Raw genomic sequence first — 144,179 nt, 5'->3', positions numbered from 1 at the left:
GTCTAAGCTGCCTTAGCCCGGAACTTGTCGTACTGGACTAACATTGCACATTTCCGGAAATGAAGACTCTATCTTCCCCCCAAAAATTGCGCAACTCTGGCCTAGCACTGATCTCTAGGATTTCATTGCGCAATTCTTAAAGGCAGTGTCATGCTAGCCTCAGAAACTGCATAATGCAATTTTTTGGTCGCATGTCACTACTGACTGAAATTGTGAATTGCGCAACTTTAGTCCTCATCAGGACAAGCTAGAGTGTGCATTACATAGTTCCAGCAGTCAGTCAACCTCCCAACAGCTCAGACTGTACCTTGGACAGTTTTGGCAGTCAGTCTCTAGCCTCCTGGTGAAAATTGTACATTCTTCATAGACAATCCCACAAGTATGTTGCATGTCAATCCTCTAGTTTGTTTTGGTTTTCAACTGACAATTTGCTTACCATGAGTGTTGCTATGTCTCAAGGTATCACATGTGTTCATCTACCTCTCAACAGTACATGTACGATGGCTTCCAGGAGCAAAGTCGAAGACACCGTTCTGAGCACAACTAGGGATGCAGTCGATCATGTGTAAATGAACTTGCCTATCTATGAGGACATCAAATTGTTCATGGAAAAGGCTATCAAGATGAAATGGCGGCACCTTCATACTGAGTAGCACCATCAGTAGCAACATAAGGTAGCACACTTGCATGTGACAAGTGAAAGAGGAAGGTTGTTGACAACACAAACGTAGAACAAAGTTGCCAGCTGAAGTAGATCCACTTGTGATGAAAGCATCTTTGGAGACTGAGGCTATGAGGTGACGACTCGACAAGAGGATCGCACGAAGGCAAAGAGAGAGAAATGTAGAAGGAGTTGCAAGTGCTTAAGTGACAACTCCAAGAAGAACATGAACTACATAGATAAGAGAAGGATTTGAAATGAGAACAGGCACAACAGGAGGTTCAACATACACAAATCGATGAGACTGCACCCATACGTGTTATGGACCCATCCAACAATTGGCATGGAGCGAACAGTGTGAGAAGTGATGTTGATCACATGTAAGGTAATTTAGGAGCATTAATTTCATTATGCACAAACATTATATCCCACCCTTTTGGTACACTCACCAAGGTGAAGACAAGAAGCAAGTCCAACTGGAGCTGAGCATGTATGTTGACGAGTTAATGTGCATGGTCACCAACACACACTTGGAAATTAGCATAGACACTACGCATCAGTATGTTTTTGGTCCAGCTGCACTCAAGATAGTGATGCACATATTATTAGACGAGTTGGACATAGGAGCCATATCAGTGTACCTGGATGCAACAGAAAGAGGAGTTCACTTTCAGCAAGATGTCACCTTGAAGCACATGGACACCATCACGGATGACCAAGCATGGCATCAGTTTGTGACTGTTAACCATCATGAGGATGTTGAAGAGTTGGTCTCACCACAACGGTCCAAGTTTTAGTGATGTATTGCATGGCTTGCTCAATCCATTTTGTCTTGCATGGGCACAGGTGCAAATTGTATGTAACATCTTGTCAAGTGGAAGTTCAAGTGTCAATAGTTGAATGTAACAGTCACAGAATAGTTGAAGAGACATGAGGGTAGATGAACAGTCACAAAGCGCAATGTCAAGGGTCACCCAACCCTCTCCTATTTATTGTACCCCATAACTCATTGTAAAGTCTTTTGGTCAGCCCAGCTTCCGATAAGAGTATGTTAGAGAAATCTTAGAGAGTATTGTAACAAGCCTTGTCTTCTCCACTATGCAGAGCTAGTATATCTCTTGGGAGGAGTAGGTGGAAGTGACTGTAACATTCCACTGTCGGAACTAGTGGTTGGTCATGGTTGTATTGTATAACTGGAACTTTGACTTCTTGATATAATAGAGCCGACATGTTTCATGCATGTCGTATTGTATTTCAACTGTCTTGTTTACTCTAAATGATATATGTATATGTTTTCTTACGCATGCATGTGTAGCTATTTTCTTTATATGTATGTATGAATATTACCGAAATGTGTTTTTGGTTTAACCATCACTTTGGATTGCTAGCTTACTTGCCTTCCATGTTATGATGAATCTTTGTTCATGTGTTCCCTTCTTAACTCCGTGCTTTCACAGGTTTCCAATGGGCACACTCACTTCACCCTCCGTGTCTTAGAACCACTCGTGCACCTTCCTTGACTTGCTACAAATGTCACACCCTTTGTACCAATAGGGACATCTTACTTTCCTCCATGAAAAACCATTTTCAAGGCAATACGGTACAACCCACTGCTGGGACTCCTACATCAAACGATCTAAGGTCTAGTTGGAACTTCTTACCAGGGAGATCCCCTGACATGTTGGCAGGTCCAGTACCATCAACATTTTTTCGCTAGAAGGAGGGCCAGATGAAAGGCTGAGTCCTCACAATATGTTTTGAATCTCTGCATATCTATCATGACTAACTACACGCGTTCTCTTCTGGAGTGTATGTCTTATGGAAATGACTTCCTTATCTCGGAAAATCTCTCGGATAACTTGTCACATAAAACATATGATGGTGGAGGCCATATATCCTTGGTTAGGCATGTGGTCAGTGTTGTAGGCTCATGCAAGAGACATAGAATCTTTGAAGAATACATTACCTGCGTGTTGTTTGTCTACACACTTCGAGGGCACCCCATCCACTAGTGTGTCACACTGCCTGGAAAATCTATTCATTCTCTTTCTCATCTCGTCGCAGAGATAGACAGTGCCTTTAATCACTTAGACCGTAAACCACTCAACAAAGAAATTATGGAATTACGAATAGCGCTTGACGAATCCGTTGAATAGTTTCACACAGGCTTTTGTAATATTACATATCGATTTCCTGAAGATGAAATTGATTGGGAATTTCTCGATGGAATATTTGAGTATCTTCTTCTCATATCCAGAAATCCACAATTCCTGAAATCATCCAAACCCCACCCGGCACACTTGGGTGATGGAGTTGTGCAATCACAAGCAGACATAGTTGCTGTCACAAGTGACTATCCACCTTCACCTCATTAAAAATCTCCACCACCGCAGAGTGATGTGGGAGATTATGCACATGCATCTGTTGAACTGTCACATCCTGCCACCCCATATGCTCTTGATATTTGCACAGATTTGGCTTGCAAGCCTATTGGTTGTCACATGGATTCATTCCCTCAACTTCCATCCCCATGTTTTGTTGATCCTCTAGATTGTACTGTATTGTGTTCTTCCATTCCAGACTCTTGATCTATTGTGAATGAGGATCAAGTTGTTGATGGAGTTAGTGTTGTGAAACCAACCTGTGCCATCATTCATGATGAGTATGTGCATGAATATAAAGAATAAATCGTGGTGAAGGATGACTCCTTTCCAATTGTGCCTCATTCACTTTACCCTAATATCCCTTGTGATTCTGCCACTGCTAATTTCCCCTATGAAAAATCATTTACAAATGTTTCTACTTCTGATCATTCACAGGACACGTCGAATGTCAGTCTGTTATTACACTCTGGAGATGACACATATTCCTCTGAAAATCCGTCCATTCTGTCATCTGTCATTTCTGAAAGCACAGAGGGTGAACATCCTTGCTTCTCATCTACCCCTCTGCACGATTCATCAAATCATGAGGATTCCGATGAACATCCTTGATTTTCTGATCTTAGTTGTCGTGATCTCTCTACTTCTTCATCCCATCACAATGTTCATTCACTCGTTGTTAATCTATTTAAGCCACTAGTCTACGATGATCTATATGTTGACGAAGTCAAAACCCCACAGACTGTCGAGGCACCTCAGCCCGAAATGGTGGTTATGTGAGGCTCTTGCTGTCTTGAGGTTGGTTTCACTCCTGATTAGGAAATTTTTATAACATGCAAGGCTCCTCATCACACTTTGCTTTTCATTCAATATCAATCTAACACTCAGATTTTTACTTCCTACACGCGAACTACATGATTCGATCACTCATGCATTGAAGGAATCTTACACAACAAGCACACTTGCACAACTTAAGTGGTCTACCTTTCTCACATTTTCTTGTATGTCACAGTCAAGAGAATGCATACACTCAAAATCTGCCCGTGGTATAGCACAACACCATGGCAAGTCCAGAGAGCGCATGTCACAAGCTTTCACTCATTTTTGTTTTGTGCATGCATGTAAGCTCAGAGTGTGTTCGTCTTCGTCGTTATATATTTCATGCTTGCTGGTTTACACAACTGCAAGGTTCGCAAACCATGACTTCATGAACATGGGTCGACCAATGTGCCAGTGGCTGAATTGGAAGTATCACTTCACATGAGATAACCCATGCACTATTAGCTTATGAGTAGGACTAGTTTTTTATTTGAGTTGTTTTCTTGCATGCATGTTTGCTTGCTTGCTTGTTTATTTTCTTACTCGCTTTACATACGCCTTTGCTTCTATTTCTTTCTTTGCATTTTGTTTTGTTTTCTTTTTTTTGTTTGTAGGTTAGTTTCACATGGACCATGTGCGACTCTTGAAACAAGCCTGGGTAAAGTACAAGAGGAATTTTACAGCTATTAACATTTGGTTATCTATTGTCCACTCTCTCATGAAGAACTTATTACATTCAGTCCATGATACATCAATGGAAAATACCTACTTTTCAAAGTGAACCTTGTTGAAAACACAACACTTTCATGTGAACTAGTATCACCTACTCTAGTCGGTTGTTTTTTGGTTAAACCTTGTCAGCTCAGTCAAGTAGAGTAAGCTGAGGGGGAAAACCTTAACAAGCACGTCCGGGGTATATATAAACTACTTCTATGAAGGAAAAACCTCTTCTACTCTCAATAAGGTGGGATCCCCCTTTTTCCTCTAAAATGAATAAGTGTTATGCACAATTATGAAAAAAAAATTGAAAATGTGAAAAAAGTTTGAAAGAAAACAAAAATGAATACGGCGAAAGAAGAGAAATGCTTCCTATGCAAAGAGGTGATAAAATTAACTTTATCAGGCTACCGAATAGGTTCACTGATAGTAGAGCGATGCCTGTGTTCGTGCATGAATCCGCCGGGGTACTATCTAGGCCTCCTAGTAGTGGAGCAACACTAGAGATGAAACTTAAAATCTAATGGAGAATATGCTTGTGCTCCAATATACCCCTCATCCCCAATCAAAACACCTATGGCTTGGCTTGAAATGTGTGTCAACCGAACAAGAGCTTGGCAGATGATACATCTTACAACCAAGCAAGTGTGGAAGCCAAGATGAAAAGAGAACTGAACAATACTTTCAGAGGTGTTAGAATTGTTTTACACGAAAAAGGTCCATTTAGATAGATGGAGTGGTATCAGGAAATCTAGTGTCCTCTAGGATTTTCTAATCCCACTAAGACTAGTAGCTATCTTAGAAACAAAAAAACTAAAACCACTTTCATTTTCCTTTACGAAAAGTAGATAAGAGTGGAATGAAGGACACCAACCTCAGTCTTGCGGTTGGTTCCTTTCTTGATTCCTCTCCTTTCTGACAGATCCTTGCTGCTTCTCCTTCGTCTACCGAGCTTCAAAGAGCACCTGTGGAATCAAAGCAGCATAATACTATCAAAGAACAAATATCTACAATCATAAGAAATATAGGACCAGGTATATATTGACCACACAAATGCATATATCATCAAACATACAAGAATGTGGAGGAAAACTTGAATAGCTTTATTAATAATCAAGAATAGAAAAGAGGATTACAACCAATTGTTCTGACCCAGCATCATCCTCCAGCATGAAATCCCTTCTTTCACCTCATGAAAAGATTAGATCACCCAACACTATGATATTCCAACAAGAAACCAACAGCACTTCCTTACAAGATACGAAATTCCAGCCTCTGGATCTCTGGGATGAGGGATCCATATATAGATGATTGCAGGGGGGTGAGTCAGCTTCTGGGATTTTGATTAGTGTCCTCTCTCTGATAGTTCTTGATTCCACTTGGAGATTGATGATCTCTTACTCATCCCTCGATGAATTCAGAGAGGCAAGTGTCACAGGAGAAGTTTCTGGAAGATTCCATGATCATCCACGTCACAAACTGTCTCTGCCATTTGTCCACTCTCGCCCATCACACCCCATAGAATGGTTTCTCAGTATGCATCGCACCTCCCGTGTGCATTAGGTGGGATGCATCACACTTTGACCATGGAGCAGGTGAGATGGTCCAGTTTTGACTAGTTCTGAGCAGTTTCCTATGGAGAACTTCTGGGAGATGATGTAATCAGCTGACCTTATTCCTTTAGGTTATGGAACAATGATTTTAGGGACTTAGGAGTCCTTGGTTTATGGACATGTTTGATTGGGGTTGCAGTGCCCAAAAATGTCTATAACAGTTGCCCCCCTAAAGCATGAGGTCGTTAATATTTTGATGTCGGGTGAAATGCTTTATCATGAGGATCTGATGTTTTTTCGAGCTGGAAGGCGACCTGTAATAAGATACAATACAATACATTATCTTTATAATATTTTTCATGATCTAGCTGAGGCGGGTATTCCCATGCTCAGCTTCATAAATTCATTTTCATGTACATAAGATAGACAACCGTCTGTGCAGGAGACTGATGATTCTGATAGAGTCATCATCCTTTGATTCGGATGATCATCTGTGTAGCAACAATGTACATTTGATGTCTTTATTTTCCTGAACATATCGCAGCCTGGATAGATGAAACTAGATCTGGGGTCTTCAAACTCGTTCAATCTTCACTCAGAGTACAAGTCGATCCCTGTGAAAGATGTTATGGAGTCGAACATGGAAATACATCGCCTGATTACCAGCCAATGATGTAAGCTATTAACAAGCGTGAGAGGAATCACCGATAATGATGATGACCCTCAAGGTACTACAGTACAATTCACGTGGTGTGAGTAAGGGACCTAGCGTCGAACACCGCGCAAAATCTTTCGGTCGAAGGCCATTGATGTAAACCTGACGGCAAAAGTGAGAAACTTGCCATTGAGGCATGCAAGCTTCAAAGTACAGAAAGGGTTGTTCCTAAGTCGACTTCTTAGATAATGAGCTTATGTCGACAAGAAGTGACCCATCGTAGGAGGGCCTTAATGAATCCCACATCTACGACATGGAATGGAGTAAATGATTTTGAAGGTGAAAACGATATAATGATACAAGGTTCAGGGTGGTGGTCATGAAAAAATGGAGCATGAATGTACTGCAGTGGATGAGACATAGGTGAATTCTCTGAGAGACTTCTCTTGAACATACCGGCGACATTGACATGGATTGGTAGCTTTAACCCCAAATATGGATGGTGTGATAGACCAATGGTGATATGACCAGTGAACGGAACAACCCAACCCGACTTGGATGCGGAGTGAATGTGTCATGTTCAAGAGCGACTTGCTACCAATAAAGTTTCTTCAAGTTTTCTTACCAATTTTTCCCCAGTCATTGCTAACTAGTACCTATTTATTTTTGTCAATCTTGAGGAGGATAACATATGCTTGTTCTATAATTTTCCCTTCGGGAAAACCCGTTGCTATATTTTAATGATCCTAGTGACAGTGAAACTCATTCTTGTGCGTATGGACAAGTTTGTCACTATTCGGTTTTCACGAGTTTAACGACAAAGATAACTCAGTACTTTTCAATTTTAGAGATTCTAAAAGGGACGTAAAGGAAACTCCAATAATCCTTTTTCTTCATATAATCCCTTAAGTCCGAAAAAGTATAAAATAATACGAAAGGGATGAATTTTCAGTAATTTTAACGAGTCGAACAATACAAGCGCTCAATATTTTTGTGTAATAATCCCTCAAGTCCAAAAAGATTAAAATCTAGAGGAGGGATAGAACTTCCGATTGCTTTAACAAGCTAGAGAGGCCAATCACTCAGCAATATTTTCATATTTTAAGATTCAGGTGAAAAGAGATTAAAGGAGACTCGTTTTTGAGGAACGAGTGATAATTTCAGGTAGCAGCTGATTCCAGGTAAGGTTTGAAATTTTCTGATCACGATAGTGTCACAAGGATGGCTAACAAGATCACTCTTCGCAGCTGTTCCTCAAAAAGGGGCAACCAATCAAATGGAGGTAAATGATCGACTAAAACAGAGTGGAGGTGATGATGAGAACACGACTCAAAAGCTGATGATAATGCATTCACAATGGTTATTTACCGGAAATTGGTTCATTTTTTTACGAGCTTAAACTCTAGGGAACATTTGCTCATTTCTTATGTTTAATTTTTAACGAGCTTGAATTCCACGTTAAAACTGCTCATGCCAATCGTATAATAAGGAAGTCTCATCTAAGATGCCATTTTTTATGGAGCTTGCACCTTACAAAGATTTGCCACGGATCCTTTCTTTATGCAAGTTAGCAATGACCAGTCCTACGAGTTTAAAGGGTTAAGAAACTACAAACTAAGAAAATAAATGGTCTCTCTTCGCTTGCATGCCAAAAGGTTTGCATGACCCCAGGTATAGCGAAGAATTTCCAAGCTACCATATGAAAGATTTCCTTCCACGTCCCAGACAAATGCTTCCTTGGCAATGTCTACCGAAATAGACAAAGGTGAGTGGTGCAGTCCCCTCTACTCACATAACTTTGACGAGGGAATCTTATTCCAGTCTAATCCCATTTTCCTAATTGGACGGGTGTGTCAGACTAGTCATATATCCTCCATGGAAACCTGCCCTATACCCCAGGTTTTCCTGCCGAAACAGACCAGGGTGCATGCCCACTAGGTTTCAGTCATGTCCTCCTGAATCACTCGCTCTCATCAGGTGGAAGGATTGGAGATTGATGAGACATTCCTTGCATGAAAAGACCATTTAGGGATGGTATTTGACTATTTTCTATGTGTGAGCCGGGAAACGACAGCTGGTCTACAAGCTTGACCACTCTGCCCTCATGCAGAAAACACATTACTCTAAAGAGTGAGGAGACAATGGCTCCCATGCAATAAATATAGTCACACCCAAGGAGTAGATTATAATCCAGAGGTCCTTGGACTACCATTACATTCATGTGAATCGTTTTCCTTCTCAATCTTATCGGAACATTGGGAAGGATCCCTAACGGTCGACTGGTTCCTTTGTCAAAGCCTGTCAGATTTCTCATTTCAGGCAGAAGCGATGGCGAACCAAGCGCTTTCCAAGTAGTTGAGGAAAGGATACTCACAGAAGCCCCTTCATCTATGATGGTACCGGCCATGACCATTCTGTATATTTCGGCAATGATTCAGAATGGTACAGTAGCCAGTAAAGAGGGTTTTCCTAGTAGGTTCCAATTGAAGGAAACAACTAGGTTTCTTGGAGGTGGGACCGAATAGACGGTCGGATATGACTTTGACGAACTTCCTTCCTGCGGTAAAGGAACAGGTAGACTGCCCCCATGTTCATTTGAGTCGATGTTTACGAAAATAATTTGAACGGTGTCGTTCTCATTCTCTTCGGTGATTGTGTCATCTGAAGATGGACTTTGTGAAGACAAGACTGGGTTGACTGCCGCCTCGACTTTTTGAATTTCTTTTGGTATGGGTTCGGCGGGTTTATCTTCAATGAAAGATGCTTTGACCAGACACAATGGCATGTTAGTTGGACGTTCAACCAGTGATGGACTTAGCAAGAGTTTCTTATATCCAAGAGGAAGTCGTAACGGTGAAACCGGATGGTCATCCAAAACTCTTTTATCTTCGTCCGAGAAGGGACAACGGTGGAGGGCATGATCACCTTCACACAGTCTACAAGGAAATTTACATTTTCCTTTTTTTCCAAGTGCTTTGCTTTCACTAGTTGATGGTGTACTCTCAACATGGTCCTCAGAGGTTGATGACACCGGGTTATGCAAATGAGGAGACCATTCCCTTAAGATCCGAGGGATGTAGGGAAAATCTCGGTGGTAGTGGTCTCCTTTGGAAATGACACATGGAGATTTAGGCCTGGAGGGTGAAGTGTGTGGATTTTCGCTAGACGATGCATGGTTTCCCCCTTTCGCCTTTGGCTCTTTCTTCTTCTTCTCCTTCTTCTTCTTAGTTACTTGATTTTGGGCCTTACCCGCTTTATCAAGCAAAGAGGAAGGAGGAGAGGGAGAATCGAATGAAGTAGAAGGTTGGGAAGTAACTCTAGTATCATCTAGTTGCTGACTCGATTATTCAGGAATCGCGGTATTCTGAACGACGGAGGTTGAGAAGAGCCATACGGGCAAGCCAATTGTCAATCCTGGGAGTGACAATGTGGCCATATGAGGTGCACCAACATCTCCCCAAGAGGAGAAAGTACTAGGATTTCCTCCAAGGGGAATTCCTTGATTGGTTGACTCCATTTTCTCAACCTAAGACCAACGCGAGAATGGTGATATTATTTTGATTAAAATAAATTTTAGACGCATTGACACAAATTGTTTATTCAATTTTTAAGAGTCGAGAAAAACCAAAAGATGACTCTAGCCGCCTTCGATTTTTAATGAGCCTGAAGTGACAAGTGCTCAGATGGACCTTTTCCTTTAAGGAGTCTGAAAAGGAACGAAAGAGACTACTCTAGAAATCTAGACAGAGGGATTACCAAACCAACCACAAAACTACAGAATACTTTTTATGGTACGGCAGTCAATCTTCCCGAATGTTGTGTTCAATGCATTGCGATTGATAGGGCGGCAGACACAACTTCCTATGGATAAAGGATATAGCCTATTGTGGTCTCCCAATATATACTTGACGGTACGTGGGAGCACAATTTCGTACTAGCACTTGTCATCTCAAAGAGGAGGAATCACCCAACCAACAGTGAAAGCGACAGTTACCAGGCTTTACGACGCCGGAATATGTCTCTAGCCTAGAATTCTATATGTTGTGCGTCAGGTTCCAAAGTGTTTTTAGGTTCATTAAATTTATTTTACAGTTGATATTTCTTAAGAAATTTTCCTTTCAAGTTCACCACATGATGTAGATGTACAAATCCTAAAATTCAACCTGAGATGATAAACAATCGTTTAATCTTCTTTTTGCATTGAAAATCCTAGCTACTAAAGAAAGAGAGATGGTATTCTTTCAACATAGAACAGAGAGCACACACTAGATGCACTGTCCTAAATCAAACCAACAAGCAGTCTGAATGCCAATGCACATGCATGTATTTGTTTTCATCTTTCTTAATGTGTGAATGATAAGAAGAATGCTAAGTACAAATCTGAATTATCTTTTCTAAGCGACAATACTAATAGATTTCTCTTCAAAAATGAAAGGAAGATAATGACGACACTTTACTATTTCAAATTGAAAACCGCTTTCGACAGTTGAAAAACCTCTAATTCAAATCAAATACAAGAGTAACTGTATAATTGACCATCAAGAACAATAGAATTCCTTTCTTTGACTGAAAACGACACTTGCGACACTTTCAAATCAAAAGACAACAGTTCGACTATGCTACTACTTTGTAAAAGAGAACTGAAAATGGTGGAAAATACATAAAACATTCACAGTTATTTGCATAATGGAGGCCGAATGATGGAAAGAAAGGGGGTTTCCACAATGGTATACTGATCACAAATAGCAAAAATCCAGAATAGAGCTGAAAAGAGTGAAGAGAAAAAACAAAACCTGGAGGCAAAATCAACCTTTTCTGATCATCGCACCTGCAACGCAGGGAAACAGGGATGCATCCCACCTACTGCACATGGGAAGTGTGATGCATCTAGATTTCCTTGAAGAGAGGGTGCGATGGTACCAGGACGAGACTTTACTTGGCTCTTGGTCATAGTTTGCAACTCAGTTCAGGGATTTAGGTCGAGCAAATGATGTACAGTAAATAGAAATCACAGGGGCTGATCTAATGAGGTTACTAGAGCCACCACTAGGGCAATTAGAAGGTTTGCAAATCAATTGTTTAGTTTATAAACAAAACCCAAAGATAGACTGAAGCAACATTGATCTACTTTGCACTTGCATAGCAAATGCAGTTCAAAGGCTAGCTGGCTTGACTTCAGGCTCCATCTGTAAGTTTATAAAACAAACAAATATAGACAAACAAACAATCTATTCACTCCCCAACGGAGTCGCCATTTTGTTATCGGGAAATCTAGTGTCCACTCGGATCTGCTAGTCCCACTAAGACTGGTAGCTATCTTAGAAGCAAACAAACTAAAACCACTTTCGTTTTCCTTTATGAAAAGTAGATAAGAGTGGAATGAAGGACACCAACCTCAATCTTGTGCTTGGTTCCTTGCTTGATTCCTCTCCTTTCTGACAGATCCTTGCTACTTCTCCTTCGTCTACCCAGCTTCAAAGATCACCTATGGAAGCAAAGAAACATAATACTATTGAAGAATAGAGATCTACAATCATAAAAAATATAGGACCAGATATATATTGACCACACAAATGCATATATCATCAAACATACAAGAACGTGGAGAAAAACTTGAATAGTTTTATTAATAATCAAGAATAGCAAAGAGGATTACAACCAATTGTTCTGACCCAGCTTCATCCTCTAGCATGAAATCCCTTCTTTCACCTCATGAAAAGCTTAGATCACCCAAAACTATGATATTCCAACAAGAAACCAACAACACTTCCTTCCAAGATACAAAATTCCAGCCTCTAGATCTCTGCGATGAGGGATCCATATATAGATGATTGCAGGGGGGTGAGTCAGCTTCTGGGATTTTGATTAGTGTCCTCTCTCTGATAGTTCTTGATTCCGCTTGGAGATTGATGATCTCTTACTCATCCCTGGGCGAATTCAGAGAGGCAAGTGTCACAAGAGAAGTTTCTGGAAGATTCCATGATCATCCACCTCGCAAATTGTCTCTGCCATTTGTCCACTCTCACCCATCACACCACATAGAAGGGTTTTTTAGTATGCATCGCACCTCCCATGTGCATTAGGTGGGATTCATTGCACTTTGACCATGGAGCAGGTGAGATGGTCCAATTTTGACTAGTTCTGAGCAGTTTCCTGTGGAGAACTTTTGGGAGATGATGTAATCAACTAACCTTGTTCCTTGAGCGTATGGCACAACACTTTTAGGGACTTAGGAGCCCTTGGTTTATGGACATGTTTGATTGGGGTTGCAATGCCCAAAAATTTCTATAACATGGAGTTCTACCATTATGTCACTAAGTGTTGAAGCCACTACAAGCACCCTCCAAAATTTTTCCTTAGCTTTGTCTTGGAGCCTCTTTATCTACCATCCTCAGCAACATGTCTTGCACTGTAAAACACATCACATTTAGTTGTTTCGTAGATTCTTGTTGGCCTATGCATGCAAGTTTGTTCCACCTCGTTCACAGGCTACTTTCCAGACTTACTGTCGGTTTTTGGTAGAGAACCTCCCTTTGGGAATTAAAAAATTCTGGAGGGGAACCAGCCTTCCCTCCATAAATTATGCAAACCTAGCTAGACAGCTAGCTAGGCTCGAGAGTTGCACAATTCTTCCTCTAAAAAATTGTGCAATTCATCCCAGGATAGCTGCTCAGCCCAAAAATTGAAAAATTCTGGGTAGCAGTCACCTGTTGCTCCCAGAAATTGTGCAATCCCTTTGGCATAGCCAACCCAACAACTAACAGAAATGGTGAAATTAGCTAGGTAGCCTGCTGAGCTCAGAAATTGCACAATGTAGTAGACAGGATTCCTTGAGAAAATTGCGCAGTCTGACCCAGGACAACTTAATGAGTCCAATTTGAAAATATGTTGCATGTTCTTCTAAATCTATTCATTGACCAATTCGTAGAGGAGACCTGAATGACAAAGGAATTTAATTGAATGGGTGAGATTAAAAATAAAAGTCTACCTTCCAGAAACATACAAAAACAAATATTGTATTAGAATTTATTTCACTTTATTCATATACATGAAAATAGAACGATGTGGGAGCACCGATTTAAAATGAAACATATAACAATGACATAGGGCATTAACTGTCGAGGTGTGGATGGGGGGTGTCAGAAATGTGGTGGCAGAACGATGTAAGAAAACACAACAACAAAATTTGACCACGGGAGAAACGTCAGAGCAGAGTCGAGGGAGAGAAAATTGCTTCATTTTGGGGGTGTGGTGGATGAAGAGAGATAAGAATTTAATGTTGATGAGAACAATCAGCAATGGCAGAATGGGAGAGCAAGTCATGTGAAATCAAAAAAGCAGTGAGGTGATGAGATGAGGTTGAACATAAGTGGAATGGTGTGATGGTAGGTAGAAAATAGATGGCTATGATGTCATTGTAGCTACAAATGCCAAATTCCAAATTTCAAAGATAATTTGTATTTAAGTATTAAAATTTGTAATTTCTATTCAATGAAAACTATTGATGGATTACATTCCCTCACATCACTTGGATTGATTGGTCATGCTTTTTGAACTTTCATTTCAATTTTATTTTTTTAATGTCAATTAATTAATCTATTCAATTAATATATATTTTTTATGAATTATTATGTCACTACTTAGACAGTGATATCTATGATTAGTTCAAAGTTATTAGTTTGTCTGTAATGGTGTAAATTTTCAAATATCGATAGTTAACATTAGACTTTTGGTTGAAATTTTTGCTTGACATCAGCTCGTTGCCGTATCCTTGACTTTGGATTTTGAGGGTTGATGCCACCCTGCCATGCACGATAGAGAAAAAAGATTTTGATCGTACAGTGTAGGTACAGGGAAGGGTGATCCTTTGTGCAGATGGGAGTTAACATGAGCTACTTTGAGCTCTCGTGGTGTTAATTACATTTTAAGAGTGTTGGTGGAGAATTCATTATTATAGTTAATGGATTATCAAGACGTGGATTTAGTTGTTTTCATTGTTCAAAGTGGTTGTTTTATTTTTTTCTTGGTGTTATGGCACTCATTGAGATTTGACTTCCTTTTTTGTCCTTGTATTCTCTATGTGGCATAACTCCTCATTGTCAAGTTTTCATTGTTACCAAGTGAGTTTTTTTTACCTCCACAGATGTGACAAGTAAAAATTTTGTGCAGAATACTGAAGGTGTTTGGTTATGTAGCAGGACACAGGTTTTCCAACCTCCTTGTTGTTGGGAAAAGTATCCAATACGGAATGACCCTATCCCACTCTAAGGGTGATAGTACCTCAACAACAATCAAAGAAAAGCTATTCAAGATTACTTCATTATGAGATGTAAGAGAGAGGAGGAAGAGATCCACTAACCGATGTCTTCCGCTAATGATTGATCCAATCTTCTCTCCTTGCTGCTTGCTCCCAGCTCCTTGCTCTTTCATTGGCCCAGCTACACCAAGATCCTGCAAAATGGCAAGAGAGGGAAACTACAAGAAGCATACATTCATAATTGATTCAACGATTAGATTAAATCAAATATACAAGTATCAATACGCCATTGAGACACATGTATATATAAGAACCTCAAATTCTTTATTAATGGAAGAAGTAAAGTTCAGGAAGTGATACAACCATAAGAGGCCCAATCCAACATCACCTCCCAGCAGAAAGAAATCTCCTCTTCACCTCCTTCAAGCAAATCACCCAATAGTTCTATACTCAAACCAACAGCACTTCCTTACATTCACAAGATTCCAGCCTCCCTAGACCTCATGAGAGAGCTCTATATATAAGAGTTTTGGAGAAAGGATGAGTCAGCTTGAGGTTGGCATGAAGCTGACTAGTGTCCTCTCCCACTTTAGTTATTCTTCAGTTCTTGAGTCCACTTGGAGGTTCTTGCTTTCACTTGGAGATCTAGACCCTCTTACTCATCACCAGTCGAATTCTCTGATCCAAGTGTCATTTTGGAAGCTTCCTGGGCATTGACAGCTTGAGGAATGACTGTGCCACTTGGCCAGACTCGCCCAGCGCAGGTAGCCTTCTTTGCAGTTGACATTCAGCGCAGGTACATAGTGGAGCAGTTGACATTCAACGCAGATGCTCAGTGGAGCAGTTGACATGATCCAGAATTAGCTTGTTTTTGAGTGTTTTCAGGTGGAGAACTGATATTTAGTGCTGTGGTTTGCTGACCTTGTTCCTCTAGGGGTAGGAACAACATGTTTAGGGACTTTGGATCCCTCAGATTATTGACATTTCATACTTCATGTTGTAAGGCACAAAAATGTCTATAACAGTTTCCCCCTAAAGTATGAGGTCGTTTATCGGGTGAAATCCTTTATCAGGAGGATCCGAAGTTCATTCAATCGCGGAGAGGTGACGTGTAATAAAATACAATACAATACATTATTTTTCATTTTGCTTTCATGATCTAGCTGAGGCGGGCATTCCCATGCTCAGCTTTATAAATTCATTTTGGTACATAGAACATACGATCGTCTGATGGTAGACTGATAATTCTCTGCTGAAATTATCATCCTTTGAGTAGGATGATCATCTGCTACAATGATGTACATGTCAAATGTCTTTATATTCCTTGAATATATATCGTAGCCCGGATGGATGAAACTAGATCCGGGGTCTTCGAACTCGTTCGATCTTCACTCTAAGTACAAGTCAATCCATGTGAGAATTGCGCTGAAGTCGAACATGGAAAGACATCACTTGATTATCGGTCAATGATGTAAACCGTTAACAAGCGCGAGAGGAATCACTGATAATGATAATGACCCTCAAGTTACTGCAGTACAATTCACGTGGTGTGAATAAAGGACTTGGCGTCGAACACCACGCAAAATCTTCTGGTCGAAGGTCATTGATGTATACCTGTCGCCGGAAGTGAGAAACTTGTCATTGAGGCATGCAAGATTCAAAGTACTGAAGGGGTTGTTCCTAGGTCAACTTCTTAGATAATGAGCTGAAGTCGACAAGAAGTGATCCGTCAAAGGAGGGCCTTAATGAATCCCACATCAGTGACACGGAACGGAGCTAATGATTTTAGTGGAGGTAGAAACAATCTGTGAAATATGATTCAGGGTGGCGATCATGGGTGGATGAAGGATAATGTATGGCAGTGGATGGGACACGGTTGACTCTTTCTGAACAACATCTCTTGAACATATAACTACACTGATGCGATGGATCGGTAGCATTACCCCAAATGTGGATGGTTTGGCGAAGACCATGGTGATGAGACCGGTGAATGAAACAACCCAACACGATGTCATACGGAGGAAAAGTGTCATGTTCAAGAGTGACTTGCTACCATTAAAGCTTTGAGGTTCTCCCAATTTTTCCCCAGTCATTTCTGACCAGTACCTCTTTATTTCTGTTAAGCTTGAGGAGGATAACATATGCTTGTTCTATAACCTGCCCTTCGGGCAAGCCCATCGCTATGTTTTAACGAGCCTAGCGATAGGGAAACTCGTTCTCGTCTAAAGACAAGTTTGTCACTATTTAATCATTTTAACGAGTCTAACGACAAGGAAAACTCGGTCCTTTTCATTTTCAGAGAGTCTGAAAAGGTACAGAAAGTTAACTCCAAAATTCCTTTTTCGTCATCTAATCCCTTAAGTCCGAAAAAGTATAAAACAATATAGAAGGGATGAGTTTTCGATAATTTTAACGAGCTGAATAAAACAAGCGCTCGACCTTTTTGTGCAATAATCCCTCAGGTCCAAAAAGATTAAAAGCTATAGGAGGGATAGCTCTTCCGGTCATTTTAACGAGCTGGAAGGCCAAAAATCGGCAAACTTTTCATATTTTACGAGTCAGATGAAAAGAGCTCAAAGAAGACCCGTCTTTTGAGGAACGAGTAATAAACAGGGATAGTAGCAGATTCCAGGTACAGGTTGGAATTTTCCAATCACGGCAGTGTCACAAGGATGGCTAGGTGAAATCACTCTTCGTAGCTGTTCCTCAAAATGGGTAAACAATCATATGGAGGTGAACGATCGGCCAAATGAAATGGAGGTGGCAGGTGCGAACACGACCAAGGCTCTTTATGGCTAATAATTTTACGATCACAATGGTTATTTACCGGTACTGGGTTCATTTTTTAAAGAGCTTGAATGTGCCAAAACACTGCTCAATCTTATGTTTATTTTTTAACAAGCATGAACTATGTGCTAAAACTGCTCGGATCTCTCTTTTCTATTTTTTAACGAGCATAAATTCCGTGGTAAAACTGCTCGATTATACCAGTCATAAGATAAGAATGTCTCCTGTGAGATAACTATTTGTTATGGAGCTTTATCTCATGAAGCTATGCTCCTCATCCTTTCTTTATGCAAGTTTGGAAACGGCTAATCCTACGAGTTTAAAGGGTTAGACCTACAGGTTTAAAGGGAGGACCTAAAAATTTAAAAAATAAATAGTCGCCGCTTGCTAGCACTCCGAAAGGTTGCATGCCCCCAGGTATAAAATACAATTTCAAGGCTGCCCCTACTTATCCGTCAAAACATTTGTTTTAAAGGGTGAGGCTTACCTCTTTCAGGTTACCCAAAGATTGTTCTGTTAATCTTTCAAACTGAACACTTCTTCGGCGATGTCTACCTAAATAGACAACGGTGAATGACCCTGTTCCGTCAAACACATAACTTTGACAAAAGAATCCTGTTCTAGAACAACCCCTCTTCCATCCACGGATGGGGTACGGACTAGTCATATTCTCCCGCGGAAATTCTATCTTATACCCAAGGTTTTCTCTGCCCGAAGCAGACCAGGATGCATGCCCCCTGGGTTCCAGTCCCATCTTTCCGAATCACTCGCACTCATCGGGAAGGAGGACTGGGGGTGGAGACATTTCTTGATTGAATAGATCATTCAGGGTTGGTATGTGACTATTTTCGATGCGTGATCCCGGAAATGAAAGTTGGTCTACGAGCTTGACCATTCTTCCTTCGTGTGGAAAACACATTACTCTAAAGAGTGAGGAGACTACTGCTCCCATGCAATATATATAGTCTTGTCCAAGGAGTAGGTTATAATCCAAGGGTCCTTGAACGACCATCATGTTCATTTGAACGGTCTTCCCTTTCAATGTAACAGGCACACTGGGGAGGATCCCTAATGGTCGACTGGTTCCTTTATCAAAACCCGAGAGATTTCTTATCTCAGGCAAAAGCGCCGGGGAACCCAGTGCTTTCCAAGCAATAGAGGAAAGGATACTCACAGACGCCCCTTCATCAATGATAGTGCCGGCCATTACCATTCTATAAATTTGGACTATGATTCTGAATGGTATACTGGCTGGCAACCGGGGTCTGCCTAGTTGGTTCCAATCAAAGGACACAACCAGGTTGCTTGGTGGTGGGACCGAATACACGGCCGGATATGACCCTGACGATGTTCCTTCCTGCGATAAAGGAATGGGCGCATTGCCCTGATGCTCATCAGAGTCTGTGTTGATGAAAAGAATCTGGATGGTGTCATCTTTATTCTCTTCAGCGAGGGTGTCATTTGAAGATGAATCTTCAGTGACGGTGTCATTTGAAGATGGAACCTCTGAAGGCGGAACCGGGTCAACTGCCGTTTCGACCTTTAGACTTTTGTCTGGTCTGGATTCAGTAGGTTCATTTTCAATGACTGACGCTTCAGCTGACCACTTGAGTGGGCCAGCTGTATTTTCAACCAACGAAGGACTTGGCACGAGTTTTTCGTATCCAGGAGGAAGTCTCAATGGTGAAACCGGGCGATCTTCCAAAACTCTCTTCGCTTCGTCTAAGAAGGGACAACGGTGGATGGCGTGATCGCCTTCACACAGTCTGCAGGGGAATCTTGCTCCCCCTCTTTGTCTTGAACCTTCACTTTCGCTGGTTGACGGTGAGCGTTCAACATGGCTATCAGAGGTTAATGCCCCCGAACTGTGCAAACGAGGGGACCAGTCCTTTAGTATGCGGGGAATACAGGGACAATCTCTATGGAAGTGGTCTCCTCTACATATGACACATGGCGATTTATGCCCGGTCTGTGTTGTGTGTGGATTTTTGTCAGATGTCTTTTTCTTGCCCCCAGTCGCTTTAGGCTCCTTCTTCTTCTTCTCTCTCTTCTTCTTCTCCTTCTTCTCCATGGGAGCTTGGCTTTTGCCGGCTCTACCTTGCGAAGATGAAGGATTGGAGGAAGAGTTATAGGAAGTTGAAGGCTGGTGGGTAGCTCTAGACTGATCTAACTGTTGAATCGACTGTTCAGGAACCATGGTGTTCTGAACTACATTGGTTGAGAATAGCCAAATAGGCAGGCCAATTGTCAGTCCTGGAAGCGACAATGTGGCCATGTGGGGCGCACCAACTTCTCCCCAAGAGGAGAAAGGACTAGTATTTCCATCATGTGGAATTCCTTGGTTGGGGCGTTCCATGTTCTCAACCTACAGATCAACGCAGGAATAGGAGGTGATTATGTTCCATTTAAAATAAATTTTATAACGACGCTTTAGACACAACTTGCTTTTTCACTTTTTAAGAGTCGAGAAAAAGCTAAAGATGACTCTAGTCTCCTTCGATGTTTTAACGAGCCCGAAGTGACAAATGCTCAGATGGACTTTTTCAGTTATAGAGTTTGAAAAAGGCCAAAAGAAACTACTCTGGAGATCTAGGCAGAGGGCGTGCCAAACTTTTCGCAAAACCACAGAATACGTTTTACGGTAGGGGTGGTTGATCTTCGTGAATGCTGTGTTCACTGCATTGCGATCAGTAGGGCGGCCGACATGGTTTCCTATGGATAAAGGCTTTGTTCCTATAGGGGTCTCCCAATATATACGCGATGGTACGTGGGAGCACAAGTCTGTATTGATACTTATCGCTTCACCGTGGAGGAGTCACCCAACCACTCAACGCTAAGATATCACGTTTAACGACGCCGGAACACGTCTCTAGCTTAGACCTCTATGTGTTTGCATTATGTTTCAATGCGTTGTTATGTAAATTCAATTTATTTTAAGGTTGATCTTGTTTAGCAGTTTGCCTTTATGGATCACCACGAGATGTATAGTAACACTCCTAAATGCAGTCTAAGATGATAAGCAAGCTTTTCAATCTTTCAACTTTGAAAATCTTAACTACTGAGGGAAAAGAAAGACATCATCTTTTCACACAGATCATAGAGCACACGCTAATGCACTTTTTCCTAAATCAACATGCAAGTTGTCAAAATGCACATGCACAATGTAGGTATTTATTTTCTCTTTCTTAATGTTGGTGCAATACAAAAAGAAAGCTGTTGTATAACTTTGAATTCAATTTCAAGTGAAATCAAACAAGCTTGTCCAAAATCAAAAGACACCTTAAGATTTACTTGTTTCGACACTAGAAATACATAAATTCAAACCATATGACGAAAGCAAAAGCTCTATCAGCCATGAACAACAAATAAACTAACTCTTAAGATCAAAACGACACTTATCACAGGTCTAGATCTAAGAGGCCACAGCAAGACTAGTTCACTTTCGTTATGGGAAACTGTAAATGATACAAGAAATACACAAAGAACAGACACAATTTCTTTATACAACTGAGGCGGAATAGTGGCAAGGAAAGTTGGTTTCAGATAGGTACATTGACTGGTAACTGGCTGCAAAAACAAGGATGAAAACATGGCAATAAACAGGAGGGAACCCCAGTAGCACTAGGCAAAACTGGTTCAGCACAGGCAGTACACTGGCAGTTTGACCTTCAGCGCAGGTATCCCCTTCGGGAACTGCGCTGAAATGCAGACTGCCTTCACAGTGCCTGCATTGAAGAGATAAACTTTCGTTTTTCTCAGTTTCCGGGTCACAGATTGCTCAAAAATTCACAGTTTTTGGCCAAATCAGAAGCTATCAGTCAAGTACGCACTAAGGGATGAAAAGCTATCACTAAGAGCTATTTAGAGTCCTTGTGGATCAGCTCTTGAAATCATAAACTTGCCTAGAAACTGAGCTAGAGTAGCTGCCCTCTACTTTGCATTTCAAAGATCCAAATGCAGTTCGATTCGGTACTCCCTGTGTTTATGAAATGAATAGCAAAAACACAAACAACCAACAAGATACGTTCCCCAGCGGAGTCGCCAATTTGTTGTTGGGAAAAGTATACAATACGGAATGACCCTATCCCACTCTAAGGGTGATAGTACCTCAGCAACAATCAAAGCAAAGCTATTCAAGATTACTTCTTTATGAGATGTAAGAGAGAGGAGGAAGAGATCCACTAACCGATGTCTTCCACTAATGATTGATCCAATCTTCTCTCCTTGTTTCTTGCTCCCAACTCCTTGCTCTTTCACTGGCCCAGCTACACCAAGATCCTACAAAATGGCAAGAGAGGGAAACTACAAGAAGCATACATTCATAATTGATTCAAGGATTAGAATAAATCAAATATACAAGTATCAATACGCCATTGAGACACATGCATATAGAAGAACCTCAAATGCTTTATTAATGGAAGAAGTAAAGTTCAGGAAGTGATACAACCATAAGGGGCTCAATCCAGCATCACCTCCCAGCAGAAAGAAATCTCCTCTTCACCTCCTTCAAGCAAATCACCCAATAGTTCTATACTCAAACTAACAGCACTTCCTTACATTCACAAGATTCCAGCCTCCCTAGACCTCATGAGAGAGCTATATATACAAGAGTTTTGGAGAAAGGATGAGTCAGCTTGAGGTTGGCATGAAGCTGACTAGTGTCCTCTCCCACTTCAGTTATTCTTCAGTTCTTGAGTCCACTTGGAGGTTCTTGCTTCCACTTGGAGATCTAGACCCTCTTACTCATCACCAGTCGAATTCTCTGATCCAAGTGTCATTTTGGAAGCTTCCTAGGCATTGACACCTTGAGGAATGACTGTGCCACTTGGCCAGACTCGCCCAGCGCAGGTAGCCTTCTTTGCAGTTGACATTCAGCGCAGGTACATAGTGGAGCAGTTGACATGATCCAGAATTAGCTTGTTTTTGAGTGTTTTCAGGTGGAGAACTGATATTTAGTGCTGTGGTTTGCTGACCTTGTTCCTCTAGGGGTAGGAACAACATGTTTAGGGACTTTGGATCCCTCAGATTATTGAGATTTCATGCTTCATGCTGTAAGGCACAAAAATGTCTATAACACTCCTCGACAACAATTTGATAGGTTAATGTTTGAAAAAATATTTTCTTATTTAATGGTAGTGGTGCATAATTTGGAGTTCTAATGGTTCATTGTTTCATAGAATTTGCAGCGGAGACTTTAGAATTTAGAGCATAACAATTTTTTTGGCTAAGCAGATTGTTGGATTCTAACGAAGGAAACCTAGTAAGCTTTTGAGTTCTCTCTGTGAAAAAACTTGGGTTTCATGGGTCAGGAGTGTTAAATATATTGATGGTTCGAGTTTCGATGATTTGGATGAAAAGTTGTAGGAATAAACGAGTATTGACCACTAGTAGAAAATGAGAAATTAGTGACTAGGTGACTAATAAAGTTAGTCACCACAACTTTTCCAAGAGAAATACTATGAAAAATGAGCAATCTTAAGCGACTGAACTAAAAATTACTAACATAAATCACTAATTCAGTCGTAGGTTAAAATATGTGACTAGCTAATAAATAATACAACTAAAAATGACTAACGTGAATGACTAATTCAGTCTAAGAACAAAAATACAACTACCTAACAAGTACTAAAATAATATGAATCAGTTTTTTATGTTAGCCATGTTAATTGTGTCAAGCAATCTAAATTTACAAGTGATAGGGGATTGAAAGGTTGTTAAAGATTGGTTAATAGTTTATCTTTCCTTGAACACTTCTTCATCCTCACATGGTATATAGGTGAGCCAACTTTGAATTATTTATATCTAATAATTTGTAATTTTAAAAATATAATTTTTAATATCAAAATCATTTTATGTCTTTTTTAAAAATCTATTCATTGAATCTAATTGGATCTAGTTCCAATTTGAAAGGAGATTTTATTTTTTAAGACTATAATGTCAAACAAAAACTACTTTAACTTTATATTCACTAACCTTGATCCATCTTAAACTCAGATCTATTAAGTACCAAGAGGGGTCCAATCCCTTGAGGTGCAACCTTTTTTTTTGCTGCAAAACTTGAGGAAATGTTTGCACCTCGAGAGATTGGATATCTCTCGGCACTTGATAGTTATACAGTTAATATTGATCTAGGTTATATATATATATATATATATATATATATATATATATATATATATATATATTTATTTATTTATTTATTTATTTATTTGTGTCTCTTTGTTATTCCCTCTCTCTATCTCACCCCCCAAACATACACACACTCTCTATCCCTCTCTTCCCCTTCTTTTTCTAACTCTCTCTTCCCCTTATCTCCCTCTCTGTCCATTTCCTTCTCTCTATTCCCTCCTTCTCTCATCTCTCCCTCATTCTCTCTCCATGACTCGCTTTTCACCCCTATCTCTCTCCTCCTTTCTCCCTCTATATTTTTTGTGTTCCCTCCCTCTCCTACACCCTCCATTTCCATCTCTCTCTCCTCATATCTATCTTCCTTCCTCTCTATCCCTTATCTCCCACCTCTCTCTATCTCTCCAACCAAATCACTCTCCCTCTCTATCTCTCTTCCTTCCAAATCTATCACTATCTCCTCCCATCCATATCCTTATCCATCTCCATGTCTCCATCTCTCTCCCTTCCCCTTCTCTCCCTATCTCTATCCTCTCCTCTTCTTTCTCTTCCCTCCTCTCCTTTCTCCCTCACTGTCTTTCCATTTCTCCCTTCTCACTCCTCTCTCTCTCCACCGTTATCTCTTTATGTCTTTTTTCTTTCCTCCCTCTCTCCCCCACTCCAACTCCATTTATCTCTCTCTCTCTCTCTCTCTCTCTCTCTCTCTCTCTCTCTCTCTCCCTTCCTCTCACTCCCTCTCTCCCACCTCACTCTCTCTCCTCCCAATCACTCTCTCTTTCTCTCTTTCTCTCTCCTCTAACTTTTTCACTATCCACCTCTCTCTCTCCTTCCCCTCACCAACTCTCTCTTAATTTTGATCACACTATATTGTGTTTAAGAGATTATCTATATTAAAAAAAAAAAATTGGTTGTAAATATTAAACATATATTTTGGATCAATCATGTCAAAGAAAATAAAATAATGAAAAACTTTAAAAAGTCATGCACTATATTTAATCTACTATAACTAGCCAATTTTCTTGCTTTTGCTTGCTCTCATCCCGTGGATCCTTAGCTAAGATGGATTATATACATACATACAGATATATATATATATATATATATATATATATATATATATATATATATATATATATATATACACACACACACACACACACACAAAGAACCAGCATAGATCCATCTTAGCTTAATTTTATTAAAACCTTAATTTAATTCCTATGGGAATACTTTTAGTAGTCGTGACGATAGAGTGTTTAGATATATCTCAAATTCTAACATTTTCCCTTTTAGATTCAATTAAAAAAATGTTGTAAAATTTAATTAAAATAAAATATTTTTACTATGAAATACGTTATGGTTTTTTTGGCATGTGGTATTGATAAGCCATGGTATTGGCCCATGATATTAATATCCATCGTAAAGTGAGGGTGAATATCAATGGTTAACAATCTTGTTATATTGTTATAAAATATTTTGATTGTGAAATAATTTATGTTTTTTGGGCATCTGGTATTGATTATCCATGGTATTCACACATGGTGTTGTAACAATTGCTATTTTTTACAAGTTAACAATATATACCGTAATGTGGGGGTGAATATCCATGGTTAAAAATCTTGTTATATTGTTATAAAATATTTTGGTTGTGAAATAAGTTGTGGTTTTTGGACTTGTAGTATTGATAACTCATGGTATTGGCCCATGGTATTGTAACAAAACCTATTCACAGGTTAATAACAAGATCAAAATATAACAAATTGAATTTTATTATTTTTATTAATTTAACTTTTTATTATGAATTGAGGTCATATTTAAATTTTTACACTCATCCCAATATCATTTTGAACTTATTCTTCTTCTTTTTAACTTAGAGTCTTACACAAAAATTACAAATTCTTATTAAAAATAAGTCATTTCACCCAATTTCAATTTATATATTTTATTTTATATTATAAATATTGCTTTTATTTTTTCCATTATAAATATTTATTTTCATTTTCATTGGCAATTTAGCTTTGGGTTCAAATAAAATATTCACAAATTACAACATCACATTGTAGCACTGCATTTTTCTCTCTGCCTTATCTATATGTGCATGGAAATTCTAGAAGAAGGAATACGATCTATGGATTTCATGGGATTCGAACACCAAATGGAATTTCCATGGGAAACACCTAGGGAGAGCATCAACGATTAGATGGGGGAAGGGCAAGGTCATTCGACATGGAGATTTTAGTCATTTTTACATGGGTATGAATTTGGACTCTGGATATTTCTTCCTTTTTACTAAAGATGATTTTTATTCTTATGGGTAAAAAATTTCGAGGGTTTATATGATCAAAGCATAAATTTTATCTAGTGTTGAGGGTTTAATGATTATGATAAATCTTGAAAATTTTGGTAATTTTTACATGGGTATGAATTTAGACATTGGAGAGTTCTTCCTTTTACTAAAGATGATTTTTGTTCTTATGGGTAAATGATTTCGAAGGTTTATATGATCAAAGCATAAGTTTTATCTAGAGTTGAGGATTTAATGACTATAATAATGCGGATCTTGAAAAGTTTGGCAATTTCTACATGGGTATGAATTTGGATTGTGGAGAGTTCTTCCTTTCTACCAAAGATGAATTTTGTTCTTATGGGTAAACAATTTGGATGGTTAATATGATCAAAGCATAAATTTTATGTAAATTTGAGGGTTTAATGATTATGATAATGCAGATCTAGAAAATTTTGGCAATTTCTACATGAGTATGAATTTGGACTCTTGAGAGTTATTCCTTTTTACTAAAGATGATTTTTGTTCTTATGGTTAAACAATTTCAAGGGTTTATATGATCAAAGCATAAATTTTATCCAGATTTGAAAGTTCAATTATTATAATAATGCAAATCTGATTTGCGGCCAACAATTCATGAAAAGACAATGCACAAGTAAGCATTTTGCATGTCCTTGTTGAGATTCTGGTAACTTTTACATGGGTATGAATTTGGACTATGGAGAGTTATTCCTTTTTAATAAATATGATTTTTGTTCTTATAGGTAAAAAATTTCGAGGGTTTATATGATCAAAGCATAAATTTTATCTAGAGTTGAAGGTTTAATGATTATGATAATGCAGATCTTCATTGCGGCCAACAATTCATCAAAAGACAATGCACAATTAAGCGTTTTGCATGTCCTTATTGTAAAAAGTGTTTAATGATTATGATAATGTATATCTTGATTGTGGCCAAAAATTCATCAAATGATAATGGACAAGTAAGCATTTTGCATCTCCTTAATGCATAGATTAGTTCGCTCCTCCCTATCTTTTATAGGGTTGGAATGCATGAAATATTATTTTTTCTTTTCACCCTTTTTCAGTGTTCGATTGTTTGTGTAATGGAATATACCATGCTCAAATTCAGAGGGCTCGAGTGATGCAAGCAATTTTTCTGGTAGGATGCAAATGCTAGACCTTCCTCAAACCTTGTTACATGAAATTAAAATTTCTTGTAATAATGAACATAAAATATTTTATGTTTCATCCTTAGATTCTAATATCAATGCCTACAATTTTAAGCCATGTTACTATATTTTAAGTAGAATATACTTAGATCCATTAAAACTTATAACTCTCCAAGTCTTAGGTTAATTTCAACTAAAATGAATGAACCTGAATGGCTTTTACAATTTAGATTCAATGCTTAAATACAATGATAAAAAATGGAAGAACCGAAATGGTATGATAATTTTTACTCACCCATCAATCTCCAAGACCTTTCCTATTATTCTGAACCTAAACATAGGGATTAGAAGAAGAAGAGGAGCCTGGATGAGATGGACCCTAACCTTCTTGATACTTTTCAAAATTTGGGCATGCCCTTGACTAGAAGAAGAGATAGGCCAACGTTGTTGTAGATGTTATTTTTTTACAGTGTTTTCATTGCTACCATCCATAGGTAGACTCTATAGGCAGTTGATGTTATCTTTTGTTTGTTATAAGAGGTAATTCGAGAGTACCTTTATGTAGTTAAGAAATATCTTGGTAGAGTTGTTCCTCCTATTGATAAATACTATGCTGCATTGAATTTTTTGTTTCTAGGGATATTTCCTTCTATTAAATCCCCAAGCACACTTTGTCACCCATGGAATTATTTACTTATTTAAAGATGAATGAGATGGAGACCGAGAAGTTTTAAAGGACTTTTATTGTTGTAGATGAGAGGAGTTTTGTAAGGTGAGAGGAAATCTGTGACATATATTGAAGGATGGAATGCACCATTTTATCACAGCAATCATCTCCATGCCACAGTGGTGGATCTCCATTGCACCAAGGGGGAAACGATAAAGTATTACACTCTAAATAATTGGTATGTTGGGGATGAGGAATGTAGACGTGGGATTTATAATTTTATTATGAAAAGAGTTTTGTGTGATGGAGATAAATCCTATAGGTAAATCATATCATTAAATTTCTATGAAATATTGGAATGTGTCCAATATGGAAATATGTATGTACTCTTGAGTTCATCTATGTTGTAATAAGATCAAGAATAAAGTTTTCGTTTCAAATAATTGGGATCTGCCATGTAAGTTTACTTTACTACCTGGAATTCTTGATTTGTTAGATTCTAACTAGTTAGGGTTGAATTTATTTTCATTGTAATCGAATTAGGAATAAAGTTGTTATTTTAATCACTGAAATATACCATGTAAAAGTTAATGACTATAGGAAATTTTATATTTGTTAGAGACCAACCTATTAGGATTATGAAGAGTCCTCTTTCATGACAATATTTATGAATGCTCTATTATTGCTGAAAGAATTACATATTACAGAAAGGTGGAAAATAAATGAGATGCAATTTAATGGTTGATGTTTTAAAATGTGTGGAGGGAGTATAAAATCATTTTCAGTTGCGTTCAAATATTTTGGAGCACCCACTAAAGTGCTTCAGTTTCCTCCTAGTTAATTCCATTTCTATTATCCCAATGCTTCTAGAAGTTCTTGTCCAAAGTGATCTCTTAACTATTTTGGAGGGAAATTGATTACTTTATTGGAACCCACAGATTACAATTTAATTAGGAGTAAGGGATGAGAAAGCTTCATATTCTTCAATATATTTCGCAAGTTAAAATAATATTGAATGTTTGCTTTTTTGTTTAATTGATACGACAATCACTCGGAAATTTGTTAGGATTTTGAGACCTTTTTCAATGATTTTTGTTTTTCGAAAGTTATGTTCTCAATCAAAGAAATTAAATATAAGGTGTAAATGATGCAATGGAAGGGATCTCTTTTTTAGTGCCTAAGAATTCCTTGCTAATGTGAAGGGCTTGCTATTTTCTTGACTCAAGGCTAGTCGCATTTGACTTCCTATCATTTCTTTTAATTTCATTTTTGTTGTGTTTATATTTCTATCCTTGAATTTGGTGATCTACTGTGTGTGTCATTGGAAGTATTAAATACTAAACACTCTCAAAGGTGATATTGGTGGATGACTGACTTTAAATGACCCTACTTGACACTTTAGTATTACATGATTATGGAAAGAAATTATTAATCAATATTAAAGGGAAGATGATTAATGTCCAATGTTTCTTGGCTTGTCATAAAATGACTGCATTTTGGCCCCCAATAATATATTTGAGGCTACATTTTTGGTTGTTACTTGTGGAGCTTCCCTTTGCCTTAGAAATCATCGAGGATAAATGTCCACTGCATTGACATTGGACATCATCAAAGAGGAAGTCACCAAAATTAGTAGAGGACATGGCAGCAATTAGTACAGTGAGAGGATAATGCTAGAGAAGCATCAAGGCACCATAATTTCCTGTGTATTTAGATTAACTTGAAATTAACTAGTCACAAAAGGAACCTTTTTTTATGAATATTATCATGTATACATAAATACTAAAACCACAATTTTAGAGTAATTATTAAAACTAATAATTATCTGATAGTCATAATTCATAATTAAATATTATAATATGATTAATATTATTGTACAAAACTATAGGGTCTAACTGTGAGGGGAATTGTGACAATATATGTACACTTCTCATTGTATTAGACAATCATCTCCCAGAGTGTGATATCCATCCAAAGAAATGTACTCCAAGAGGCCATTATGGGATAGAAAGTTTTTCTTTCAGTGGAAAAGTGATGATATATTTTCTTAGGCCTTAGTGTTTTGCTTCCCTAAAGTTTTGACACTACTCACATCTATCACCTTCATTCAACCAAGTGAGATACTCATCTTGGAAAGTTGAATCATTTGGTCTCCATAATCCAATATGATGTTGGACCAATCTCATGATCTTAAAAGCATAGGTCATACTAGCGATTAACTTTTACTGTGGGCAAAATAATATCCAAATTTAAGGAACATGACTCTTTTAGAAAAAGAAATAATGATATTTTTACACTAATCTTTTTTTTCCATCGTTTTTCACAAGTTATATATTGCGTGATATTTTTAACATCTAACTCAGTTGGTATGATTGTGCCTAAGGTTTTTTTTAAGGTTGAATACTAATTTCCTATGGTGTTATTTTCTATGGTGACATTTTATCTGTTTTGTTTATACAGGTCATCTAGCTGCATAGTGGCCACTATCGAATGTTGAGGTATATGTTGTATAAATATTTTATAGTTTACTTTATTTTATATTCAAGTATTCAACGTATTTCATGTCTTATACTCTGCATTGTATATTGTTTCATTTTCAGGAGAGGAACTCAATACTGATGGTAAGAAGCATAAATTGAAGAAAGAGAAGAAAAATAACACTCGAGTGACAAATGCAAAATGAGAGAGAGAAGAGAATTTGTCTAGTGATACCATTAGGGCCAATATCTTGCATAAGACACACTCATAGAGACTAATGGTCAAGCCTTCAAAGTTGATGAATTCACTTGCAATGCTTTGGCAACACAGTGATAATGTTTTAAAATGATAAAACAATTTCTCAAGTGTAAATTGTAGCCCAAACGATATTAAGTTGGAAACTCATATTGTAATACTTAATATTTTATATAATAAAATTTATATGGTTGAAATTATTTTTATTTACACTTGATATTATTTAGTCTTGTAATTAACATATGTAACTTTGTGTTACCATATTAGATAAATATGCACATTGTATGACATTTTTTTTTTAAATTTAGTCACCAAATCATACTAATTAATTTATGTTGATTAATAATAAACACATAAAATCAATCCAAAACTACTAAATTAGTAGTTTATATCAATTAATGATGAACATGAATAAAATGAATATATGATTGAATTAGTCATTTATGTTGGACACCTAATCCTCAATGGGTTAGTGTGGAAGCTGAATGGACAAAAGGAGTCCAAGAGACCTTGGGATGTGAAACCCAACGGTCACAACAATGTACTATAAATGTATATCTCATGTTAATAAAAAATGTACTGCATGTTTTATCTTTCATATTTTCTGGTTGCCCATGCGTGTTTAACAATTTATAATGATTATGGATGAAATTAAATAAAATAAATAGAAACTACTAAATTATTCGTTTATATAATGAATATGAAAATACCAAAAGAATATAGATGACTACTGCAAATGATAATTTTTTTATTAAAATGATGACTAAATTTTTCATATATACGACTATTAGTAGGTAATTTATAGTATCTTATAATATGAATAAAATTTAGTCATATTTCTTTGGTCATTAATTGGTTTTAAATGATGACTAAAATTTGCATATATATGACTATTATCAGCTAATTTACAATATTTCATAACAAGACCAACATTTTGGTCATATTTATTTGGTCATTAATTGGTTTTCTCAAGGATTCATATAGTAATATATTTTGTTGTATATTTGGTCATTAATTGTGACAATTAATGACTAAACTAATGAAAAATTAATGACCAAATTAATGACTAAATATACTACTAGATGGTAAAAATTGAAGAAACCAATTAATAACTAAGCTAAAAATGACTAAAAGTTGGTCGCGTTATAAGATACTATAAATTAGCTACTATTGGTCACCGACTGAAAAATGGTCGTTTATATGAAAATTTCAGTTGCTTTTTTAGTAACTAATTGGTCGTTTTGTACTAGTGGATTGACCACAGCTAGGTTAGAGGTCGACCCATCTTTGTATTTGCAAAAGTCTTGTGGGAAAGGTGCATACCCTGATTCCATATGTGCTGGTTTTAGATTGTTTATCGACCCTGATTCCATGATTTTCTGTAGCTGTCACGGCTAAGATTTCTTGGAATTCACTTTGAAACATGCGAAGTCAGGAGTATAGGGATATTTTCATTTTTATAAGTCTCGTGAGCAAGGTGGAGGCTCTGACTGTATATCGTGTTGTTTCAAATAGCGAGGGGGAAGAGTTCTATATACATAAACATCTAGCTCGGGAAGAAAATAACTTCGACCTCAGTCGAGTGCGACACATAGACACAAATGTGTGTTAATTATTAAGTTTCTAGAATTTTCAATGTCGGATGTTGATGCATGTTTCTGTTTTAGCATACTTGTTCTCATGCCTTTTACGTTCAGTCCATTGTCATAAGACACATTGTTTTTATTATTATTTTTTTCAAAACACTAAATTTATTGCAATTAAAATTTTAGTTCAAGCAATGGGAGATTACAGTCTTAGATACGTGCCAACTAGAAAAACAAAAACATAAAAGAATCGACTAAAAAATTCATGTTTCAACAATATTGGAGAACGTTTCAAACCAATGTTACTAGTATTCTCAATTTACAATGGTGGGATTTTTTAATGTACATCATTCCTAAATTTTATGCATAGAGGAACATTTTTTAGCCACATTTTTAAAAAAATCAAATTTATAATATGGGCATCTCTCTCCATTTCAGTTTTTTTGGGTTTCTTTGGATTCAGGGGAAACCCATAGTTAAGGTGGAGAACAACTTCGTGGTTGGGTGGATGACGTGTCTATGGAGAAGAATCATAAGGAAAAGTCTTAGCTCCGAGCCATCTTGGCAAAGGCTAAACTTCAAGCAGTCTTGAAGTTGCAATTGATGTTTAAGTTAGTTTTTTTTTACTTTTGTAATCTATGAACCATATTCACAATATTTTTTTCTTTAGACGAGGTGTGATGGGTTCATATATTTTCAACATTTTAATCCTAATTTTGTTTTAATTTGTACGTAGTTTTTGATTTGGTATCTTAAACATTTAGATAGAAAGAATAGTAATCTTTCTGTAAATTGCTTTAAATAAATGTCTTGTAAAAATAATATTTTGATTTTATTTCTTTATTGATAAAAGAATAAAGTATTTTAAATTACATTTGTTAAATAATATGTTATGTGAAAAAATAAAATAATAAATTATAGACACATATATTTTTTTGGGGGGCCTTCGTTGAAACAAGTCGGAGCTGACTATAATATCAAAGGTGGTCATTGTAAACTTGCATAACTATACATACATATTTCTTTTGTGAATCCTACTAAAACCAAGTCGGAGGTCAGCCACCACTATGATATTTGAGGTTGACATTGTCGTTTGAATGGTATCTCTAGACACAGTCGACTACTGACACTCCCCAACCAATTTGGCTCCAACTTTAATACTCCATGTGCTTTTCTGCGAGGTTAAAAAAATTCAAAGAAGGTTGAGATATTTGTTTTATTTAAATATTATTTTGATCGAAATGATTTCCGTATACATTAATATTGATATTAGGTAAGATTGAAGTATTTTGTTGGTAATTTAGTTTTTTTTATTCAATATAAATTGAAAATATAATTGTTTGTGTTTTGTTTCCTAGAATCTAAGTTCACTGTTGTTATTTTTATTATTTCTTATAAACAACTTAAATGAGGTCGATGATTAAGTTTATCATTAGTTGATATGTTATAAATTAAATCTAAATTTTCTTCTAAAAATAATTTGTTGAATTTATATCTTTGCGATAAAACAATAAAGTACTTTAAATCACAATTACTTAATAATATGTTATGTGAAAAAAATAATAATAAATTATAAACACATATGTTTGTTTTCTGGGCCTTCGTAGAAGCAAGTCGGAGGTTTTGCTGACTATGAGGTCAGAGGTGGCCCTTGTAAACACGCATAACTATACACACATATTTATTTTGTGGCTCCTACTAAAAGCAAGTCAGAGGTCAGCCCCCAATATGAGATCGAACGTCAGCATTGTCATTTGAATTGTATATCTAGACTCTCCCAACTACTAACACTCCCACACCAATTTAGCTCCAAGTTCAATACTTTCTCTTTTTCTCTAAAGAAGTGATAACGATTTCCCATATTTTAAACATTTTATCTTATAAGAATAATTTATTCAATCTATTTATTTATTGATAAAAATAAATATTTTAATTAGTTTTATCAGATAATATGTTATATGTAAAACCAAATAATAAATTATAAAGAGGCTAATTATACATATATGTTTCTTTTGTATGCCCTGCGAGAAGAAATTTCGTGGTCGGGCTGGTTATGAGATCGGAGGTTAGAATTGTCTTTTGGACGGTGCTATGACATTCTATGACCAATTGAGCTTCTTGTAAACATGACCAACTATATTTACATATTCTTTTGTGGTCCCTACTGAAATAATTTGAAAGATGGGTCCGACTATGAGGTCGGAAGTTGACCTTATCATTTAAATGGTCTCTATAGACACCCTTGAGTATTAACAGTCCCCGATCAAATCATCTCTAGCTACAAAACTGCATGGAAGCTAGTGCGTGCACTGACAAATTGAACATAATTTTCGATATGTGTTATATTTAAATATTATTCTAATCAAAGTTATTCACATATGCTTTAATGTTGATATTAGGTGAAATTAAAGTACTCTATTGTTTTACGAGGAAATGAGTAGTAACGGTAAAATTATCTTGCTTCATGGTTTTTATTGTTTGTGTTGAGATTTTAGAGTAATGATACCATTTCTTACCTATAAATTGTAACTTATCTGATCGTGCATGTTTTATTTCTCTTTTGATGCATAGTTGGTTTGTAATGTACAATTTTATTCAATATAGATTGAAAATATAATTTTTAGGTTTTGTTTTCTAGAATTTATTATTACTATTTTTTATAAACGACTTAAACGAAGTCTATTATCAGGTCTATCATTAGTTAGTATGTTATGAATTGAAAGTTAAATATCCAGTACAATTAGTTGTTATTATACATTCACTTCCTAACATTTAGCAAAAAAAATGATTAAATTTAATTTATTTTTTTATAAATAGAAATAGGCAAGAAAATAGTTTTTATGTTTGAGTTTTTTTTCTTTCCTAAATCATTTTTTTTTAATTTGAAAATTATTTATTTGAATTACACTCTTAGACAATGGATTCTAATATATATATATATATATATTAATTTATGTTTGAGAATCAGCCCACCACACCCGGTGGCCGTTGGGCAATGCGGTTGGGGCAGAGGGGCTAGCACCCAACTCCTCCACCCAACTGTCGTGGCCCAATGGCTCGCCGTAGTGGGGTGGGAGGGGCTGCATATATCTCCTTCCTGTCCTCCCCCACGGGCCCATTGGGCCGCGAGGTTGGGTGCCATCGACGAGCATGATCAGGCCCACTATGCCCACTATGGACGTAGTGGCCTTCTTCCTACCATGGGTTTGTCGGGTAAATTTGGCTCATCTAAATTTTAAATTTCTAAAAGAATAAATCATTAAACCTATTGAATTATAAAACTTGCACACAGCAAAAGGGAAACTAACCTTTCAAATGTGATAATCTTCCTTTGAATAGGTTGTTTATAGCAGTGTAGTTGCTCCACAAATTTGCTCCAAGTCTTTTAACGTACCTCAAAAAACCTTGATGTGACATGAGATATTGTGATAATGGAATTTATGATATAGCAGAAATTACGGAATTGTTTAACCGCATGGTTAATGTGGTATTAATTTGTTTTTATAAAAAAATTGACATGTAAATTTTGTTGTGGAAATATAGGGAACTATGATAAAGCAAACATTACAGAATTGGTTTACCACACGGTGGATGTGGGATTAATTTTTTTTTATAAAGACTTTAACATATAAATCTTGTTATGGCGATATAATAAATTATGTTAAAGAGAAGAAGGAAGAGAAAAGATCGGTTTTCGCTCTGAAGCAAGATGGCTAGGGTTATCATGAGGGCCGCCGTCACAGTGCGCAGCGAGGAGCCAGAGACATCACCAGATCCCACGAGACTGAACGCCGGACTGCTGGATCTGTACGCGCCACTCTCGATAGGGCGTTGCAGTGGACAAGCTCACAAACCCCCGGCAACAAATCGTGCATTGGTTGAAGAATGCTCGGCTCACAGGTCTTTTTTGTTTTCTCATTTACTGAATAAGGTATATTTTCACGGTAAAACCCTTGCCCACCCTCTAACAGATCACGGCCAGGATGAAATAGAATGCCTATGTACAGATCCACTTTTGATAGCGCAACCTCGCCTTGATCTGCAACCCTTGACTGCGAATAAGGGCAAGTTTGGAGAGTTGAGGCCGGAGTTCCGTCAATATGCAGATCCGCGTCTGATAATACAACTCCATACGCTCCCTCTGACCACGGTAAAGGGTAAGTATGGATCAGAGTGGCCGGAATGGGCCGCGCAAGCAGGGGCCATCGTCCCCCCATCTCCAGGCGGAAGAAGAAGGAACGGCTCGGTCCCGAGATCAGAGAGCCCTGATGCCATATATCAAACAGATCCAGCTCATAAATGTGTGAATCAGGGACTATCCCTCACCAACACAGATCTGATCCAGATCTTTATAAGATCTATTGAAGGCAAGCATTATTGCATGAGACTCAGTAAGGGGACGTGCGTACGCGAATTAAAGCAGAGGATCCAGGGGCAACTTGGAACCCCATCTCAACATCAAAACCTTATCTATTCTGGATACAGTTTACAGGACAGCCAAGCACTCCAACACTACGGTATTGCCAACGAATCAACCATCATTCTTAACCTGCGACTGTGTGGTGGTAGCAGCGGATCCAGCTCAAAAAACACCAGCTCTTTTCGGGATGCAGTGAAAGGCAAAAAAATGGAACACAAAACAGCACCACCATCAGAGCTGCCAGGTCCATACATCGTTGAACAAAAGCCAGAAGCACCAACCCTACAAGTTACTGAGCCAGAGGTAAATAATATATATACCGATCTATCCAATACTGCAGTTATTTGTAGATTCAATGGCTTCTGGCCTAAATCAGATGCCCTCCATCAATGGATCTACTCAACATGGTCACCTAACTGTGAAATTTATCTCTGCCCTAAGGGGTTTTTCATAGTTAGATTTAACACAGAATAGGAAAGGGACAACATTATCAATCAGGGCCCTTGGTTCTGGGGCAGTGCCAGCCTCTTCACCACCCCCTGGTCCTCAGACTTTGATGCTACAACAATGAAAGTCTCAAAAATGCCTGTATGGGTGAGGCTACATGGACTCCCACTTCACTTTTGGCACCACAAAGTGCTAATCGCCATTGGGAATTCTCTAGGGAAATTCCTAAAAATGGATGAAGAAAGAGCTATCAGGGGAATCTTCAAATTTGCCAGAATATGCGTAGAAGTGGACTTGAGCGAGGGGCTACCTGACCACATCACGCTGAACTTTAATAATACTCAATGGATACAGCAGGTTGACTATGAAAACATAGCATTCCGATGCAGGACCTGTTTGCAGATAGGGCACCTTCAAAATAACTGCCCATTAGCCCGAAAGGACCCCAGGAAAACCAAGAAGCAACCAAAAAAGCCCAAAGGCTGGCAGAACACAGACCCACCAGAAGAAGAGGACATAAATGAGGAGCCCACAGAGAACCTGACGGAACCAGCCTCTCAAATGGGACAGAAACAAGCACAGGCAGCGAATCCACCATCCACTCATGCGGGGCCGATCATCACAGATCTGCATCAGGAGTTACAATTGGAAGTAAGTGGCATAAAGAGAACCCATAGCTCAGAGGGCTCAGAATCAGATAAAGAACCACAAGTGACCACAATGGAAAACCAGCTAGCTATCACTACACCTACTGCTGACTCAGGAGGATGGCGACGGGTGGAAAAGAAGAAGGGAAGAAAAGTATAAGCTCGCTGGAATTCACAATTTTCTTTTTACTGTTACTCTGTTGTTTCCTGACTTTACAGGAATAGTTTCTTTGCTACCTAGTGTTATTGTCCTTGCCGCTGCCTGTTATTAACAGGATCAGCCATTTTCATATGCCTTGGCATCTACAAAATGTAATTTTATCAATTCATGAATAAAATTACGACTTTTTCCTAGGGGAAAAAAAAAATAAAAAATTATGTTAAAGCGAGCATTACAACATTGTTTTACCGCATGGTGAATGTGGTATTATTTTTTTATATATATAAATGCTTCACATATAAATCATGTTATAGCGATATAGAAATTTATTTTAAATGTGTGATAGAAGATTTATTAAAAAAAAAAAAAAAATCCAATTGGCTAGTAAATATTATATAGTTTAAGTGAAAAATTAATTTAGGGAAAATATTTAGTTTATAGTTTTAATTTAAAGATTTAGTTTAAAAGATTAATTTCATAAGAAAATTTTAGTTAAAGTATTTCAATAAATTATAGAAGAAAATTATGAAGGAAAATACATGAAACAAAATTTTTGGAGGGAAAAAATTCGACGAAAATTTTTGGAGGGAAACTTTCGAGGGAAATTTTCATTCTTTAAGATATATATTATTATTAGGAGAGAGTGAATTTGTATCAATTAACCTCTTCTGTTTCAAAGGGATGGATTCTTTTGATAGTGAAGTTTCACTTTGTGAAGCATCAACATCTTCATCGCCTAACATCTCTATTCATATATATGAATATAACGGAAATTCTTCCACTATGAATAGAGAGTCAAATATTCCACTTAGTCCTAGCCCTGAGGACTATGAAAACATCGCTGGTAAAAGATAGGATGAAGAATTTTAAATAAATAAAGAGTCACGGTTTCCACTTAGTCCTAATCTTATGGACTATGAGAGAAGCAATGATGAAGAGCATGATGAAGATTTTCAAATAAATAAAGAGTCACGATTTCCACTTAGTCCTAATCCTATGGATTATTAGAGCAGCGATGATGAAGAGCATGATGAAGAATTTCAAATAAATAGAGTGTCACGGTGTCCACTTAGTCCTAATCCTATGGACTATGAGAGAACCAATGACGAAGATCATGATGAAGATTTTCAAATAAATAAAGAGTCAGAGTTTCGACTTAATCCTAATCCCATGGACTATGAGAGTAGCAGTGATGAAAGTCAAGATGAATGATTTCCAATAAATCGAGAGTCACATTTTCAACCTAGTCCTAATCCTAATGACTATGAGAACAGTAGTGATGAAGGAAAAGATGAAGAACTTAGTCCTAATCCTAAGGACTATGAGAGAAACAGTGATGAAGGGTAGGATGAATAATTTTCAATGACTAAAGAGTCACATTTTCGACGTAGTCCTAATCCTATGGACTATGAGAGTAGCATTGACAATGCACATGATGAAGAATATCCAATAAACATAGAGGCAAATTTTTCATTTTGTCCTAATTCTAAGTACTATGAGGGTGGAACTGAATAAGAGAAATATGAAGAATATCCTCCAAGTCAGTATTTCAAAAGTGCAGATGATCATAGTGAGGATAACATTCCTCATAATGTTCATGAAAATTCTTATACAACTGATGATCCAATGATGGAGATGTTTCCAGGAAATATTGTATCAAGGAGTAGGAGCAAACCTTTTCATGTCAATGCATGATGTTCTAGTTATACAAGGCCTATAACAGCATATCTAACGAGAAGAAGTTCTACTAGTGCTCTCATTTCAAACAAGTGTTGTCAAAAATATTGCTTGAAACATATGGATTTTAAGTTTTCATTAGGGAAAAGGAAGAGATATTTGTGAATGAATAAAATCATGAAAAACTCATATTTAGTGGGGTGCATACAATCTACATTGTCAGGTTACGATTAACATATTGGGGTTTTATTTATCTATAAAGAGGATTTCAAAATGTTTCATTCAATGGTTAATTTTCGTCTTTCAAGAATCCAAGAAAAATTGGAAAAGGATGCCACATTTTATTCAGAAGTACGTCATAAACGACAATTTGGGCCATTATCAAATACTATAATGTCATGGATGAAAGATATATTTTCAAATCATGGGGAGTGTATTCCAAATAGAGAGACAATCCATATTCAAGATAAGTTCTCAAGACGAGGAATCTAAAAATTATATAAATAATATGCAAAAGGTGCTTAGGGAGATGGTCGATTTATTACATATCAATATTTTGTGAAGATATGGAAGAAAGAATTCAACAATTTTTGTATTCCTAAGAATACGGGGATAGGGATTTGCAGTACATGTGCATCTCTTAAATAGAAAAGGGATAAATGTGTAGGGTCAAAAAGAGGTAAGCATTCATAACTTTAACATTTAAAATTGTATAGTCATCAACTATGAAAATGAATTTCTTAATGAATTTCTTTTATGTTGTGTAGATTCCATTGTCAAAGCACTTCAAGAGCAACGCGAACAACAAACAAGTGAAAGGAAAAAGTTGTACAAGCATCAAAAGAAGTGTTCTGATAATCCAAATAAATATTTTTGATTGATAGTTGATGGTATGTACCATAAGAAATCACTTCTACCACATTTTGTTCACACACCAAAAAATTTATAGGAGGAAACTTTTATTCAGTATCACTTGGTTAGTTGTATGGTATTCAATGGGAAAATGTTGCCAAGGGTATACTTCACAACTCCAAATATCCATAATGATGTAAATCTAACAATAACCATAGTTCATGATATGCTTTATCATTGGCCTGGTAATCTTCTTGAGGTTTTGTATCTACAATTGGGCAACAGTTTTCATGAAAACAGAAATCAAACTTTTTTTGGATATCTAAACATGCTTATTGAATTGAGAATTTTTCATAAGGTAAAGGTTGCTTTCCTTCTTGTTGGGCACGCTCATGACCATATTGATCAAATGTTTAGTCGTTTTTCATTCACGTTGAGGAGGAAGGATGTTGGGAGCTTGCCATCATTAATTGAATGTATTAATAAATCATACATGTCGGAGCCTACTTTTGATGTGTTGGAAGAAACTGTTGACATACAAAGCTTTATTTTGGGATCACATGGTGAGGAAAAATGCATTGAAAAACTTAATGACATTAGCATCCAACATCAATTTTGTCTCAAAAAAATTGATGGGAAAACATTAGTATGGGGCAAGAAGTATTCAACTACTATAGAATCGGCACCGTCATTAGGTTTTGCATTTTTGAAGTTCATTCTAGATCATCCAATATTTTCATCAAATATATTGTTATTACAATTAGTTGTTGAAGTTCACAATGCACACATGAAAAATAGAGATATAAATTATTCCGATTTCCTAGAAGAAATTAAAAGATGTATTAAATATCCATATGAGTACTTTGATATTGTTGATTTAGTTTGGTGGGAGTCTTTTTTCAATAATCAAAGTGATATATTTTCAAAAACAACAAATGAATATATACCTTTGAAAATTCCATTTATTTGGCCAGAAAATGTGTCAAATGAACATGAGGAAAGAAACATTGTTGAACAACAACAATCTCAAGGTATTATTAATTCTTCACACGTAGAGGAAAGAGAAATGTATATTGGTTCCAAAAGGTCTCGTGCACAACGTGAAGCCATGGAAGACCTTTATAGGGGTTCAGTAGAGGATATTAAGGAGGGTTGCATGATCACAGTGCTAGCAGATGGAGATACCAATGTATATCCATTCTGGGTTGCTAAGGTTATAAAGGTCATTACAGAAAATGAAGATGTTCGAGGTATTGAAGTACATTGGTATGCCACAAATACACACCCATTCAATGGTGTGTATAAGCCAGAGATGGAAGGTAATAAAAAATTGGAGGAAAGAGAAAAATAATGGGTACAAATATAAATCGTTGCCGCACAAACCTCTTAAAATTGGAGGATGTTGACATACTTGTTTATGACTTCAATTTAAAAAAGAGAGGAAATCTTCACTTCAAGACGATAGAGATTCTGAAGAGGTTGTTAGGAAAAGGAAGAGTGTTAAGATGGGATTCTATTGAGATCATTCATAGATCTAGAAGAATTTTGAAGCATGAAATGATGAGAATGCACGTTGAATCAGATGGGGCACTAGTTGATGAAAGAGAATAATATGGAACGTCTTCATCTACATCCAGTCATTCATCTGAAGATGTGAATTCTGATGTTGTACAAGAAAATATGAGTGATTTTGAATAATTGTCTAAGACAATTTATATAACTGATGTTTGCATCATAACTTGAAATAAAATTTTTGATTTCCATATGGTGTTAAATTAAGTTATGAGTCATTTTTATGTTTGTTGGATTATATGTTTTAATTATGATGATTTTTATATTTTAGAATATCTACAATGAAACAATAACTTAGAGGTATAATGTATGTTTGATTCAATCTACAAGTAATTTAGTCATGTAATTTGTTCATGATGTCATGGTTTTTAAATTTTATGGTTGAAAAATTTCTAATTTTTTTTGTATCTTTAATGTTATGGCTAAAAATAATTAGAATTTTAGCAATCTTTATTGTCATGTTATTATACGTTTAACAACATGGATGAAAATTGATGGAATTTTAATGTGTTTCAGATCCCATTATTTTATCTTTATCATCATTACTAAAAAAATGTTGAAATTATACCTAGGAAAGAAAAATGTTATTCTACCAAAAACATTAGTGTGTTTTTTCCTCAAAAACAACTAATTTTTGCACCAAAAAAATTGGTTTTACTGCCATTTTTTTAAATGTTAAAAATTGACCCGAAAACAAAACCATCATTCTAGTATACACACTTTTCATTTTTAGCACTGTTTTCCATGTTTATTAGGCTTATTTGTTGGAAATAATATTGAGAGGGGGGGTGAATCAGTATTAGAAAATCAATAATTTTTCATTACCATAATCAGATTCATATATGCTACTTCATTTAAGGGAACTCGCGTGTACACACAATTGTGTTTAATGAAACTAGCATATATCCAACAATCTGATGATTCAGTTGATTCATCATATGTTGATCATTAATCAATGCATCAGAACTTCATTAACCATATAAATAGTAACCAGGTGCAATAAAACATAACGTATAATCACACATAAGAAACACACATGAACACCAATATATAACATGGAAACCCAATGCGGGACAAAAACCACCTACTATTATTTTTTTAATATAAGAAAAACCTATTTACAATCTTGTACTGGCGCAGACTCATACCAGTAAGCAAGCACCCACCTGCAGGAGGCTACAACCTTCTCTTGTTCTCCAGCTTCTACTAGAAGGGAGCTACAACCCCCTAGCTCTTGTACTAGCCGATATATTTACTAGTATGTAAGCATCGACCTACAGAAGGCTACGACATTCTCTCTTCTTCTAGGGATCACGTTTCAAAAAATTTCAGACTGGATCCATCAATAACATCAAAGCACAAAATTAATCACCAATGGAATACAACCATCAACTATATATTCATCCTCAATCTCTGAATCACCCAAAAACTGAATCACTGAAACCTTGTTATCAAAACACAATCACCAGAACACAAAGCAGAACACAAAACTCTGCAACTACCACTTGAACCAACAACAACCTCAAATATCAAATCTCATAATGTATGCACTACTTGGTTGTGTCAAACTAGTGTGTAAACACCCTTTCACCAAACAGAACCAGTGTACAGATCTGAAAATAATTACTTATACCTTCGCTACAATTTACTACTTCAAATATACCCAGATCATCAGATATAAAGGATAAGATATGCGTCAGTATTCAGATCTGAACTAATCATGATCATACCATATAATGATAATGCATTTTAGTCTTCATGATCCTGGTCCATCAACCTTCATTCACCACATAGGTGCATCCTTAGAAAAGCATCACATACCCATAACCTACATACTAGACCTCTCACTTCATCAGATATTCATCACTTGCGTGCCTTAGACTAATGATCTTCTCCTCCTTTTATAGTCTTAGGCCTTGCTCAATACCATGGACCAAAACCACTTAGGATCAATACCTTGGATCGAATACATGGGGTTAATACCTCAGACCCGATACCTTGGACCAATACCATGGATCAAATACTTTGGACCAAAAACATAGTTTTCCAAGGTATACGCACTTTTCCTCTTGTGAAAGTGTGTGTGTACGTATACGCGACTTTGTATATAGTGAACCTGCGTGTATACACGACTTGGTCAATGGTGAACCTGCGTATACCTTGTTCATATACGTGACTTTGTATATAGTGAACCTACGTGTATACGCAACTTGGTCAATGGTGAACTTGCCTATACCTTTCTTTCTTCATTCTTTATTGATTACTTACTATACTGTGATCTTTCATCTGAGAGATTTTCCATCAAGGACAACACTTGTGTCATAATGCCAACAATCTCCCCCTTTGGACTTGATGGCAACAACCACACTAAGTCACTCTCCCCCTTTGACATCAAGGGCAAAGGGTCATGCTCCCCCTAAGTGCATGCTGAATTCTCTGATATGCTAAGATGTACCAATTCATCCATGCTCCCCTTGAGCACATGCAAAGTCTGCAAAAATATTTTTCAAAAGAATAACATGACTCTACAACTCAACTAAGTGAGTATGACCTTCCTATCACCAATGACACATAATCTCCCAACCAAGTGGGGATACACCATTTTGACTCATTCGCCCAACCATGTGGGGATATACTGAATGTTTATACATGACTGAGGTAGAAATTATTACATCATATGACTCATGGGTCTTTTAAAAGATATATATGACATTTAGACCAAAGACCTAAACAAGACCATGATAGTCATCAGCTACTATCATACACCATATATGATCTGCACCATAAGCATCTGTTACCGCATCCAGACTTGTAACCTGCAATACCATTCTCTTGACCAACCAACAATAAGTATCAAGAAGTATCATTCAACCATATAACCATCACCACCAAAGACTTCTAGCCAGAATGCCAAAAATTCATTATTCAAAGCATATGCTCGCCTGAACCTGTGCCATACCATCATCAAACAGAGCAGATAAGCGACTAAACCATATTAGACTCCTTTTCCATAGTTTGAACCGCTGCTTTTTTGTCAGAACACCATATACGCAATTGTGCACCATCTACCTCACATATATATGTGACTTCTCTTCATAATAGGTGCGTATGTAAATTGGAATACTGAAGTTTTACACTTTCATCTTCCCCTGGGTCTGTTATGTCTACTAACTAAGTTATGCCACATCTTTCTGACAATAATTTTGTCTTCTTCAATACGTGGGATTGGGATGATGTATGCTCCTTTTTCTTTGGTGTTCGGATTTTGCTTTCATTCCTTTACTTTATGTCCAAACTTGTTACACACATAACATCTTACATGTTTCATATTCCTTTTATTGCAATCGATAGCTTTGTGACCAAACATATTGCAAGCAAAACAATATCCCTTAAACTACCTGGAATTTGATGATTTTTCTGTTTGATGGTCTTGAACCATTCTACTTCTGCACTTGGACTAAACATGTCAAAAATTATGGCATATAAAACATTCAACATCATTCTTTGAAGAAAATAACTGACTATTACTTCCACAGTTAGGAGTAAAATATTTTCTTTGAAGAATTTCTTTCCTTGGTAGTTGATGGGGTTGTCCTCTCATCTCCTTGTTGAGCATTTCAGATTTCTCATTAGAGTTCCTTGCCTCACCTTGTGAGCTAGATTCCCCTTCAACAAATTCATGAAAACCAAGACCAGTTTTGATGGTAGGAGACCTTTGACTACTAAGAATATTATCCAAAATCTTAGTACTGTCTTGTAATCGTAACAGTTTATCCTTTTCTTCTAACTTATCTTTTAAGATATTTACCTCAACTTGATGTTGTTCTTCCTTTTCCAAATATTGCTTCTTTATGTTTTCTTCAGCTTTTCTTCTTTTTTCCACTTGTCGCCTTAATTCGATAACTTCATGTCCTTGCTCTTCAAGAGCTTCTTCATTCTGCGTCTTTGATGCTTCAAGATCTCCCTTTAGAGAGAGGATATTAGATTCAAGTCTTTGGATTGTTACGCTCTGATCATTTATTTCATTTCTTAATGATATTACTACATCCCACAACTTCTCCCTCACTCTCGTTACTGTCTCTAGCTGATCTTTTAATCTGGCAACTTCTTCTTTTTCTACGTCATTATTTTCATATGCCATGAGAAGTTTAATTTCCTGATTATATTCATCACTATTGGACAAGCCATCACTATTATCATGAGTATAATAACTTCTATTACCTTCTTTAGGCATTCTACCTTTTTTATGAGGGCATCTAGCAGTGTAATGACCAACTCTACCACAAGAAAAACATTTGAAAGGTAGCTTACCTTTGAACCTTCCAGATCCCCGTTGAAGCTTCTTGAAAAAATTTACCTCATATTCTTCTTTTGAAATGTATCTTGATTCATTGATTTTTTCTTTTTTCTTTGTTGATACTTTAAATGCAGCTTCTTTCATATCTGATGGTCTTCCTTTTCTTATTTCAAAAGAAGTTAAGATTCCATGAAGCTGCATCATAGTGATATTCTGGAGATCCTGCTTTTCTTCTATGGCAAACACTTTGGGTTCAAATTTAGGAGACATGGATCTCAAAATTTTCTCAAATAAGGCAACTTCCTTAATTTATTCACCTAGATTCTTCATGCAATTGAAAACCTCATCTATACGTAAGAAGTAACTAGCTATGTTTCATCACTATGCATCTTAAGAGTTTCATATTATACTCTGAGAGTTTTAAGCTTAGCACGTTTTACCTGAGAGTTTCCTTCGTAGCTCAGAATGATTTTGTCCCATCTTTCTTTAGCTTATTTGAGCTGCATTACCTTGACAAACTCTAATTTTGACAAACTTACCAATAAAATAGTAACAACTTTGGCATTGGTTTCATATTGCTTTCTACCTGCCATATCTGTAGGAATTCTGGATGGAAATGTATATCCTCCTTCCACAATTTCCCAAATATCTATTCCAAGCGATTGTAGATAGGCTTTGGTTCTTATCTTCTAGTAAACAATTTATTGCTCCCATGAAAGATTGGTGGTCTGATGGATCCCTCTCTTTCTTGATTACTCATGGTGATGGATCTTCCTTCAAGCAATCAAGCTTCTTCTAAAGGACCTACTCTGATACCAATTGTTGGAAATAATATTGAGAGAGGGGGGGGGGATCAGTATTAGCATATCAATAATTTTTCATTACCATAATCAGATTCATATATGCTACTTCAGTTAAGGGAACTCGCAGGTACATGCAACTGTGTTTAATGAAACTAGTGTATATCCAACAATCTTATGATTCAGTTAATTCATCATATGTTGATCTTTAATCAGTGCATCAGAACTTCATTAACCATATAAATAGAAACTAGATGTGGTAAAACATAACAAATCATCACACATAAGAAGCACACATGAACACCAAGATATAAGGTTGAAACCCAATGCAGGAAAAAAACCACCTGCTAGTTTTTTTTTCATATAAGGAAAACATGTTTACAATCTTGTACTGGCGTAGACTCATACCAGTATGCAGGCACCCACCTGCAGAAAGCTACAACCTTCTCTCGTTCTCAGGCTTCTACTCGAAGGGAGATACAACCCCCAAACTCTTGTACTAGCCGATATATTTACTAGTACGTAGGCATCGACCTACAGAAGGCTACGACCTTATCTTTTCTTCTAGGGACCACATTTCATAAATTTTCAGACTAGATCCATCAACAACATCAAAGCACAAAATCAATCACCACTGCAATACAACCATCAACTATATCTGCATCATCAATCTTTGAATCACCCAACAACTGAATCACTGAAACCATGTTATCAAAACACAGTCACCAGAACACATAGCAGAACCCAAAACTCTGCAACAACTAGTTGAGCCAACAACAGCCTCAAATACAAAATCTCATAATGTATACATTACTTGGTTGTGTCAAACCAGTGTGTATACACACTTTCACCAAAGGGAACCAGCGTAAAGATTTGAAAATAATTACTTATACCTTCGCTGCAATTTACTTCTTCAGATATAACCAGATCATCAGATAGAAAGGATAAGATATGCATCTATATACAAATCTGAACTAATCATGATCATACCATATAATGATAATGCATTTTAGTCTTCATGATCCCGGTCCATCAACCTTCATTCGCCACATAGGTGCATCCTTAGCAAAGCATCACATACCCATAACCTGCATGCTAGATCTCTCACTTCATCAAATATTCATCACTTGCATGCCTTGGCCTAATGGTCTTCTCCTCCTTTTATAGTCTTAGGCCTTGCCAAATACAATGGACCAAAACCACTTAGGATCAATACCTTGTATCTAATACCCGGGGTCAATAACTTATACTTGATACCTTGGACCAATACCATGGAGTAAATACTTCGGACCAAAAACTTAGTTTTCCAAGGTATACACGCTTTTCCTCTTGTGAAAGTGCATGTGTACGTATACATGACTTTTTATATAGCGAACCTACGTGTATACACAACTTTGTCAATGATGAACCTACTTATACCTTGTTCTTATACACAACTTTGTATGCAGTGAACCTATGTGTATGCGTGGATTGGTCAATGGTGAACCCGCGTAAACCTTTATTTCTTCATTCTTTGCTGATTACCTACTATATTGTGATCTTTCATATGAGAGAGTTGCCATCAAGGACAACACCTGTGTCATAATGCCAACATTCTTTGGTAGAGTTCCCATTTTGAGTTTATAGTTCCCATTTCAAAGTTTACATTGTTAATAATATTAATGTTTTTATGTAGCAATTATGTTTTTCTTTTTCTTTTTCAAAACCAGTGGAAAGCAATAAAGGCACAAATGGGAACTAGAATGAATTAAAAAACGTTAGAACATTTGTTATTTGCAATTGTGGTGTTTAATAGTATTTAATGTATAAAAACTCAAAGGAAATTATAAGGGTTTTCAAATACTTTTAGATACTTAGATTTGAATTTTTGGGCCAATTGATATCTGGTATGATTTGAAGTACAATGTCTAATACGTTTATAGTTAAACATCTTTAACGAACAAAACTAGCTTTTAGAACACTTTTTCCTTGTATTATTTATTGTAGTTGATACTAAAATACCTTTAAAAATTAGTATTATTTACATTGTTAAATCATTATTTGACTTGATGATGTACTAGATTCGAGTGGTGTATGCTAGTTCGGGTGGAATCTATGATATAATAGTGCTATGTAATTGTGAATGATTTTGAGTCATGGAATGTGTAGTTGTGGAATTGTCAAATTCATTGCAACAACTTAAAAAAGAGGAGGAGACTAATAATCAAAATTTACATTTTGTAAATAAAACAGAGAAGAGAAAAAACAATGAGTGGTTTGAATGTAATTTTTGTGGCAGGTGGATTAGTTGCAGTTGTAATTGGTGAAAATGTTTGTGCTATTGCATGAAATATATTTGTTGAAATCCAACGAACAGTGAATGATTGTCAAAGGCCAACACGCAACAAGTTTTTTGTGTGATTTAAATGATAAATTTTTTGATTCACTATGTCTGAAGTGAGAAAGAATTTTCACAAACTATAATGTTAAAATCATCATATAAAATTTTAGTTACCTAATGGACCGACCTACTGACAATTTGTTCTGGAGAATGATAAAAGTAAGAAAAATATTTAAGAGCTATCATAGAAAGGGCACATCAAACCAAGTTCATCACCATGTGGGAGTATGATCATGTTGGTATATAAGAAAGATGACACTTGGAGACTCTGTATTGACTATCAAGAACTGGATAAGATCATTGTTTGGAATAGGTATCCAATCCCACAGATTGATGACCTTCTAGACTAGCTCAAGGGGCTAAATATATCAGCAAGAATGACTTGATGTCCGGTTATCACCAAGTACCAATTGAACCCTCTAATATGTGGAAGATAACCTTCAAGTCCAATGAGCGCCTTTTCGAATGGCTGGTCATGCCTTTCAGGTTGAGGAATGCCCCCACAACCTTCATGCAGCTGATGGATGACCTATTTTGTCCATTTACCAGCTCGTTCATGGTACTGTACTTGGAAAACATCCTAATCTTCAACCAGAGTTGGGAAGAGCACATACACTATATCTGGTCGGTCCTCCAAACCCTGCAACAACATAACTTATGTGCCAATTTGGAGAAATGCACTTTTGCTATGACCCAGGTTCAATTTTTGGGGTACATCATTAATGAGCACGATATGCACGTGGACCCAACCAAAATATAACTTATTTGAGATTAGTTAATCCCAACCACTCTAATATAGCTCTGCAACTTTTTGGGTCTTGAAAATTTCTATCGCAGGTTCGTGTTGGGATTCCCTCATATATCTTCGCCTTTGAGTCACATTTTGGTGTGAAATGCAACAAAAGTCATTTGTTGAGTAGAAGCATCGCCTATACTGTGCACCAGTGCTCACATTACTAGACATGTAGCAACCATTTGAAATTGAGATAAACACCTATGACTATGCTATTGGTGCAGACTTTACCCCATAGGGGAAACGAGTGGAATATCAAAGTGAGTCACTTTCAAATACAGTCGAAAAGTATCCCTCTAATGAAAAAGAGATATATTTTATTTTGCAGGTTTGCTGACAATGTAAGCATTACATTATGGGGCAGGGAACTGTCATCCACACAAACCACTAACCCCTACAGTTCATATAGACACAAGGGAAGTTCTAGAATGATCACCATCAAAAATGGTCCACAAATCTGCAACAGCTCGATTTGAACATCAAGTACAAGAAGGGAAACACTAATAATGTTTCAGAAAGTCTTAGTAAACCACCGTTATGGTGTTGACCACTATGATTGACTCTCATGGACACGAGACATCGGGGTGGTCGCATCCTTACAAGAGCGATCCAGAATTTGGCAACACATATCAAATGCTCCTAGAAGGGAAACAAGTTCCATATTTTCACCTCCAGGGCACATTATTATGTCATATGGGACACCTTTGTGTTTCTAAAAGTGAGCATTCCAAGATTATTTTGGAGGCACACTACAGTCGGGCAACTAGAAATTTCAAAGTAGAGAAAATGGTGGTAGTGTTGCAAAAGTACTTTTATTGGCTGAAACTTCAACAAGATGTTAGGAAGTACATCAAATCCTACATTTCCTGTGTCATTTCCAAACCAACAATAAAGAAGTCCTTGGAAATAATACTAACAGGGGGGTTAATCAATATTATCAGATCAAGAATTTTTCTTTTTCATAATCAGATTTATATAGGCTACTTTAGAGAGAGCAACTAGCATGTACACAGAATTGTCTTTAAGGAAACCAGCATTTATGCAGTAAACTTATGATTCAGTTAATTCATCATATGTTGATATTTAATCAGTGCATCAGTACTTCATCAATCATTAAATAGTAACCATGTGCATTATAAACATAATAAACCATTACACATAAGCCACACACATGAACACCAAGATTTAAGGTGGAAACCCAATGTGGGTGAAAACCACCTACTAATGTCATCTCCATCTTCTTTTAATAATAAGAAAATATGTCTACAATCTTGTACTGGTGCATACTCATACCAATACGCAGGCTTATACCCACAGAAGGTTACAACGTTCTCTCATTCTCTAGCTTCTACTAGAAGGGAGCTACAACCCCCTAGCTCTTGTACTAGCCGATATGTTTGCTAGTACGTAGGTGAGAGCCTATAGAAAACTCCACTCTTCCACTAGGGACCACATTGCATGAATTTTCAGACTGGATGCTCCTGGCACATATTAAGACATATGAAGACCTTGACTCATTAATAACCCACCAAAAATTTAGAAACTCAAACTTCATCAACCAACATGCATTTAATATGAAATAATCAGATCATTGTCATCAGAACACTGTGTTGAACCCAAAAACCTGTATCAACATTCAAAGCCAACTGAAACCTCAAAAATTCATGTGTCAGACTATATACCTTACTTCATTGAAGAAAACCTGCATGTATATGCTACTTCCTTCAGCCCGACCTGCGTATACCTCTAGATATTCTAAATCATAAAAGCTATGAATCACAAATAGTACCAACCAACAAGTACTGAACATTTATTGTTAACCTACAAAACTTTACACAGGCATGCAATAGAAGACACTTCTTCTCACTTATACAATCAATCAAATATCAACCTCGTTATGCATTCACATTTACATTTAGATCTAAGAAGACTTCACTGAAAGACAACAGTAAAATAGTAGCAGCATTAAATCAACAATACTGATCTGATAGGTTAGTCATCTCTAAACATCAAGCCTTTCTTTTGTATGTGCTACTTAAAAGAACATAACCTGTGTGTATACACTCTTTTTCCAAGATGAATGTGCGTATAGATCTGCAAATATTGACTCAAAACCTTGGTGCAATTCCAGACTTTAGACAAACCTAGATCATGATAGATAATGAATAACGAAGATGCGAAACATCATATCTAGCCCCAACCAATATCAGATCATTCAAGAATAAGTTATTTTAGGTCTCATGATCCTGATATAACATTGAACTCAAGGTGCACATAAATATTTCAGATCTAGTCCCAAACATAACCCTGCATCATAAAATATACTTCATATAGAAGAATTCCTTAGAATCTTATTCACTTCCACAGCTGGCCTTATGATCCTCTCTTCTTTATATAGTTTTTGGCCTTTCTCAATACCATTAACCGAATCCACTTAGGACCAATACCTTCGATCAAATACCATGGACCAAATACCTCAGACTAAATACCTAGGGTCAATATCATGGTCCAAAGATAGCTTGGACCAAATACCTTAGACCAAAACCATGGTTTTCGACATGTACGCACTTTTCCTTTCGTGGGAGTGCTTGTGTATGTTATACACTATTTTTGTTCTAAGTACCTCCGTGTATATGCTGCTTGGACTAAGTGAACCCGTGTGTATCTCTTAAACTACTCTTACATCATTTTATTCCTTCAAATTCTTTATTCTAATCAATAGACCTTAGTTCCATCTTCTTGATCCTCTATACCACTACCCTATTACCTCTGAATATTCTTGTTAGCCTCTTATCAAAATTGAAGTTGACTTGTAGAGTTTCCATCAAGGACAATACTTGTATCATAATGCCAACAATCTCCCTCTTTGGACTTGATGGCAACCATGACGATGTTGACTACTGCAAGTTGTAAAGATTGTTAGAGATACCATACAACACAAAAATACCAAAATACTCTCCACTTTTGACATCAAGGGCAAAAGGCAGACCACTCTACTCTCCACCTTTCCATGATGCTATCCATACTCCCCTTGAGTACATTCCGAATCTGTAGAGAGATGATTCAATATAATAACATGACACTATAACTTAATAAAGTGAGTATGACCTCCCTATGACCACGAATTCATACATGCATCAATCACCCAACCAAGTGGGAATATACCAAAGTTTATACAAGATAGAAATACAAAAATTATTACATCATCCATCCCAACGATATTAGGGAAATAAATTACATCATATGACGAATAGAACTGATTGAAATGTAGACCATGATAGAAGAAGTTATATCACACTAATGACTGATGAAACTAAGAAATAGCTGAGTTCAACAACCATAATGCCAACAATGTGGAATGTGAACGCTCCCCTAAACCTGTGCTACCACAGTTTTTTTTTTGTTAGAAAAACATATACGTGCTTTCAGCCAAGAAAACCCGCATGTACCCTCACATATACTTCACAAAACAAGCGTGTAGTAAACTTCCTTTGAAAAAACTGGATTTAACAGCAGGATGATGCAGCAAAAACTCCCAACTTTTTTCTGAGATATTCAAATGTTTCTCTGGGCAATGGTTTAGTGAATATATCGGCAACATGTTCTTTGGAGGGGACATACTCCAATTTGACACTTTTTTCAAGCACTTGTTCTCGTAGAAAATGGTACTTGATGGGTATGCACTTGGTCTTGGAGTGCATGACTGGATTCTCTGAGATACTAATGGCACTTGTATTATCACATAGAATGGAGATGGGTGGAGTACATGTGATCTGAATGTATTGCAAAGTTTGCATCATCTAAAGTAGTTGTGTGCAGCAATATGCAGTAACCACATATTCTGCTTCAGCTTTAGATAAAGCAATTGAACTTTGTTTCTTGTTGAACCAAGATACTAACCTAGAACCCATATAGAATGCACCACCACTAGTGCTTTTTCTATCATCAACACTTCCTGCCCAATCTACATCTGTATATGCTTGAAGAGAAAGATTTGCATCTCTAGGATACCATAGTCCAAAGTTCTGAGTTTCTTGAAGATATTTGAAAATTCTTTTGACTGCCTGAAGGTGGGATTCCTTTGGATTTGCTTGGAATCTTCCAACTATTCCTACTACATGCATGATGTCAGGTTGGGTACCTGTTAGATAAAGTAGAATGCCAATCATGGATTCATAAGTTGGTTGATGTACTGCTATTGGTTCATCATTTGAGCTGAGCCCGCATCCAGCTTTAGTTTGCTGAACTTGTAGACCAAGAAAATAGGTAAGTTCACCAAGCAAGGACATTTCAAATTCTTGATGCATTACTGAAGTAAAATTCTGACTCATGGATTCTTCATTACTACCAAAACTGATATCATCAACATAAACAATAATAATTAGCAATTTATCATTTTAAAGCTTTGTATATAAATTGTTATCCGTAGAACCTTTTGTAAAACCTTGTTGTTGTAGATATTTGTCAAGGCAGTAATACCAAGCCCTTGGAACCTGTTTCATACCATAGAGAGCCTTTTTGAGTATGCATACAATTTTTTCATCATTTCCAATAATGAATCCTTCTGGCTATATAATATAAACTTCTTCTTCTAAATCTCCATTAAGGAAGGCTGATTTTACATCAATTTGGTATACTTTGAATTTCTAAAAACTGGAAAGAGCAAGAAACATTCTTATGGCTTCAAGTCTGGCAAGAGGTGCAAAAGTTTCTTCAAAATCTATATCGTCTTGTTGAGCATACCCTTTACAAATAAGTATGGCCTTGTTTCTAATGAATTCTCCATTTTCATTTCTTGAATATCCATTTAGTTCCTATAATATCTTTATCATGAGGTCTAGGAACTAATTCCCAAGTGTCATTCCTTTCAATTTTCTCAAGTTCTTCATCCATGGTCTTGACTCAACATTCATCTTTGAATACTTCATTTACATTTGGAGGTTCAGTGGAGGATAGTAATGCTAGATAGCTTGAGGTCCCTGTAATAGTTCTTCTTGTCTGTACACTAGCCTCCCTTTCTCCTAAAATTTGAGTTTCTGGATGATTTTTCTAAACATACTTGGACAAAGTCTTTTCTTCTACCATTATATCTTATTCTGGTGCTTCATTGGTTTCTTCTTCAATATAATTTTTATTTATGTGGGAAATTAATCACCATCTTCCTCATTGTTATAATCTTCTGTTGATTTTGATTTGTTTTGGATTTCTGCATGCTTCATCAACTACAACATCAATTCTTTCAACAATTTTCTCAAGTCTTTTATTATAACATTTATATCCTTTACTTCTGGAAGAATAACCAAGAAGAATCCCTTCATCTGCTCCGGGTTCAAACTTACCAAGTTTTTCATCAATCCTTTTGATAAAACATTTTCTTCCAAAAACTTTAAAGTATTTTATAGTAGGAGTCTTACTATACCAAAGTTCATGTGGAGTTGAAGTGGTATTTACCTGAACATTTTCTTTGTTGAGAATAGTCATGACAGCAAATGCAACTTCACCCCAGAAGGTTGCAGGACTTCCATATTCTTATAGCATGGCTCGAGCCATTTGTTTAACTATTATGTTCATCCTTTCTACTACATCATTTTGATGAGGTGTTCTTGCAGTGGAGAATTCCATTTTTATTCCATGTTGTTCACAAAAGTCAAAGAATTCATCCAATATAAATTCCCCTCCTCGATCAGATATGAGGCATTTGATTATTCAATCTGATTCATTTTCAACCAAAGCTTTGAAGGTTTGGAACTTTTCAAATGCTTCATCTGTATGCTTTAGAATACCTATCCAACACATTATGGAAAAATCATCAATGAACAAAATAAAGTATTCTTCTCCATGAGGTGACTTTTTCCTTGTTGGTCCACATAAATCAGTATGGATAAGTACAAGATCCTTACTAGCTGACCCTTCTTTTTCCATGAAGTGAACTCTGGTTTGCTTACCGATTTGACATGGTTTGCATATTGTATTTTCTGGGATGCTGACATCTGGAAGATCATGAACAACCTTGAGTCTACATGCTTTTCTTATTTGAGAAAATCTGAGATGTCTCAATCTTCTATGCCACAGCCAGTTTTCATTATTTTGCTTAGATATCACTATTTTTGTCCTCCTTTAAGTATGTATAAGTTGTTTGGAGTTCTTTTACCTTTGATCATGGTCTCTCATGTATCAAGCTCACGAAAAACACATCTGTTTGATCGAAACACCACTTCATTTCATCGATCACACATTTGACTGACACTCAACAGGTTATGCTTTAAACCATCTACATACATAACATTTCCAGCTTTAACCTTTTCTTTCAAGAAAAGAAAACTTTTACCTTTTATGATAGTTGGAGTGTCATTTCCAAATGAGACATTCTTTTCCTTTTCTAAGACATTATATGAGTGAAGTTTCTCTTTGTCACCTGTCATATGTTTGGAGCATCCACTATCGATTTACCACTAATTTTCTTGTCCTTCTACATACAAGGCTATACCACATCTTTCTGTTTGAGATTCTTTCCTTCTCCATATCTTGGGATTTAATGGCGTTTGATCCTTTTGAGGTGTTTGCTGAAATTTTCTCCTGCATTCAAATTATTCATGACCAAAGTTGTTACAAATTGAGCATTCTATTTCATTTTCAGGAGGAGAAAAGTTATTATAGAAACTCCTCTTAATCCCTGTTACCTTCCTTTTATTTCATGCTTCTCTAGTCATGATGGTTTTGTAAGAAACGCATTGAGCAGCCTTGTGCCAAAAATTATGACATGAAAAACATTGCCCATTAAAGAAGTTTCTTCGACTATTAAATCTATTTACCTGTTGATTGTAGTTCCTATTCATACTCATCTTTGGAACAAATTGAGTATGATTTGTCTGAGGTTGGTTGTGGCTTCTATTGATTTCCATCCTTGGATAAAATTGAGTATGATTTACTTGGAGATCAACTTTATGCCTTTGTTGACAATTGTCATACTATTCACTGGTATTTGTTGCATCAAGATAGCTTTTGGTGGAGGTTGACAGCTTCTATGATTGAGATGGTTCTTTAGTACATCCAAGACCTGTCTTTACCAGAGGATAACATTGAACTTTGATAATTTCATTTAAATTTTCTCATCCTTTAGAAAATATAAGATTGAGAAATTTTGTTTTCTCAAGATCTTTTCTTAGACCCACAATTTCATATTCTAGTTTTTCATTGTGTTTTTCTTTTTCAGCGAGTTGGTATGTCAAGGTATCTATGATCATATTCTTTTCTTCTAAATATATTTTCAATTTAGAGATTTCTTCATGAAAGTTTTCCTCTTCTAAAACATCCCAAAAATCATCATTTGTCATAAGACATGAGAAGTCTATAATTATCACTATTAGATAAACCATCACTATCCTCTTCTAAACTATCGCAAAAATCATCGCTATCATAAGCCATGAGAAGTCTGTAATCTTGACTAGTTTCATCTTCATCACTAATAGATAAACCATTGCTATCTTCATGAGTATACTAACTCCTTCTATTCACAACTTGTTTCCTAATCCATTTTTCATATTCCTTTCCTTTTTCATATTTATCTTTATGAGGACATCTAGCAGCATAATGACCGACTCTACCACAAGCAAAGCATTCTAAAGGTAGCTTACCTCTAAAACTTCTAGAACCCCATTGAAGCTAATTGACAAAATTTACCTCATCTTCTTCTTCTCAAATGTGTCCTTATTCATTGTGTTCTTCCTTTTCTTTTCCTTTTTCTAAAGCTTTAAATGTGGCTTCTCTCATATCTGATGGACCTCCTTTTCTCATCTCAAAAGAAGTTAGGATTTTGTGAAGCTGTGTCATAGTGTTATTCTACAAATCCTGTTTTTCTTCTTTGGAAGACACTTTTGACTCAAATTTAGCAGACAAGGATCTCAAAATTTTCTCAACTAAGGTAACTTCCTTTATTTCTTCACCCAGATTCTTCATACAATTAACAACCTCATCTATACGTAAGAAGTAACTAGCTATATTCTCATCACTATGCATCTTAAGTGTTTCATACTGAATTCTGAGAGTTTGAAGCTCAGCACATTTTACCTGTGAGTCTCCTTCATAGCTCTGAACGGTTTTCTCCCATATCTCTTTGGCTTATTTGAGTTGCATGACTTTGATGAACTCTAATTGTGACAAACTTCCCAATAAAGTATTGACAACTTTGGAATCGGTTTCATATTGCTTTTTACCTACCGTGTCAGTAGGAATTATTGTTGGAAATTTATATCCTCCTTCCACAATATCCCAGATGTCTATTCCAAGAGATTTTAGATAGGTTGTGGTTCTTATATTCCAATAAACAAAGTTGCTCCCATAGAATATTGGTAGTCTGATGGATCCTGTGCTTTCGTGATTATTCATCTTGATGGATCTTCCCTCAACTGATCAAGCTTCTTCTGAAGAAATTGGCTCTGAAACCAGTTGTTGGAAATAATACTGAGAGGGGGGTGAATCAGTATTATCAGATCAAGAATTTTTCTTTTTCATAATCAGATTTATATAAGGTACTTTAGAGAGGGGAACTAGCGTGTACATGCAACTGTCTTTAAGGTAACCAACGTTTATGCAGTAAACTTATGATTCAGTTAATTGATCATATGTTGATCTTTAATCAATGCATTAGTACTTCATTAATCATTAAACAGTAACCATGTGCATTATAAACATAATAAACCATTACACATAAGAAATACGCATGAACACCAAGATTTAAGGTAGAAACCCAATGTGGGTGAAAACCACCTACTGCCGTCATCTCTGTCTTCTTTTAATAATAAGAAAATCTATTTACAATCTTGTACTCGTGCAGACTCATACCAGTACATGGACTTCTACCTGCAGAAGGTTACAACCTTCTCTCATTCTCCAGCTTCTACTCGAAGGGAGCTACAACCCCCTAGCTCTTATACTAGCCAATATGTTTACTAGTATGTAGGTGCCAACCTACAAAAAACTCCACTCTTCCACCAGGGACCACGTTTCGTGAATTTTTAGACTGGATGCTCCTGGCACATATCAAGACATATGAAGACCCTGACTCATCAATAACCCATCAAAAATTTAGAAACTCAAAGTTCATCAACAAACATGCAGTTAATTTGAAACAATTAGATCACTGTCATCAGAACACTGTGTTGAACTAAGAAACCTGTATCAACATTTAGAACAAACTGAAACATTAAAAATTCATGTGTCAGATTGTATACGCTACTTCAATGATGAAAACCTGCATCTATACACTACTTCCTTTAGCCTAATCTATGTATACCTCTAAAGATTATGAATCATAAAATCTTTGAGTCACAAACTGTACCAACTAGTAGTGCATTGAACCTTTACTATCAACTTACAAAACTTTACACAGGCAGGCAATAGAAAACACTTCTTCTGACTTATACAATCAATCAAATATCAACCTACTTACACATTCATATTTACATTCGGATATAAGAAGACTTCATTGACAAACAACATTAAAATAGCAACAACAATAAATCACCAATACTGATCTGATAGATCAGTCATCTCTAAACATCAACCCTTTCTTTTGTATACACTACTTGAAAGAATAGAACCTACATGTATACGCTCTTTTGCCGAGACGAACCTGCGTATAGATCTACAAATATTGGCTCAGAACTTTGTTGCAATTCCAAACTTCAGACAAACCTAGATCATGACAGATAATGAGTAAAATAGATGCAAAACATCAGATATAGCCTCAGCCAATATCAGATAATACAAGAATAAGTCATTTCAGGTCTCATGACCTTGATCCAATATTGAAATCATGGTGCACATAAATGTTTCAGATCTAGTCCCTAACATAACCCTGCAACATAAAATATACTTTTGGGCTTATGATCCTCTCTTATTTATATAGCTTTTGGCCTTTCTCAATACCATGGACGGAATCCACTTAGGACCAATACCTTGGATCAAATACCACAGACTGAATACCTTGGCCTAAATACCTAGGGTCAATATCATGGTCCAAAGATACCTTTGACCAAATCCCTCAGACCAAAGCCATGGTTTTCAACATGTATGCACTTTCCCTTCTGTGGGAGTGCGTGTGTATGTTATACGCTATTTCTACTCTAAGTGAATGTGTGTATACGCTGCTTGGACTAAGTGAACCTGCGTGTATCTCTTAAGCTGCTCTTACATCATCTTCTTCCTTCAACTTCTTTATTCTGATCAATAGACCTTAGTTCAATCTTCTTGATCCTCTGTACCACTACCCTATTGCCTCTTAATATTCCTATTAGCCTCTTATCAAAAATGACTTGACATGTAGAGTTTCCATCAAGGAAAATAGTTGTATCATAATGCCAATAGAAGCAAGGCCTATATACTCCTCTGCCTACTCATATTCAGCCTTGGGAATCAATATCCATGGATCAGATGTCAGACCTTCCTTCTACTAAGCATGGAAAGGACTTTGTGTTCATGGTCATTAAAATATTTTTCAATATGGTCATTTTGGTGGCCTACAAGAAGAGTATCATAGTAGAAACCACTCCTAAGCTCTTCTTTGAATAAGTGTGGGTACATTTTTGGATCCCATAGTTCATTATCTCAAAGCGGCATAGTAGGTTGCTAAGTACATTTTTTTCAAGCCTTTTTTGATGCTTGATACCACGCTCACTAAGTCCACGACCTTCCACCCCAAAACTAATGGCCAAACAAAGGTCATCGACTGGATGATCATGCACTTTTTTCAAATGTAAAACTTGAAGCGACCATGCACATTGGATGAAAGACTCCCCTATGTCTATCATAGATAAGGAAAATCTCTCCATAGCTCAACTGACCACAAACCCTTTCAGGTGGGGTCGGGATTCCAACCACTATGTCCTATTGATGTGGACATACCATTTGTAGCTACTCAAGCATATTTGGCTCATGTCCAGTCTAAAGCTGACCAAGCTAACAAATTCATTGAGCACATTCAACAGATCTTCCGGAAGGTCCATGACATATTGGATAGAGCCAATGCTAAGTACAACCAGCGTCATGATCAACATCAAGTGCCACATAAGCTGCAGGTGGGTGGCAAAGTTTGGTTACATTTACCAAAGGAGTGCCTCACTAGACCATAGCCAAAGCTTCGCCTGCTTTGATATGGGTCATACATGATCACTAAGGTTATAGAGGACAATGCCTTTGAGCTCAAAATTCCATCGTTCATTGGTTTGCACCAAATATTCAATGTGGACTGGTTGTGACCATACTTTCCTCCATTATTAGACACATCCGATGTTGTGGAGTAGTTGACACCAACAGAGCTTAACACAAGCTTCATCGAGAAATCTAAAACTAATGAGATCATGGACACATAGATAAAAAACACTCCCTAGAAGAGGATATAGCTATATCAAGTTGTCAAAGAAAGCTAACTCTTGCACCAGGGCAAGTGGTTCATGAGGGACCCGTTCAACAAAAATTTCCTCACCTCATTGAGGCTCCGCATGCAATGGGGACCATTTCTTCCTAAGGGGGGAGGACTAATCCATGTGGATATTGGTAGCCACCCACCTATTCCACCTAGACCTCTAGTCAATTTCATCTGTTTCCTTGATTATATCAACATTCACTATTTTTAGCAGTCTTTGAAATCCTAAACTTCCAGAGTTGTTTTAACCCCCTAAACAATGTTTTTTTTAGGTTTGTGGCAAACTATGTGGCATGTGGAAATTGTTATGGTAATTAGAGAGATATTTCCAATGAGGTATCAAACATTCCAAACAAAGATCATATGACCATGTTACTACCCCAAGAAGTTGGCTACCAAAATAACCCTAACAGGGCCCACAAACTCTTGGTGTTTCATCTCTTAGGGTTAGGGTTCTAGTTGTTTATGATTTTCCTTTGTTTTTCAATAATAAAAAATTTCTTGAGCCTCATTATAACACAGTTCAGGGACAGGTAGTCTCCACATCTCTTCCCAGAGATAAGCTACCATTTCCTAAGCTAGTTTATTTCCATTATGTGTGTAAACATATTTCAGTTCTTTGATATTAATGAAATGGATTTTTATTTTCACCACATCTCTATGTTTATGTTTATATCCATATTTTGTTGCATTCCTACATAATTCCATATTAGTTTTCCTCTTACAATTGTTAAGTCACCAAAACCCATCTCTCACATGAAAAACCATGTAACAACACAATTATTATTACTAGAGGCCAAATATCCATTGTAGAGGGACTATGTGATGGTTTGAATATCAATCATGGCCTAGAGATTCACTTTTTTTAATAAGAAAATATCCATGTAGAAACATAAAAAAAGCATAGCTTGAACATTACAGAGGTTCAAGATCTTTCCATCAAAGTAAACAATGTCAAAAAAGGTCATCGAGATAAATAAATGGTAAAAGTACTAAAATATTATTATTATTTTAACACTTTATTATCACATGCATGTTTCTAAAGAACATGCACATTTTTTGAATGCCTATCTAGTAGACAACAAGGTAGCCTGATTAGCCATTTAGAGGTAAAGGAATGCAGGTGCATTCTTGTGAGAGTGCTTTTTAGAATTCCCCATTTTCATTTTTTTCAATCATCAAATTCATGCAAGGCATCTATGACGCGCCTATGAAAAATAATAAATTGGGAAGTTTCATCATTGGACCTACTTTTTCCATCCCATTAAATAATGTTTTATTCCTTATTTTATAAGTCCTTTAAAATCACATAGAATATGTAAGCATTTTCTCATGTAGAATATTAAAAAAGTATCATGAAACTTGAATTGATAGGTCATTGGTACCATTTACAGATGCTAAGTGATCTAAATTCTATCAGCTACCAGAATTAACCAAGATCTTTTACTCTTGTGATGTTAGCAGAATTTCATGTGAAAGAATATGAAAAAACACATTTGAATACTTTAAATTATATGAAACATAAACGAAACAATCAAATAAAATAAGACACACAAGTTGATAACAGAGTTTACCTAGTGTGGGTTACGTCTTCAGGCATGATGTTAACAGTGGGGAGCTTTCTTCATTAACTGTTGCAAAACGATGATGAATACATGATCTGTTCTTCATCAATACAAGGAAGAACTCCGTTGACTAGAGTGAAATGTCTCTCTATGACATGCTCTTATATAAGAACTCTCACTCATAAAATCTCTCCTTTAGCATGATAAAATATCTAACTCTCACATGAAGTGGTATACAAGTATCCTCCAAAAAGATGACAAACAAGGATCTCAACAGTAGATCATCATCTCAACAAAGAACAAAAGAAGACATGGAATCAGTGCATCTTATACCTCCACTTCTGGGGATGGCCAGAAAATTCACACCTCTACTGAATAAATGAATTGCACGGTTTAATTCTTACCAAAAAATCATGAAATCTAACTGTAAACTTGACCCATTTCTAACTCAGTCAAATTTGGGCTCCAAGGGAATCTCAAAGATTCTCTTCTGTGGGCTAGTAGAAATTTGGCTACTCAGGTCACAGAATCGATCACATCATCACGTTCCTTGTCAAAGTCTGAGAAAAATGAGTATAAAGTTGGCTTGTTTATGAAATCATCGTTTTCGAGCCTCTAGGGAATCTTTCAGATTCCATGTAGATTCCTATGTCAAGGTTCCACTTTCGGGTTTTGCCTTCAAAATTCTTCTTCTAAAAACCCCATTGCTCTTAACTTCATTTGAGTGTAAACATGGCATAATTTTATCTCTAAAAAATATGCTCCAAGGGAATCTTACAGATTCCCCAATATTCTCTTGTTCATCGTTCTACCCTCCTTGCTAGGTGTCTTTTGTTAGGATTTCACTGATGCATGCTCCTTCATCCTCCTGGTTGAATGGGAAAATGAGTTTATACAAAATTTGGGTCAGTGGATTTATCAACGTTGACAGTTGGCTCATTGGTTTAAATAAGGTGGTAGTTTTTGTGGGGTTGGTGATTCAAAACCCCTCCTAACCGAAATTGGAGCGTTGGATTTTTAGTGTTAATTTTTTTGCCATGTGCTACTATATGTGATAGCACATGGGGCTGTCGCATGAGGTAGGCCTGCCACCCAGCTGACACAACTTCGACACCCTCCAACCTCCATTTTTGGTTGGTCGTTGGCCATATTAATATAAAACATATATATTATATGTTTAACAACTATGACCAGGGGTTGGCCAGGTCTGCCCGCCCTGCCCGCCATATTTCTTTTAATATTTTTTATTTTAAAAACAATTTGGTAAAAAATTCTGAGTCGAAATTTTGGGTTCACCAGAAATCTTAAAGAGGCATCAATTGCGCCCTTACCCACTGTCAGAAACTATCACCGTGAAGTGCCATTTTTCTGCCCATTTAACTGCCACAAAATTTGGTGGGTTCCGCCAAACTTATCACGTCCACCAATTTTACTTTTACTCCAAATTTAGTTGACACTTTGCCAAATTTAGCTTGTGGGCCTAGTTGATCAAAACGTTGACTATGATTATCTTGAGCATATAAACTCAAATTTGAATTTCGTATACATCGTTGGAATGAGGACGATGAGCTCTTTGATCTGGTCCTAGTCTTGATGAAATCTAAAGACATTGATTTTTGAAATTTTATGATGCCACCTTTGAATTTTGAGTCTTTCTCGAGCCACCTGGATCATTCCTCCCCACTGAGGAGATTTTGGTCCTCAAAAAGTGTGAACACTATCTGCAACTTGTTTTACTCCCTTTTATGCACAACAAGTTCCCTAACATGCCATGCTTCCTTCTCCTTCACTTTGTAATTTAGGGCCATAATTCATGAACTGACACCTATACTCTATGCAAACTTGTAGTACATCTTGCAAAATACATGTCCAATTAGGTGACCTATCATAACCCAAGAAAACCCCATACTTTCCAAGAGTTTATAATACACTCTTTCGTCATGTTTACATTAAAATCGTAATAAAAACCAATACCCCATCTACCAACTAAAAGGGCTAAAAATATCATCATGTCGCTTTCATAAGTAATGGCAAACACTTATTCACTTTTACAATCATTTCACAACATGCGATTTACAAAATGTGTCTATGCTCAACTGCTTAAAAATATACCCATCTCTTACCCAACCAAGTTGATGGGCTCTCTTCTTGTAGCCCGCTTTTTCATTGATTTTCTTCACTAAAAAGTTCATTTTCAGGTTCTTTCTAATCTTCCACCTTGAATGGAGCTCCCAACATGTGGATATCTGATGCCCATGCTTGTTACAATGCCTGCAAAAAAAATTCTTCTTCCAGACCATCTTGATCTTCTTTCTACACAAATGCGGAGAAGGGTTTTCATGTCTTGTCTTCTTTCTCTTTACTGCCATTCTACTCCAACACTTGGTAACCTCGTGGTTATACAAGCCATAAAAACTACATGTTTTTTTATGCCACAAGTTTTATTCATTGTTACCCATTTTCTTGCAATCAAAATTACCTTTATAATACTGATAACTTTTATATCTTACTTTAACCCTCTCTTTGGAATGCTAACTTCCATTTGTAAATGCCCTACAATCATGATCAATAGAGGATTGTGATGTACTCTCAACATCCTTCGTTATCTCAAACTTGTCACCTAAAGATTATCCTAACTCTTCCTTTCTAACATAGCCCAATCCTCCAGGTTGTGGTAAGTCCCCCATTTAGATGGGATTCATAATTCCTTTCCCATTAGATGATAAGACCTTACCTTCACATCCCATATTCATCATTAATCTTGAACGAATGTATGTAGTGTGATTTTCAAAAGTACCCAAACCATCATCATCATGTGAAAATGAAAGAGAAGAATTACCAACATTGTTTACCTCTGAAGCAAGTGATGATGGCTTCACTAATCCTTTGTTGCAGTTCAACCTTTCCAAGGCCTCTTTCATGGCTTGTAATTGAACCTAAAATATCTGCTTCTCCTATTTTTCTTCTTGTAGAACTCTCTTCAATTCAGAATTCCCCACTTTAAGGCTTTCATTGATATCTTTATTTGAATGATGAGAAGAATACGAATAAGAAGTATATTCACTTGAAGATGGAGATGGAGCATCGCCCTCTGCTCTCTCTTTCTCATGTTCCTTTTTTTCCATTTTCTCTTCATAATCTTCATAGATTATATGTACCATGCTTTCCATCTTGTAGAAGGCCTCATAGATATCTTTGTGATCGTTCAATTTACCTCTTGTTGCATTTTCAATCTCTTGTTATCATTCACACTTGCAATTTGCATTAGCGAGAAGACCGCTTTGATACCAAACTTTATATGGATTCTCTCAGCTACCGGAATTAACCAAGATCTTTTACTCTTGTGATGTTAGCATAATTTCATCTGAAAGAGTATAAGAAACCACATGTTCGTACTTTAAGAAAGAGGGAACATAAAGGCAACCATCAAATCAAAGAAAACAAACAAGTTGATAATGGAGTTCGCTCAATGTGGGCTATGTCTCAAGGCCAGATGTGAAGAGTGCGGAGGCTACTTCAATAATTGTTGCAAGATGACGATGAATACATGAGGTGTTCTTTGTCAATACAAGGAAGAACTTCCTTAACTAGAGTGGAATGTCTCTCCATGAGACACTCTTCTATAAGAACTTTCACTCATAAAAGCTCTCCTTTAGCATGACAAAATATCAAACTCTCACATGAAGTGGCATACAAGGATCCTCTAACAAAATGGAAAATACAGATCTCAACATCAAATCATTATCTCAGAAAAATCCAAAAGAAGACATAACATCAATGCATATTATACTTCCACTTCTAGGTATATCCTAAAAATTCACATCTCTGTAGAAGAAATGGACTGCATGGTTGAATTTATGGTGATTTTTTTTTAAATATGACTGTAAACTTAACCCTTTTTTGACTCGGTCAAATTTGGTCTCCCCAGGAATCTGAAAGATTCATCAAAGATTCTCTTTAGCAGACTATCTAAAATTTAGCTGCTCAGACAAATAAACCAATCAAACCATTGAGTTCCTTGCGAAAAATGAAGAAAAGTGAATACAAAGTTAGGTTGCTTCTGAAATCATCATTTTCAGGCCTTTAGGGAATCTTTTAGATTCCATGCATATTCCTGCATCAAGGTTCCACCTTCAACATTCTTCTTCTGAAAAACCCTCTTCTTAGATCGAAAAAATGATTGTGCCATCATACTCCTAATGAAATTCTAGTTCATTTGAGTATAAACATGGCATAATTTTGTCTCTGTTAAAAATTAACTCCAAGGGAATCTTACAAATTCCTCAACATTCTATTGTTCATCATTCCACCTCCTCGGTAGACATATCTTCTCAGTGTTCGATCGTTGAATTCTCCTTTTACCTCCCGGTCGAATGGGAAAAATGAGTTTATATAAAATTTGGGTTGGTGGATTTACCAATGCATATCGTTGGCTCACTGGTTAAAATAAGGCAGAAATTTTTGTGCGGTTGGGGATTCAAAACCCTTCCCAACTAAACGTGGCGCATTGGCTTTGTTGTGTTAAACGATTTTGGACATGCCATTTTATGTGATAGCACATGGGGCCGCCGCATGGGACGGGCCAACCACCCAGCCAACGTGGGTTCATTACCCATCGACCATCATTTTTGGTTAGTCCTTGGCCATATTAATATAACACACACACACACAGATATATGTATATATATATATATATATATATATATATATATATATATATATATATATATATATATATATATAACAACTCTACCCAAGGGTTGGGTGGGTCCGTCGGGCCCACCCACCATATTTTTTTAATATCTTTTATTTTAAAAAGAATTTGGTAAAAAACTGTGAGCCAAAATTTTGGGGTCACGAGAAATTTAAAGAGGTGACAATTTCACCCTTTACAATCACCAAAAATTGTCACCATCAACTTCCATTTTGTTGTTTGTTTAAATACCACCAAATTTGGTGGATTCTAAAAAAATTAGCCAGTTTGCCAGTGTTATTTGTACTCCAAACTTAGTTCGTGCTTTTCCAAATTTAGCTAGTGGGCCTAGTTAACCAAAACTTTGACTACGAATATCTTTAGAATATGAACTCAGATTTGAGTGCCATTTGTGTCGTTGGAATCAGGATGATGAGATGTTCAATCTGGTCATAGTTTCAACAAAATCCGAACACTAGGCACACCAAGGGCCACAAATATCAATATACATCATCTCGCCTTTATTTGCAAATGAAGATCCTCCTTGCTAAGGTTCTCCTAGAGTGAAATGATGCTAAAAATGACATATAGTTAATGCTACATGAAATGCAACTACAAATAAAGGCTATCGGGAACAAGTTGGAGCATATTGAGGTCTTGGCATTAACAAATGCTAGTCAAGTGTCAAGAACAAAGATGATGTTTCTCTCCTGGAGGTGGGATCCCTCTATCTTTTTCTAGTTTTTAGGATGTATGGGAAACTATTGGCTTTTTCTTCTTTCTGTGTCATGTTAGATTTTTAAGTGTTTAGACTCAAGAACTTTACTTGCTCTTGTCTAATGTTGGACACAAATTAATTTTTGTTAAAATATTTATTACTATAACGAGAGTGTGGTTTCTTTACTAGCTAACCAAAAGCTAACAATAACCTTCTACTTATCTAACCTTTCTTTTATATATATTTTTTAAGAAAGAAGAAAAACATCAATATTGCAATGTGTGAAAACAATAACTGGTGTAGTAATGGTTTTTTTCACGACAAAATTTCTGGAGAATTCTAGTGTTCCTGGGATTTTTCATGGCGCTGAATCCATTTATACATTCAAAAATGCATTTTAAAGAATAAAAAATCACATTTTTTCTTTAATCAACTTTTTTTCCTTAAATTGTTTCCCTGATTCCAATGAAAAAATCTATTTCATCTATAAATTAGACTAGACATTTTTAATTACATAAATTTAATTAAAAAAATAAAAAAGAAAAATTATTATCCAATAAAATTTCCATTACACCTTAAAGTCTACGACTCCTATTAAATTTAATAATCCTTTTACCATTTAAAATTCAGCTACAATATTTTTTATTATTAAAGAAATTCCATTACAAATTTCGGATATAAAAATAGTGGGTCGATAGCATGCTAAATCCCGACACCTACAGCATCGAGTTGTAAGATACCGTGGTAGTCCACATCATATGCTATGATTACAACAATAATTTCGCAAAATGATGTGATATTTCAATCCTAAAATATGTTTTCTGTTGTATGGAATCTGGGGTAATTTTTGAGCAAAATTTAAATCGTTATAAACCCTCGAATTGTGCACGATCTAATTGTGAGATGTCAATGTCGTTCACGACATGTTTTACGATTCTAATGATTTCGCATCACGAGGCTATGTTTCAATTGCACTCAATGTTTGGCTGTTTGGACTTTGCGTCGAGTTTTCCGGGAAATTTAAAAACGTTCTTTCAGAAAAGGTTCCTGTCAGGAGACAGCCCTCATCACGCGTTTTGTGGAGGGTGCATGATTTCACGAAACAGCCCCAACTTTCATACTTTTCAGGATGAAACTTCGAGTTAAATTTTCCTGGAACACCTGCTTGCTCGGTACTCTACGCGCCACTTACCCATGACTTTCTCTGCAAGTATTTCATCCCCTCACTATTAGATACAAAATGGATTATCATTCAGAACCCTCTCTCATCGGCCTGGTCGGCGAGGTTTCATATCTCACAGACGCGGCAAGTCAGTCCAGAAGTGCTCAGATTTCTTCATATTTCTTCCTCCCAGGTTCTGTATGTTTGATATTGTTGTTTGTGATCCGCATCGATCGAATTCATTTTGTGTGTGTTTATATTATTGCTACACCTTGTGTGGTTTGATCAAAAAAAGTTAAAAAAATGGAGGTCCATTCTGGTGTAGATAACGTTTCAGCAAAGCGTCTTTGGAACGTTTTACGAGTTGCCTTCTTTATGATGAGAAAAGGGCTCATCTCCAAACGCAAGATGCTCATTGGCATGCATTATTTGATGAAGAGAGGGAAAGTCTGTGCAAGAAGCCTGAGGAATCTAGTATTCCAACATTCCAGAGGCAAAATCGATGAAGGTTTTGGGCTCCACGAATATGAATTCTCCTGCAGCAACAGCCCAGCAAATCCCGTTCCCTTACAGATAGGCAAGAGAAAACGTCACCACCTTCCCACAAATATTCTGCACTGTTCATGCATTCGTCCGCATCCAGATGAAGATGACAGGGAAGAGCTCAGTGCTTTTGTCCTTCCCCTGTTGCACTACGACAACGAAACCTTCAGCAAGAATTGCCTTGAACATAGTGATATGCCTTCCCTCGAGAAACTGAGCCGCCCCTTATCTCCTCTGTCTCGAAGGACGTCGAACCCATCCGATGAAAAAAATAACGAGCATGACGTGGACAGGCAAGCCGAAGAATTCATAGGTAAATTCTACGAACAATTGAGGTTGCAGAACCAGATGTCTTTTCGGCGATACCAAGAAATGCTTGACCGGGGTACATCTTAGCCAGCCCCCCACGAAAATCTTCAATACCAGGTAAGCAAAGGTTGTGCCTAGAAATGAGCGGAAGAAATTTCCAAATAAAAGCATTAGATGAGGAATAACCAAGGCCAAATATGCTGCAGGTTCTTCTAAACAAATTTACTGGAGGAACGGAATGGAGCAATTTGTAAAGGAGGCATGAATGACAGGAATTTTAAGTGAATGAATGAGACTACAAAGCAAACAGTGGCCTTTTTTTCGAATGTACGTAACCTAAGAGTGTATTAGAATTTATTTGGCTTTATTCCTATACACGGATTTTTAATGTACCGAGAATTTATTTGGCTTCCTATAAACGGAAATAGAACGATGAAGGAGCGCACAGTGAAAGTGGAACTTATAACTATGTTAATAATCCGGCAAAAAAATATAATAATCCAGTCAAGTTCAAGTTTTTTTTATTATTGTTACTGTTATTTATTTTTCAAACCATGCTTCTTTATAGCCATTTTTAATTTGAAAGTTTTAAGAATTTTAATTTGAAAGTTCGTAGAATCTGGTAATTAAGATTATGAGAAACTTTCTCGCCAGTATTTCTTCGAAATAAAATGTTACATGAAAATTCTGATTAATATTAGGTTTATTTTTTTCGAGTAGAGAAAAACATTTCATTTCCGAGGAGGTACAAATATCATGTATTTTAGTATTTTTGTTGTTCTCTACCCATCTCATTTACAAAAATATAATTCTACAAAACAAACCAATTCTTCCTGTACCATTATCTTCTGCTACTATTTTTACCATTATTCTCATAGTCTCCCAGTATTATGGTAGATGGGTTGTTCTCTACCCACTCATTTACAAAAATTTAATTCTACAAAGTGAACCAAATCCTTTTGTACCATTCTCTTCTGTGCTACTCGATTTTTACCCGGTTTTATGGTATATGTTTCCCAATTTTATGATATATGGTCATTTTTTCCAAGTATACTTTCCAATCAAAAGTTTATAAATTAACTTCTCATATGCTAGTCTAAATAAATAGAGTACTTCAAAAAAATATATTACAAAAAAACTTGTCCATGACATGACATCTACGAGAAATGATCAAATCTAGTAGTCTCACAGAAATTTATGTAGTCTTCCTTGATCTTAACATGGTTTTCAAAAACTGCATAGAAGATCTTACTAGGTTCCACCTTCAAACCTCTTTTGCATAGGAGGTCAGCCGTTGTATTTGGTTCCCTGAATAAATGTTCAAAATGGATGTGCTCGAAGTAATTTACTAGGACTCTAATATGTATCATCCAATTTGATAGTATATGTGATTTGAAAACATTGTGATCCTTGAGCCAATCGATGATGTTCTTTCCATCTCCATATACTTGTAGTTTCTCAATTCCCAACCATTTTGCAACAAATAACACACCCCATAAGGCAATAATCACGAGAAATGATAGTATAAAATTGGTCTGATTTTAATGAAAACCCCATATCCACATTTCCTCTTCTTGCGGGCACTATCAAAGAAACCCAAAGGGAAAACCCTCCATATATTTTTGGATTTGACCTGTCTATGTTTCACCTTTCTTTTTATATGGTCAACCTCATTGAAAAATGCCATTGATTTAATGATGTCCCTATGTACAGAAATTGTTTTATGTTCAAATATACCTGCATTCTTGCTTCTCGAAATCGACCAGAAAATATAAATTGGGAGAAAACGATATTGCTTGCGGTTCTTGTACCAATAAAGTAAAGAAGATCTCACTGTAGGATAACTTCGATAGGGGAGATTATATTTACCGATAACTCCTTTCCAGATAGCGAGGGCATGTGTGCATAATAGGAATTGGTGTTGTACATCTTTGGCATAGAATGCAAAAGCTCGAGCAAAAAAAACTCTGTTTTTATAAATTATACCATGTCAGTATCCAATCATTAAGTACTAACCAGCTAAATACCTTTAATTTGTTTGGCAGATCCCCTTTCTATGTTAACGTGAAACCAAGTGTTTTCATTAATCACCTTCTCATACCTAGGTATTCTATGATAAATTTCCTTTACTTATGGCTGCCCCTTCATAAAAGTTCTATCCCATAACATGCGATCCTCCCCAGTGGTGATCACAATACCTTCTTGTCTAATTTCAAGTAGATATTGGTCTCATTCTGCTACATATCACCCATCAATTTCCCGCATATGGCCCATCAATTTCCAACATATTTGCCAATTCCCACCCTTGTAATCCAAACGTGTTGCTCTAATCATCAATACACTTATGGAGATTATAAATTCCCTTTTGCTGGATGATTTCCAGTAAATGAAATGATAAGTAATGGTTCCCTATCATCCCCTTCAGGCATCTAGTCCCATCTCAATTTGGGTTCCATTTCCAACTTCCCATCTCATGAAAATAAAAAACCAATAACACTTTTTCCTCGTGATGCCCCAAATAACCAACTTATTTGTCGAGATTTTGGCTCCATTACTAATCCAAGAAGAAAGTGTTAGACCGCACATATATATTTTTCTCTCATGATGGCAGACTAAAGGCTTGAACCAGTCAACACCCTCCACATGTTCCTTATTACTAGCAATTTGTTGAAAGAGTCGATATATAATATGCCCCAACCACCCACCTCGATTTTCCTAGCCAGAATTGCCCATCTTACCAAGTGGAGGTTTCTTGTTTGTTTGTTGCCTTACCACAAGAAGTTTTCCATGATAATATCTAACATATGCAAAACCTCAGTTGGTAGTATGAATAGTTGCATCCAGCAGACCAATATGCTTTATAGTATTGATTTAAGCAGTGTCAACTTGCCCCCCCTTTGTAAGCCACCTGTGATACCATCCCAAGAGTTTTTTTTCCATTCTATTAATTAGTCAGTCTCAATATTTGTTTTTATAAATATTTGACTTTAGTTTATTTTGTGGTGGCTAAAAGCACCCTCCAAAATTTTTCCTTAGCTTCGTTTTGGAGCCTCCCTACCGACCATCCTTAGCAGCATGTCTTGAATTGTCAAGTACATCAGCTTCAATTGTTTCATAGAGTCTTGTCAGCCCATGCATGAAATTTTGTTCCACCTCCTTCACAAGATGTTTTCCAGACTTAGTGTTAGTTGCTAGTTGAGAAACACCCTCTAGGAATTGCACAATTCTGGATGGGAACCAACCTTCCCTCCAAAAATTGCGTAAACCTAGCTGGGCTCCAGAATTGTGTAATTATTCGTAATAGTCTTCCTCTCAAAAATTTTGCAATTCATCCGAGGAAAGTTGCTCAGCCCATAAATTGTGCAATTCTGGCAATAGTCACCTACTACTCCTAGAAATTGTGCAATCCCTTTGAGAGAACCAGCCGAGTAGGTAGCAAAAATTGTCCAAATCAACGAGGCAACCTGTTGGGCTAAGAAATTGCGCAATACAATCAGACAAGCTTCCTTGAGAAAATTGCGCAGTCTGACCCAGGACAGCTTCTCAACCCAGAAATTGCGCAATCCTAGGAGACAGTCACCTGTTCCTCCCATAAATTGTGCAATACCTCTAGGACAACCATCTTTTCTCAACCAATAAACTGCGCAAATCCCTCTCCTTAAATCGCAGACCGATGCATGTGCCTAAAATTGATTTTCATGCATGTACTGCTTTTCCCAATGCACCATGCAAAGACATCCCTAGATTTAGGGATCTATTTTTGGTTGCTGGAGGTTACATACAAGGATTATTTCAGAAACCTCCTGCCAAGTGTCTTTTTTCCTAGATTTGTGGCATGCACATCGTAACCTCGATTTTATCAAAACTTACAAAACAGACGCTGCAGAGCTCATTCTACACATCGATATTGCAACTCTAACATCCCACGTCACATCTAGGAGTCGTCGGCACATTCAGTTTAGTTGTTTTGGGGTAAGCCCGCTTTGCATGTCTTGCGTTGCGTTTATGTCGTTTTTTGTGTTTCTTCTTGTGTCAGTGTTGTCTGCTTGATCTCAGTGCGCGCTTACTGTCGTTTTGATGTATATTATCTTTTAGAAGTATTGTTTCAGTTTTCGTTCGCATCTTACTGTTGTTGTATGCATGACACTCTTTTCGCACCGACGGTCGTCATTACGACAACTTGCTTCACACACATGCATGCTTTCCCATTTTTTGAATCATGCACTTGTTGTTTTTGTGGATGATCATTCACTATCATTTACACTCAGTATCTCCATGCATTCATACTTCTCATGTTTTCAGTTGCTCATCATCAGGTCTAGGCTGCCTTAGCCCGGAACTTGTCCTACCGGACTAACATTGCACATTTCTGGAAATGAAGACTCTATCTTCCCCCCAAAAATTGCGCAACTCTGGCCTAGCACTGACCTCTAGGATTTCATTGCGCAATTCTTAAAGGCAGTGTCGTGCTAGCCTCAGAAACTGCATAATGCAATTTTTTGGTCGCATGTCACTACTGACTGAAATTGTGAATTGCGCAACTTTAGTCCTCATCAGGACAAGCTAGAGTGTGCATTACATAGTTCCAGCAGTCAGTCAACCTCCCAACAGCTCAGACTGTACCTTGGACAGTTTTGGCAGTCAGTCTCTAGCCTCCTGGTGAAAATTGTACATTCTTCATAGACAATCCCACAAGTATGTTGCATGTCAATCCTCTAGTTTGTTTTGGTTTTCGACCGACAATTTGCTTACCATGAGTGTTGTTATGTCTCAAGGTATCACATGTGTTCATCTACCTCTCAACAGTACATGTACGATGGCTTCCAGGAGCAAAGTCGAAGACACCGTTCTGAGCACAACTAGGGATGCAGTCGATCATGTGTAAATGAACTTGCCTATCTATGAGGACATAAAATTGTTCATGGAAAAGGCTATCAAGATGAAATGGCGGCACCTTCATACTGAGTAGCACCATCAGTAGCAACATAAGGTAGCACACTTGCATGTGACAAGTGAAAGAGGAAGGTTGTTGACAACACAAACGTAGAACAAAGTTGCCAGCTGAAGTAGATCCACTTGTGATGAAAGCATCTTTGGAGACTGAGGCTATGAGGTGACGACTCGACAAGAGGATCGCACGAAGGCAAAGAGAGAGAAATGTAGAAGGAGTTGCAAGTGCTTAAGTGACAACTCCAAGAAGAACATGAACTACATAGATAAGAGAAGGATTTGAAATGAGAACAGGCACAACAGGAGGTTCAACATACACAAATCGATGAGACTGCACCCATACGTGTTATGGACCCATCCAACAATTGGCATGGAGCGAACAGTGTGAGAAGTGATGTTGATCACATGTAAGGTTATTTAGGAGCATTAATGTCATTATGCACAAACATTATATCCCACCCTTTTGGTACACTCACCAAGGTGAAGACAAGAAGCAAGTCCAACTGGAGTTGAGCATGTATGTTGACGAGTTAATGTGCATGGTCACCAACACACACTTGGAAATTAGCATAGACACTACGCATCAGTATGTTTTTGGTCCAGCTGCACTCAAGATAGTGATGCACATATTATTAGACGAGTTGGACATAGGAGCCATATCAGTGTACCTGGATGCAACAGAAAGAGGAGTTCACTTTCAGCAAGATGTCACCTTGAAGCACATGGACACCATCACGGATGACCAAGCATGGCATCAGTTTGTGAGTGTTAACCATCATGAGGATGTTGAAGAGTTGGTCTCACCACAACGGTCCAAGTTTTAGTGATGTATTGCATGGCTTGCTCAATCCATTTTGTCTTGCATGGGCACAGGTGCAAATTGTATGTAACATCTTGTCAAGTGGAAGTTCAAGTGTCAATAGTTGAATGTAACAGTCACAGAATAGTTGAAGAGACATGAGGGTAGATGAACAGTCACAAAGCGCAATGTCAAGGGTCACCCAACCCTCTCCTATTTATTGTACCCCATAACTCATTGTAAAGCCTTTTGGTCAGCCCAGCTTCCGATAAGAGTATGTTAGAGAAATCTTAGAGAGTATTGTAACAAGCCTTGTCTTCTCCACTATGCAGAGCTAGTATATCTCTTGGGAGGAGTAGGTGGAAGTGACTGTAACATTCCACTGTCGGAACTAGTGGTTGGTCATGGTTGTATTGTATAACTGGAACTTTGACTTCTTGATATAATAGAGCCGACATGTTTCATGCATGTCGTATTGTATTTCAACTTTCTTGTTTACTCTAAATGATATATGTATATGTTTTCTTACGCATGCATGTGTAGCTATTTTCTTTATATGTATGTATGAATATTACCGAAATGTGTTTTTGGTTTAACCATCACTTTGGATTGCTAGCTTACTTGCCTTCCATGTTATGATGAATCTTTGCTCATGTGTTCCCTTCTTAACTCCGTGCTTTCACAGGTTTCCAATGGGCACACTCACTTCACCCTCCGTGTCTTAGAACCACTTGTGCACCTTCCTTGACTTGCTACAAATGTCACACCCTTTGTACCAATAGGGACATCTTACTTTCCTCCATGAAAAACCATTTTCAAGGCAATACGGGACAACCCACTGCTGGGACTCCTACATCAAACGATCTAAGGTCTAGTTGGAATTTCTTACCAGGGAGATCCCCTGACATGTTGGCAGGTCCAGTACCATCAACATTTTTTCGCTAGAAGGAGGGCCAGATGAAAAGTTGAGTCCTCACAATATGTTTTGAATCTCTGCATATCTATCATGACTAACTACACGCGTTCTCTTCTGGAGTGTATGTCTTATGGAAATGACTTCCTTATCTCGGAAAATCTCTCGGATAACTTGTCACATAAAACATATGATGGTGGAGGCCATATATCCTTGGTTAGGCATGTGGTCAGTGTTGTAGGCTCATGCAAGAGACATAGAATCTTTGAAGAATACATTACCTGCGTGTTGTTTGTCTACACACTTCGAGGGCACCCCATCCACTAGTGTGCCACATTGCCTGGAAAATCTATTCATTCTCTTTCTCATCTCGTCGCAGAGATAGACAGTGCCTTCAATCACTTAGACTGTAAACCACTCAACAAAGAAATTATGGAATTACGAATAGCGCTTGACGAATCCGTTGAATAGTTTCACACAGGCTTTTGTAATATTACATATCGATTTCCTGAAGATGAAATTGATTGGGAATTTCTCGATGGAATATTTGAGTATCTTCTTCTCATATCCAGAAATCCACAATTCCTGAAATCATCCAAACCCCACCCGGCACACTTGGGTGATGGAGTTGTGCAATCACAAGCAGACATAGTTGCTGTCACAAGTGACTATCCACCTTCACCTCATTAAAAATCTCCACCACCGCAGAGTGATGTGGGAGATTATGCACATGCATCTGTTGAACTGTCACATCCTGCCACCCCATATACTCTTGATATTTGCACAGATTTGGCTTGCAAGCCTATTGGTTGTCACATGGATTCATTCCCTCAACTTCCATCCCCATGTTTTGTTGATCCTCTAGATTGTACTGTATTGTGTTCTTCCATTCCAGACTCTTTATCTATTGTGAATGAGGATCAAGTTGTTGATGGAGTTAGTGTTGTGAAACCAACCTGTGCCATCATTCATGATGAGTATGTGCATGAATATAAAGAATAAATCGTGGTGAAGGATGACTCCTTTCCAATTGTGCCTCATTCACTTTACCCTAATATCCCTTGTGATTCTGCCACTGCTAATTTCCCCTATGAAAAATCATTTACAAATGTTTCTACTTCTGATCATTCACAGGACACGTCGAATGTCAGTCTGTTATTACACTCTGGAGATGACACATATTCCTCTGAAAATCCGTCCATTCTGTCATATGTCATTTCTGAAAGCACAGAGGGTGAACATCCTTGCTTCTCATCTACCCCTCTGCACGATTCATCAAATCATGAGGATTCCGATGAACATCCTTGATTTTGTGATCTTAGTTGTCGTGATCTCTCTACTTCTTCATCCCATCACAATGTTCATTCACTCGTTGTTAATCTATTTAAGCCACTAGTCTACGATGATCTATATGTTGACGAAGTCAAAACCCCACAGACTGTCGAGGCACCTCAGCCCGAAATGGTGGTTATGTGAGGCCCTTGCTGTCTTGAGGTTGGTTTCACTCCTGATTAGGAAATTTTTATAACATGCAAGGCTCCTCATCACACTTTGCTTTTCATTCAATATCAATCTAACACTCAGATTTTTACTTCCTACACGCGAACTACATGATTCGATCACTCATGCATTGAAGGAATCTTACACAACAAGCACACTTGCACAACTTAAGTGGTCTACCTTTCTCACATTTTCTTGTATGTCACAGTCAAGAGAATGCATACACTCAAAATCTGCCCGTGGTATAGCACAACACCATGGCAAGTCCAGAGAGCGCATGTCACAAGCTTTCACTCATTTTTGTTTTGTGCATGCATGTAAGCTCAGAGTGTGTTCGTCTTCGTCGTTATATATTTCATGCTTGCTGGTTTACACAACTGCAAGGTTCGCAAACCATGACTTCATGAACATGGGTCGACCAATGTGCCAGTGGCTGAATTGGAAGTATCACTTCACATGAGATAACCCATGCACTATTAGCTTATGAGTAGGACTAGTTTTTTATTTGAGTTGTTTTCTTGCATGCATGTTTGCTTGCTTGCTTGTTTATTTTCTTACTCGCTTTACATACGCCTTTGCTTCTATTTCTTTCTTTGCATTTTGTTTTGTTTTCTTGTTTTTGTTTGTAGGTTAGTTTCACATGGACCATGTGCGACTCTTGAAACAAGCCTGGGTAAAGTACAAGAGGAATTTTACAGCTATTAACATTTGGTTATCTATTGTCCACTCTCTCATGAAGAACTTATTACATTCAGTCCATGATACATCAATGGAAAATACCTACTTTTCAAAGTGAACCTTGTTGAAAACACAACACTTTCATGTGAACTAGTATCACCTACTCTAGTCGGTTGTTTTTTGGTTAAACCTTGTCAGCCCAGTCAAGTAGAGTAAGCTGAGGGGGAAAACCTTAACAAGCACGTCGGGGTATATATAAACTACTTCTATGAAGGAAAAACCTCTTCTACTCTCAATAAGGTGGGATCCCCCTTTTTCCTCTAAAATGAATAAGTGTTATGCACAATTATGAAAAAAAAAGTGAAAATGTGAAAAAAGTTTGAAAGAAAACAAAAATGAATACGGCGAAAGAAGAGAAATGCTTCCTATGCAAAGAGGTGATAAAAGTAACTTTATCAGGCTACCGAATAGGTTCACTGATAGTAGAGCGATGCCTGTGTTCGTGCATGAATCCGCCGGGGTACTATCTAGGCCTCCTGGCAGTGGAGCAACACTAGAGATGAAACTTAAAATCTAATGGAGAATATGCTTGTGCACCAATATACCCCTCATCCCCAATCAAAACACCTATGTCTTGGCTTGAAATGTGTGTCAACCGAACAAGAGCTTGGCAGATGATACATCTTACAACCAAGCAAGTGTGGAAGCCAAGATGAAAAGAGAACTGAACAATACTTTCAGAGGTGTTAGAATTGTTTTACACGAAAAAGGTCCATTTAGATAGATGGAGTGGTATCAGGAAATCTAGTGTCCTCTAGGATTTTCTAGTCCCACTAAGACTAGTAGCTATCTTAGAAACAAAAAAACTAAAACCACTTTCATTTTCCTTTACGAAAAGTAGATAAGAGTGGAATGAAGGACACCAACCTCAGTCTTGCGGTTGGTTCCTTTCTTGATTCCTCTCCTTTCTGACAGATCCTTGCTGCTTCTCCTTCATCTACCGAGCTTCAAAGAGCACCTGTGGAATCAAAGTAGCATAATACTATCAAAGAACAAATATCTACAAACATAAGAAATATAGGACCAGGTATATATTGACCACACAAATGCATATATCATCAAACATACAAGAATGTGGAGGAAAACTTGAATAGATTTATTAATAATCAAGAATAGAAAAGAGGATTACAACCAATTGTTCTGACCCAGCATCATCCTCCAGCATGAAATCCCTTCTTTCACCTCATGAAAAGATTAGATCACCCAACACTATGATATTCCAACAAGAAACCAACAGCACTTCCTTACAAGATACGAAATTCCAGCCTCTGGATCTCTGGGATGAGGGATCCATATATAGATGATTGCAGGGGGGTGAGTCAGCTTCTGGGATTTTGATTAGTGTCCTCTCTCTGATAGTTCTTGATTCCACTTGGAGATTGATGATCTCTTACTCATCCCTCGGTGAATTCAGAGAGGCAAGTGTCACAGGAGAAGTTTCTGGAAGATTCCATGATCATCCACGTCACAAACTGTCTCTGCCATTTGTCCACTCTCGCCCATCACACCCCATAGAATGGTTTCTCAGTATGCATCGCACCTCCCGTGTGCATTAGGTGGGATGCATCACACTTTGACCATGGAGCAGGTGAGATGGTCCAGTTTTGACTAGTTCTGAGCAGTTTCCTATGGAGAACTTTTGGGAGATGATGTAATCAGCTGACCTTATTCCTTTAGGTTATGGAACAATGATTTTAGGGACTTAGGAGTCCTTGGTTTATGGAAATGTTTGATTGGGGTTGCAGTGCCCAAAAATGTCTATAACAGTTGCCCCCCTAAAGCATGAGGTCGTTAATATTTTGATGTCGGGTGAAATGCTTTATCATGAGGATCTGATGTTTTTTCGCGCTGGAAGGCGACCTGTAATAAGATACAATACAATACGTTATCTTTATAATATTTTTCATGATCTAGCTGAGGCGGGTATTCCCATGCTCAGCTTCATAAATTCATTTTCATGTACATAAGATAGACAACCGTCTGTGCAGGAGACTGATGATTCTGATAGAGTCATCATCCTTTGATTCGGATGATCATCTGTGTAGCAACAATGTACATTTGATGTCTTTATTTTCCTGAACATATCGCAGCTTGGATAGATGAAACTAGATCTGGGGTCTTCAAACTCGTTCAATTTTCACTCAGAGTACAAGTCGATCCATGTGAAAGATGTTATGGAGTCGAACATGGAAATACATCGCCTGATTACCAGCCAATGATGTAAGCTATTAACAAGCGTGAGAGGAATCACCGATAATGATGATGACCCTCAAGGTACTACAGTACAATTCACGTGGTGTGAGTAAGGGACCTAGCGTCGAACACCGCGCAAAATCTTTCGATCGAAGGCCATTGATGTAAACCTGACGGCAAAAGTGAGAAACTTGCCATTGAGGCATGCAAGCTTCAAAGTACAGAAAGGGTTGTTCCTAAGTCGACTTCTTAGATAATGAGCTTATGTCGACAAGAAGTGACCCATCGTAGGAGGGCCTTAATGAATCCCACATCTACGACATGGAATGGAGTAAATGATTTTGAAGGTGAAAACGATATAATGATACAAGGTTCAGGGTGGTGGTCATGAAAAAATGAAGCATGAATGTACTGCAGTGGATGAGACATAGGTGAATTCTCTGAGCGACTTCTCTTGAACATACCGGCGACATTGACATGGATTGGTAGCGTTAACCCCAAATATGGATGGTGTGATAGACCAATGGTGATATGACCAGTGAACGGAACAACCCAACCCGACTTGGATGCGGAGTGAATGTGTCATGTTCAAGAGCGACTTGCTACCAATAAAGTTTCTTCAAGTTTTCTTACCAATTTTTCCCCAGTCATTGCTAACTAGTACCTATTTATTTTTGTCAATCTTGAGGAGGATAACATATGCTTGTTCTATAATTTTCCCTTCGGGAAAACCCGTTGCTATATTTTAATGATCCTAGTGACAGTGAAACTCATTCTTGTGCGTATGGACAAGTTTGTCACTATTCGGTTTTCACGAGTTTAACGACAAAGATAACTCAGTACTTTTCAATTTTAGAGATTCTAAAAGGGACGTAAAGGAAACTCCAATAATCCTTTTTCTTCATATAATCCCTTAAGTCCGAAAAAGTATAAAATAATACGAAAGGGATGAATTTTCAGTAATTTTAACGAGTCGAACAAAACAAGCGCTCGATATTTTTGTGTAATAATCCCTCAAGTCCAAAAAGATTAAAATCTAGAGGAGGGATAGAACTTTCGATTGCTTTAACAAGCTAGAGAGGCCAATCACTCAGCAATATTTTCATATTTTAAGATTCAGGTGAAAAGAGATTAAAGGAGACTCGTTTTTGAGGAACGAGTGATAATTTCAGGTAGCAGCTGATTCCAGGTAAGGTTTGAAATTTTCTGATCACGATAGTGTCACAAGGATGGCTAACAAGATCACTCTTCGCAGCTGTTCCTCAAAAAGGGGCAACCAATCAAATGGAGGTGAATGATCGACTAAAACAGAGTGGAGGTGATGATGAGAACACGACTCAAAAGCTGATGATAATGCATTCACAATGGTTATTTACCGGAAATTGGTTCATTTTTTTACGAGCTTAAACTCTAGGGAACATTTGCTCATTTCTTATGTTTAATTTTTAACGAGCTTGAATTCCACGTTAAAACTGCTCATGCCAATCGTATAATAAGGAAGTCTCATCTAAGATGCCATTTTTTATGGAGCTTGCACCTTACAAAGATTTGCCACGGATCCTTTCTTTATGCAAGTTAGCAATGACCAGTCCTATGAGTTTAAAGGGTTAAGAAACTACAAACTAAGAAAATAAATGGTCTCTCTTCGCTTGCATGCCAAAAGGTTTGCATGACCCCAGGTATAGCGAAGAATTTCCAAGCTACCATATGAAAGATTTCCTTCCACGTCCCAGACAAATGCTTCCTTGGCAATGTCTACCGAAATAGACAAAGGTGAGTGGTGCAGTCGCCTCTACTCACATAACTTTGACGAGGGAATCTTATTCCAGTCTAATCCCATTTTCCTAATTGGACGGGTGTGTCAGACTAGTCATATATCCTCCATGGAAACCTGCCCTATACCCCAGGTTTTCCTGCCGAAACAGACCAGGGTGCATGCCCACTAGGTTTCAGTCATGTCCTCCTGAATCACTCGCTCTCATCAGGTGGACGGATTGGAGATTGATGAGACATTCCTTGCATGAAAAGACCATTTAGGGATGGTATTTTACTATTTTCTATGTGTGAGCCGGGAAACGACAGCTGGTCTACAAGCTTGACCACTCTGCCCTCATGCAGAAAACACATTACTCTAAAGAGTGAGGAGACAATGGCTCCCATGCAATAAATATAGTCACACCCAAGGAGTAGATTATAATCCAGAGGTCCTTGGACTACCATTACATTCATGTGAATCGTTTTCCTTCTCAATCTTATCGGAACATTGGGAAGGATCCCTAACGGTCGACTGGTTCCTTTGTCAAAGCCTGTCAGATTTCTCATTTCAGGCAGAAGCGATGGCGAACCAAGCGCTTTCCAAGTAGTTGAGGAAAGGATACTCACAGAAGCCCCTTCATCTATGATGGTACCGGCCATGACCATTCTGTATATTTCGGAAATGATTCAGAATGGTACACTAGCCAGTAAAGAGGGTTTTCCTAGTAGGTTCCAATTGAAGGAAACAACTAGGTTTCTTGGAGGTGGGACCGAATAGACGGTCGGATATGACTTTGACGAACTTCCTTCCTGCGGTAAAGGAACAGGTAGACTGCCCCCATGTTCATCGGAGTCGATGTTTACGAAAATAATTTGAACGGTGTCATTCTCATTCTCTTCGGTGATTGTGTCATCTGAAGATGGACTTTGTGAAGACAAGACTGGGTTGACTGCCGCCTCGACCTTTTGAATTTCTTTTGGTATGGGTTCGGTGGGTTTATCTTCAATGAAAGATGCTTTGACCAGACACAATGGCATGTTAGTTGGACGTTCAACCAGTGATGGACTTAGCAAGAGTTTCTTATATCCAAGAGGAAGTCGTAACGGTGAAACCGGATGGTCATCCAAAACTCCTTTAGCTTCGTCCGAGAAGGGACAACGGTGAAGGGCATGATCACCTTCACACAGTCTACAAGGAAATTTACATTTTCCTTTTTTTCCAAGTGCTTTGCTTTCACTAGTTGATGGTGTACTCTCAACATGGTCCTCAGAGGTTGATGACACCGGGTTATGCAAATGAGGAGACCAGTCCCTTAAGATCCGAGGGATGTAGGGAAAATCTCGGTGGTAGTGGTCTCCTTTGGAAATGACACATGGAGATTTAGGCCTGGAGGGTGAAGTGTGTGGATTTTCGCTAGACGATGCATGGTTTCCCCCTTTCGCCTTTGGCTCTTTCTTCTTCTTCTCCTTCTTCTTCTTAGTTACTTGATTTTGGGCCTTACCCGCTTTATCAAGCAAAGAGGAAGGAGGAGAGGGAGAATCGAATGAAGTAGAAGGTTGGGAAGTAACTCTAGTATCATCTAGTTGCTGACTCGATTATTCAGGAATCGCGGTATTCTGAACGACGGAGGTTGAGAAGAGCCATACGGGCAAGCCAATTGTCAATCCTGGGAGTGACAATGTGGCCATATGAGGTGCACCAACATCTCCCAAGAGGAGAAAGTACTAGGATTTCCTCCAAGGGGAATTCCTTGATTGGTTGACTCCATTTTCTCAACCTAAGACCAACGCGAGAATGGTGATATTATTTTGATTAAAATAAATTTTAGACGCATTGACACAAATTGTTTATTCAATTTTTAAGAGTCGAGAAAAACCAAAAGATGACTCTAGCCGCCTTCGATTTTTAATGAGCCTGAAGTGACAAGTGCTCAGATGGACCTTTTCCTTTAAGGAGTCTGAAAAGGAACGAAAGAGACTACTCTAGAAATCTAGACAGAGGGATTACCAAACCAACCACAAAAACAGAATACTTTTTATGGTACGGCAGTCAATCTTCCCGAATGTTGTGTTCAATGCATTGCGATTGATAGGGCGGCAGACACAACTTCCTATGGATAAAGGATATAGCCTATTGTGGTCTCCCAATATATACTTGACGGTACGTGGGAGCACAATTTCGTACTAGCACTTGTCATCTCAAAGAGGAGGAATCACCCAACCAACAGTGAAAGCGACAGTTACCAGGCTTTACGACGCCGGAATATGTCTCTAGCCTAGAATTCTATATGTTGTGCGTTAGGTTCCAAAGTGTTTTTAGGTTCATTAAATTTATTTTACAGTTGATATTTCTTAAGAAATTTGCCTTTCAAGTTCACCACATGATGTAGATGTACAAATCCTAAAATTCAACCTGAGATGATAAACAATCGTTTAATCTTCTTTTTGCAATGAAAATCCTAGCTACTAAAGAAAGAGAGATGGTATTCTTTCAACATAGAGCAGAGAGCACACACTAGATGCACTGTCCTAAATCAAACCAACAAGCAGTCTAAATGCCAATGCACATGCATGTATTTGTTTTCATCTTTCTTAATGTGTGAATGATAAGAAGAATGCTAAGTACAAATCTGAATTATCTTTTCTAAGCGACAATACTAATAGATTTCTCTTCAAAAATGAAAGGAAGATAATGACGACACTTTACTATTTCAAATTGAAAACCGCTTTCGACAGTTGAAAAACCTCTAATTCAAATCAAATACAAGAGTAACTGTATAATTGACCATCAAGAACAATAGAATTCCTTTCTTTGACTGAAAATGACACTTGCGACACTTTCAAATCAAAAGACAACAGTTCGACTATGCTACTACTTTGTAAAAGAGAACTGAAAATGGTGGAAAATACATAAAACATTCACAGTTATTTGCATAATGGAGGCCGAATGATGGAAAGAAAGGGGGTTTCCACAATGGTATACTGATCACAAATAGCAAAAATCCAGAATAGAGCTGAAAAGAGTGAAGAGAAAAAACAAAACCTGGAGGCAAAATCAACCTTTTCTGATCATCGCACCTGCAACGCAGGGAAACAGGGATGCATCCCACCTACTGCACATGGGAAGTGTGATGCATCTAGATTTCCTTGAAGAGAGGGTGCAATGGTACCAGGACGAGACTTTACTTGGCTCTTGGTCATAGTTTGCAACTCAGTTCAGGGATTTCGGTCGAGCAAATGATGTACAGTAAATAGAAATCACAGGGGCTGATCTAATGAGGTTACTAGAGCCACCACTAGGGCAATTAGAAGGTTTGCAAATCAATTGTTTAGTTTATAAACAAAACCCAGAGATAGACTGAAGCAACATTGATCTACTTTGCACTTGCATAGCAAATGCAGTTCAAAGGCTAGCTGGCTTGACTTTAGGCTCCATCTGTAAGTTTATAAAACAAACAAATATAGACAAACAAATAATCTATTCACTCCCCAACGGAGTCGCCATTTTGTTATCGGGAAATCTAGTGTCCACTCGGATCTGCTAGTCCCACTAAGATTGGTAGCTATCTTAGAAGCAAACAAACTAAAACCACTTTCGTTTTCCTTTATGAAAAGTAGATAAGAGTGGAATGAAGGACACCAACCTCAATCTTGTGCTTGGTTCCTTACTTGATTCCTCTCCTTTCTGACAGATCCTTGCTACTTCTCCTTCGTCTACCCAGCTTCAAAGAGCACCTATGGAAGCAAAGAAACATAATACTATTGAAGAATAGAGATCTACAATCATAAAAAATATAGGACCAGATATATATTGACCACACAAATGCATATATCATCAAACATACAAGAACGTGGAGAAAAACTTGAATAGTTTTATTAATAATCAAGAATAGCAAAGAGGATTACAACCAATTGTTCTGACCCAGCTTCATCCTCTAGCATGAAATCCCTTCTTTCACCTCATGAAAAGCTTCGATCACCCAAAACTATGATATTCCAACAAGAAACCAGCAACACTTCCTTCCAAGATACAAAATTCCAGCCTCTGGATCTCTGCGATGAGGGATCCATATATAGATGATTGCAGGGGGGTGAGTCAGCTTCTGGGATTTTGATTAGTGTCCTCTCTCTGATAGTTCTTGATTCCGCTTGGAGATTGATGATCTCTTACTCATCCCTGGGCGAATTCAGAGAGGCAAGTGTCACAAGAGAAGTTTCTGGAAGATTCCATGATCATCCACCTCGCAAATTATCTCTGCCATTTGTCCACTCTCACCCATCACACCACATAGAAGGGTTTTTTAGTATGCATCGCACCTCCCATGTGCATTAGGTGGGATTCATTGCACTTTGACCATGGAGCAGGTGAGATGGTCCAGTTTTGACTAGTTCTGAGCAGTTTCCTGTGGAGAACTTTTGGGAGATGATGTAATCAGCTAACCTTGTTCCTTGAGCGTATGGCACAACACTTTTAGGGACTTAGGAGCCCTTGGTTTATGGACATGTTTGATTGGGGTTGCAATGCCCAAAAATTTCTATAACATGGAGTTCTACCATTATGTCACTAAGTGTTGAAGCCACTACAAGCACCCTCCAAAATTTTTCCTTAGCTTTGTCTTGGAGCCTCTTTATCTACCATCCTCAGCAACATGTCTTGCACTGTAAAACACATCACATTTAGTTGTTTCATAGATTCTTGTTGGCCTATGCATGCAAGTTTGTTCCACCTCGTTCACAGGCTACTTTCCAGACTTACTGTCGGTTTTTGGTAGAGAACCTCCCTTTGGGAATTAAAAAATTCTGGAGGGGAACCAGCCTTCCCTCCATAAATTATGCAAACCTAGCTAGACAGCTAGCTAGGCTCGAGAGTTGCACAATTCTTCCTCTAAAAAATTGTGCAATTCATCCCAGGACAGCTGCTCAGCCCAAAAATTGAAAAATTCTGGGTAGCAGTCACCTGTTGCTCCCAGAAATTGTGCAATCCCTTTGGCATAGCCAACCCAACAACTAACAGAAATGGTGAAATTAGCTAGGTAGCCTGCTGAGCTCAGAAATTGCGCAATGTAGTAGACAGGATTCCTTGAGAAAATTGCGCAGTCTGACCCAGGACAACTGCTCAGCCGATAAATTACACAATCCTCAAACACAGTCACCTATTCCTCCTAGAAATTATGTAATCCCTCTGGGCCAACCATCTATTCTCAGCCCAGAAACTATGGAAATCCCTCCCCCTAGCTTGTAGACCAATGTCGATGCCTTGACATTGACCGGTTCCCTTCGAGACCGAGAAGAACTAATTTGCATGCATGCAGTACTTTTCCCAAGGCAACATGCAAAGGTATCCTATTTTTAACAGCTAGAGGTTACATGCAAGGATAATTTTAGAAACCTTCCGCTAAGTGTCACTTTTCCTAGATTTGTGCATGCACATCATAACCTCGATTTTATAAAAACTTACGAACTAGATGTTGCGGAGCTCATTCCTCACATCGATCTTGTAGCTCTAACATCCCTCATCACATGTAAGAGTCATCAACACATTCAGTTCAGTTGTTTCAGGGTAAGCCCACTTTGCATGTCTTGTGCTGCGCTTTTGCCACTTTTTGTGGTTCAGCTTGTGTGAGTGCTTTCTGCTAGATTTCAGTGAGCGGTTGTTGTCACTTTGATGTATGTTATCTTGTAGAAGAATTGTTTTAGTTTTCGATTGTATCTCACTTTTGTTGCATGCATGATACTATTTTTGCACTAATAGTCACCGTTGCAGTGACTTGCTTCATACACATGCATTCTTTCTCGTTTTCTGAATCATGCACTTACAATTTTCATCGACAATCATTCACTCTTTTTTACACTCAGTATCACAATGGATTTAGACTTCTCATGTTTTTAGTTGCCCATCGTCGAGTCTAGGCTACCTTGGCCCAAACCTTATCCTTCCCAGCTAACATTGTGCATTTCCGCATGCGAAGCCTCTACCTTCCCCCCAAAAAGTGTGCAAATTTGGCCCAACACTAACCTCCAGGCTTGCATTGCTCAATTCTTGGAGGTAGTTTCTTGCTAGCCCCACAAACTGCGCAATGCAGTTTGCTGGTTGCATGTTAGTGCTAACTGAAATTGTGCATTACGTAATTTCAGTCCTCAGCAAGCTAGGTTGGACTGTTCATTGCACAGTTCCAGTAGTGAGTCAACCTCCCGATAACACAGACTGTGCCTTGTGTAGTTTTGGCATTCAGTCTCCAGCTCACGGGTGAAAATTGCACAATATTCATAGATAACTACACAGGTATGTAGCATGTCAATCCTTCAGTTTGTTTTGGTTTTTGGCTGACAGATTGCTTGTCATGATTGTTGCCATGTCTCCAAGTGTCACAGATTTTCATCTGCCTCTCAGCAGCATAGGTACAATGGCTTCCAAGAGAGAAGAGTCGAAGACACCATTCAGAGCACAATTGGGGATGCAGTCGATCAAGTGTTTATGAATCACAATGAGTAGAAACACAGTGAGCAACACCATCAGTAGTCGCACAAGGTAGCACACCTGCATGTGACAAGTGTAAAAGGAAGGTTTTTGAGAGCAAAGAGGCAGATCAAATTTGCAAGTTCAATCAGATGCACTTGTGGTCAAATCAAATTTGGATAATGAGGCTATGATGTGACAATGCGACAAGAGGGTTGCACGAAGGCAAAGAGAGTGATATGAAGAAGGAGTTGCAGGTGCTCAAGTGAAAACTCAAGGGAGAACATGAGCTGCACAAACAAGAGGAGGAGTTGCAATGGGAATAGGCACACTAGGAGGAGCAACATACAAAGACCAATGAAACTGCGTCCATACAGGTTATGGACCCATCTAGTAGCTCGCATGGAGCAGACAGGGTGAGCAGTGTTGTCGATCTCATGTATGGGTATTCAGGAGCATGGATGTCATTATGAACACACATGCTATCCCACCCTTTTTTCGCACTCACCGAGGTGAAGACAAGAAGCAAGTTCGACTAGATCTGAACATGTATATTGACAAGTTGATGTGCATGGTCACCAGCACACACATGGAGATCAGCACAGACGCTATAGATCAGTATGTTGATAGTCCAATTGTAATCAAGACAGTGATGCACCTATTATCAGATGAGTTGGACAAAGGATCCATATCAGTGTACCTAGATGAAATGGAGGCAAGAGTTAACTTTCAGCAAGATGTCACCATTGAGCACACATACACCATCAAAGATGACCAAGCATGGTATCAATTCGTCATTGTTGATCATCATGAGGATGTCAAAGAGTTGGTCTCACCACAATGGTCTGAGCATTAGTGATGTCTTTCATGACTTACTCAAGCCATTTTGTCTCACATGGGTACAGGTGCAGATTGTACGTAACGTCTTGTCAAGTGGAAGTTCAAGTGTCAATAATTGAATTTAATAGTCATAGAGTAGTTGAAGAGTCATGACGGTAGATAAACAGTCATAAAGGGGAATGGAAAGGGTCACCCCACCCTTTGCTATTTATAGTCCCTCACAACTCATTGTAAAGGCTTTTTGTCACCCAAGCTTCCGATAGGAATATCTTAGAGAAATCTTGGAGAGTATTGTAATGAGCCTTGGCTTCTCCGCTATGTTGAGCTAGTATATCTCTTTGTTGGAGCAAGTGGCAGTGACTATAATGTTCCACTATCAAAACTAGTGGTTGGTCATGGTTGCATAGTATGACTCAAGCTTTCACTTCCTAATATAACAGAGCCAGCATGTTTCATGCATATGTCGTATTGTATTTCAACTATCTTGTTTACTCTAAATGATATATGTATCTATTTTCTTACGCATCCATGTGTAGCTATTTTATGTATATGTATGTATGAATCTTACTAAAATGTGTTGTTGGTTTAACCATCACTTTGGATTTCTAGCTTACTTTCCTTCCATGTTGTGATGCACCTTTGCTCGTGTTTTCCCTCCTTAACGCTATGCTTTCATAGGTTTCCAAGGGGCACACTCACCTCACCCTCCATGTGTTAGAGCCAATCATGTACCTTACTTGATTTGTTGCACATGTCACACCCTTGCTACCAACAGGGACATCTTACTTGCCTTTGTGCGAAACTGTGGTCAAGGCGATATCGTACAACCCACCAGTAAGACTCCTACACTAAACAGTCTGAGATCTAGTTAGGATGTCTTACCAGGGAAATCCCCTGACATATTGGCGGGTCGAGCACCATCAATAATTTAAAACCAAGATAATCAAAAATCACTTTATATTGTAACATTAAAAAGAAAATAAATATATTTGATTATTGGACCTCACTATTCACATAAATATGAAAGAAATATATATATATATATATATATATATATATATATATATATATATATATATATATATATATATATATATATATATATATATATATTATATATATATCTATATATATATATATATATATATATATATCTATATATATATATATATATATATATATATGCTTCTAATATATTTCACAGTTTTCGTATTATAATTACGTGTTAAATGCCCATTTTGATTTTTATAATGTTTCAAGTGAATATGTTTTTAAAGGGAGTTGTCTTTAGTGCGACTTTTTGGAGATTCCGGTGACGGAATCCGATGGAAACAATTGAGGTTAAATCTTGATTTGTATTATTTAAAATGGTCTTTTAGCTACATATTTGGATTCAGCAGCCTGAAAGACCCTTGGGACGCTTTGATTATGCAAAAATTATCTATCAAACTTGCGATTCCAATAAATTGTTGCCGGATTTTGACCGGAAAAACCCACCGGAAAAGCTTCCAAAAAGTCTCTTTAAAGATAACTGCTTTTTAAAGTGTTTCTTCTCCGTGAAGTGTTTGTATCATTTTAGTGTTTTAAATTAGGTGGAAGGGGAATTATATATTTTTTGCATGTGTCTAAATAATTTCAGTGTTTTAAATTTGAAAGTGGTGGAATTATATCTGTTTATGTAGGTAAATTTTGTTTTAAAATTTGTCAAAATTTGTTGTGAGACATTATTTTAAAGTTGTAGAATGGTGATTTTATAAAAGTGAGTTTAAGTTTTTAAATTATGTGGTTATTTTGTTGAAAAATATAACTTTTATTGTTTTTTTTTTTAATTTGATAACAAAATTGTACATGAAATTGTACTTATATTTTTTTATCTAAAATGTATTTTTATAGTGTACAAATAAATTCACACTTCCAAATTTTTTTAGACAATTATAAATTTCATAATTTAAAAAAGTTCTCTAAATTTCTTAATAAATTTAAATACATAAACAGGAGGAAAAAAGCAAACAAAACATTTAAAATTCACTCAATTCAATCCAACCCTTTACACATTTAATTAAATAGTAGGAAATTTTATTTTCAATGAAGATAAGGAGATGGAAAATTAAAAATTGTGAAGAAAATTTTGATTTAAAAGGAAACACAAATAAAAGACATGGTAAATCATGATAAATTGTTCTATGTATAGAGAAGTAAGACAAAAAAAGTCAATTCAACATAAATATATGAATAACTAACACATAACTCATAAAGTTACTAATAAAAATATATCTTAAGAATATTTTAAAACATTAGCAAAAAAATATGAATATATTATAAATTGTGAAATCCTTACAATAAGAGAAGTACAAGGTGGGGACCATTGTTTCCTTTTGGCTACTACTTATTCCTACATGGTGCTTTCCTCTCGGTTGCTTTAAATCACAATGGAGACTTCCTTCCTCCATTTGTTATCTTCTACCTATAAGGATTTGTTTTGCACTTCTATCTTTCCTCACTATTTTTTTAGTAGGGGAGGATAGATGTTTCCTGCTCATCTCATGTTTATAAGATTTGTTCTAAAGCTAGTTTTTCTCCAATGCTAGTTCTTAGCAAGTTTTAATAGATCACTAATTTCTTCCTCACTCCCTCTCACCCCACCTTCGTCACGTCACCTCCTCGCTATTACAGTTATGACTAGGTCAAAGTGTAGAGACATTGACATAGGGTGGGATTTCATTATAAAGGTGGTCTGTGAACACACTATAGAGAAAAAACCTTACCTTATTTATTTCATAATCAATCTTCTTTAGCGATACAACAAGAGATCAATTAAGACAAAGAGGAGGTGGTCCGAGGATCTAAACATTAGGCACACTAAGGGGCATGAAAATCAATATCTACATGTCATAACCTTTATTGGAAAATGAAGATCCTCCTTGCTAAGGTTTTGCTAGAGTGAAATAATGCTAACAATGAGATATTGTTGACGCTAGATGAAATGCAACTACAGATAAGGGCTCTCTAGAAAAAAAAAAAAAAAAAAAAAAGGAGCAGATTGAGGTCTTGGCATCAAATGTTAGTCCAATGATCAACAACAAAGATGATGTTGCTCCAATTGAGATGGATTCCTATATCTCTTTCAAGCTTTTAAGATGTATGGGCGACTACATGCTTTTTTTTTATTTTTCAATTTTTACCAGTTATCTAGCACATGAAGCTCTATCATGTCACATTTTTAAGTGTATAGACTCTAAAATTCTAATTACTTTTGCTTAATTTTGGACTCAATATTTTTTGGTAAAAGGTTTATTGCCTTACGAACATTGTGGTTTTCTAGTGGCTCAACAACAACCTTCTACTTATGTAACTAAATTAAAACTAAATTAATTAAAAAATAAAAATAAAGGGAGAGAGAAAAAACACTAGTATTACAGTTTGTGAATATCAATAATTTTTAATTTCATAAATTTAATTCAAAAAATAAAAAATTATTTTTTAATTTCAAAAATATAATTAAAAAAATATGATTATTCTCCAACAAAATACCAATTATACCTTCAAATCTACCACAATCTTGTTAAATTTACAACCAACTTAGATCGATGTAGAAGGATCTGTTTGGTAAATTTAGTGTGTCCTAAATTGCTACATTAATTATCAATCCGGGAGTCGTAAATTGATGAAGTGTGGCACACTATATGTGAAAGATAGCCTCTTTCTTATATTTTTGTCGTTTTTCAATTTTTATTTTGTTTTGGGGGTTTTTATCTTCGTTTATCTCCTAATGTGAATGGAAATCCTATTTCATAGTCTTTAGAAGGCAAGAATGGATATGGATTTTAGACAATTATGTCCTCTATAATGGTTTCCAGCACTTAACACTTCAGAAGATATTATAATATACTAGTGATGATAGTAGTACTTGAACAAGAATGAAAAATGTGCTGCTGTTTAAAACAAATAAATAATGAACTAATGATCATGAAACTATTATCTCTACTGCTATCCAAATATAGAAAAGTGATTTAAGCTATTGCACTCAAAGAAATCAAAAATTGCAAAGTAAAACTAAAATCAAATTACATCATTCATAATCTGATTTCTCACCAGTTAGTCTAGCTATGGCTTTCGGAGATAATCATCAATAACATGAGAAATCTGATATCTAATTCGAGAAAAGTAAAACTAAGATCAAATTACAACATTCATAATCTGATTCCTTGCTAGTTAGTCTAGCCATGGCTTTCAGAGGTAATCATCAATGACATGAGCAATCTGATATCTAATTGCAGAAAAGTAAAAGTAAAATCAAATCACAACATTCATAATCTGATTCCTCGCCAGTTAGTTTAGCTATGGTTTTCAGAGGTAATCGTCAATGACATGAGCAATCTGATATCTAATTGCAGAAAAGTAAAACTAAAATCAATTCACAACATTCATAATCTGATTTCTTTCTAGTTAGTCTAGCTATGGATTTCGGAGGTAATCATTAGTGACATGAGCAAGTTGATTTCTAAACTAACTAACAAAGCAAATGGACAAGATTGAAATCAACAAAACAGAACTAGAATTAAAAAAACTAAGAAAAGCAAAGTCAGCAAAGAATTAATCCCATGTCATTAGTCATTTCGAAAACTATATGCAGATGCCCGGGCTGCCTACTCTATTCCTGAAAGATACATACACTTATCAGCATCATACAAAGCTTGTAAAATCATGAAAAAAAGTGAAATGTTAATACCATAACAATTGAAATATACACAGGTGGATAACTATGGAATATATGCAATGGAAATAAGGAAACAATGCATAAAAATTTATAGCAACAAGGAAAATGAACCCTCACCGTAGAGGGGCCCTCTACACAGCCTCAGTCAATAGGCTATCAATCCAAGATTATGTTCACGCAATCATGTAGAAACAGAGTCTTCTCATATATTTCAAAACACAGTTACAGCAATAAGACTAGTGTCAAGGCACAGTGAACTTTGAACCAACAAAATTACATTAAAAAAGACTCACTCTATGCTTATAGAAACACGTTATTTATAACAAAGGTTAGATAACTGTTTTCATGTAAAACTACGTTAATAGAGACACGTAAAAGACAACGTCCATGGATTTAGCATGATGGTTGCCGAGACTATTAAATATGTCAACTGTGGCTGTTGGATTCATGTCGTGGGGTAGTCTACATGTGGAAACATGACCCCAGAGATTTAGGAATGGCCACGCATCCTTCAGAATCCTTCTCGTGTTTGAAAACAGAGTTCGGCTGCCGTAGGACTCTTACGTTGTACCACTGTTTGACCACCATTGACCATAGCTTCCCTTGATGAATTCGGTTGAATCAATAAGACTTGATCCATGTCCATGTCATTTCTAACTTTCCCATGTGGCTTGTTTTTCCTAGTGACACCTGCAACATAGAGTTTAACAAAAACAGCTTCGCAAAGTTGAATCAGCTGCTGAAAGTGACTGGATTCTGTAGCTAATGAGAAAATTCTAGTTCAAATAGCAAACACAAAAACATAGTTAGAAAACCACTTAAATGCTCTTTTAGAATCAATATGCAATGATTTCTTGACAGCTTATGGAGTATTGGTGAGGGAAAAAGTCTGGGAAAATGTGTAGGAGAGGTGTAATTTCAAAGCTCTACATATCCCCACTATGAAGGTGTTGCATGTCCCCATGCAACCAAAAATTGATCACCCTCCTTTCAGTTCATGTGTTCTGAGACCTCTGCCAATACATCCAGCCTTCTTTTCTTCTTTCGTGGGACCACTACCATCCTCAGCTTCCTCATTAGACACCTGAATGTGAGGTTGATGAGAGCCCTATTCAACCCTCTATTCTTTTTCTTTAATTTTCTATTTTTCTTCTGCCATAGCCCAAGATGCAACATGGTGTTGTCATGAATAATCTTATCTAACCTGCCGTATTCCTTCAATATTTAATTTTCTCTTTTGATGTGTCTATTTAAGACCTCCAGCTCAAAAACTTCCTGTTTTAGTGATTGGATTTGAGCTTCTTGAGCTGTATTAGGCTGGGCAGATGAAGTGCCTAGATCTATGGCCGTTTTCTCCAAGGATTCTATATAATCATACATTTCTTGCTGGTTCAGGTCTATCTCAGGTGTGGACTTTCGTGGGCTGACCCCAAAATCCTGTTGAGAAGGAATGATTTCAAAATCTGGCCGAGAAGGACTCATGTCAAAATCTGGTTGAGAAATAGGAGTATGGTGGGGACCACGGCTAGGAGGGATTGTTTAAGGTTGTTCCAGTGTTTCCCCTCCTAAATCAATAAAGTGGGGCCCTTTAATTTGTATTTTTCTCAATTCCCCTTCAAGTCTGGAACTTCTTCTCAAATTTTGTGGGCTAGAACTGTTTTTTTCTTTGCCTTTCTTCTTTGCTGCAGTTGACTATTCCTGAAGGTAAACTAGTCTTTCAGACAGTATTTGGTGGTCCTCTTCTGAGGAAGGTTCTGGGGTTTGATAGACAACCTCAATACTTCTTTTCCCTTTTGATTTTCTTGGCTTCTTACCCTCAGTTCTTTCCTTCCTACCTTCAGACAATTTTTCTTCCCTACTAGTTTCTTTGACTATGTTAGTAGGGGTATCCTAAATTTTCTCACATGTTTTCTTTCTTCTCCTTCTCCTTGATGTGTTGCTTTCAGGGGTTTCTTTTAGATCTTTAAATAAATTTCTAACCAAAAACTACTCCCATGTGTCCTTCTTTTCTTTTAATTGTTTTTCTATCAAAATCTTCACAAGGCCGTAATGATACAAATGGGGTTCTACGTCTCCCAGATTCTTTTGGACTGTGGTGGACATTTTCTTCAGGCTATTCAACAAGAATGAGGGAAAATTAATAGTTTGGTTTTCTAGAAAATTCATCAACAACTGGGTATGGTACATGTACATTAACCCAAATCATCCCTCACGGGTAATGAATTTCTGGATTATTAATAGTAAACTAGCCCATTTTTCTTGTAAAGCAGAGACAGGGATTCCTCGATTAAAGATGGTTACATCATACCTGGATTTCATAGGATAACCCTCCTTGCTCTCTCATCAAAGCTCTTATTTTTGAACCATCGTTCTCCCTCCTGTGGGAGTTCAGTTGTAGCCACTATGGATGCCTCTATGACTTGAATTTAAGGTCTCCAACCTCGACTTCTACGCTGTCAAAGGACCTCGCAAAAGTCTTCGTAGATTCCTTGTTGTAGCCTCTGAATTTCTGAATAAATTGTAACCACCAAGCCTTCTTTAGCATGCTTTTCACTTGCAGATACCCTTCCATATATTTGGGCCCTTCCGGTTCTGCTCTCAACAGAGGACCCATTCTTTCCTCATCTCTTAAACACGTCTGCGTGGGTATTGGATGAACGAAGGTGAGGACATGATTTATGGAGAAAAACCAGTGACTGTAAATGGAAAACAGAGAACATTTAGCGGGAGTGAGTTTATGCAGCGAAGCAGAGGCTTATGTGAACAAGGTAGGAATGCAAATGTGACTTCAATAGAATAGTAGGAGAGTAAAGTGAGCCTAACAAAATTTTAAACTGGATATCGACGAAGTAGACGTAAACATGCTCAAGAAATGGCTGCAAAATTTGTGTGGTAGAGAAGAGATGTGATCAAATCAACCATGTCCCCATAATTACAAGTCGAGTGTCAAAGTACAACCAAACACGATTTAAATCTAGAGGCTTAATCATGAAGTCATTTGAAAAATAAATACAAGGTTTGTGGAGGAATCATAGGTCGTGGAACAGTTATGTGCTATCAATACCAATCATTGCATATAATGGAGCCGTGGTTTCAAAACTATATAAAATTTCTCTAAATGATATTTGAAATAAACCTTACTCATACCTTGGAATTTTTGTCACTTTTCGTCCATTAACCTTTGATCAACTGTTCTTTTTTGATGCTTTTAAGTGCGTCATGTCTTTAAAATTTGTGCTTGATCATACCTGCATTTTATTTTCATGATATTTTAACTAACATCTGACTGCCAGTGTTGAAAAACAGAGTGATGGCTATGGAATCAACCTCTGGCTGTAGAAACTGGGTTCAGCTGCGAAAATTCACACAGTAATCATATGACTGAATGGAGATGGATAAATAATGACTGAATGAATGAAAATGGTCATGAAAAAAACTTTTATTGGCGAAATTAAATGAAATGAATGAAGTGGAGTGGAATGAAATGAAGTGGAGTGGAATGATGTGGAATGAAATGAAGTGGAGTGTCACAAAACTGTGAAATGAGAGAGACTTTTTTTTTGGAAAATATAGGGCGTCAGGAGTTCCTGATTTTTTCCTTGTATTTTCTGTATAAGACTGCCAATCAATGATTGGTTTTCAGGCCTATACATATTATTATTATTATTTTAGAAACGGAAAAGAACAAAGGCTAGGCTGGTGGAGAAGAAGGATTCTTCTTCACCAGCTGTATTACAGAACTATCTTGAAATATTTTGAGAAATTCCTCTTTTGAGAGTGGCTTATGATAGATCTTTAATCTGTGGCCATTCACAATAAGAGGAGTTTGATGTTCATCAATATTTTTGATTCTTACTGCTCCATTGCTAAAGATTTTGTCAATTTCATATGGCCCAAGCCAATGAGGCTGAAATTTTCCTCTAAAATCTTTAAACTTGGAATCAAATAGCAATGCCCAATCTCCTTCTTGAAACTTTTTCTCCTTGATGTATTTGTCATGCCACTTCGCTCTTTGATATTGGACTAGATCAGTTCTTAGGATGGCCTCTTGTCTGATCTCATCTATCTCATTCAATTGCTCCATTCTATGCTTTTGGGCTTCTGATAGATCCATTCCCAACTAAACTGCCATCTTGAAAGTTTTGACTTGGAACTCAATGGGGAGAAATACTTCTTTCCCATAAACAAGTTCACAGGGAGAATTTCCTGTTGTATTTCTCCATGTAGTTCTGTAGGCCCACAAGGATTTAAGAAGCCTTTCTACCCAATCTCTTCTGTGTAGATGAACAGTTTTGGTGATGATGCCTTCAATAACTTTGTTTTTAGATTCCACTTGACCATTTGCTTGTGGATGGCAAGGAGTAGATTTCATGTGTTTGATTTTGTATTCTTCCATCAACTTCTCCACCAGGTTGGATGTGAATTGACTTCCCTGATCTGTCACAATTTCTCTTGGAACACCAAAGTGAGTAAAAATATCCTCATAAAGAAAACTAACAACTGAATTCTCAGTAGCAGAAAATAATGCTTTGGCTTCTACCCATTTAGTGACATAATCAGTACATACCAATATATACTTTCTTTGTATAGATGGTGGGTTAATAGGTCTAATGAAATCTAAAGCCCATTTTTCAAAGGGTTCGATGAGTACCTATGGTTGCAATGGCATTTCAATTGAAAGGGTAGGTTTCCCTACTCTTTGGCAGCTATCACACCTTTTGACATATTGTTTTGCATCTTTGAAGAGGGATGGACAATGATATCCTAAAGAGAGGATTTTATAGGCTGTACTTTTTTCAGCCAAGTGTCTGCCGCATGGTTCATCATGACATGCTTTGAGGATATCATGAATTTCATCTTCCCTAACACATCTTCTGATCACAAGATCTAGCCCTGGTTTAAACAATTCGTTAGAAATCCATGAATATTTTGAACTCTCCTGAATAATCTTTCTTCTTTCACCAGGAAATAAATGTGGAGGTAGTTTCCCTATAACCAAATATTTAGCTATATCTGCACACCAAGGGGTCTTAGTAGTTGTTGCAAATAAATATTCATCAGGAAACTTATCCTCTACAGGAGAATCCTCTTTAGTATTCTGAATCCTAGACAAGAAATCATCTACTGTATTTTGTTTCCCTGGTGTATCTAACACAGTAATATTGAATTCTTGTAAAAGTAGGAGCAACCTTGTAACTCTACCATTAGTAACAGGTTTGTTTGTTAGATATCTAATTGCAGAATGATCAGTATGAATAAAAATTTCATAACCTGTTATATAATTTCTAAACTTATTGATTGCATGAACAATAGCTAAGAACCCTTTTTCAGTTACAGTATAGTTCAACTCAGTGGGAGTCAAATTTTACTGGTATAGTAAATGGCATAAGGAACTAAATCTTTTTGACCCAACACAGCTCCTAGAGCTGTATCTGAAGCATCTGTAGAAATATGGAAAGGGAGTTTCCAATTTGGTTCTCTCAAAATAGGCGCCTTAGATATTCTTGTTTTCAAAGTTTCAAATGTTGATTGACAATCAGGATCCGATTTGAATTCAAAGTCTTTTGTAAGTAGTTTGAAGAGTGGAGATGCTATTTTAGTGAAGTTTTCTATAAATATTCTATAGTATCCAGTAAATCCTAGAAAAATTCTAACATCTTTTTGACAATTTGGAATAGGAAACTCGGAGATGACCTCAACTTTTTATCTATCAAATTTAATCCCATCCCCTGAAATATGATGTCCTAAAACAATACCTTCAGTAAACATCATAAAGCATTTTTCATGGCTTAATGAAAGGTTTGTCTCTTCACATCTTATAAGGAGTTTTTCCAAATTTTCTATGCCCCTTCGAATGAATCACCATAAACTGTAAAATCATCCATATAAACCTCTACACAATGGTGGATTAGATTAGAAAAAATTCCTAGTACTGCTCTTTGGAAGGTCGTTGGTGCATTACATAATCCAAAAGGAAGCACTCGATAAGCAAAAGTTCCCCATGGACAGGTAAATTTGGTGTTATCCTGATCCTCAAGTGCTACCTGAATTTGATTATAACCACTAAAACCATCCAGAAATGAAAAGTACTTTTTTCCTACTAATGTATCTAATACTTGATCGATAAAGGGCAAAGGAAAGTGATCCTTCAAAATTGCTTTGTTCAATTCCCTGTAATCAATGCATACCCTCCATTTACCATTCTTTTTGGGTACTATAACCAACGGAGAAACCCATCGGCTATCTGAAATTGGATAAATAAAGTTTACATTGAGTAGTTTTCAGAGCTCTTCTTTCACTATCTCCCTAAGATTTGGATTCATCCTTCTCTGAGGTTGTCTGATTGGTCTATTGTTTTCCTCAATATAGATATGATGGATGCAAGTCTTAGTATCAATACCTTTCATATTAGTATACTCCCATGCAAATGCAGTAGAATGTTTTTGCAAGATTTTGGTTAGCTCTTCCTGTTGTGATTTTTCCAAATTTTTGTTGATATTCAATGTCTTTCCTGGAAAAAACTCAATGGTAGAACTACCAAACTATTCCATAGAGTAAAGAGACATTTGTCTTGATGATAAATAATCAAAGTTAGAATCTAACTGAAATTGTGTGTGGTCATATTCTGAAGATGTTCCAAAATTTTCTAATGTGTTCAGAATTTGACTATCTTCACTAATTTCAGAAATGGTAAAGATAGGTTGTATACTGTCCTCATCATCAATCCATTCATTGTCCCCTACTTCTGTAACTACTTTTACTGGAGGATACAAATTGAATTTCTTTGTCGAACTACCATAAAAAAGTACATATATCTAGATCTACAACTAATGAAAGTATCAGCTGTGGCCAGCCAAGGTCTTCCTAAGATGAGTGGATGCCCTCCTAAATTACTCTTGGTAGTCAAAATCATGAAATCTACTAGATATTCCCAAGAATCTAAGGAGACTAAAATATCTTCTAATACACCATCTGGTTTGACTATTGATCTATCTGCAAGTTGCAGTAAGGTAGGTGTAAAAATAAGATTAGGAATTTTAAGTTGTTCTATAGTTTGTCTACTCATAATGTTGATAGCAGCCCCTAAGTCAATCAAAGTATTTAGAATTTCTATCCCATTTATATGTGTCTTGACAATTGGACTACCTGGATCTACATATTTCTGCATGGTAATTTTTCCCATCATGATATCTGCAATTTTTTCTACCAAGTGGATTCTTCTTGTATCTCTCGGTCTCCTTCCTGGTCTTTTAAGACTCAACTCCTTTATTGTTTTTGCTAGAATATGAATCTCTCTAATGGCTTGTAGCAAGGGAATCTTGATACAGACATTTTTTAATTCATCTAGGAAATCATAGTCAGGCAAGAAGATTTGTTTTTCCACTCCTTTGTCAATTTGTAATCTTTCAGGGAAAGGAGGTGTGGATGAAGATGCAGGTTGCTCAACTAAAAGGGTTGTGGGGGTTGACTCTTTTTCTTTTTCTTTCCAAATGTTTGGGTTTTGAAGAGATGCTTCCTCAGAACCTTTATTGGCTTTAAGAGAATCCTCCTCAGAGGTATCTTGCTTTTGAACATCTATAGAAGGTTTTTCTAAAACTCTACCAGACCTGAGTTGTACATGGTTGAGAGTAAAAATCATATAGGTAGGAAATTGTTGTCCTTCTACCATGTAAGCATTCTGAGGATTTTTGTTATTGGGATTTGACAATGGCTGGGCTGGCAGTTGATTTGTCTTTTGTTGAAATGGAAGCAAGAGTTGAGAATTTGGATTTTGTTGAGAAGGTTGTTGTTGTGGAAATGTTCATGAAAGTTGTGGGTTTTGATTTGGAATTTGTGGATTTTGCTGATTTTGAAAAGATGGAGGATATTGATAAAATTTAGCAAATCTCCCATAAGGATTTTGCATCCCTTGTGGCCATGATTGGTATGGATTTTGAGATTGGGGCCAAGGTTGTTGCAAAGAATTCCAATTTGGTGGGCGCTGAAAGTTCATAGGATTGTTAAATCCTTGATTTTGTGGCCCCTGCCATGATCTTCATGAAAGAAAGCAAAGGGATTCTATTGAGTTTGGATCTTCCTGAAAGACAGCTTTGAGCCCAGGAATTGAAGGACAATCCTTGGTCTCATGGATTTATGAGAAAATCACACATCTCTCTACAACTTTTGCATCCAAGAGACACTCCCTTAAAGCATGTTTCTTTCTACATTTTGGACAAAAGATGGATAAGGCTTCGGCTTATGCTTTCTGCTTGTTTTGTATTTTAAGGGTGTCTAGTGTTCACTAAGGCTCCCTAGAATATCAGTTTTGAACTCATCAAGCATATTGCCAATCTTTGCCCTACTTACTGATCTAGTTGTATATTTGTTTGCTCTAATAAGAGAAGGATCTCTAGGCCCTTTTCCAGTTTTAGATTTTCCCCTTGAGAGATGGACACATAGTTCTACTATGTCATGGAGTGGAAGTTGAGAAATATCTCCCTTCCCCATCATATTTAAAATATGTATCCGTTCATCTCTAATGGATTTTAATATAAGGGCTTTCAAGGTTTCTTCATCTAAATTACTCATTTTTTGCTCTCTTTAAGTTGTATTGAAATCTTTCAAGTAAATCCTCCAGGTTTTCATCTTCTTTTTGCATCATCTTGAATACCTCATCCTTATGATTGGTGGGCATGCAATAATCTAGGTATCTATCCAAAAATGTTTGTTTCATATCATTCCAAGTCCTAATAGATAGGGTGGCTAATCCCATAAACCATTTCAAAGCAGCTCCTTTCAATGTTGAAGGAAACAGTTTGAGTTTTTGAGAGTCTTCCATATAGTCATAGGATCGGCACAAGACTTCAAACTCAAATAGAAATGTTTCAGGATCCTCACTTCGCAACCCATAAAAGTTTGGGAGGACAGATGGTGAAATTTTTTTCAATGTTGTATGGGTCTCCTCATCGGCTATAGGGAATCCAAATGAATTATCTCCATCCCTATTTCCCCCATTGTTACCTCTACCTCCTCCATTGTTTCCTCCTCCTCTACCTCTACCTCAACCCCCTCCTCCAAATCCATTCACTACTTCCTTTGTCACGATAGTCTCCTCAGAGTTCTCAAAGTCCTCTAGTTCTTCTATTAATGGCGAACGAGGAAGAATTTCTCCCTCCTATTCTTCAGGTGATTCTACTTCTTTGATTACAATATGTTCCCCTGTAGAAGTGAAGAAAGGTTCTTCTCCTAGGTCCGATTTGATGGATAGTGTGGGAGAGTCTCCTAATTCAGCTACTGCCCCTTGAATTCCAGGAATCCTAAGGGTGGGAGTGTGAGTTGGAGATGATGGAGGTGTATCTTGTCTATGCATTGAAGTAGCTGGAGTTGTGAAAATCGAACTTTTGGCCCTAGCTATAAACCTTCCCCTAGAATCTCTTGCTCTATCCATGTAATATTTTTATTTCTTTATTTTTCAAGTTGGGTTAATAATTCTCTTTCTCATCTTCCAGGTCTCACTAGGTGCAAGAAGAGAGCATAATCAATAAATTATTAAACTAACAACTCTCTTTTCTGGTCCTCCAGATCACACTACGTGCAAGAGGAGAGCATACTTCAAGAAGTTATCAATTTTTCCCTTCCCCTTTTTTTTTATTTTTTTAAGAGATTGGCTACCTAGTTACACTTCCCTGGCAATGGAGCCAAAATGTTTGGTCAATTTAGTGTGTCCTAAATTGCTACATTAATTATCAATCTGGGAGTCGTAAACTGATGAAGTGTGGCACACTATATGTGCAAGATAACCTCTTTCTTATATTTTTGTCGTTTTTCAATTTTTATTTTGTTTTGGGGTTTTTTTATCTTCGTTTATCTCCTAATGTGAATGGAAATCCTATTTCTGAGTCTTTAGAAGGAAAGCATGGATATGGATTTTAGACAATTATGTCCTCTATAACGGTTTCCAGCACTTAACACTTCAGAAGATATTAGAATATACTAGTGATGATAGTAGTGCTTGAACAAGAATGAAAAATGTGTTGTTGTTTAAAAATAAAATAAAATGAACTACTGATCATGAAACTATTATCTTTGTTGCTCTCTAAATGAAGAAAAGTGATTTAAGCTACTGCACTCAAAGAAATAAAAAATTGGAAAGAAATTAAAACTAAAATCAAATTACATCATTCATAATCTAATTTCTTGACAGTTAGTCTAGCTATGGATTTCGGAGATAATCGTCAATAACATGAGCAATCTGATATCTAATTGCAGAAAAGTAAAATTAAAATCAAATCACAACATTCATAATCTGATTTCTTGCCAGTTAGTCTAGCTATGGATTTCGGAGGTAATCGTCAATAACATGAGCAATCTTATATCTAAATGCAGAAAAGTAAAACTAAAATCAAATCACAACATTCATAATCTGATTCCTCGCCAGTTAGTCTAGCTATGTCTTTCGAAGGTAATCATCAATGACAGGAGCAATCTGATATCTAATTGCAGAAAAGTAAAACTAAAATCAATTCACAACATTCATAATCTGATTCCTCACCAGTTAGTCTAGCTATGTCTTTCGGAGGTAATCGTCAATGACATGAGCAAGTTGATTTCTAAGCTAACTAACAAAGCAAATGAAAAAGGCTGAAATCAAAAAAACAAAATTGGAATTAAAAAAAATAACAAAAGCAAAGTCAACAGAGAATTAATCCCATGTCATTAGTCATTGTGAAAACTATGTGCAGATGCCTGGGCTGCCTACTCTATCCTGAAACATACATACACTGATCAGCATCATACAAAGCTTGTAAAATCATGAACAAAAGTGAAATGTTAATACCATAACAATTGAAATATACACAGGTGGATAACTATGGAATATATGCAATGGAAATAAGGAAACAATTCATAAAACTTTATAGCAGCAAGGAAAACAAAACCTCAGTGTACATGGGCCCTCTGCACAACCTCGGTCAATAGGCTATCAATCCAAGATTATGTTCACGCATTCATGTAGAAATAGAGTCTTCTCATATATTTCAAAACACAGCTACATCAATAAGACTAGTGTCACGACACAGTGAACTTTGAACCAGCAAAACTACATTTAAAAAGACTCACTCTATGCATATAGAAATGTGTTATTTATAAAAAAGGTTACATAACTATTTTCCGGTAAAATTACGTGAACAGAGACATGTAAAAGACAACGTCCATGGATTTAGCATAATGGTTGCCAAGACTATTAAATCTATCAACTGTGGTTGTTGGATTCGCATCGTGGGGCAGTCTATAGGTGGCAACATGACCCCAGAGATTTAGGAATGACCACGCATCCTTCAAAATCCTTCACGTGTTTGAAAACAGAGTCCAACTGTTGTAGGAATCTTACGTTGGACCGTCATTTCACCACCATTGACCACAACTTCCCTTGATGAATTCAGCTGAATCAATAGGACCTGATCCATGTCCAGGTCATTTCTAACTTGCCCATGTGGCTTGTTTTGCCTGGTGACACCTGCAACCTAGAGTTTAACAAAAACAGCTACGGAAAGTTGAATCAGATGCGGAAAGTGACTGGATTCCGCAACTAATGAGCAAAATCTAGTTCAAAAAGAAAACAAAAAAACATAGTAAAAAAACCACTTAAATGCACTTTTAGAATCAATATGCAATGATTTCTTGACAACTTATGGAGTACTGGTGAGGGAAAAAGTCTCGGAAAATGTGTAGGAGAGGTGTAACTTTAATGCTCTACAGGATCATATCTCTTTTCACTCTAAAGAGTTTTGCATCTTAAGATATTTCATCACTCTTGCTGCTTGGTAGATACAGAGTTAAGATGGATCTAGGCGGGTTAATTTTCCCCTTTAAATAGACTATAATCCACATGAATACCATGGTTTCTCATAAACTTGAAGCTCAAAAACCATAGGTAATAAATTATAAAAAAAAAAATTAAAAATAATAATTCATTTTTATTTGTTATTCTATTTTGACCAAATTAAAATGTTTAGAAGACATTGCATTGCATTACATTACAACATCTCTATCATACTAAACTAGATAGTGCTTCTTAGTCTCATGAAAAATTGAACTTTTACCATCTAAAATTCAATTATAATTTTTTTTTTTAAATTAAAAAATATTACATCAAAAAATTTGAATATAAAAAGTTTGTTTATAAACTCAGTTGTCAGTGGATCCAACCCTAAACCTCAACCCTCTCATGAGAGCTTTACTCAATGAACCTCCGACATATTACATGTGTTTGTAGCATATTAAAAAATACCCTTAATTTGACTACATATTGGAAAATACCTTTAAAAATCACATTATTTAACTCCCTACCCATACAAATCCCATACACCTTTCCAATTTAGAAAATCCTTACTTTCACTAAATATTGTAGGTATCCATTTTTCATTAACATTTTGTATACTCTTTTATATTTTTTCATTAACTTTGAGCTCAATTTTTTATATTCATCCAAAATGGATCCTAAATCCTCTAATTCTAAGTCTTTAAAACTATCGGAAAACATTATCGCAATGAAAACACTAAGGAATGGTGGAAAAAAAAGCTCAGCAAAGAATGCAGTCTTGTTGCACTAGAGCCATTGGATCAAACAGATCAACTACCCAGATTGAATTGGGATATCGCAATCGGGAGAGGCCAGCGGAGTATATCGGAGGCAGCCTTATGGCAAATGTGACTACGACCCAGGGACACAACATGGACCACTGATCGAGTAAGCAGATCAACGACTGAGATTACAATATCGCATTGCAAATTTCTAAAGGGAGGATTTACCGTAGGCCCAAAGACTCAACGATATGTGATTGTGACTTATCACATTGTAATATCACATCACAACAATGCAAATGTGTGATGTCGATAGGCCATGGGTAATGTGATTCCGATTGTGATGGGCCAATGGCACTGATCGGTGATCGACGATTAGCAAGTCGACTAGTGAAACAACATAGAGACCCGCGACCTCGCGATATGCAATATGCCGATATCAATGATTGGTGATCAGCGAAGGAATGGGATCAGAGCCAAATACAAAGGGCCATTGACATGCAACTTGCGACAGTGATATAACACGGACCTGATAGGATTAGAGGTCGGATTCAATATCATTTGAAGTCCGAATTGGCAGAAATTTCCACTAATTTTAGAGTATTTCTTGTGTATTTCTTTGTGTAAACAGAGAAGTGATTATTTGGGATTTTTACCTGCGCTCGTCCTTTCCGTTTGAAAACAGGTGGCCACCATACCTTAGAGCGTTTTGCAATGATTGTTAAATGCTCAAGAAGGATATGAAGGTATAGCAGTCGGGAACCAAAGAGCCCAAAGAGGGAAGGCGAACAGACAAGGCCGAGAGGCTTAAAAGCCATTCAATGGAAGCACATAAGAAGGGATAAATAGAGAAGAGGAGAGCAAGAGAATGTAGAAGACAGAGAGCAGGAGGGAGAGTCTGTGCACTCTTTTAGACTTGAGGATTTCGAGTAAATCCCTATTGTTTTGTCACACTTGTGTTGAGACTCTATTCGAGCTCACACTTGTAATCATATGCTCTTAAAGACATAATATAGAGGTATACACTAAAAGCTAGACCAGGAGACGTAGCGAGGAAGTCTGGTGAACTCCTTGATTATTTGTTGTGTTGATGTGTGTGTTTATTATGTTCATTGTCTATATTATTCGCAATATTTTTGATCTGTTGCACTAAATAATATAGCCGTTCCTGCACATGAGTCTGTAATATCTTAATATTGATTTAAGATCTCATTTTCAGATCAAGTGATATCAAAGCATTTGGTTTTGGTTTTGTTAAGGTTAGACAAGCTTGTGCTAGATTTTGAATGCTAACTAGATTAAATCTCAAACTAGGAGAAGCAGAACTTGTTGAGGCTAATCTAGAGATTGGAAGAGTCTATTCTCAAAGGAGAATGGCAGAAGAAACTCCATTGGGATCAGAATCTCAATTTATAGAATTTTTTAAGACACTCCAAGCCATGGTGGAAGAGATGTATCTGGAATTTAAGAAGGGTCGAGGTGGAAGCACTTCAACACCTAAACTAGACAAAGGAGTAGAGGAACCTTTTCTAGTTGCCTCTCTAGAAGGCAAAGGGAAAGTGGAAATGCCTCCTCCACCATCTCCTCCATCATCACCTTCATCATCCTCATCATCTTCTAGCTCTTCTAGGAAGAAGAAGAGAACTTCCTTAATCAAATTAGATATGAAGTTTTATTTTCCAATTTATGATGGAGAACTCAATGAAGAAAAGCTAGATAATTAGATAAGACAAATCGATATATATTTCAGGGTACAGAACGTTGATTCAGAAAGGAAGAAGATTCAACTGGCTAGCCTTCAACTTGGAGGAACTGCACTAGTATGGTGGGAAGGCAAGACACAAGCTGATCTGCAAAAACATGGTAAAATCATTTCTACCTAGAATGAATTTGTTTCTACTATCAAAAAGAAAATATGTTCTTTAGCTTACATGCAGCAGGCAATGATGAGTTGGCAAACTCTTCATCAGTTGAAGAGTCAAATTGTACAGAGTTATAGTTAGGAATTCAGAAAGAGAGCTTTAACTCTAGGTATATCATTAGATTCACCGAAGACTTTATTGAAGTATGTAGGTGGTCTTCATAGCTATTTAAAACATACTATTATCATGTTTAATACCACTAGCTTAGATGATGTATCAGTTCAAGCCACACATTTAGAAGCTAGAGGTAAGAATGTTAACCCATAGGTTGGGGAAACATCTAAATATTCTGTAAGAAAGAGAAAGGAAAAGAGGAAACTGAAATGGAAGGAGAGGAAAGCAAACACTGTAAAGAAGGATAAACCTTCATGCACTCATTGTAAGAAAGAAGGACACGATGAGGCACACTGCTAGCTTTTGCATCTAGAACTGAAACCTAAGAAGTTCATAAGAAAGGAGAGAATGAATGTTGCTACTATTAAGCAGGACTTGGGATCAAATTCAGGCAATGAAACAACAGTTACAGCCACAAGTATTATAGTTAAAGATTATCAAGCATCCACAAGAAATTCTGCACAATCTGTTGATAATGAAAATAATAAGAGAGAAAGAAATGAGCTTTTTCGTATTAGAGTAATTTCCAAACACAATAATATTAATACTTTTTTTGATAGTGGATCACAAGTAAATTTGATTTCTGAAACAATTGTAAAGAAGTTGGGATTGCAAACAACCTCATGAGAATCCATATCCATTAGGTTGGGTTTGTGATAAAACAAAGCTACAAGTAACAAGACAACGTAAACTCAGGTTTTCTATTGGATCAACATTTGTAGATGAGGTTGAGTTAGATATAGTTCCATTGGATATATGTGGTATTGTTTTGGGAAGTCCATACTTATGATAGGAAAGTTATTTTCTATAGAGCTGAGAATAAGTATAAACTCACTAAAAATGAAATAGAATACATTGTAAGAGCTCATAAACTCAAAGATAACTATTCTCTCATAAACTCAGCATAGATGAAAAGAATTGTGAATTCAAGTAAGCAATTTTTACTAATGGTTGTAAAGGAAAAGGATCTTGAAAAATCTAATGCATTTGAAGGATGTGATTCTAAACAAAAAGCTAATTTAGTTAAATTTGTTTTAGAGTATGATATTATATTTCAAGAACCAAAAGGTCTCCCACCCAAGCGAGAAATAGTACATGATATTTGTTTGTAGCAAGATGCTCCATTACCTAACATTGGTATGTACAGGTTGTCAGATTTAGAGAATGCAGAGATAAAGAATTAGGAACAGGAGTTGCTCGATAAAGGATTTATACGACCAAGAACGTCACCATGTGGATCTCCAATCGTGTTGGTGAGAAAGAAAGATGGTTCATGGATAATGTGCATTGGTTATTGAGAACTAAATAAAATAATGATCAAGAATCGTTATCCTCTTCCTCATATTGATGATTTATTAGACCAATTGAAAGAAGCAGTTTACTTTTCTCAGTTAGATTTGTGAAGTGGTTATCATCAGATCAGAGTTGCAGAACAGGATGCATGGAAGGCTACTTTCAAGACAAAGCAAGGACTTTATGAATGGTTGGTTATTCCTTTTGGCTTAACTAATGCTCCTGCTACATTTATGAGAGTTATGAATGATGTACTCAGACCATTTATTGATGACTTTGTAACTATTTATTTAGATGACATTCTCGTTTTTTGTGAGACATGGGAAGACCATGTAAAGCAAACTTTAGATGTTTTAAAAAGGGAAAATCTCTATGTAAAACTATCAAAATGTGAATTTGGCAGAACATCTTTAAATTATTTGGGTCATATTGTAGGGGGTGATGAATTGAAGATAGGTCCCTCTAAGGTTGAAGTCATTATGAACTGGCCAAAACCCAAATCTACTACAGAGGTTAGGAGTTTCCTAGGGGTAGCACAATACTGGAGAAATTTTATTGCTATTTTTTCTTTGATTGTAGCTCCATTATATGCTTTAACAGGATTGAAACAAGTGTTTTAGTGGGGAGGAAAATAGCAAAAAGCCTTCGACACCTTAAAAGAGAAAATCAGTACAACACCAGTACTAGCACTGCTAGATCTTCAACATCCATTTGAGATTGAGACAGATGCCAATGACTATGCCATGGGAGCAATGTTGATGCAACATGGAAAACCCATATGCTATCATTCTGAGACATTTACTTCTATAGTAGTTAAGTATCCCACATATGATAAAGAATTGTATGCATTAGTACAAAGTGTGAAAAAGTGGAAACATTACCTAATGGGTAAAGAAACAATCATACATACAAATCATCAACCACTTCAATATTTGCACTCACAAACTAAATTGCAGCAATCAAGACATTATAGGTGGATGGGTTTTCTACTGAAATTTCATCTTGTCATTAGATATAAGAAGGGCATACACAATAAGGTTGTAGACATGTTATCAAGACCAATCATAAATGCATCTACTATACTTAAGCATAACTCAGTAATGCATGAAAGTTACATTGAACAATATGCTCAAGATGTAGATTTTAAAGATGTATATTCAACTTTAAGTCATGGCAAGCAAGTAGAAGAATTGGATTATTATGTAAAGGACCAACTCTTATATCATTTGGGAAAGTTATGCATTACCCAAACAGAAAGAGTTAACATAATTCAAGAAGCACATACTTCTCTCATATCAAGTCATTTTGGTTTAAGTAAAATAGTTGCACAATTGCGAAGGTTTTGTTATTGGCCAAAAATGCATGAGACAGTTTCTAGATATATCAAATAGTGTACTATGTGTGCTATAAGCAAGCCCAATAATAGGAAATTAGGCTTGTACACTCCACTTCCAATACCTTCTCTTCCTTGCGAAATTGTTTCCATGGATTTTATTGGGAGATTGCCAAAGTCTAGGAAAAGTCATGATTATTTGTATGTTTTTGTGGATAGGTTCAGTAAAATGTGTGTTTTGAAACCATGTAACAAGTAGGTTATAGCTGAACAAACAACAAAGTTTTTCTTTCAGAATGTGTAGGTTCATTTTGGGTTGCCCACTTCTATTGTATCTAATTGAAATTATCGATTTGTTGGGAAGTTTTGGTCAAATCTATGGGAGTTTATGGACACTAGATTGAAGAAGAGCACATCATTTCATCCATAGATAGATCGTCAGACAGAAGTGGACAATAGGACAATGAACTAGTTGCTCAGAGGCTATTGAAGCAAGCATCCCAAGCTTTGGGATGAGAATTTGTGTTATGTGCAGCATGCTTACAATTGTGTCAAGCACTCTTCTACTCAGAGATCTCCTTTTGAGACATGATTTGGTTTTATACCAAAGTCTCCCTTGGATTTTGTCTTTGGTAAAGACATAGCACTTGATGGACACAATGATGTGGACAAAGCAACCAAGCTCATTGAACAAATCTAGGAAATTCACCAGGCAGTACAGGAACAACTGGAAAGAAGTCAAGCCAAGTACAAGGCAAGACATGACAAGCATCGAGTTGAGCATATTTTTCAAGTTGGTGATCAAGTCTGGTTGTACATCAGCAAAGAAAGAATTCAAGGTGAAGGTAAGAAGCTAAAACCAATAAGGTATGGACCTTTCAAGATACTTGATAAAATTGGTGAAAATTCTTTTCACCTTGATTTTCCAGCTTATATGCAGATCTATTTAGTCGTTAATGCAGAAAACTTGAGATTGTATGAGCCTTCATTGATTGAAGATCCTGAAGAGAAAAGTTAGTTGCCTTCTATTGGGGATTTGTTGCCTGAGTATCTCAATGAGCTACAAGAGGACACAATTCTGGATAGGAAGGTAAGAACTACGTGTCAAGGGGATGTTGAATACCTGAGAGTGGGACTCAAAGGTTCAAATCCAAGCAAGGAACGATGGATAGAAATTGGAAAAGTGAGGGAATTGTATCCTCACGTGATTGATGCCTAAAAAACAACTTTTGGTGGTCCAAAAGCTTTTCAGTGGGAAGACGTCATTGAAAATGGATCCTAAAACCTCTGTGTCTAAGTCTTTAAAACTATCGGAAAACATTATCACAGCGAAAACACTAAGGAAGGGAGGAAAAACCAAGTTTAGTAGAGAATGCAGTCTCGTTGCACTAGAGCCATTGGATCAAACAGATCAACGACCCAGATTGAATCGATATATCACAATCGGGAGAGGCCAATGGAGTATATCGAAGGCAACCTTATGGGAAATGTGACTGCGACCCAACGACACAACGTGGACTGTTGATCGAGCGTGTAGATCAATGGCCGAGATTATAATATCGCATCCCAAATTTCCAAAGGGAGGACTTACTACAGGCCCAGAGACTCAGCGATATGCGATTGTGACTTATTTCATTTCAATATCGCATCACAACAATGCAAAGGGGTGATGCCGATAGGCCACAGGTAGTGCGATTGTGATTTCAATGGGCCGATGGCACCAATCAGCAATTGGCGATCAGCGGGTGGATTGGTCAAACAACATAGAGACCCGTGACACCGTGCTATGTGATACGTCGATATCGGCGATCAGCGATCGACGGAGAAATGGCATCGGAACCAATTACAAAGGGTCGTTGACATGCGACTTGCGACAGTGATATAACACAGACCCGATAGGATTATAGGTTGGATTCAATATCATTTGAAGTCCGGCTTGGTGGAAATTTCCATTGTTTTTAGAGTATTTCCTGTGTATTTCTCTGTGTAAACAGAGAAGCAATTTTTGGGATTTTCACCTGCGCTGGTCCTTTCCACTCGAAAAAAGGTTCCCACCATACCTTAGAGCGTTTTGCAATGATTATTAAACACTTAAGAAGGAGATGAATGGACAACGGCTGGGAGCAAGAGACCCCGAAGAGGGAAGGCGAACAGACAGGGCTGAGAAGCTTAAAATCCATTCAATGGTAGCACCAAAGAAGGGGTAGATAGAGAAGAGGAGAGAAAGAGAAAACAGAAGAAACTGGAGCAAGAGGGAGAGTCTGTGCACTCTTTTAGACTCAAGTATTTTGAGTAAATCCCTATTGTTTTGTCACTATTGTGTTGAGATTCTATTCAAGCTCACACTTGTAATCATCTGCTCTTGAAGACATAATATAGAGGTCGACACTGAAAGATGGACCAGGAGACGTAGCCAGGAAGTTTGGTGAACTCCTTGATTATTTGTTGTGTTGATCTGTGTGTTTATTATGTTGATTGTCTATATTATTCGCAATCTTTTTGATCCATTGCACTATATAACATAGGCATTCCTACACATGAATCTGTAATACCTTAACATTGATTTAAGATCTCATTTTCAGATCATATACCTACCAATATAAAAACCTTTTGCCCCCTATTATATGCTCAATATATTATGTCATTTTTTTCTCAATACATATCCCCAAATATGAATGTTCATTTTTTTCTTAATACATATGGCCTAATATGAATGCACGTGATATGGTATTACTCTCTCAATGAAACCCGATACCCCCCCTATAGCCCAGATACCAAATTAGTCCACATGTTATGATTACAACAATAGTTTTGCAAAACAAGGCGATGTTTGAAGCCTAATATATGCCCAGTTGTGTGGACTGTTGTATAGTTTTTGAGAAAAAATAAAATTCATACTAAACCCTTGAATTGCACACATTTTAATTGTGAGATTCCAATGTCGTCCACTATATGTCTTATGATTCAAATGATTTTGCATCACCAGGCTATGTTTCAATTCAAGTAATTTTTTAAGTGTGATTTTTTGGAAAGTTTTTTGGTTTATTTCCACTCTAATTTTTCTATAATTTGACATGGATTCATTGAAATCATAAGTTTGATAGGTGAAATTTTCACAATCAAAATACTCTCATCCATGCGTTTTGGAGAGCATTAAATCCATGCTAGATTCTAACCATAAATGCATAGTAAACTCCTCCAAAATGTAGCACTTAAACATTACTCTGTTTGAATTGCAGTGATATTTGGCTGGTTAGACATTGTGTTGATTTTCCCAGATCTCATCATGCATTTTGTGGAGGATGCATGATTTCAAGAAACAACTCCAACTTTCTTATTTTTAAGAATGCATGATTTCAAAAAACAACTCCAACTTTCATATTTTTATGGATGAAACTCCGAGTTAAATTTTTCCATGACACCTACATTTGTTGGGTACTCTACGTGCTAGCCACCAAACAAGATGGCCCATGGTCTACCATGCAAGCTTCTCATCATCATCAAATATGTTTTTCATCCCTTCTCTATTAAATTCAAACTAAATTGACATTCCAAACCCTCTTTCTCATCATCCACATCTGCGAGGTATAAAACCTCACAGATGCTGCAAGCGAGTCCACAAGTTGAAGATGACAAGGAAGAGCTCAATTCTTTTGTTCTTCCCATGTTGGAATACAACAACAGATCCTGCAATAAAGATTGCCTTGAAAATAACGATATGCCTTACCTAGAGAAACTGACACCATTGTTGTATACTTTGTCTCGAACAACACCAAGCCCATTCGGTGAAGAAAATAACGACAATGAGGTTGACAAGTAGGGTGAAGAATTCATAGCTAAGTGCTATGGACAAATGAGGTTGCAGAACCACATGGCATCTTGGCGATGCCAGGAAATGCTTTACTGGGGTACATCTTAACCAATGCAATATGAAAATGTGTTGCATGTTCCTCTAAACTTATTCACTGCAAGAGGAATGGACCAATTTAGAGAGGATAATTCAATGAGAAACAAATTTAATTGAATGGGTGAGATTAAAAACCAAAGACTTTGTTTTGGAAATGTACAGAAACAAAAATTGTATCAGAATTTATGTCTCTTTATTCCTATACATGAAAATAGAACGATGAAGGAGTACCAATTTAAAATTAAACATATAACTATGTTAGGTCATCGAGTTCAAAAATTTGCAGTTATTTTTATTATTGTAATTGTTTATCATTCGAAGCTAGCTTAGTTGGAACCAATCTTAATTTGAAAGTTAGTTTAGTGGGAGTTACTCTTAAATTGAATGGTAGTATTCTCTGCATTTTTTTCGAGAGAAAAAATAAAAAAAAACTACTTTCATCAATAAAAACAAAAGAAATTTACATAGAGTACTAGATTCCTAATAACATGGATGCATCCATTGAAAGCTAATAACTGATATACAACCTACGAAAACTAGAAAGGAACATAGAACATGCAATACATATGCAGTCACCATAATAAACATAGATCTCTAATTGATTTGGAATCCATCCCTCTTTAACCTCTCCACAATCAAGATCTCTCCCTTGCCATATTAATGTTCGGAAATACACAATGCATGGCAAACAACAACTGAAAACCAGGATGTAAAGAAGAAAGCATCAATGGTCCACCAACATAGTTCTTCAGGTTAGAAAATAGAGACAAGAACATAATGCAGAACATCAAGGAAAATCAAAGGCACCTATGCTGATGACTAATCCCTGGACCAGGAGCTCGTACTGAAACTGCCCTGGCAACACTAAAATCCTGGGCTTGGATAGTTGATCCACCAAAGAATGAAATACGTGGAAAAAATATATAGAATGGAAAATTTCCTTCAAGGTAGTGATTTTGTCCATCCGGTGGGATAGAGACAGAACAAAAAGAGATTTTTCTCCCTTGGCCCATTCAATGACCACTTTTGAATCCCCTAAAATGACAAGGAAATTTATCTATTGCAAATCCCCTCATTACCCATGATCTATCTTCCAATAGCAAAGTTGTATGAGAAGGAACATGGTTATGGTACCACATGTTAGAAATCAGGGTCACTACTGAGAGGGGGTAAATCAGTAGTGATAGAAAATACACAACTTAAAAAAATCACCAATATCTTTTATAAATAATAATCTAATATATAGGCACTAAATCTAATCATGTAACTTCATAAAGGATCAACACCTAAGAGCCATAATGCATAAAGAAATCATGCACAATGAGACACAAATCACAATACACAAGGACCCCGTATGTTAAGTGGAAAACCCAACTCGGAAAAACCACCATGTTGTTGTTTCTTCGCTGCTCTTCTTTTATTAATTCTTAAATCAATTTGATTTTCATCATTTAGCTGGTATCTACTATCTATGGACCACAACCCCTTCTACAATTTTTGTAGCGACAAATGCCAAATTGTAAAGACATTTTATATTTAAGTATTAAAACCTATAACTTTTATTGAACAAAAATGATTGATGGATTACATTCCCTCACATGATGTGCCTAAATAGGAATTGACTAATCATGAGGGGTTGATTGTTCATGCAGTTTGACCTTTCTTGTCATAATCAATTTTACTAATATTAATTAATTAATTATTGTATTATTATATTATTTTTTCGTTTAATTCATATATATTTTTTGTGAATTATTTATTCATAACATTGTCTCTCCTTTTAAAAATGTGGTGTCCTCAAAGTAGAGGTAGCAAGTGGTATATCTATTGAAACTTTTTTGTGTCGTGTGATGAATCGTCTTTTGGAAGTTTTTCCCATTTGATGAGGTATTCCATAATAGTTCTGGAACATAATATCATCTCCCTGGTAGTGATCATTTCTTCAAGTTCTAAAAGGATCCTTCCTTCTTCATCAAATTCTGGTATCTCTATTTGAGCTGACTAGTTTTTTCCTAACATCCTTTTGATACAAGATACATGGAATACATTGTGAATCTGACAATGATCTCGCAGTTTCAACCTATAAGCTACATCATTGATCATCCTGATTATTTGAAAAAGCCCATAATATTTCTGAGGGAACTTGTTCTTTCCTTATTGCTTTAGAGATAATTTCTTGTAAGATTGAAGTCTTGCAAAAAGCCAATCACCTTTTCAAATTTTTGTTTTTTACAATGGTGGTTGGCTTGTTGTTTCATTTGGTTGCTAGCTACTATTAAATTTTCCTCCAGTATTCTAATGTTTTCTTTACTTTCATCTAAATGAGTCTTTATTTATTAATCTTTAGATTCCCTTAATGAAAAATCCTTCCATTTTAAAAGTTCATAGCCATACAAAGCTTGGAATTGGGTCATTTTAGTTGAGGTGTGATAGGTGTTGTTGTACCACCACTCTGCTAAGTGTAATTACTGAGACCATTTGTTTTTATTATCACATAAGAAGCATCAAAGACATGTTTCCAAACACTTTTTCACTATTTCTATTTAAACATTCATTTGTGGATGATAGGCTGAACTCATATTAAGGGTTATTCTAGCTTGATTGCAAAAGTCCTTCCAAAAAGTTTCTTTAAACATTACGTCTCCATCAAATTCTTGTTTTATACAATGGTGGTTGGCTTGTTGTTTCATTTGGTTGCTAGCTACTGTTAAATTTTCCTTCAATATTCTAATATTTTTTTTACTTTCATCCAAATGAGTCTTTTCTTATTAATATTTAGATTCTCTTAATGAAAAATCCTTCCATTTTAAAAGTTCATAACCATACAAAGCTTGGAATTGGGTCATTTTAGCTCAGGTGTGATAGGTGTTGTTGTACCACCACTCTTCTAAGTGTAACTACTGAGACCATTTGTTTTTCTTATCGGTTAAGAAACTTTGAAGACATGTTTCCAAAAACTTTTTCACTATTTCTATCTAAACATTTGTTTGTGGATGATAAGTTGAGCTCATGTTAAGGGATATTCTAGCTTGATTGCAAATGTCCTTCTAGAAATTTTCTTTAAACATTATGTCTCCGTCAATAACGATGACTTTTGAGAGACCATGTAATTTGTAGATGTTTTTACAAAATAATTCTAAAATTTTCTTAGTTGACCTTTTTTTCCTTGATTGCGATGAAATGTGCATATTTAATGAGTTTATCCACTACAACAAATATTTTCTTCTTACCGTCACACATAGGTAACCTTTTGATGAAATCCATTGAGATTTTCTGCCATTTCAGATTCGGAATATTTTAAGGGTGTAGAAATCTAGGGGTTAAGGCATTCTCACTTTTATTTCTGTAACAAATGTCACATTTGGCCACATACTGATGGGCCTCTAAATTAGACATAAATTAAGGCCCATGCCTATAAATTAAACATAAATTAAGGTCCATCTAACCATTCTTCGGCATATTAAACCTCTCTTCTTGCATTAGATGATGTATTTTTTACTTTAATATATTCATTGGGGAGGTTTACGAATAATTGCATATTTGTGCCTAATATTATTTATTTTTGTGGAATGTTATGAGAATATTGGGAAGATTATGAAGACTTCGAGGAGGAGATAATTTAGGGACTTTCTCCCTACTATAGGAGGGTCAAAAATAAATAATAAATCAATAAGATATTATGGAATTATGACATAGATTGTGGAACTCCAATGATTGAGATAATCTAGGCATGTGTTCCCTGCCATTTAATGCAGATTCCTAGTATTGGGGACCAAATCCACTAATCAAGGGATTTTGGTGGGAAAGCTTCCTCCTTTCATGGGGAATGATTGCTAATCATTTTTTGTAAGTAAAAAGTTGAACTTTCCTCAAGATATGGATTTTCATTAGTGTTCTTGTGGAGAGAACTTGTATTTCTGCAACTCAATTGTATTTTTCTTGCAGGGATGTAATTTTATTCATGAAAATAATGAAGATTGGTGTCACATTCAGCTTCTAAATCTTGTTCTCCTCCATATGTATCTAATTTTCCTTGGGCTTGGTTATCCCAAGAGCCTCAGAGAACTTTTGCATCATTTCTTTCTTTCTTTTCACTTCTTATTCACATGCATCTCTTGTTTTTATTTCTTTCTGCTTTTGCATTTAGTACTAGTGATTTATTATTGTAGGAATTGGTTAAATGGTTGATGAAAGTTATTTTGCATGGTCAAAAGTATCATTTCATCATTGGAAAAGATTTGGAAGGTCATATTAATCATTGAGCTTCTTGGATTAGTCCTCTTATTCCCAAATCTAGATTTCTGGAACTCCTTTGTGGAAACTAGTAGTAAATTTATGTTATTTTTTAGAGCATGATAATGAGCTTAAATCAAGTCAAGTCCACTTGAATTAGATCAAAAAATCATTATATTTGATACCAAAATTTACTCCATTTAATTTTCACTTGATTAATTTAGGCATTTTATAGATTTACTAGCTCACTAGTTCTCGAATTTCTAGATTTTCGACTAGTAATTTTCTTCTATTTTTTTAGCATGGGTTAACATAAGTATTTTTTAGTGATTCCACTTGGAATGGGGACCTAAGAAACCCTACTCAATAAAAAAAAATTCCATCCAATTTGTATCTGATTTTCTTGGTCATTCAATGAATTATAATTGTGTATATTAAATCTATAACATCCTGTAGTAAATCAAAGGATCCTATAGGAGAACTAGTACATCCGGTAGGAAATCTTGTAGTGGCCTGTTTTGAGCCTGAATGGGGAAAATTCACCATTGAAGCTGGGATTAGGCCCCTACTTGACCTCCAAGCCATCAAAATCATTGTACCCCTCTCCCTCCACACCCTTCTCCCTTACCAAAGAACAAGGAAAGATTAGCATTTGCATTTATAAAGCAAAAGGATTTTAAAAATGAGTTATTTTATATTTACACATGCACATAGAAGTTAGTACTCTCTAGATCAAATTTCATGCTTAGATTAGTTAAAACATCACATGTGACAAATAGGGTTAAAATAGGGTTCTTTTGCAAGCAAAGTGCATTAATAAGTAGATAGAGGATTTCATGTTATTTTACAAGCATTTTTAAATTCAGTCTTTCATTCCTGCAAATAAGCAGCATTTCATTTCTCTCATGACAACAAACTGGAAGGACACACTGTATGATTCACATATAGTGTCGATACCTCTTACGTTTGTACGAACCCCAGGTTGATAAAGTCAGTAGCCTTGGGAGTTGTAGCATTCTTGTTGAAATACTGGGGCTCATCACGTTTTGGCACCCTTGTTACGGATGTGTCAAAGTATGGATAGTTTTATTCCCTAGTTGATTCATTTATTTTTGCCTTTTGTAATAAAGAAAAATCATTGCATTAGGCATATTTCATTTCAAAAATAGAAAATCGCATTGCATTAGTGTTTTCATTCAATCATAAAAACAAAAAAAATCTCCAACACCAGCCCACCCCCCATTTGATCACGCGGTGAAGTGAGAGCCACATCACCACTCACTTTTGCAGGTAGAAGAAGAGATGGAAAAGAATGTAGAAGAAATGGAAGGAGGAGATAACAATGAGGAAGATCCTCTCGAATTCCCCATTCAAGATACTGATATCAATGTGCACATGAAGAACATCCCTCCATCTTTTCTTCCAATATTTCATGGTCTAAGGTCAGAGGATCTGGAAACCTTTTCCTTTGAATTTGAAATTGTTTTTAGATCTTATGTTTACTTATTAAAAACTCAAAAACTGAGATTGTTTTTGGCAACATTGAAGGATAGAGCTCTTAAAGGGTTCACAAGTTTACAGATTAATTCAATAATATCATGGAATGATATGAAAAATATATTTCTAGGAAAATATAAAGATCATGATCTTGAGGAAGAAATATTTAGAATGAATTGAAGAGAAGACGAGAGCCTTGAGGATCTAATAGGGAGGTTCATGTATAATGTTAATAGAGAAAAACTACATTATTTAGGATCTGACACACTAAAAGCCCTCTTACCTAGAACAATTAGAGATGACTGGATTGATCTCCTTGATCTCATGAGTAGAGGTGATGTATACCAATTATCATTTGAAGAAATTTCCGAAACATGCAAACACATATCAAGAGGAAGTTCAAGAGTAGGTAAATCGGCATCAAGATTGTTAAGTCAAGCTAAACTTGGAGATTTGTTTGATGATTTTAAAACAGGAATTCTTAGTAATCTAACCAAAGTAGAAATGTTAAGAATGCAATATGAAGAAAACGAAGATGCTGATATTTTTGTTGTCCATGCAGAATTATATGATGTTAAACATTGTCCATCATTACCAATGTTCAAGGAAGTTCACCAAGAGGAAAATGGAGCAAGCAAATTGCCAATGCAACTATGTTATGTAGCTCCAAGAGGACCGTGGCACCCTAGTCAACCTAGTATGATGCAAGAGCCTAATTCACAATTTCAAGGTTATGCATATCCACCTAAAAGTAATTGGAACACACCCTTTCCTTGGAAACAATGGTCATCTCAACCACAAAACCAATCTTGGAAACAAGGTTGGAAAGTAACTTATGGGAGCCATCCATAGTATCCTCAGTATTTTCTTCAATATCCTCCATACCCAACTCCATGTTATCCCTACCATTCATCTCCACCACAACCACAACCCCAACCACATCCATCTCAAATATCCACTCCCACTCAACTACATGTACCACCATTTCCAAACCCACACATTGAGGTAGATCAACCCAATTACAATGCTGAGGTACAACACTTCCAAGCATCTTGTCTTGAAATCAATGGTATTCACCATAGCTTAGAAAGAGTATTGCAAAAAAGGAGATTCTCTTGATATCATTGAAGGACCACATCCAGAAGAAGAAGATTAAAATAAGAATACCAAAGTACCATGGGTTGCATTTGATGAACAGCAGATAAAAAAATTAGAGATCAAGATAGCTCCCTCATGGTTACCATCAAATCCTCCATGTATTCAACAGAACAATCAGCAAAAAGAGGAAGATTTGAAGGTCATGGTAGAAGAAGACATGAAGAATGATCCAGATAAGCAATCAAACCAAGCAAATGAAACTTATATTGAGGTTTCGTTCCAGACAGTCACTAAGTTTCAGCAACACTCTCTTCTTCAATTATGTTTGATATCATCATAGTGAAAGAATTTGATCACTCAAATCTAGGTACATGTCAAAGCATACATTTCACGCCTCCACATCATTTTGTCTATCATATTGATGTGCGCATGGCTCCATTGGAAGTATTTTTATAGTTGAAAGTGATTTTGTTTTTCAAGTAGGGTAGGGTAGAAAAAAATAATAATAATTTAATAGAAAAAAAATAAAACTCTCAGGTGAAAACCTCCTTGGAGGTGCCTCAGGTTGGCTCATTGATTGAAATCCTCCATAAGGTAGTCAATGGGATGGAAAAAAAGAGAAAGGAGAGAAAAGAAAAGATCCTAGGTGAAAACCTTCTTTGAGGTGCCTAGGCAGACCTACTAGTTCAAAACCTCCTTGAGGTAGCTAGTAGTCCTAGAAGAAAAAAAGGGAAAAAATAAAAAATCTTTACTGCATGTATCTCTTTGATGAATGTAGGTGCTCTCCAACATCTACAAAGAACAAAAACAAGTTTCCACCAAAGAAAGAAAAAATAGGTCAAACCTAGTCAAATTTTGACTTTCTCCTCCTTTGCTCAAATGCTCCAACAAGGCCAAGGCCATGCCAATTCATCACCCTCATCTATTTCCGCCATCCACCCATCATTCTCAAGCTGTTTCCATTCAGTTTGCTTGTTTTCCTAGAAAACTTCAGGAAGGCTCTGTTTTACTACAAGAAACAAAATACATAGAGAAAAAATGTATTTTTGCCATAACTTGAAAACCATGCATCCATTTAAAACAATGTTTCAGGGGGAGATGCATATGGATTGTGGTAACATGCCCAGTCAATTTCAACAAATTATAGTGCATGATTTCCAAGAGATCGGTCTCCATCACATTCAGCCATTTTTAGTTTTTCGCGAGATTCGTGTATACATTGATCAAAATTTTTGTATCGAGAGGTGCATAATGATGATGGAAACATGCTCAAAAAGTTCTAGGTCAATCCATTCTATCATTTGGGAGATATGGACAAAACAAGTTTGCTACAAGAGGTTGTCCTGAATTATTACAGGAGTTTCTTGTAGTACTATTAGGAAGTTATGAAAATCTACAGGAAGGCCGAGAAGAAGCTACAAGAGGAATTATAATGGAGAAATGGGTCAGATATTCTTCAGCAAGGTTGATATAGGTCCTCCAACACGTACACATCAACATCAACTCAGCATCAGCATGCATGTCTCTCCAACAACCATCAGGTAGGTATAGGTATGCCATATTCTTGACCTCTTCCCTTGAGCATATTATAGTTAGAAATTTGTTGTCAATGCATGAGAGTTGAGGTTTTATAAGCTAAGGATGGGTCAGCATTCTCAGCTGCCTTCAACTAGTTAATTTCAACTCACTCCTTCACTCATGCAATGTTGAAAAGTCAAATTATGAAGGGTGATGATTTCAAGGAATGAGGACAACAGTTAAAAGAAGATTTTTTTGCAAAAGGCAAGTCACCACAGCACTCCAAGCCCTCCATCCACTTTATATTCACTATCTATTCATCATTCATCCATCCCATTTCATTGTAGGAAAAAAAAAACAAAGAGAGCATCATCTCCATCTTCACAAACCTACACTACTCCGTCTGAGCCCAAGAATCATAATCCAATTCGTCTTCATCATTTCTCATCACTGTCATACAGTTAAAAGACCCTAAAAGAGGAGGAATGACTACTACATGAAGGAAGAATGTTGCTATAAGAAGGAAGAAATGAATAAATTATGCTAAACCCCAAGATGGCAGAGCTTAAGAGAGACCTAATCAAAACAGAGATCTCCAAGGCCATTAGGCAATCATCTAGGCCACAAGGGAGAAGAAGAAGGCGACAAAAGGAAATGAGGCATTCACCATAAAAACAAAACTCAAACTACAGTGATGAAAATATGTTTTCCAAGGGGTCTCCAGTCTCTTTCTAGCTTTTGTCCAAGGCCTAAAAATGGGAAAAAGGCATGGCAGTCAAGTTGAGGGCCTCTTCTAGGCTCAGAATATCATTTATGCCCAAAAAGGGTTTGTTGTAGCTTTAAAAGGGTTTCCTATAGGTTTCATGTACTTTTGATAGGAATTATTACAGCATGTTCTAGTTCTCATCTAAAGACATTTTGAAGGTTTCAGAGGTTTCCAAATGGTGGAACAAGGTAGCAGAAGGTTGATAAGGATGTGGAAGACCTTACCAAATTGAAAAGTCTTTAATAACCCATCTTGAATAAGGAGAAGAAGGCAAGCTAATGGACTCAGGAAAAAATGATTTTTCTTTGCACAAATATGTTGTTGGGCTTGTCCTTGCAAAACTTACAAACAAGATTCTTAATGCAAAAGAAAGAGGCCACCAGGGCAATGAATGAGGCACAATGAGGCCACTAATTTGTGGAGAGGATGAGCAACACTTTCAGCAGGGGGGTATGATGGGCCTCTAAATTAGACATAAATTAAGGCCCATGCCTGTAAATTAAACATAAATTAAGGTCCATCTAACCAACCTTCAGTATATTAAACCTCTCTTCTTGCATTAGATAATGTATTTTTACCTTTAATATATTCATTAGGAAGGTTTATGAATAATTGCATATTTGTGCCTAATGTTATTTATTTTTGTAGAATATTATGAGGATATTGGGCAAATTATGAAGATTTGGAAGAGGAGATAATTTAGGGAGTTGCTCCCTACTACAGGAGGACCAATGATAAATAATAAATCAACAAGATATTATTGAATTATGGCACAAATTGTGGAACTCCAATGATTGAGAAAATCTAGGAATATGTTTCGTGCCATTTAATGCAGATTCCTAGTATTGGAGATGAGAACCACTAATCAAGTGATTTTGGTGGGGAAATATTCATATCTTCATGGGAAATGATTCCTAGTCATTTTGTATAAGTACCAAGTTTAATTTTCCTCTAGATATGGATTTTCATTAGTGATATTGTGGAGAAAACTCGTATTCCTATAGCGCCATTGTATTTTCTTTTAGGGATGTAATTGTATTGGTGAAAATAATGAAGATTGGTTTCATGTTCAGCTTCTACATCTTGTTCTCCTCCATAGGTCTCTGATTTTCCTTGGTATTGGCCATCACAGGGGCCTAATAGCCCTTTTGCATCATTTTCTTTCCTACTTTTCACTTCTTGTTCACATGCAACTCTTGTTTTTATTTCTTTCTACTTCTGCATTTAGTAGTAATGATTTCTTGTTGTAGGATTGGTTTAAATGGTTGATGTAAGTTCTTTCTCAGGATAAAAATGTCATTTCATCCTTCGAAAAGCTTTGGAAGGTCATAGTAATCATTGAGCTACTTGGATTACTCTTCTTATTCCCAAATGTAGATTTCTGGAACTCCTTTGTGGCAACTTGCAGTAAATTTCTGCTATTTTTTAGAGAATGCTAACGAGCTTCAATCAAGTTGATTCCACTTGCATTAGATCACAGAAACATTCTATTTAATAAGAAAATTTATCCCATTACATTTTCACCTGATTAGGTTAGGAATTTTATATATTTACTATCTCACGAGTTATTGAATTTCTAGAATTTCGACAAGTAATTTTTTTCTATTTTTTAACATGGGTTAACAGAGGTATTTTTGACTGATTCCACTTGGAATTGGGACCTAAGGCTTCCTACTCAATAAAAAAAAATTTCCCATCCAATTTGGATTTCATTTGTTTGGTCATTCGATGAATTATAATTTCATATAGTAACTCTGTAACATCCTGTAGTAAATCAGGGGATCCTGTAGAAGAACTAGGGGATCCTGTAGGAGAACTAATACATCCCGTAGGAAATTCTATAGAAGCCTATTTTGAGCCTGAATTTAGAAAAATCATCATTGAAGTTGGGATTATGCCCCTACTTGACCTCCAAGACATGAAAATCATTATACCCCTCGTCCTCCACACCTTTCTCCCTTGCCAAAGAACAAGGAAAGATTAACATTTGCATTTATACAACAAAAAGATTTCAAAGATGAGTTCTTTTATATTTACACATGCACACATCAGTTAGTACTCTCTAGATAAGATTTCATACTTAGATTAATTAAAACGTCACATGTGACAAATAGGGTTAAAATAGGGTTCTTTTGCAAGCAAAGTGTGTTAATAAGTAGATAGAGGATTTCATGTTATTTTACAAGCATTTTTAAATTCAGTCTTTCATTCCCGGAAATACGCAGCATTTCCTTTCTTTCATGACAAGAAATGAAGGACACATTGTATGTTACAAATATAGTGTTGATACCTCTTATGTTTGTATGAACCCCGGTGTGATAATTAAAGTCGGTAGCCTTGGGAGTTGCAGCATTCTTGTTGCTATACTAGGTCTCATCACGTACCTCTAAATTTCTTTATTCATTCCTTTCCAATAGAATGATTGACGTGTGCTGTATTATGTCTTGAAGGAACCAACATGCCTAGTTGTAGGGGAACTATGTGACTCTTTCAAAACCCTTATTTTAAATTTGAATTATGAACTTAAGTAACTTCTACCCTTATACCACAATATGTCATTTTTTCATTTGAAGCTTGGGTGTTGTTTAATATTTTCGATTATAGAACAAGAATATGAATCCTTGGCATATTCAATCTGAACATCATCCAATCAATTCGTAACTACCACTGGTGCAGGGCATGTTGTGATGTCTTCATATTTTTGTGAAAGAGATCAATGAATGCATTATCCTTTCCCTTTTTATGTAAAATTGTGTACAGTTTCGCCATTCACTTTTTTTGTTCTGTTGAGAAGATATTTTTTTGTAGCAGAAATTGAAGATTGTTGTGATCTATACGAATCAAAATTTTTCTTCCTAATAGGTATTGATGCCACTTATTTAGTGCGTGAATGACAGAAAGCATCCCCTTGTAATAAGTAGACTTAAAGCTTTCTCTTTTGTTGAGCATCCAATTTTTGAAGGCTATGGGGTGATTATCTTGCATTAATACTACTCCAATCCCAAATTGCAAAGCATACCACAAAGGATTTAGAGAAATTTGGGGTTGCTAGTACCAAAGTAAATTACATTAGTTACTTTAATGTCTCAAAACACTTTTTTTCCTTATTGTCTCTTTAAAATGCATTTTTATTTAGCAAGTTTGTGAGGGGTGTTGTTAATTGCGCATAGCTTTTTATAAACCTCCTATAATATCCTGCTAATCCAAGAAACCCTCATAGTTTCAAGATATATTTTGTCTTCGCCCATTCTTTTATTGCCTTAATCGTATTGGGGTCTACTCTAACTCCCTACTTAGATATGATTCGACTAAGGTATTCAACTTCTTTTTTTCCAAAGGTGCACTTATATAGTTCGACATAAAATTGATTATTTGCTAGTAAGGAAAGTGCTTCTTTCAAATGCTTGAGATGCTCTTTCCAATTTTTGTTGTAGATAAAGATGGCATCAAAGAAAAACTTACAGACTTTCATAAGTATGGGCATAAAATCTCTATCATTGTTGCTTAGAAGGTGGTTGGTGAATTGGTTAACCAAAATGACATTACTTTGAATACATAATGTCCTTCATGAGTTCTGAATGCAATTTCATTGATATCTTTCAATCTTACTCGTATCTAGTAATAACATGATCTTGGATGTAATTTTGAGAAATACGCTGCACCATGGAGATCGTCTAACAATTCATATATAAATGGAATTGGGAATTTGTTTTTAGTAGTTATCTTATTGAATTTGTGCTAATTTATGCATAGTCTAAACTACCCATCCTTTTTTCGAATGAGTACTAGAGGAGTGGCATATTTGCTTCTACTCTTTGTAATAAATCCACATTTTAACAACTCTTGAATTAGCCTTTCTATCTCCGTTTAGTGATGATGAGGATAACAATATGGTTTGACATTCATTGATGCTTCATCTAGTTTAACTTCAATGATATATTTTATCTTCCTTTCTAGAGGTAATTTCATAGGAAACTATTGAAATACCTTGTGATATTTCTGGATGAAGATTGTAACCTCTGATTGCTATTGGTGAACTCCTTTTGTAGATAATAATTCTAACTGTTAACATTGTGCGACGTATACAAGTGCTTCTTTTCAAACAATTTTCTTCATCTGTTGTGCAGATACGACTTGAGGAGGGAGTGGTTCAAAACCAAACAACTTATATTTCCTACCTGCGTATTTGAACTTAATGAATTTTCTTGATGGTTTAAGAAGTATGTTCCTAAAGTTTGTATCCATTGTATTCCCATAAAATCGTCTACTCTACCTAGAGAAATGATATAGAAACTAGATTATAGCTCATAATCAGTCTATCGCAACTTAACCTTATGACATTTTCCAACTCCATCTATTTTCTTTCCATTCGCCACCATGACTCTTATATCTATTCCATGGTATACATATAAGTTTAGTCTCTTTGCAACATTGACATATATAAATTGATGAGTTCTTCTTGTGTCTATTAACACAATAATGTTCTCGTTTTTTATGTGCCCCTTTAACTTTAGGGTTTGTAGTTGTGTTATTCCTCAGATTAAGGCTAGGAAAATCCATACCAAACCCTCAAATTATGCACGATCAAATTATACGATGCCAATGTCGTCCACGATATGTTTTATGATTCTATTGATTTTCCATCACGAGTTTATGTTTCAATTGCAGTGAATGTTTGGCTAGTTGGACATTGTGTTGAGTTTTTCGTTAAATTCAGAATAGGTTCCTCGTTAGGAGACAACTCTGATCACGTACTTTCCAGAGGGTGCATGATTTCAAGGAACCAACTTTAAAGGTATTTCATACTTTTAGTGTGAAACTTCAAGATAAATTTCCTGGGACACTTTCTTGCTCGGTACTGTACGCGCCACTTACCAACCAAGTTGGTCCATAACTTTCAGTGCAAGTTTTTCATCTCCTCTCTATTAAATAGAAAATGGATTATCATTTCAAATCCCCTCTCTCTCTTTTTTTCAGAAGAAAAAACTGCAATTCACATATTAATATAATTTGTTACAAATACAGAGTGAAAATAAACCATAATACCTTCAAATAGCAAGGATCGTCACGGCTTGCAAATTAGACATTTGCAGTAGAAACAAAAATAGAGCACTTGCACTCAAAAAACGATCAGCCAATGTAGCCCGAAATGACCAATGATCAGAAGGAAAAGGACCGAAAACACCTCCCAAGGAAATGAAAAAGAACCTCAAGCATAGGGGAAGGCACCAAAGCCAACAATAGAATCTTGAGCCAAGCATTCAAAGTGGATCAGTCTAGGCTAGGCAGCTAAGCCACGATTCGAGCGCTGATCTACCTAGAAATTCTGTTCCCTGTAAATATGGCAAATGGAAATAAAGAAAAAACATGTCCACATAGAGAAGATCTGATCCAACCAATGGCGAAGTGATGAGATAAAGAAAGAAGATTTCCACGAGGCCCAATCAATAATTGCCATCAAATCTCCGGGCGAGCCACGTAACACATCTTAGTGTACCCCATAAAACCAATACTTCAACCCTTATGGTCGGCAAGGTTTCATACCTCGGAGACGCTGCAAGCCAATCCACAAGTTAAGCAGAATTTTAAGTTACTAAAGTCTTGTCATTAAAATTATGGGAGCCCGAGTGGGAGGCTCTTGCAAGTAGTTCTCAAACCCAAAATTTAACCAAAAAGATATAACGTCATTTCACAAATTAATTCAATTAGATGTTATCGGTTAATTCTAAATTATATTACATTTTCTTGCCCCATATATGAATTATATAAGTGTTTAAATTTCTATATAACAGTTTTGCTCCCAGTAATATTTTTTACGAATTTTATACTACATTTTTTAAAATTTTCATACTATAATTATACGTTAAATGACAGTTTTGAATTTTATAATGTTTTAAGTTAATATGTTTTTATATATTATGTGGTCATGCCTAAATAATTTTAGTGCTTTAAATTAGAAAGTGGTGGAATTATATATGTTTATGTACATAAATTTGTTTTAAAGTATTTATTTTATATATTCTAATTGTCCAAATTTATTTTGAAGTGTTATTTTAGAATAGTGATTTTATGAAAGGTAGTATAATTATACGTTAAATGACAGTTTTGAATTTTATAATGTTTTAAGTTAATATGTTTTTATATATTATGTGGTCATGCCTAAATAATTTTAGTGCTTTAAATTAGAAAGTGGTGGAATTATATATGTTTATGTACATAAATTTGTTTTAAAGTATTTATTTTATATATTCTAATTGTCCAAATTTATTTTGAAGTGTTATTTTAGAATAGTGATTTTATGAAAGGTAGTATAAGTTTCGATTTATGTAGTTATTTTGGTTGGAAAACATAAATATTATTGTTTTTTATATAATTTATAATAAAATTTTAGACAAGATTGTAATAGAAATAAATTTTACATTTTCAATTTTTTTGGAATACTATATTTTATAGATTTCATAATTCAAATTTATAATTTACACAAATTTATTAATGAATTTAAAAGTAAACAATAAAAGATAAAAATAGAGAACAAAATGAAATATTTAAACGGCACTCAATCCAATCTAGCCATTCACACAATTAATTAAATCATTGGAAAACTTGTTTTTATCTAATAATAATGGATATAAGGAGATGGTAAATTAAAAGCTAGCAATTGCATCACATGTTGCAAAGGAAACACTACAAGATGGTAGCATTGGAAAGAGTATCATAGAAGAAAGAGTAAAAAAATTATGTAATTTTGTTTCTTTGTTGGTGTTTGTTTGAGATTTTTTTTTAAGAATTAGAAACACTATAGTTAGAAGCCCAAGAAATGTATTAAAAGAAAGTTGTAATGACCAAAGTCTTCAACACAGAATCCTTGTGATAGAGATTACAGTTTAAAAACTCATTATCAACAAAGTGAAATGTCAAGATTAATGTTAAAAGCAACATCCGAGTACGTATATTTTCACAGTTCAACATAGTTCAAGTAGGATTTCTAGATGTAAACTATGTCAAGGTTTATTGCAAGTTAAGCAAAAGTTGGTTCTTGATGTTGCCCCCACCAGTAATCAAGTCTCTTCATTTGACAAGCTTGTGTTTGTGTTGATTCTCATAGATGTGCCAATACGTGCAACAATTGTTTAGCAGTTGGATGTAGATACAAATCGGGGGATTCATTAAAGGAATACATAATCCACATTGAGCCTCTTATCCAATGCATTGAGAAGTGATGATGTTAGTTACACCATCTCATAGCTAGGGGTAAGGTGTGTGCAATTTGGGTGTTGCCATATTACCCCCACCAACATTCAACTATCTCCAATGGCAAATAAACCATTAGTGAACACATTTATGAAGTTAACTCGCATTAGTTGTTTTAATGAATAACCATGGAATGCTTAAATTTCCTTATAAGTTTTGCTGAATGGGTTGGATATTCTTTAGATTCCTACCAAGGAATTATGATTTGTGGGAGACCATTTTTGCTGAATAGGTTAGCCGCTCTTTGGATGCTTACCAAGGAATTGTGATTTGTGGGAGTCTGAGTTACTCAAGAAGCAATTCCAGTATGATATATTTAAATAAGAGCTTGTTGTGAATTAAGATATTATTAGGAACTAAGATCAAATAAATAGTACACGGAAACCTGAAGTGTGAACTACAACAATGAGAACTTCAGAAAGCTACAAGAGAAGTAAATGTCTAGTTGCATCTTAATACTAGACAAGTTTCTAGGAAATTCAATTTAATCTTCCATCCTTAAATTGTAGGAGTAGAATTAAGCTAAGAAATGGCTTAGAATTCCTTGTAAAATAGGTCTAACAAATTAGACATTAGGAATGTGAGAATTCTAAGACATATCTAAAAAATAAATCTAAAATATTCACAATACAGATATAGGAATATGCAAATTCCATGTTACTTGACCGAACACTAAAGCCTTAGGGACTACATGAATATGTGTGTAACTATTTCTTTGAAAATTTAGAAACACACACTATTGCAATCAGACAAAGTGACTAATTTTGTAATGCAGATTAAAGACACAATCCATATGAAAATTATTTGAAAGGTGAAGCATATTCCTCTCAACCTCTACTCCCATATCAAACATTTCTCTCTCAAAGTTTGTCCACTTACCCATTAGAGTTCTCATATCTTTCTCTAAAATATCATCCAACATCCCAAATGCCATTATCCTCCATCTTTTAATTTCCTCAAACACATATTTGATTAACTTGTCACTTGTGACCCATGCTAGACCTTCGATCCATGTCCTATAACCTCCTTTGTACCTACTACTACACTGTGCACATATACATTCCTTCACACAATAAAAAAGAAGCTTCATATTTTGTCATGACCCCTGTACATTCCTAAAAGTCAAATTATAACAACTATTCTTCAAACCATATGGAAAATGGCCATCAGTTGATGACTCTTGGACCTCCAGTCTGTCAAACAAATTAGGATCTACAAGGAAATCGGGTCTGTCCTCCTCACTCAACAAGGCTACATCTTCAGACATCAGTTCTGCATTGCAGATAATTTTCCTTACATATTCAAGCTCTTGATCCTCAATACTAGTGGAATGATTTTCTTTTAAACTTATTTAAGAAGCATCAATCTTGTGAAACCTTGAAACATCTAGAATTGCACCCATTATCTTATCACATTCTACAACTTCCATGTTTGAAAAATAAGACAAATCATGTGATTATGCATTATTATCCAGTCCATGGCGCCTAAGTGTCATGCATAGTAGGCTAGTTCTATTCTGAATGGATGAGCATAAGAATTACAACTTGTCATATGGCATCAAAGATTCACAAATTATCATTACAAATACAAATACTTGGATGGAAATTGTAATAAGCATAATATTTCAATAGTTAAATCAGACAATAATATAGTATTTCATGAAAAAAAATACTTCTGGCCAATCTCCTAGATATGTTTATGAATGTATTATGATGATTGTGGAGTCATTTAGATATGCAACTAGATAAACCACAAATGAGAAAATGTCAAATTTGATTATCATGCGTACCACCCAAACTTTGCGTTGAGTTGCAACATTCTTTCGAAAAATAAGCTTCTAATATGGATATTGGACTAGACCGGAAAACAATCCTCACTGTAAACAGTCCCTATAACACCTTCTCAATCATTCATGTCTATATAAACAATCCTACCTTGAGAATAAATGCCCCTAAGTCCAGAAAATCTTATGGTGTGTTCTCTGTCGGTAATGACGTAGCCTCACCTTCAATTTTAGTAGTCGTGCAATCATTAAATCCCTATGATTCGATATGAAGAGGTGTGGGGTAGTGCCTATAACGATTTCTTTGAAAATTCAGAAACATAAAAATGTGTAATCAGACAGAGTGAATCATTTTGTAATGTATATTGGTGATTGTAAGTGCTTTCTTAATTAGGAAAATTTGCAATAATAATATTGTGCTGCCACATCCCAGTTCTTTTTAGTTATTTCAAGTTTCTTTCAGTTAAACTAGTTCTAACTTTTGGAGGAACTAGTGGACTGTCATTTGTGAAGTGGGACAACAATCTAACTCATGGATCATCTAGTTAACTGGTCAATCAACCCAAAATAGCTAGTCCATGTAGAGAATTCAAGTTCCCCAACTGTGGGGGAGATTCCAAGGTAGTGTAAGATTAGTTGTACACTAGTCTTGAGTGTACAGGTGTTGCATGCATAAAATGATTAACCTTGGGAATTGCACAAGAATTTTGGAGGATATTCCTAAATAATAAGGGCCTAATTTCCTCAAGAATCGTGCAACGAAATAGGGGCTCAAGAAGAGGCATAAATTGACTAAGACCGAGTCAAATATTCTTAGTGAACTCAGAGATAGTTTATTCACTTTCCAGTTGATCTCAAATTGAGCTATAAATTGTAATACATCTCTATTCATCAGATTAATACGAGCAAGATTAAGGGGTTTTAAGAATATTTTTTTCCCCTACAAAATTATTGTGCATGTGTGTTATTTCCTATTGCATGTCTAAGATTGTTTTGTTAAATTGTGAATTGAATTCCACATAGTAGTAGAGTAGGATTTTGTCTTGTGATTTAGATTAAAATTTCATGAGAAGTTACAATCTTCAACTCAATTTGTACATGGTATTAGAATAGGATTCACAATAGAATAGGAATTTCAAACATGTTTCTTAGGAGGATCGGATTTGCAGCTTTAGTGTAACAGGATCTCTTTAGATTTCGGAAGATTACCTTCAATGGGATGAGATTAGAGTATGTCTTGGAAGGCATCTCAAATTTTATAGCATGGAAGCAATGTTGGATGAAAATGGATTTCTAGAATATGTCAAGAAAAACATTACAAAACCATATGCATTTGATGCACAAAACCTATCCCAATTGCAAAATGATGTAGCCAAGGTGAGGATAATAATATTGGAGGGAGTGCAAGACCTCACTGTCTCAAATCTCCATGCGAAAGAAACTCCTTTCACAATGTTGAAAGGAATGACAAATGTTTTCAAGAATAGCAGTGATCATAGGAAATTGGCTGTCAAGGGAGATCTTCGAAATATCAAAATCGAGAATAATGACACCATTCTACAGTATCTGAGAATTTTTACAAAATTTTGTGACGAACTTGGTGGGGTTGGTGTTAATGTTGTAGAAGATGACTTAATAAGCTTATCTCTTCTTGGCCTTCCCAAAAGTTGGCGTAACTACCAAGACAGGGTGAACGAGAGGGAGAAATTACCAAATTGGGAATGCTTATGGTCTGATTTGGTATAAGAGGAGATCAGGCATAATGCCAGATATGGAACTTCATCCAAGCGTGAGGATGAAGAAAAAATTTCATTGTTTGGAAATGGAAATAAGGGCAAAGTGAAGAAATATCAAACTAAACTAGAATCTAACCAAGCCGGCAAGAAGAAAGACTAGTCCAAAATAAAATACTTTAATTGTCATTAATTCGGGAACTATACCACGAAGTCCCCACACAAAAGATCAAGAAGGAATACCTCAAGAGGAGGAATAGGTGAAGCCTTAGATTCAGAGTTCATTCTTAACTTCACCACTAACAAATGCATGTAAAGCACAATGATGGGGAGTGTGTGGTACTTGGACTCTGACGCATCATTCCACATCAAGAGGTGTATAGAGTTTTTTAGTGGCCTATAGGAGAAATATCTCCATATGTATATTGAATTGGGGGGTGATGGAAGGTATAGCGCAACTAGGATTGGTATAGTCACCTTTTCAAGGGAGTCGAGATCCCCTCTTCACCTCAAAGATGTCATGTTTTTTCCAGGCCTAAAGAAGAATCTCATTGATGTAGCTATTTTGGAAGACCACGGTTATGATGTGATATTTAGAAAAGGGAGATAATTCCTGAGACACATACCAACTAGACAGGTGAAGCATATCAAGGTTTGGGTGGAGAACCTATATAAACTTAATGTGGAAGTTTTGGCTGCTTTAAGTAGTAAGGAGAATAAAATACAGAGCCACGATTTTAGTGAAATTTGGCACATAAGACTTGGCCATTTCCATCATGGCACCTTAAATATTATGCAACAAATAACCACTTTCCTCCTAAAGGAGCACTTGAGCAACATGATGTCTGGAAAGGTTGTACCTTGGTAAAGTATGCAAAATCTACATTCCATGATTGAGACAACAAAACACAAGCAATCTTAGAAAGGATCCACTCTAATGTCTATGGACCTTTCTCGATAGCCTCCACTGCTAGAAATAAATATTTTTTTATTTTATTGATGATTTCTCAAGGAAGTGTTGGATCTTCTTCATGTGGAAGAAGGATGAGACACCCTTCAAGTTTGTAGAATTCAAGGCACTGGTTGAGAAAGAGACCAAAAAGAAGGTGAAGGTTCTTATGAGTGATAATGGTGGTGATTATGTTCTAAATGACTTCAAGAATTTATGTGCAAAATAATATATTCAAAGAGATATGACAACACCCCACAACCCACATCAGAATGGGGTAGTAGAGAGAAAGAATGGAGCAGTGTTGGAGCCATGAGAGTTATATTACATGAATAAGGCCTACCACTACATTTCTAGGCAGAGGCATGTAACACATCACTCTACTTGTAGAACCAGAGTCATCATTAGATTATTCTTATGGTTACAGTGGAGGACGACTTCTTGTGGAGAAAGTCACATGTGTCTCACTTCAAGATTTTTGTGGCATCTATTTACTTCCATGTCTCCAAATATTTTAGGAAGAAGCTTGAGCCAAAAACAGAATTGGGGGGTTTTGTGGGTTACATCAAAACTCCAAAAAATTACCGTGTGTACCTCCCTTCCATCGGAGTGACAATTTTGCAAAGGGATGTAAAGTTTGATGAGGAGAAAGCGATGTGCTTCCCTCTTGAGAGGGAGATTCAGATCCCACAAGAATAGTAGCTTTTAGCTCCAAAGGAGGAGCCTTAGGAAGTTGTGGAGCAGCCACAAATTGAGGAGCAGAGAGTGGAGACATACACTCAAGAAAAACCATCTAGAGAAGGCATGAAAAGAATTAGGGAAGTTGATAAGCTTGTGTAGGATGAGAGGGATATTGTGGGAGCTCCTTCAAATTTGCATAGGAAAATGAGGTCACCTGAGAGGTATACTGTCTACATGGCTCTAATGATCGAACTTGTAGAGTATGAGCCATCCTCTTTCAAGGAAGTAGTAGAGAAATTTGTTTGGGTTGATGCAATGGTGGAGGAATGAATCCATTGTAAAAAAAAAGGTTTGGGAACTAGTCCCAAGACCAATAGATAAATCAATTGTGGGTTCGAGATGGATCTTCAAGGTTAAGCATGTAGCACATGAAAGAATAGAGAAGTATAAGGCCAAATTTGTGGCCAAGGGATTTATTCAAGTTGAGAGAATTGACTATGAGGAAACCTTTGTTGTTGTAGTAAGGTATTTAGCCTTTAGATCAACTATTACAATGGCTGCACATATTGGGTGGAAGATCCACTAGATGGATGTAAAAATAACATTTGTTAATGGGGTTAATGAGGAGGAGGTGTACATTGAACAAACTGAAGGTTTTGATACATTTGATCAAGTGTCTCATGTGTGTAGACTGAAGAAAACATTGTATAGTCTCAAATAGGCACCACGTGCTTGGTACACCATGATCAACAATTGTCTCATTGGTTTGGGCTTCATCCAAAGTGAAGTGAATGAAAACCTATATCACATATTGGTAGAAGGTAAATTTCTTATTATTGTCTTATATGTTGATGATTTGATATTTACTAGTGATGAGTAGTTGATCAAATCTTGCAAGGGAATTTGAATTTGTAGGTTTTAACCCCATACAGAAATTACCTGAATATGAATTCTAGAACATAGAAAATAAGTAATGCGAGAGCATAACACATAAAACACATATACATAGAGATTTTCCCCTGGATCCCAAAACCAGGACTACCAACTTGATTTTTCATTATATTCCTTTCAATGTTATAATAAATATTTATACATGCCGAAGCATCCAATACCATGGACCGAAAACCATCACGTCTAAAAAACATGTGCGAAAATCATGCACAAAACCATAGGTGGGTCCGCCCAACCTAACATATGGTCCAAAACCAAAATTTTCCTGGGCGCTGCCTCGGACCCCGTAAAGTGCGGTTACAGGTGCCCCTCAAACCCCCTGTTAACTACGTGGAAAGAATATAACACAACCCAACATTATCCCACTTGTTGTTTTCTTTCCACAGGGGGCCACGAAAGAGCTTAGTCATTTTCCTAGCCCTAAAATGCCCATTGTCTCTCTACACCAAGAAAACTTCTCAGAGCTCACAGATTTTGTCAATACATTTGTAATATTCTTCAAAGTGTCCACCTTTACGAGCAACACCTTTTTGTCTTATATCATATCCCTCACAAAGTGATACTAAACATCAGTGTGCTTTCTATTTGAATGATATGCGGGGTTCTTTGCCAAGAAAATTGCACTTTGGCTGTCACAGTCTATCCTTATAGCTTCCTGTACTAACCCCATACTTGAACACAATCTCTGCAACCAAACTGCTTCCTTGCTTGCGTGAGTGGTTGCCATGTATTCTACCTCTGTAGGCGATAGTGCCACTATAGATTGTTTCTTACTCATCCAGTTGACTGCACCTCCAAATAGGTTAAACACATACCCACTTGTAGATCTTCTCTGATCCAGATCTCTAGCCTAGTCTGCATCAACAAAGCCATGAATATCCAACACTCTATCCAATCATGGTCTTCCTTGGTAGCACATACCATAATCACTAGTGCCACGCAAATACCTGAAAACCTGATTCACTGTTGTCCAATGCTCCTTTCCTAGATTTGACATAAACCCGTCAATACTCCCACTGCATGTCCAATGTCTAGTCTAGTACATGCCATTGCATAAATCAGGCTACCGACTGCACTTGCATAAGGAACACGGGAGATGTCCCCTTCCTCTTCTTGTGTCTTGGGACACTGTTCAACAGATAACCTCACATCTACAGGAATAGGAACCTTCATTGGTTTACTGTCTTGCATATTAAACCTCTACAGTATTGTATCGACATACTTCCTATGGTTTAACTAGAGCTTCCTCTTTGCTTGATCACTTTTAATTTCCATGCCCAAAATATAGTTTTCAGCACCAGGATCTTTCATGTCAAATTTGGAGGACAATTGGGTCTTCAAATCTTGGATAATTTCTTTGTCATTTCCAACCAGCGACATATCATCCACATACAAGACTAGATAAATAACACGGTCACCAATTAATTTAAAATACACATAGTGATCTGCTTTGCTTCTAGTGAAACCAAGTCCCCGTATACATGTATCAAATTTCTGATACCACATCCTTGCTGACTGCTTTAACCCATATGGAGACTTCTTTAATTTTCATACCAGTTCTTTCTTACCCTTTGCTGCAAAGCCTTTAGGTTGCTTCATGTAGATTTCCTCTTCCTGATCCCCACGAAGAAATGTTTTCTTCACATCCATCTATTCTACCTCAAAATCAAAAGCAGCATCAATAGATAAAATTAATCTAATAGAAGTTACCATGGAAACAGGAGAAACAATATCACCAAAATAATTTCCCGGCACCTGGGAATAACCTTTTGCTACCAACCGAGCTTTATATTTCTCCACTTTTCCTTCTACACTTGTCTTCTTTTTGAACACCCATTTGATGCCAATGGGTTTCCTTCTAGCCAATAACTCCACCAGATCCCTAGCCTCATTTTTGTGCAAAGATGCCATTTCATCAACCATGGCCTCTTTCCAAAGTTTTCCATCCTCTGAACCTACTGCTTCCTTCACAGTTCTAGGGTCATTTTCAGTAATAGATAATGCAAAATTTGAACAGAAAGTAGATGGACTATACCTTTCAGGCTACCTTCTTTCTTGAACTGATATTCTCAGAGTCAGAGTTTGTGGCTCTTCATCTTCTGATTCCTCCTCTGCTGTAGAGTCTGATTCTTCCTCCTTTAGCTCAAACTCTATCTTCTTAGGTTCCTTTGGTTGGACTTCATGTTTAATAACATCTTTCATCTCTCTGAACACCGCATCTCGGCTGTACATAACCTTCTTTGTTACTGGGTTCCAAAGCTTATAACCCTTCAAACCATCCTTATACCTAATAAAGATGCACTTTTCAGATTTACTATCCAACTTTTTTCTTTTATCCTTTGGAACATGTACATATGCATCACATCCAAATACCCTCAGATGTGAAAGAGAGGGTTTCTTACCAGTCCATACCTCTTGTGGAGTCCTATCCTCCAATGCTGATGAAGGTGACCTATTGCCTAGGTAACATGCAGTATCCACCGGCTCTACCCAGAATTCCTATCCTAACCCGACACCAGTGAGCATGCTTCTTGCCCTTTCCATCAATGTCTTGTTCATTATTTCTGCAACTCCATTTTGTTGAGGTGTATATGGAGTAGTCTTCTGTCGTGCTATACCACACTTCTTGCAGAACTCTCCACCATTATCTGTCCTCAACACCTTTATCTTCTTCTCTGTCGAGTTTTCCACTAGAGCCTTAAATTCTTTAAACCTATCAAAGACTTCAGATTTCTTCTTAAGGAAATATATCCACGTATTCCTTGAGAAGTCATCTATAAATGATACATAGTACACAGACTTACCTTGTGATGGAACCTTCACAGGTCCAAACACATCACTGTGCACAAGCTCTAATATCTGTTTCACCCTCTTACCACCAGAGGGGAAACTCACCCAATTTTGCTTCCCATATACACAATTTTCACAGAAATCAAAATCCAGAGAGCTATTACTCATACCTTCTACCATAACTTTACCATGAAGTTTTCGAAGGCCCTTCTCTCCAATATGTTCAAGCCTTTGATGCGAAAGCATGGTATTCTCTCCAGAGACCGTTAGATTTTCTGCTCCACTTTCAGGAACCAAATAACTATTGCACTCATCAATAACAATGCTACCTTGTAGCTTGTACAGAGTTCCAATATGAACTCCCCGCATAAATACCAGTTCTCCCCAAACTATTTTGCAAGTACCCTTCTCGAACACTATTTTTACACCTGCATCATCCAACTTGCTTACAGAAATCAGATTTCTGGCTAATGCAGGAATATGCAGTACACCCGGAAGTGTTCTAACCCTTCCACCTTGCAGCTTCAACTTTAATTTTCCACAACCAATGATTCTAGCCTTCCTGTCATCCCCCAGGAAGATATCACCACCATCATATTTCTCATACTCACAGAACTACTCTCTATGGGGAGTTAAGTTAAAGGATGCACTTGAGTCAATCAACCATGCCTCATGATCTACATGTGTACTTGAAGAAGCCAATTACACATCCCCACCTTCATCTGAGGTGGTTTTCGCCTCTATGGAAGGAGTTTCATCAGATCCATTTCCTTTATCAGGAGATTTAGATTTATAGTCCCTTTTGTATTGCCCTTCCTTTCCGCATTTCCAGCACACCACCTTTATAGGTTATCCTGGAGATTTAGATCTCCCCCTAGATTTAGATCTCCCACTTAATGACTTACTTTTGTTTTTGTTCTGGGACCGTCCTCGTACAGACAAGGCATCACCATTCTAGCTCTCCATAATTTTCTGTCTAATCTCCTACGTTAGCAAGGATGAGACTATTTCATCAAAATGCAAGGCAGTTGCATTACTTCCTATTGCAATAACCAGACTATCCCATGAATCTGGTAGAGAACACAATAAAGTGTTGCACTTATCTTGATCTGAAATTTTAATATCAACATATGCTAATTGACTTACCATAGTATTAAATTCATTCAGATGCTCTGTCACCAAGTCTCCATCTTTCATCCTCAGGTTATACAACTTTTTACATAGGAACAGTTTATTCACGAGAGACTTAGATTGGTACAAAGTCCCTAACTTGTCCAACAAAGCCTTTGCTATAGCTTCCCCTGATACATTCAACAATATTGAATATGAGACATACAATCACATTGTGCTCTTTGCCTTCCAATCCAACTTCTTCCATTCTTCATCGGACACTCCCGTTGGATTACTACCCAGATCTACTGTGATCCACTAATCTTTATCCACCAACAGATCCTCCATATTGAGTTTCCACAACTCAAAACTCTAACCATTAAATTTCTTGATCTCTATTTTTCCAGTGCTCGCCATCTTCTTTCACCACCAGAATCGATCTCGCAGATCTCCCACTAAACAGGGTTTACCACAGGCCAGAGCAAAACCCCTCAGTAACAAAGGTGTCCCCTTGAAGCCAAATCTGCTCTGATACCAAATGTAGGTTTTAACCCCATACAGAAATTACCTGCATACGAATTCTATAACACAGAAAATAAATAATGAGAGAGCAGAACACATAAAACACATATACACAGATATTTTCCCCTGGATCCCAAAACTAGGACTACCAGCTTGATTTTTCAATATGTTTCTTTCAACGTTACAATACATATTTATACATGTCGAAGCATCCAATACCATGAACTGAAAAATCCATCATGTTCAATACCATGGACTGAAAACCATCACATCCAAAAAACATGTGCAAAAATCATGCACAAAACCATAGGTGGGTCTGCCCAACCTAACATATGGTCCAAAACCAAAATTTTCCAGGGCACTGCCTCGGACCCCATAAAGTGGGGTTATGGATGCCCCTCAAACCCCTTGTTAACTACGTGGAAATAATATAACACAACCGAACAGAAT

The 144,179-nt window shown here is 36.7% G+C and overlaps 1 protein-coding gene across 1 annotated transcript; it reads left to right on the top strand.

The window, feature by feature from the left end:
- Positions 1 to 70,306: 70,306 nt before the first annotated feature.
- LOC149199985 (uncharacterized) lies at positions 70,307 to 70,942 on the top strand. The gene has a single exon (XM_089400795.1). It carries the CDS (start codon positions 70,307 to 70,309, stop codon positions 70,940 to 70,942), a length of 636 nt encoding a protein of 211 aa, XP_089256921.1.
- Positions 70,943 to 144,179: the final 73,237 nt, after the last annotated feature.

Source organism: Pinus tabuliformis, chromosome 2_1, assembly GCF_031772625.1.
Source record: "Pinus tabuliformis cultivar Carrire ecotype Pingquan chromosome 2_1, CPIR1, whole genome shotgun sequence".
NCBI classification, from domain to species: Eukaryota; Viridiplantae; Streptophyta; class Pinopsida; order Pinales; family Pinaceae; genus Pinus; species Pinus tabuliformis.
This window is presented reverse-complemented; position numbering and strand designations above follow the sequence as displayed.

Excerpts from the sequence above, each read along its gene's own strand:
- LOC149199985 (XM_089400795.1), top strand. The coding sequence starts at position 70,307 with ATGGAGGTCCATTCTGGTGTAGATAACGTTTCAGCAAAGCGTCTTTGG.